Source organism: Budorcas taxicolor, chromosome 18, assembly GCF_023091745.1.
Source record: "Budorcas taxicolor isolate Tak-1 chromosome 18, Takin1.1, whole genome shotgun sequence".
Classification (NCBI taxonomy): domain Eukaryota; kingdom Metazoa; phylum Chordata; class Mammalia; order Artiodactyla; family Bovidae; genus Budorcas; species Budorcas taxicolor.
In genome coordinates this window covers 51615504-51737399 of record NC_068927.1, presented here as the reverse complement: position 1 = coordinate 51737399, position 121896 = coordinate 51615504, and the positions used below count along the sequence as shown (strand labels likewise).

At 49.3% G+C, this 121896-nt stretch overlaps 3 protein-coding genes and 1 non-coding gene across 6 annotated transcripts; all 4 read right to left on the bottom strand.

The window, feature by feature from the left end:
* Positions 1–432: 432 nt before the first annotated feature.
* On the bottom strand, positions 433–34472 carry HNRNPUL1 (heterogeneous nuclear ribonucleoprotein U like 1). 3 transcript variants are annotated; one of them, XM_052655538.1, is made up of 15 exons: positions 34433–34472; positions 28818–28943; positions 26672–26825; positions 25621–25694; positions 23558–23697; positions 21854–21953; positions 19988–20100; positions 14640–14906; positions 13428–13550; positions 13199–13327; positions 5926–6094; positions 5052–5336; positions 3718–4007; positions 2170–2364; positions 433–1635 (listed from the first exon to the last, which is right to left on the bottom strand). In XM_052655538.1, exons 2-15 carry the CDS (start codon positions 28936–28938, stop codon positions 1519–1521), a joined length of 2277 nt encoding a protein of 758 aa, XP_052511498.1. In that variant the 5' UTR covers positions 28939–28943; positions 34433–34472; the 3' UTR covers positions 433–1518. The 3 variants fall into 3 exon arrangements, with proteins under 3 accessions (XP_052511498.1, XP_052511496.1, XP_052511497.1); XM_052655536.1 differs by lacking the exon at positions 34433–34472 and adding an exon at positions 32544–33045; XM_052655537.1 differs by lacking the exon at positions 34433–34472 and adding an exon at positions 32650–32782.
* A 1034-nt stretch (positions 34473–35506) lies between these two features.
* On the bottom strand, positions 35507–71572 carry AXL (AXL receptor tyrosine kinase). The gene is given in 21 exon segments (XM_052655464.1): positions 35507–37360; positions 39864–40000; positions 40517–40676; positions 43525–43634; positions 44591–44712; positions 45114–45206; positions 47030–47107; positions 47284–47379; positions 50606–50697; positions 50998–51130; positions 53469–53495; positions 53706–53856; positions 55157–55296; positions 55593–55803; positions 62456–62571; positions 62703–62783; positions 68346–68439; positions 68441–68523; positions 69254–69354; positions 69689–69911; positions 71040–71572. Coding segments are annotated over 21 exon segments (2664 nt in total). The 5' UTR covers positions 71104–71572; the 3' UTR covers positions 35507–37008.
* A 2005-nt stretch (positions 71573–73577) lies between these two features.
* Positions 73578–73650, bottom strand: TRNAG-UCC (transfer RNA glycine (anticodon UCC)). The gene has a single exon. It is a non-coding gene; the product is annotated as a tRNA-Gly (tRNA).
* Positions 73651–81876: 8226 nt separating this feature from the next.
* LOC128063553 (cytochrome P450 2S1) lies at positions 81877–94333 on the bottom strand. Its single transcript, XM_052656336.1, has 9 exons — positions 94160–94333; positions 92755–92920; positions 90353–90502; positions 89443–89603; positions 89133–89312; positions 86670–86811; positions 84999–85186; positions 82152–82293; positions 81877–82058 (listed from the first exon to the last, which is right to left on the bottom strand). The coding sequence occupies exons 1-9, from the start codon at positions 94331–94333 to the stop codon at positions 81877–81879; spliced, it is 1485 nt and encodes a 494-aa protein (XP_052512296.1).
* Between the last annotated feature and the right edge of the window lie 27563 nt (positions 94334–121896).

Below are 121896 nucleotides of genomic sequence, written 5' to 3'. Positions count from 1 at the left end.
CCCAGCACCAAAAATGTGGAAAGGCACACAAATCCCACCAGTCCATCCTAAAGGAGATCAGTCCTGGGTATTCACTGGAGGGACTGATGTTGAAGCTGAAACTCTAATACTTTGGCCACCTGATGCAAAGAGCTGACTCATTTGAAAAGACTCTGATGCTGGGAAAGATTGAGGGCAGGATGAGATGGTTGGATGGCATCACCCACTCAGTGGACATGGGTTTGGGTGGACTCCAGGAGCTGGTGATGGACAGGGAGGCCTGGCGTGCTGCGGTTCATGGGGTCGCAAAGAGTCGGATACGACTGAGCGACTGAACTGGAACACAAATCCCACAGTAAGTATTTAATGAATGAGTAAATAATGTCCCCCTTGTAAAGGCCCCCACCCCAAGTAAAGGCCAACTGCAGTAACACTTCAGCGTTGAAACCCTGCTTCCTTCCTGCTAGGAGGTGCCATGTCATTTATTGAAAACAAAACAAAAACAAAAACAAAACAGGGCAAACACATTTCTTAATAAGTGCAGTTTGTTAAAAGTTCTGTTAAAACATATGGATCAAGGGGAAGTAAAAATAATCAGAGGATCACTGTAGGAAAAACTTTTAGGTCTGGCACTGGGAGACCTCTGGAGAGGAGCAGTGGGAGAAACTTCATGTTCTGAAGGGTAGGAGCCCCCCAACTCCCTTCTTCCCTCTTACCCCCTTAATCCCACGAGAAACTACCAAGACGCCCGGAATAAAAGGTTTCAAGTTCAATAGTCACACTCTCTCCAAATACAAAAAGCGGGTACAATTCAACTCAACACAGAAGCTTGTGTGCAAAGTTATGGGAAACTGAGACATTGTATAAAAAGTTAGGTTAAAGATGATTCTGTGGTTTTGTTTCGTGTGTGTTTTGAGGGTGTGGCTCTTCCTCTGTCACCTGAACTCAGCAAAGAAACGGTTATCCTGATGAAATATCAACAGCCGACCCACAGTAAAAACGGACAAGTTCTAAAAATTAAAAAAAAAAAAAAGCATAATTACCAAAAAAATATCTGTCACTGCTTCCTCCCTCTGCATTTTGCTTTTTAAAACTTGTGTTTTTTTAAGTTTTTGATTTTTTTTTTTAAATCCTGAAAAGTAGACAGTAAAACAGCTCCTGGAAGAATTTACAACCAACTGCATGAGAGTCTGAGAAGCTGAGGGCCTAGAGCAGGGCTGGGAGGAGAGGACAGGAAGGGGCCCTCCCCTCAGCCCTGTAGCCTCACTGTGCGACCAAGGCGAGGGACAGGGGCGTCTTTAGTCAAAAAGGAGGAATGGAGGAAGAGGAGGGTAGGGGGACGAACAGAAAATAAAAGGTCATTGTTGCCTGTTGGAATCCAGAGGAAATGCCCGGCCCTGTGTGGGGGAAGAGCCCCTCAGAGGGGAGGCAGCCTGGGAGGACCCATCCCCCAGCACCACGGGACCCGGGAGGGATGGATGAGGAGGACTGAGGTGGGCGCTGGTGGAGGAAGCCGGCAGGGGCCTCCAGGGCACGTGGCTACTGTGCGCTTGTGCCCCCCTGTGTGTTCCCAGAGTAGCTCCCGTAGTCATAGTTCCCGTAGTACGGCGGCCACTGGCCCTGGTTCTGATAGTACTGGTTCCACTGCTGGGCGTACTGGGGAGAGAGAAACCAAGAACGCCACATGTTCATTCAGACCCACATCTGGCTCCTCCCAACCGCCCCCCCACCATGGTACAGTGACGACAGTCAACACATAGGTCTCCTGACAGAGAAACCAAGGTACCTTGGGAGGACAAGTGAATGACCTGAGGTAGCATGGGTGGGCAGTTCGAGACTGAAGCCCAGGTCTCCTGGCTTGCCAACCTACTGCCCTTTCAAGTGTAGCTAGATGTGGGTGTTACACCACAACCAAAATACTCAAAAATAGGTACAGGGGCCTAGCAACAACCAATCAGAATGGACACTGGCCATGGTGCTGAAGCAGGGTTTGCGGCCCCCTCTGCTTGCTGCACTGGGGAGAGGAACTAGAATGGCAGTTCCTACACTCAGCAGCCAGTGTGGCAGTGGTCACCAAATGGAATGGCTATACTAGATGGATACCATCTTTTAGGGATAAGCAAGGACATGAGTCTGGGAATACACATCCGTGTGGGGCCCCATTTTACCTTCCCTGCTTCTGGCACTTACCTGTTGATACTGGTTATAGCTGGGCTGAGGGTAGGTCTGTGCTGCGGGGGGTGGTGGTGGGGTGTAAGGGGCTGGATTGTAGCCGCCGTAGCTCCCATAGTTGTAGGCAGGTGGTGGCGGAGGCGGAGGTGGTGGGGCTGTGTAGCCCTGGCTGTACCCTCCCTGGTTGTAGGGAGGTGGCTGGCTATAACTCGGCTGGAAAGCGGAAGGGAAAGAAAAACCAGGTCTCTGTGAAACAGCCAGCTCAGCTGGGATGGAGGAAGGGCCTTTGTAAGCAGTGGGCCCTGCTTACACAAAGGAATGTCACCAGGGGAGGTTGTTCGTGGGCCAAGAAGGGGGTGGGTCAGCTCTGTGACCTGGCAGGACAGGGAGGATGCAGAGCTCTATCCTGGACTCTCATCCCAGGCCTGAGACCCTCGGGAACAAGGCGCACAGCATCTCTTGAAAACCTAGGTGTTTCCCCACCCCCTGCCCCTGTAAAATGAGAATTACAACAGGACTACCCCTTTGGACTGCCTTACGTATTCAGTAAGCTTATGTGCACACTCCATCGAGCACAATAAACGGTGGCATTTGTTACAACAAGACCAGCTAAGGAAAAGAGCAGTGGCAATTTCTAAGTGCTCCCCATGTCCAGGCTGTATCCTTAACTCATCTGACCCCTGATCAACTCTCTGAGGTAGGTTCCATTGGCTTTGTTTTATAGAGAAAGAAGGGGAGGCCAGGGAGGGGAAATCAACAGGGCCCAAGTCACACGGGCAAAAAGTCGTGACTTGCCTCTAGCTCCACCTATTTCCAGAGCCTTGCCTGCAAAGCTATAACGTTATCTTTCCCTCACAGCAAACCTTTGAAGTGAGTTCTACTAACAACTCTAGGCCTTTATGAGGAAAACAAGGTTCTGAGAGGTAAAGCTGTCCAAGGTCACAAAACCAGAAGGTTGTGAGGCTGGGGTTTGAATTTGCATCTGCCCAACTCCTGTTCTAGGAAATATTCTGGTTAGACTGGGACTAGACCATGCACCTGTATCCCCTGGCAGCTGCCTCCAGGCCTGGCGAGTGGAAGGCTCACAGTAAACAGGGACTGCTGGTTACAGGGCCGTGCACACCAGAGCTGAGAACTTGAGCTGAGCCTGGAGCTGCTTAGCAGTGAAGCTCTGAGGGCAGAGGTCAAGTCCTCACCAACCTCAGGGTCTGTCTCCACATCCTAAAGACAAAGGGGTTACCCCTTCTAGTCTGGGCAGGAGGTAACTCCAATGCAGTGCTCTCTTGGGAATTCAGTGAGGCCAATGACAATACAGCCAAGAGAAATGCACTGGCTCATGACAACAGTCGGCCCTGAGGGTGACAGAACAGGTAGGTTCCCCATTTACTCTGAGTCTGGAAGGATCTGGGAATATCTAGGGTCTGTTCCAGCTGAAAGCACTGGCAACAAAGGGAGAAAGGGCAGGGCTGGGGCTAAGAGTGAGGACCCGTGGCCCCACCTCCTCTCACCTGTACACACATACATACACACACACGCACGCACACACACACACACTCATCCTCTCACCTGTGGAGGGCTGTAGCTGCTGACAGGAGGGGTGCTGGTATTGGCGCTCGAGCCAGGGATGTTGCTGTTCTTGTTGTAGCCGCTGGCCCCTGGGGGGTTCCTAGCAGGGCTGTAGGTGGGTGGCGGTGGAGGCTGCTGTGGCGGCGGCTGTGGCGGCGGTGGCTGCTGTGGCGGAGGCTGTTGCTGGGGAGCCCGGTTGTAGCTGCCTCGGTTGTTGGAGTTGTTGTTGTCCCGGTTGTTGTTACCCCAGCGGTTCTGGTTGTAGCCACCACCTCCACTGCGGTTGAAACCTGCATTGGAGAAGCAGGTAAGAGGCCCCACTGTTCTGACTGGTTAAGACCCTCAGGCGTCGGGCTGTCTTGGGGACTGCTGTGGCTCCAGCATGACCATGCACAGAGCAGGTCCAGTGAACAAGTCAAGCACCCTCTCTGGCCTTCCCCAGAGCCCTGGGAGAGCCCAGTCATCAAGGCCTGCTGACAGGTTTGTCCTGCCCATTGGACTGTGGGCCTGGAACCAGAGCCGTCTCGGTTTCTACTGTGTCTCCAACATCTAAGTGCTTGGCCTAATGAGCCAGCCTCTCCCCAAGTCTTTGGCCTGGAATCCTTTCCCCAGCCCACTCCTGGTGGCTTCAGAACCTTAGCTTAGGCATTAGCACTTCTGGGGGCCTTTCCTGAGCCCTGCTCCTCTGCAGGCTGAATCACTGGAGCTCACTGTACCCCTGGGGTTTCCCATTCAACCCAGCATCCTTCTGGACTGACACTAAAGGGTGACAGAGTCTGGGTCATGGCTCTGTCCCCTAAACCATCCAACACAAGACTGAGACACAGTAGGGCATGCTTATTAAAATCACGACCATACACTTCAGACACAGCACAACTTCGTGACTAAGAACTCGGGCTTTGGATCCATCACTTAATACCAACCATGCATTCACCTGGGTGAATTGAGCAAATTAACCTGTCCAAGCCTGTTTCTCCATTTGTTTTAGAAGCAAAAACAGTCCTAATATTTGCCTTGTGCCAGGTCCTGAGGTGGGACCCAGGACTGGCCCTTCTTCTCAAGGAGCTCATGGTCAGATGAGGGGTAGGAAAGACTCACAAAAATAATAGCAACGTGACACACAAATGGGCAAGGCCTTCAGGGGTAATGTTGGTGGGGGGTGGGGAGGGAAGAGATGACAGTGGGAGTTTCCCTGAGGCCCCAGACTTTATCTCAGTTCTCTACCAGGGCTCAGCCAACAGCTGGTGCCAAGGAAATGTCACCTGCTGACTGAGGAAACAGTCAACCCTGACCCCGGAACCACAAGCAGGAGAGTTCAGTGTGAGATGTCTCACCTCCTCGGTAGTTGCCTCCTCCACCGCTGCCTCCTCCTCGATTTTGGAAGCCTCCTCGGTTGCCCCCTGGGGGACCTCGGTTGTCATAGCGCTGGAAACCACCGCCACCCCCGCGGCCCCGGAAGCCACCCCCGCCGCGGTTGTCAAAGCGCTTTTCAGGCGGTGGTCCAGCCCTGCGGCCCTCCTCGTTGTACTGCCTCACCAGCTTGTCGGCTTCCTCTCGCTGCAGCTCAATGAACAGCACCTCATCCAGGAAGTCCCCAACGTCAGGCAACGTGAAGTTGGCTAGGAGGAAGGGAGGGTGCCAGAGGGAGAGGAAAGGCGGTCAGCACCTTCCGAGGGTTAGTCTCCTTCACTCCCAGGACACTGGTCTGCCAGAAGGGAGGAGGAGTAGGGGACCACAGTGTGAGCAAGAGGAGAGAGGGTCCCAAGCTTTGCCTCCCTGACAACAATCAGGGGCTAACAATGACCCTCTTCTCCTTTTTCTGAAGAGATGACCAAATTCCACCAAACCGATGTTTGATACCCCAGGAACAAGCCAGTCAAGGAGAATCACCGTCCTTGTTTATTATGGAGACGCCTCACTGAGGCTTGCTCAGCCAGCCCACCCAGTGGGTGCCAGGGGCAGAAGGCCACGCAGGTCTCCCACACCCTGCCCCAGCCCCATCTCATCTGAAAAGCCTGCCCCCACCGGGGTATGGGCGGCTCTTTCAGTCACAGCGGTACTACACAGGCAAGGAACAAAGCAGAAGCGAAGAAAGAACAAATTCAAAAAAAGAATACTCAAGCAGCTGGGACGGGAAAAACGGGATAAGACACTTTTCCCCTTAAGGGCCTTGCCATGATGCCCCCCTGGGAATCGCTCATCTCCTACCTTTCATTTCTAAGACCGCGTGATCTGGGACATCCTTCCCTTCTTCGTCAGTTCGCTTTATTGTTCGGTCTTTCAGGTCCTCATCAGTGGGACAAATTACAATGGCTTTGCGCTGGAAGCCTTCAAATGGTCTCATTTTTCGTCTCTGGGCTGACCCATAAACATTTGTCTGGGGGTAGGTATCAGAAGAGGCAAGAGGTGGCACATTACAAGTTGGTTTTTCCTCTGCAGGGTATTATGTGGGCCAGGGAGTGAGAAAAGGATACCAGCTCTCCTAAGCAGAGAAACTCAGGAAACTGCTCCTTCTTCACTTCTAAGATTCTTGAATCTACCCTCAGAAAACGAAGTGACTGGGGAAAGTGGATGCTGACAGTCACAGGACAGGAGATTCCTAATGTCTGAGCTTTGCTTTTTAATCCTATTTGTTCTTGGTATTGTACATTACAGCTCTCTTGGCCCCTATTCTAAAAGTAGCATATGCTTACTGTAAAAAAAATCCAGAGTACAAGGTGTAAAGTATAGAGTAGGAAGCCCTTCATCCACCTACTGCTGCTGTTCCTACTTCCCAGAGATAACCTGTATTGAATTTCTTATGTATTTTTAGAAGTATCTGTGTGATTCTTAAAACCAATGGAATCAAACAACACACACTCTTTGGAAGCCTTTTTTTCACTCAACATTTATCATTTTTCTGTGCTGGTGCTCTCCCTTTTTTTGGCCACGCTGTGCAGCTTGCATGATCTTAGTTCTCCAACCAGGGACTGAACCCCGGCCCTAGGAACCAAAAGTGCCAAGTCCTAACCACTGACCACCAGGGAATTCCTTGGTGTTCTCCTTTATTATTTGTAGAACAGATGCCATGATTAACCAGCCCCTTTGACAGCTGTGTAGATCATTCTCATCAACACTGTTTATTTTATCCCCTTAGTCCTGCTCTGAAACACCAGCTGCACCCACGGGCTTCTAAATTAGGGTGCTTGGCAAGCCAACAGCTTGTGCTGTTTGGAAGTGCAGTTTTGCTAGCAACTTCCTCTTTGCTTCTTCTAGATGGTTAGGTGCGTCTTGGCCTGGTGCTGGCAGAGAGTGATACTCTAGGACACACCTGATTGAGAGCACAACAGCTTCCATTCACTGCGTACCTCCCACGTGCTGCGCCCTTTGGGACTGGGGCCCAGATCTATCAAACCCCAGATCTATCAAACCTCAGCCTATGCACCTGAATCACTGGGACACGACTGAAAAAGAAAGCAGCTGGAACCCCCTATAGGGGTCTTCCTCAACCCCCGTCTCTGAAGTGGGGCCCAGACACACATACGGGTGTCCTTTTCACATTCTGACACACAAAAGAATTGGAGTGATAAGGAATACTGCATTTAAACAACTTTCAGTGGCCCTGAAAGGTAATCAGGGGAGAAGCCACAGAGGGGAACAAATCTGTAAAGAGGCCTGCATGTACCAACAGACAAACAAATATTATGTTTGGAAGATGCAGCCTAGTGGGGTGGAAAAAGCCCAGCATCGAGTTCCAGTGTGGCTACTCGCTCACCACAGCCAGTCCGTGTTGTTGCTTCATCCATGAAATGCGGGAGAAAAGCCTCTCTCCTGGACTTGGTGAAGACTGACCGGAAAAAGGACCACAAAGCAACTGACCATGTGTGAGGGATCCCTGGAGTAGGGGCTCTGCTGTGGCCTCCAGGATGGAAGCTGCCCAGAGAGAGACCAGTGGTGCAGGGCAGAGGCTTCGCACACCCCGGATCTAAGGTGACCTGGTTAAGTCACACCACAGGGCCTGGAGTGAGTGACTTCCTCTCAGAGCCTCAGTCTATCTACTAAGTCTCAAACCCTGAAAGGGGGAAATAAGAGGAAAATCATATGGTCACTACTAAGACTGAAGGAGCTCAGGCGAGTAAAGCCCTTGCTTAGTCCAGGGTCTGGCCCACAGCCGACACTCAACAAACGGAGGTCATGGTTGGTGTTGATGGCCGATGGCTGGTGGCCATCACTGGATGGCGGCCATCACTGGATGGCTGCACTGGCTCTTCTCACTGCATGGTTGAGTTCAAGCAACCCGGACCAGGTGAAAGTCAAGCTACGGTGATTCCCATCAGGAGGACAAAGTCAGTGTAGAAATCTAGGCTCCGGGGAAGAGGCTCGAGGTTGAAATCGCAGCTGTGCCCTCTATTTGTGAGGATGTAGACAAGCCACCTAATTAGTCTGAGTCTCAAATTTCTGCATCTGAAAGACGGAGATCCTACCACCCTCCCCCTGGCTCTGGTGGGGATTTGCAGATGTGGAAATGTCTGGCAGGGAAAGAAGTCTGAAATTGGGGCCAGCAGGACTGACGGTGTCCTGGGAGAGGCTTCCCAGTAGGGAGCATCAAGGAAAGTTAAGTTTGAGGAGAAGATGAAACACAAGAGAGCCTATTCCAAAAACACGAGGAACAGAAGCTGGGGTGTGGGTCAGCCAGAGGCCAGGGACTGCAGTGCACACCTGTTGGGAGATCTGGTCAGTGGGTGTTCTCTAAACCAACTCGACCCCGTGGCTCTGACACACACAGCAGTTAGAGGGTCTTCCTTGTTTCCCAGGGAAAATGTCTCAACCTTCATTGGGGGTGGAGGTGAAGGCATACACATGCAGTCATCTGTGCCTTTACCCACACAAACGGTGAAAAAGTACACTGGTTACAAAGGAAAAGTCAAGTCCTTCTCCTCGCTGCTCTTCCTAGGCTCCATTCCTAGAAGTGGATCAGGTGGCATCTGGTCATAGGAAGACAGAATTTGATTTCCAGCTAAATAATGAAGCTTCCTCCTGGCACACAACCCAGATGAGCCAGGAGTGAGTATGGCCCCAGACATTCTGTGGACAACTGATGAACAGTGGACAACTCGTTCCACTGTTTGCTTGCCCATAAGAAATGATCAGTGATCCTATCTGATTCCTCTGAACCTCAAGGACGTGCCTCTTGGGGGTTTTCTATGAAGCAGACCCGCCCTGTCCATGTCCTGATGAGGAGACAGAGAGGAGAAGCATTGCTGTCCAGAGGGACCAGTCCCCATAGCTTCTTGATGGGAAGTATGGGGAAGAGCAGACGGAACTCCTCAACAGCTGGCCTCTATCCTGGGAAGTGGCTAGACACCCAGGGATGGCTCCTCAGATACTTCAGAGCTGAGGTGCTGAGAACCCTCGTGGTGACGGTTTAGAGACTGCACCTCCCTCCCCTCACTCCTTGGCTTGGGAAAAGGAAGAAGAGCATCTAAGCCACACCAGCAAAAATGCAAATACTTGGCTTTCCTAGAGGGAAGGGAGTTAGCTGTTGGTGGCTGTTGCCACAGCAAACACAGTGAGGTCAGAGCCCCTGGGCTGGCCCAGCACTGCTGTGGTCACTGGGGGCTGCTGGCGGCTGTTGCTAGGAGACCAACACAACAGCTAGGTCAGCTTTTCCAGCTGTGTGGACTCCTGCTGCCTCATTCCTGCTCCTCTCAGTCCCACCCTGCTTGAAGATGCTGACTCGAAGGAGGTCTGGGGCTGTCTGTGTTCCCTGCCTCCTGGCTACTCCCCTTCCTCTGTGATACGGGCCAAAGGACAGGGGTTGGGTTTCTCCGAGCAGCTGCCGCGGTAGTTGTGGTGTGTGGCAGTCTGGGGCAGGCAGGAGGGGACACAGCAAGCTGCTCACAGCCTGAAATCTCTAAGAGACACTGCTTCCTGTCAACTGTCCCCCTTCCATAACTCAACAAGGTCAGGCTGGCAGCAGGAGAAACATGCGTGAATCCCACAGAAGCAAGGTTAAAGCTGTTGACCGAAGAGTTCACTCTGGGCTCAGCATGAGGTAAACCCAGTAGAATGAACCACATGTGCAGACACAGAACTGGCGAGTGTCAACAATGGAATGGGCTGAGGTTCTGGGGCTGGGGAGGACAGAAGAAACACCCTCTTCTCCAATGCCTGTCCACAAGAGGCAGTTTACTCTGGGTCCCCACAGTAGCCCTGGGTCTCTGTTTCAGGCAAAGGCATGGCACGTGCCCACATGGATGCCAAGCAGGAGTACAACCACCTCGAGCTGAGGCAAGGTTAATGATGCTGTCATATCGTAGCCTCTGGTCATTTGCCTGGCCTGGCTCTGGGCTGCTGGATTGCTAAGAAAACTCCTAGCCTCAGACCTCCACTCTGGGAGTGGCCTGGGCCCTCACTTATGGCCCTGAGGGGCCTTCTCAGAAGCCTCCAGGAGGGCAGGTCTGCTGCCTCATTGAGGCCAGCTCCTGCTCTGCATCTGGTAGGCCAGGGACAGTCGAGGCAGTCTCCCATTCCAGAGGATTCCCATTGGCACCTAAAAGAGCCATTTGAAGCAATGTGGCCTACCGCTGCTTTTTCTCCTCAGCTGTTCCACAGCTCTAACACTCACAGGATCTGAAGAGGACACTCAGGTCACCACGGAACGAAGGCAAAAGACACTCCCCACCTTGAAACCTGGCCTTTCCTGGCTTCTGCAGGCACACTCCCCTCTCAAGAAGGAGCATTTCTGGGGTCAAACTAGGTAACAGGAAACCCAGAAAAGCCAAACGTAGGGAGGTCAGACCACTCAGGAAAAACCAGAGAAGGAAAAAGACAGTGCTGGGCTGAGATCCAGGAGCTGCAGGGACTCTGCCTGCAGCTCCAATCCTGGCTCTGGGAACCCCATCTAACTGAGGAGTCAGCTGCACATAGACCTACCCCTCACTGCCAAGGCTGGTGGGGGAGGAAATGCCAGGGTCTGGCCTAGGGCCTGCTCTGAATCTTCTACACACACATCTACCCACACAGGCTTTTCTGGTACACCCTTTTTGATGTTTAAGCCAAAACAGGTCAAACCACTGGCTTCAGACCTCTTTTCAGGCCTCAGTAACCTCTGGTTTGGGGCCCCAAGTCAATCCTCCAATCTGTGGTTAGCCAGAGAACCCTCCTCCCCATCCCACCCCACCTTCAGAGTTTGCGTTCTGTTGCCTTGCTGTTGGCCTGGAGCACTTGGCCTGACCTGCATGTTCCTTCACCAGGAAGCCAGCAGCCCTGGAGACCACAGGGGCACCTGGAAAAGCCCTGGACCCTGTCCTGAGCAAGTTGACACAAGCTGAGAGGGCCAACAGTGAGTCTTTACAGTGCTCAGCAGTTCTGTGCCTGGCTGAGGGCCTGGGGGCCTGACCTTCAGAGAAAGCCCATTTTGCAATGTTGGACGGAGATGTTAAGACAATTTACCCCTAGGATTATAAACATTCTCCACCAGGCCCTATATGTGAAATGGGTTACACAGCTGATTTAACTAGCAAACTGAGAAAAAGGGAGGCAGGGAATACTTGTGGTATCCAAAAAAATAATTCTCAAGGTATGGACTACAATTCCAAAATGCCCTGACAAGAAATGGGGCAAGGTGAGGCCAGGGTTAATTTACAGAAAGTCTTCAAAGGAGAAGGCGGCTGGCTGTACACATTATTGATGGGGCTGGGCTAGGGCAGCAACCCTGAGTGGCTCTTGGACTACCCTGTGCCTAACCACCCCTCCCCCATAAATGCAGTCTAAATATCAGCCCCATTAGTTGTTGTATCAAAATTTAGTATTACGGGATCATATCTGTCTTCCCAAATGTCAGTCTTTAGGGCTTAATCCCAGGGTTGCAGCATCGGTCACTAGACAAAAGTACACCTTTCCAGGGAACTCCTTGGTGGTCCAGTGGTTGAGACTCCACATTTCCACTGTGTGTGTGTGTGTTCCCCTGCTCGGGGAACTAAGACCCCCCCATAATGCACAGTGTGGCCAAAAAAGAACTGAAGAAAAAAAAAACACACCCACCTTACAAGAAAATTAAAAAGTAGGCCTTTTACATGTCTACCTCCCAGAAAAGCAGAGCCCAGTATAAATCTTGTACCCCTCCCCACGACAGAAGAGTGGCAATAGTCCTGCAGGCCTGGCCGACTTTCAGTTTCCTAGCATAACTGTTTCATCAGCAACCCAGATTTCCACTCTCAGTATCTAACTGGCAAGACTGTTTATCTGTCATGAAGAACCATCACCAACTAGTAGTCTTTTATTTTTGTCTTCAGTTCTGTGTATTCCTTTCAAAGGTTGGATATTAAGGAATCAATGTTTCAACTTTGAACACTAGATTACCAGTGTATTGTAAAAGGATATGATGCAGGAACAACCTGATGGAAAAGACGCAAAGGGCAAGCTATGTGGAACGTGCCACCCTCCCCGAATCTCCTCTATTCACCAACCCAGAAGCTCTGGCTTGTTTTCTGTAAGATGCTCTCTCCTGTGCAAAAGTACCTTGATCCCTTGGAGTTTCCAACCACCTTTCTTTCTTTTCTTTCTAAAAGGTTGTGAATTAGTTGGGTGAATAATGGATCCATCTATCTATTGCTGCTCCACATGGCTTGTGGGATTCTTAGTTCCTCTATCAGGAATTGAACCCAGGGGCCTCCTGCAGTGGGAGTGCAGAGTCCTAATCACTGGACCGCTAGGAACTCTTTTCAACCACTTTCTGATCAGGGCTGGGACAGGGCCACACTCATGGAAGGCACTCTAGTTAAGGCTGCCAGATCAGCGCTGCTACTTAGTTTATATATCTGCACACATATACAAAACCTGCTACTTGAGAAAGCCTTTAGGACAAACGACAAGGATGATGTCTCATGGGGTCCTAACAAGGAACTTTAACCGTTTGGGTCGGTCATACTTTTAATGTGAAGAACCCTGGTCTTCACTGAAATGCAGGTAGAGAACACACGACATATACATGTACCTGACAGTCAAAAACATGCTGAGAGAGGCTGGGACAGACCCATTCTGTATATTAACAACAACCTCCAGCTACCACATGCCAGTCTCCATGTTAGCTGTGTGGGCGCCATTTTGAGCTGCTTCCCAGATCAGGAGACTTAATAGTCAAAGGATAAAGGCTGCTGCCCACAGGCATGCAGCTAGCGAGTGGCAGAGCTGGGATTCAAGCCCAGGTCTGTTTGGCTCAGAAATCTAAGCCTTTCCATTTCACACAATTGCTCTCACCTGACGATGTTCTTTTGGGCTGCTGTGGGCTTGAGCCAGGTCTGGACTGCTGCCCACTGACCCCCCGGCAGACTGGACTCAGAAAGTTAAGAGTCTGGGACTGTGCTACCATGTATAGCTGACCTCTGACCAATACTGTAGGCCAAGAGTATTATGGGGAAAAAAAAGAACCAGAGAGGACTTTCCAGGTACCCAAAAGGCCCGTTCCCTCTCCTAGGGGACGATGGTCACCAGGAAGTACCTGATCTAGGATATAGTTGCGCTTCTTGCGGGCAGCAATCTGGATGAGACGGTTGAGGCACTGAGTGGCCTGCTGGATCAGGACGTCCCAGCGGCCGGCGTAGTTTCGCTGACGGCGTAGGCCCATTACCTGCGGGCAGAGAGTGGTGAGGGGTGGGTGGGGGTCCTGTTTGCTAGGCAGCAGGCAGTTGGGGAGGGGGGGGGCGGGGGTAAAGAGAGGCTGCGCTTACCCGCATCTTATCCATGATGGCATTGGTACCCAGGATGTTGTACTTCTTGGAGGGGTTGGAGGCTGCGTGTTTGATGGCCCACGTGGTTTTGCCAGCAGCGGGCAGGCCCACCATCATTAGAATCTACAAGAACAGGACCAAGAGGGGCGCTGTGAACAGTGTGTGCAGCCTGGCATCACCACTCGCTGAGGACCATGAGGGTGACTCTAAACCTCACAGCCACCTCTGGGAAATGGAAGCAGTAACAGTGTCTACCTCACAGTATTGCCGTTGCGAGTGAAAGAGATGAGGGTTGTGAGACTTTCAGCAGAGGGCCTGCTGTTATCATGAATATTAACATTTCTGTTTAGGCAAGATCCAGGGGCGTCTGACAGGGAAAGGCCCATGGAATAGGCACAAGGAATGGTACAACATTCCTGGAGTCTCAGATGGGGACAGATTGTATGTGCAAGGACAAGCACCATTTCTAGTTAGTACCTTTAAAATTTGGCAAACATTGGATGCAAGTAAAATGCGTAAGAGGAGGAAAATAGTTTGAGGCTACTAACAACAAATTTCAAAGAGGTGTTCATGTGGTTAAGATAAAAGCTCACCAAAAACTGTTAAGGGTAGGGTATCAAAACGCTTACTTATACTGTAAGATCTCAACAATAAAATGTGTGTATAACTGGTACCTAATACAGAAAAAAGCATAGGATAAACTTCAAAACTCTTAAAAGGAAACATCTGTAGATGGTGGAATTACAGGAAACTCTCCTTTATATTTCTTAATTTTCTAGAATAAACGCAAAATCACTTATGCACCAGAAAAACAAAAATTGAGAATCAAGACCAGAAGTACAGCTTTTGCAGCCAAATCAGCTCCAAGCCCAGGTACCATTTTTGTTCTCAGACAGGCTTGGGCAGGAGTGTGGAGCCACACAACCTCCTCCAAGAACCTGCTCACCAAAGTGCCTTTGTACCTTTTTTCTGCTAGAAGGCCTCCTTTCTCAAGATTCTGACCTCACTCAAGGAACAGTGTGGCAACTTCTGGGATCTTTCTGGTATTTAGTTATGACAGTCCAGCCCTCTTTGGCCTAAGCCACGCCCATACCCCTCACTCTCCCCGAAACTAGGACGCTCCTCCACACTCAGCCGCAGGCAGGCCTCCTGTCTAGGCAGCAGTGTGGCTCTGCAGAGGTGGCCACCCAGGCAGGCTTCCAGGCCCCTCACCTCACACTCTGCCTTGCTCTTTGGTCCGACGGTACCCCGGATGCGCTCACTCAGGGGAAGGTGCTGGATGAAGGTGAAGCCTGGCAGGACAGAACAGTAGGGCTCTGCCCGCTGCCCGAAGTTGAACTCCACCGCACAGTTCTTCACCAGGACGTGAGGATAGAGGGCCTGACCCCCTAAGGCTTCCTTCTGGATTCGGAAGGCAATGCCCATCCACTTCCCATTTTTGGTGAAGGAAAGTTCCACGTCATTTCCACATTCAAAGTCCTATGGGAAAAAAGTCAAAGAAAGTAAGTTCCAATGCTCTGTGTAAGCTACAAGGAACCATAAGTCAGGGAGCAGATGTAAGGAGTGGAAACAGCTTGCGCCCCAGATTCAAGTGCAGCCCTCCTCAACATACAGACGTGCTTGCCAGCCCCAAAGAATGGCTCAGACCATATGCAGCCCAAGGCCCTCTTTGGCCATAACCCATAAGTGGATGTGAAGTGTATAATTTTAGGAAGTTCCAAGTATTTGAGTCTTGTGCCTAGCCTGAGATGGAGAGGAAGCTGTGCTGTCCATTCTCAACTCCCACAAGATAATGGATGGAAAGAAATTCACAGCAGGGAATGTTAAGTCAAGCCTGGCTCCACAAGTGCATCCATTTATATGTTCAACACACGCTCCCTGAGTTCCTGCTCTTCTTGATGCATATTCTAGTCATCTGAGCCTGACAAGAGTTCAGAGCCTAGTGGGAAACCAGACAAGGACATTATTCTAATTCAGTGAGAACACCCACGCAGGATCAAGATTCTCTGAGGAGGACCCTGTAAGCCAAGTCCTGAACAATAAATGGGAACAAGCCAAGTTTGGGGTGAGAGAAGACAGTCCTTAAGAGAAGTGCTTATGTACATATCTGGCAGTGAGAGGACACAAGGTCAGACTGGCTGAAGCATAAAGAACTGGGAGGTGGTTAACTTCAGGTACAGCCGGCAGCTGGAAGGGAGCATATTCATTAATTCAACAATTCATTGAGTCCTTACTGATGAGCTGAGGTTTAGTGTCAAGATCCTGTTTTGGAAGGTAGATGGCTTCAGTTCTATCATTTACTACATCTTCAGTTTCCTTATCAAAAAAGATTCCGCAATACAGCAGAGTTGTGCTAAGGACTAAACAGGTTAATGTATTTCCTACGGTGAGAGTACAACGAGTGGGTGGTCTCATTCCCAGATGCCAGACACTGCTCTGGACTGAAGCGTGGGGGCGGGGACGTTTAGATTCCTGCTGATGGCAGCAGAGCAGAGCCCCTGACTTGTTCCTAAGAGCAGAATTGCCTGGTCAAAACTGTGTTTCACAAAGATCACTTCAGCTGCAGGGCAAAGGTTAATAATTAAGGAAGACTCAAAATTTGTGGTTGTAAGTAGGCGGGAGCAAAGGCTGAGTGGTATTCCTTCCCCTCCTACATGCAGAGACCACCTAGGGACTTGCCTTTGAGCAGCTGTGAAAGCCCCCTTCCCCCAAGAAGCCTCCTCACACCCTCCTCAGTGGTCACAGGGCACAGTTCCACATGGTCCTTCGTGTCTCTAAGCGCCCATACAGGTAGAGATCATGCAGGGCAGACACACAGACATCTGCTGGACTAAAGCCTGCCTCATCTCCTGCAGTATGACCCCTCCCGTATCTTCTCACCTGAGCAAGAATCGCCCAGGTCACTTTTGCTCTGTTGCGGAACTGAACATAGCAGGGGCTAACCTTTCTTACGTCCACCAGCTTCAACTACAGGAACTTACCTCCCTGTACGGAAACCAGCACCCTCAACTGACAAATCCGGCTCAACAGAGCCAACAGTCAAGGAGGTAAGCGTAACGGTGTCACTTCTGCTGAAACGTCTCCAGGTGCCACTCTAGGGCCTACGGACCCAAAGTCCTAGCTTGGCACTGTTCAAAGTCTGTGTTTTCACAGCCTCACCTCTCACACCTCTCTGGGCTGTCCCCGAGGCGCCAAGTATTTCACTCCTTATGGTTTGCTGAAGTGAGCTATACTGTTCTTTCCACCTGGAAGGTCATCTGGTCCTGTTTTGTGAATGCTGAGAACTCAAGCTCTGACACCAATGTCCTCCCTACTAGTTCCCCTACAGGTCACTGATTTTTCACACCCCTTCTTAACCCTTCGCTCTGAATCTTTTCAAGTGATGCCATCACTTCATGGGAAACAGATGGGGAAACAGTGACAAACTTTATTTTGGGGGGCTCCAAAATCACTGCAGATGGTGACTGCAGCCATGAAATTAAAAGACGTTTGCTCCTTGGAAGAAAAGTTATGACCAACCTAGACAGCATATTAAAAAGCAGAGACATTACTTTGCCAACAAAGGTCCATTTAGTCAAGGCTATGGTTTTTCCAGTAGTCATGTATGGATGTGAGAGTTGGACTATAAAGAAAGCTGAGGGCTGAAGAACTGATGCTTTTATTTTTTTTTATTTTTTATTTTTTTTAGAACTGATGCTTTTAAACTGTGGTGTTGGAGAAGACTCTTGAGAGTCCCTTGGACTGCAACTGGAGATCCAACCAGTCCATCCTAAAGGAAATCAGTCCTGAATATTCATTCGAAGGACTGATGCTGAAGCTGAAACTCCAATACTTTGGCCACCTGATGTGAAGAACTGACTCATCTGAGTAAACTCTGGGAGTTGGTGATGGACAGGGAGGCCTGGCATGCTGCAATCCATGGGGTCGCAGAGTCGGACATGACTGAGCAACTAAACTGAACTGAACTGATCCTTTAAACAAAGGAAACTGAACACAAAATCTTAAAAAACAGAAGTGAAGATGAACTGGTTGAAGCAAGAGTCAAGGCCCAAAGTTCCCAAGTGTCACGCCCGAATGAGAGCGTGGGGAACAGTCACGATGATGACACATTAAACTGCTACAACCTCTCTGGAGTTGGACTACAGTCTTGACAGTAGCTATCAAAAATTAAAACTATACCTCTGACTCAGAATTCATGCTTTCAGTAGCATATATCCTACAACTGTATGCCCACAATAACGCAAGAATGTGCAAACTGTTCACTCCAACACCGCTAAATGTCCTCCAACAGGGAAGTGGGAGACTAAATCACACAGGACGTCCATGAATGGGAACATGAAAAGCCCTCCAAGATACTCTGGTAAGTGGGAAATGATAAGCTATCACTGCAGCATCAACTGTTCCAAGAAATAACTTTCAGGTCCACCAGGGGAAACTGACACCTACATTAGAATACTAGGAAGCCACTAAGTAAAATGATGAGAAATTAACCAAATGTCTACTAAGAGGACTGATTATATAAATATGGTAGATCAACACAATGACTGCAGATTATATAAAAAACAAAGAAGTCCTCTAGGTAATGATATTAAAAAAACCCTCTAAGATATACAGTTAAACAGATACAGAATAACATGTGTAATTTGCTACCTTTTGTGTAGAAAAGAAAAATAACAACCACCTTTCCTGTATTTTGATAAAGAAATGCTGAGTACCAGCGGGCTCATGTGTAGGGGAGGGCATATGTGAACCAGGGGAAGGGTCTGAAGAAGACTTTATATGTATACCTTTCTGTATGTCCGGATATTTTTGAAATCCATAAGAATTTATTAACTATCCAACAGTGTTTTAAATTGAGCTAGATTTATACTTTCTGTGCAGACGGGAAAGATAGCTGAGACTTACTGTTAAATTGAAAAAAATGCGAGGTTTGGAACAGTATGCAGAATATAGACATGGTTAATTTTTATTCAAGAAAATATGCTTTTTATTAAAAAGATAATGAGGTCATGACTGACAAGACTGAAAAATTGTTTTAGACTAAAAAGACATGACAAGAAAATGCAATCAGTGATCCTGAACTACAGACCAAATTGCTCTAAAGAATACTGTTGGAACAGCTGACAAAACTTAACCATGGACTGTGGAGTAGATAATAGCATTAAATCAACATTAAATTTGATTACTGTGGTAAGAGAATAGCTTTATTCTTAAGAAATGCATACTAAAATATTAAGGAATAAAGACAGAAAATAGGCATCTTACTCTCAAATAGGTCAGATAAAAATCATATACATACACATACATATATTTGAGAAAAATGGTAAAGCAAACACTAGAATCTGGACAAGATTCTATGAGAATTCTATGGCTTTTCTGTAAGTTGTAAATTCTTTCAAAGAGGGGAGAAAAAAAGACGGACAAAAAGAAAAAAGAGTACTGTGTATATAAGTATGAGGGAGAGAAGGAAGAAGGGAGCGGGAACAAGGCCAAGAGGAAGCATCCACCTGGTTAACCACTCTCCCTGGGGTTTCATGGCATATTTTTACAAACATTTAACTTCCAATGATCATAGTGTTAAAGAGTATTTCCTGAGCATTCATTCTCTGCCAGACACTGTTGTAAGTGCTTCTCATGGTTTACTTTAATGACACAACATGAAATTCTGAGGTAGGTGTGAGAATTCCCACTGAAAGGAAACTGAAACACAGGGAAGGCAGGGCTGTGAGTTGAAAAGCAGGGACTGGGTCTGGGCCTAGGGATTCTGGCCCCAAAACCATCAGTCACACTCTATACCTCTGTGAGTGCTGGTTACTGCTCTTGGGAACTAAAGTTCAGCAGCAGTTCAGGTTTCTTCTACCTTGTTCTGTTCTGCATCCACCCCATCCTCCTAAAAGGCAATGCACTGCTGGAAGCCTGGCTAAACCAATGAGATGAAAGAAGGGAGAAGTTCTGGGATGAGACGATGCTAAAGTGGGGGCAAGAGCCAACACCACTGCCCTTGAGAACAGACTGGCTATTTCATGGGCTTCCCAGGTGGTGCTGGTGGTGAAGAATCTGACTGTCAATGCAGGAGACACAAGAGACAAGGGTTTGATCCCTGGATCAGGAAGATCCCCTGGAGAAGGAAATGGCAACCCATTCCAGTATTTTTGGAGAAAATTCCACGGATAGAGGAGCCTGGCAGGCTACAGTCCATGGGCTTGAAGAGATTCGGACAACTGAGCACCTGGCGCATGCTGACTACTCCACAGGAAAGAGAAGAAATTCCTTAGTTTGCTTAGGAAATGTCACTCTGGTATCTAGAAGTTGTGCATGTCTGACATCCCCAAACATCTTCAGGATGCCATCTGAAAACTTTGCAAAAAAGACCAGAGGGGGGAGAATGGCAGAATTTTGCACAAAATGACCACAAACATTTCAGTGGTCACAGAGGTATGGTGAGAGCAGCTGGACAAAGGGCAGACAATGGACAAAGGTATTCTGAAAAAGATGTTGCACGTTGACCTCACAGGACCAACACTTGGCTCTGCCAACTCCCACGGGCTGCCAGCACTCACCGCAAAGCAGCCAATTACATCATTCTCTGCAAACTTGTCTCCATAGTTTTCAAAGCGGCTATTGGTGGACTTCTTCCCAGTGCCTCCGTAGCCATAGGAGAAAGGCTCTTCCCCTGAAGGAAGAAACAGGCAAAGGCAGGTTAGACCTGAAATGGTCACAATGGCCTTTACGGCAGTTACAAAGTTTTAAATTAAAACAAATGAAAGAAACATTTTCTTTGCCAGTTCTAGAATCAGGTGCTTTTGGGGGAGGAGGTAAGAAAGCTTCCATTGAAAGGAAGCCCTTCATCATGCAGAGATTCTGAGGGTTTGATGGCTTTAGGTGTTAAGTCTGAGAGTTGGAGCTGACCTGAACTGCTTTGAACAGAAAGGGAGAACTGGGGGAAAAAGGGAGGAGGGAAGAGAGAAGCTGGGATGGAGGAAGGCTGTCCACTAAGGCACATTTCTTCCCTGTGACATTCAACATTCAGTTAAGTCTCCTAACGGTGTCTGGTGTCTGTTTTGGGTGTCAATGAATTTTGGTCAGAAATCAGTAAAGAGGTTTTGCTTCTGCAGACCACGAGGTCTAACCCATAGGAAAGGTACCGATTTCCTCAGGCTACACAACTGGGTTCTGAAGAAAGATGACTGAGACCCCCCGGGGCCCTGAGTTACAGAGATATTAGGCCAGAAACCTAAGTTCTGGCAGTAAAGCAGGCGCCAACAAGCATAAATTCCAGGCCCAGCTCTAGCCTGAATCAGCTGTGTAACCTGGACATATGCTTGACTGTTCTGGGCTTTGTATCTTTATCTGCATCAACTATTCTCCATTTACATCTCAAAACTGAAACAAAGATAAAAGGAGATGACATATGAATCTTAAATAAAACTACCAATACATGTCAAAATGAAAACTGTACATTGCTTTTAACCTACCATTTCTACTCTTAAGGCTCAGACTAATTACATACAAGGAGAGCTCAAGTGTTTTACTATAAAAATTTGTAATCAATGTAAATGACCTACAAAACATTTATAAATAGGTAATACAATTATAAAATGAAAAATTATGCAGTGGTCAAAAAATCTATACTTATTTACAAAAATATAACCATCAACATTAAGTGGGGAAAAGCAGTCAGTCTACAACAAAGTTCTGTAACATATCCCATTTGAGATTCACAAAGGACAAAGAAACTGCCTCGAAGAATGCAGATGAAAATGCTAACACTAGTCGTTATCTCACAGGTTTAGAAGGATCTTCATTTCCCCTCTCTGTAACGGCCTGAATTTTCACACGGAGCAGACATTATTTTCACAATCAGAATGTTTACATGATCAAGAAAGAAAGTCTCACCATCGGTCACTGAAATCAGTCACCTGGGGCCAGAAGGTCATTAGGGCCTCGGGAATCTGTGAAAATTCAAAACCTCTCAAGACAGCCCCTCCCTGCCTCTCTCCACCAGCCAGCCCTGGCCCCACTGGTCTTTCTCTTTCACTCTGGGTTAGGTTCTGGACAGAACATTCCAGACAGAACTCAGTGGAACTTGAGGACCTCATTACTCTCACCATGGTTTGAGAACAGGAGACAATCGGTCTTTTTTTTTTTTAAAGGGAACAGTTTTCTGAAGAGAACTTTGGACCCTGTTCTTAAAGATGAAGGATAAATTTTTGTAGAAAAGTTGTTGTATGACTGTAGTGGTCCTTCCAGTTAAATCCTGTAAGTCTGAAGCTAGGCAGCACCACAAACCTAATCCCTGTGTCTATTCCACCCCAGGGTAGTTCTGTTCTGGGTCCAATGCGGGAGAGAGAAGCTGAGGAAGCTTGAGAATCCAGGCATCAAGGCACCCACGCTACTCTCTGGATTGCTTGGCTGACCTCCCTCACCTAGCTGAGTGCTGCAAGAGTCCAGGGACCAACCAATGCGGACCACGTGGGGGTCGGGCTCTGTAGACGGAAGGTGCTTCACAGAGATTTCTTCATTGATCTGGGGACAGAGAAAAAGGCGGCTCAGAATTGATTCTCTGGAGGCTGACAATTTAGGAGGCAATACAGGTGGGAAGTGCACAGATGTTAAAAAAACAGGAATGGCTTCTGTGGCTGGGGAACATGTATCTGAGCTATCTGAAGGGCCAGCTATACCGAAACCAGGGCCTCCAGAGGGCTCAGGAGAGTTCAGGGCCACAGAGATGAGAATTTAAAAATAGTTATTTTTTAGCTTTAATACTTGGTACAAGGCAAACAGGGACTCTCATAACATTTGGTATGGACACATAAATTGGTGTAATGTCTTTGGAGGGCAGCGTAACAGTCTTACTATTAACAGCAAATGCACATGCTCTGTAACCAAGCAGTTCAACTTTCAGTCTGTCCTAGAGACACACACACACACAGACAAAGTGCAGGGCGGCGGTCTTTACGTTGAAAAGGAAGGAAGAAAGAGAGGGGAAGAGGAAGGAAGAAAAAACCGCCTGTAAAGTACCAGTCACATTAAGGCACATCCATGCCACAGAATGATACAGCAGTTAAAATGAACAAAGCAGGGCTAATACACTGGTACGGAAAAACGTTCGAGATACATAGTATTAAGTAACAGGAGCAGAAAAAATAAAAGGCACCTTCTGACTTAACTTTTAATTAGCAGTTAATTATCTAATAATCAACATTTATCTTATTAGTTTGTGGCTTTTGGAAAGTTACTCTAGTAACTGACTTTTGGACACACGATTTTCACATTTTAACATCTCCAGAGTCAGTATATGTCTTACAACTGATGTCCGAAAGCACTATGTTAGTTTAATTGGCAGTTTCTCTAAGCACACAAAACAATGTGCAACTTGGAATCAAGTGTCTTAGTCAAATTCAATAACCCTTGGTCTCAGTTTCCACCTCTGAAAAATGGGGGACAACAGTACATATTTTGTGAAGAGATGGTGAAGACTAATGGAGATATCCATGGAAAGAACTTGGCACTGTACCTAGCACATGCAAGGTATTCTATAGATATTAGCTACCACAAATAAGTTTGGATATACAAAGGATACACAAGAAACTGTTAACACATAAAGTATCTCTAGAGGGTAGGATGGGGCTGGGAGGATTTGAGTATAACTCTGGTTTTCACTCTTCTGTGCTCTCCGACCTTTTACTAAACATGACCAGGTATTATTTTCATAAATACACTTTGACATGGAACTGTGGAGAGATAATGGTAGAGGATATCCGGATAGCAGAACCCTACTTTGCCCTACTCTCACCTGGCCTCCCTTTAACTGGCCAGGGCCAATTCTTTCCAGCTCACTGTTTTTCCAAACAACTCCTCTCCCCAGCTCTACAAACATATCACCCTCGAATGGCTGGCTATATAGCACCTAGGTCAAACCCCATCAAGGAAAAAATCCACTTGATGAAGCAATGTATGGTCGCCTTGCTTTCCCCATATGTTTAGCAATGACCGTTCTCATGAATTCATTTTACTCTTTCTTTGGCCTGAACATAAAATTCATGTTCAATCAAATTTCTTTTGCAATCATGGCTCTGACCAAGGATGGATCTGCTTTCTTTCCCCATCCCTCTGTTGCTCCCACTTACCTTCATCTCAAAGCACACGCGGCCCCTTCTGACCCCGTAGCTGGCACGGGCTCCTGACCACAGGTATGCAAAGCCTTCAATCGTGAGCGGGTAGCCACTACTCCGGTCTCGGGCCACCTTGAAGTGGAGGTCACAGTTATCTGTGGAGGGAAAAGCCTGTAGTTGGCTGATGTTTTAATGCTCCCCAGAGGGACAGGCCAGAGACGGCAATGGCACCCCATTCTAGTACTCTTGCCTGGAGAATCTCAGGGACGGGGAGAACCTGGTGGGCTGCCGTCTATGGGGTTGCACAGAGTCGGACACGACTGAAGCAACTTAGCAGCAACAGCAGCAGAGGGACAGGCAGAGGTAAGTTTCCTAAGAGTGTTAACCAAAAGCACACAAGCTGACATGGTGTGGGGATAGGTTCACGAGAAACCAGCCACACCACCTAACCATTCTCTCTTTTAGCACAAAGGCCCTGCAATACTGCAAACTGGACTGTGCAGGATGAAAGCTGCCATTCCACAGAGGAACTAGGGTTCTTCACTGGGTTGGGGTCCAAGGATGGCTGTCAAGGGGGCTCCTGCAAATAATACACACATGCCTCTCTAATGGGGCTAGTGGTGAAGAACCCGCCTGCCAGTGCAGGAGACATAAGAGAGGTGGGTTCGATCTCTGGGTCTGGAAGATCCCCTGGAAGAGGGCATGGCAGCCCACTGCAGTATTCTAGCTTGGAGAATCCTATGGACAGAGGAGCCTGGTGGGCTACAGTCCATAGGGTCACAAAGAGCTGGACACAAGTGAAGTGACTCAGCATGCACACTTGCTAGGGAGAGGGTCAATATCCTTTCAAGTGATTCTAGAATTTAAAAGGTTAGAGTCTCAGATGATTTTAGAATTTAGAAAAGATTAATTCCCAACACCATAAACTTCAACCATCTCCCATGCTAACTCTATCAGTGTGGAATATCAGTCATGCTCCTGCTGCCAAGAGCGGCACCAACAGCTGACCCTGATCCACACCCGCCACCCAGGACCACGGTCAGGTGCGCCACAGGTTCCCAGCTCCTTGCGTGGGCCCAGGACTCTGCTGCTCAGACTCCCCACTCTGCCAGGGGCCACCCACGTCTCAGGAGAGTCTTTCCTGTCTGTCTCGTCCAGTAGGCTCTCTCCTTTCTCTAAAGGCTGAGTGCCATCGTCTGTACATTTGGCATTTAATCAGATGCTGCTTCATGAACCACTGCCACCCAATACTTAAAAAAGTTAACACTCCGTTTTACTCTGAATCCTTTAGCTCCTGTGATAAAAGGGACTGTATACGAGATGTCTTTACCTCTTTTAAAGCATGTAGCCATTGGTTTATAAACACGAGCTACGTAAACAAGTACACGAATGAACTGCTATTAATTTTCTGCTCTGTTGAAAAGTGCAGTCCTCAGACTTGACTGGGCTTCTGGGTGTGTTCAACAATTCAGATTCACAGGCTCTACCACTTAAGAGTCTATCTGAGGAGGCCTGCGAAGGCACAGGACCTCTATATTCGTTCCCCCAAGTATTTAGATGCACGGTCAAGGGGGAAGTCACTTATCTAGAGGAAACAAAACGGAACTGGGGGACAGAGAGCAGGGCAGGCCAGGTTAATGCCTGAGGAGACAAGGCAGCATTGGTTTCACCAGGAACGTGAGCAGTGGATGGAAACTGGGGAAATGGCTGTCAAAGAGTTAAGTTTCCCCAGCAGCACTCAGGTTCCCTTCTTGATTAGATGACAACTTTACAGGGTGTTCAGGGTTTTCCAACTTGCTCTCTGATGAATGTCACTGAAAATCCCCTGAGGTATAAGAGCAGGATTCTTCCTCTCTGAAAAGAAGCTTGGAGAAGTAGAATAACTTGACCGAATCTCACAGATAGAGCTGAAGTAAATTTTCTGTCTCCAAACCAACACCCTGACTCCAGGGCTCTGCTGGTTCTCACATCTGAACTAACACTGCTCTGGACGGTGCCAGGCAGGGATTTTGTGAAGGTAAAGGCAGTCTCCTTGCACTGACTGAAGACAGTATCGAACAGGCACTCCAAGGACTCACATGTGTCAATGGCCACAAGCGTGTCGTCAAAGTCATCTTCATCCTCTTCAGCCGGAGGCTGAGGAGATCGCCCCCTGCGTCATAAAGAGGTATCAGTCACAGGAGAACAGACGGACAAGGGAAGAAGGGACCTCAAGTTTCTGCAGGAATTTACAAGTGGCCTACAAGCTGCTTCCTGGATTTCAAGTTCCTCCCACAGATGTTAGCAAAAGAACTCTGGAACCCTACATTCTTGCAATGAGAGCAATGACTATTAACTACCAGGGCGGGGTCAGAGACTGGAGAGGGTGTGCTCTGCTGAAGACAGCCATGAGAATCATTTGCAGAACTTTTTGAAAAATACCACTCTCTCACACCCTCAGATTCTGATCCACCCCTCTACATGCTGAGCACCGCCTTCACACTGAACTCTGCTACTGATGGGAGGTTACAGTAGCCCAGAGGGTACTGGGCCAGGAAGAGCAATCTGTAAAAATTTAGATAAATCTGTTATTATAATCTGTCCTTATTCCAGGCTTCCTAAAACTCCACATCTGAAAGGATTTGAAATGACCCATTTTTGTCTTCTTCTCTTTTAAAAGTGTCCTAAATTATGAACGAAATTTATTCCAACCAAAATACTAAAATGGACTATGTGAAAATACTGGTGGTTTCCAACATATTGGAATAAGGGGAAGGGGTAGAAGTGTGGAGTCTAATGCGTAGGGTCCTCCCTGGGACAGTCTGGACGACCTTAGTCTACCATATGCTCAGGTCAGGTCATATGCAGGGCAGTGGGGCAAAGGACAAAAAGGCAAGGCTGGCATCTCACATGTGAACGGCAAGGTGTTTGAACTTCATCCTTCAAGTAATGGGAAGGGAGAAACTGAGGGAAGGATCAGAAGTTTAGCAGAGCTGAATCTGTAGTGGGTATAGGAAGAAATGGGGGAGAGTGAGAGGGCAGGGAGACCTCAGCTCTGCCCTCCTGGCTAGTAAAAAGACCCCGGTGGGCATTGGGCTACAGACATTGAGACCTATTGGAAAAAGGATGACCACTGCCTCACAGACCCACCTCCTATCCTCTCGGTGCTCAAAGTACCCCCGTCCCCGGTTTTCTTCATAAGGCCTCTTGCGACTCTGGAATTGCTGTCTGTCTGGTTTGTGTTGAGATGCTTCGGGTGGGAGGAAGCTGGTGGGTGCTTCTTGCTTCATCTCTGTCTTCACTTCTACAGTCAGGACAAATCCAGACGGTTAAGACACTCAGAAACTCTTCAGTTATCACTTTTCTGGTCCCCTCTACTTCAGGAGATACTGGCAGGATCCTGACTATGGTGATGAGGTCTGGGCAAAGGCTCTTGCTAGGTTCAGTGGAAGCCTGCTCAGGGAACCCAAAAGGCTGTACTGGAGGACAGGGCTACAATAAAGTGAGGCTGGGGATGGCCATCCAGGCCCAGCAGCACCAGTAGTTGATAGGATGAGAGATGTCAGTCAGAAAATTCTCAGGCTTCGGGGGGAGGAGAGGGGAACTTTAGCACTAAACAAGGAGAAGCTCTCTAAGGGCCTACTCTACTCAAAGGCGAATGACTGCCTGGGCTACTTTGCCAAAGGCAAGGGAAAGTTGGGAAAGCTGGGAGCTGCCATCGCATGCACCAAGTAGGAGGGGGCCCTAAAGACTTCTACGATTTCACAATTCTGCATTTTATAATTTCTTCTCCCAGAAAATCTCTTCACTTCAATTCTTACAGAGCTTCTTCAGTCTAGCAATGGAGGGGAAAGTCAGTTCAGCAGTGCTGTGGTCCCCCATGTAACTCCATGGGCTTTAATCACTATTAGCCCAGAAGCACTCCAGAAGGGAGGGTATGCATGTAAGTCAGCCCACAGGTGGGATGGCCTTATTAAATCACCCCACACATAGGAAGTCAGGATGGGATAACACAGTGTGGACCACAAGAATGTCCCAGGCTCAGGCAGATTCCAAGAATCCATGCCTACTGAGAACAAACTGTGGATTCAGACTCACCTCATCTATGGATGCTGTGGATCACTCACATCACATCTACACACTTCAGCATTCAACTCAACACCACCTTGGAGCACTCCCTGGCTCTGGCACACAGACAAAATCTCAGAGAAGGCTCCTCGTTCACTAGGGCAGAGATGGTGCTCACCCACACGGACAGAGCTTCCTTGGTTCCCATCACAGCACTGGGCTCATGGGAGGCCCTGATAAATGTCTGCACAGAAAACAGTCTCCTTGGGCCAAATGATCCCACAAGTCTCACAGAGCCTGACACAAATCTACAGTTTGTAACCTACATTCATTAAAATCCTGAGCCAATCACAAGAAATGTCCGGGGATTTTACTTTGTGGTGAACCAGAATGGAATCAGACAGAACCGACTAGACTGACCACAAAAAGGCACTGGGGCCACAGCACAGTGGAAGGAGCACAAGACCGGGAGTCAGCCCTGGCTCGGTCGGTACCCGACAGGAGAACCCGCTCCCCAAACACTAGGTAAGGAGCGCTGCTGATCAGCCAAGAGCAGTGGCCCAGAAGCCAGTTCAACGTCCTGGATCCAATCCTAGCCCTTGACCTCCCCCATCTGTAAAATGGGGAGAGACCTACATTATAATTTTGCCTTCCAAGCTTGTATTGTAGAAAACTGTTCTACAAAGACATATTTACATATTTGGGAAACGCTGGGTTTAAACAATGTGACACAGAGTTTTTCCCAATCCAGGACTTCTCAGCATCTTTCATGAACACAGTGACTCTCCCAGAGGTGGCAAGGTATATGCCGCATTTTTCAGATGCATTTGGCCAAGGAACTCTTCTCTGAGAAGTCCTTAGCAATATCTCCTGGAACAATATTCTTCAGAACATGGCAAATACTAGATTTCGAAGGTCCTTTCTAGCTTCAGCATTGTAAGATTCTAAGTAGGACTCAGATATTGGCCTCCAGGTCTAAGCTCGCCAAGATGTTGGTACTAACATCTGATGACAGAGACTTTGAAGACTCCCCTATCCTAACACTTGCGAATGAGAGAGACTAAGTTCTTCCCTTCAAAAAGATCTTGCCAGAGTGACCAAGCCCAAAATATTGCCTAAAAGGAAGGTACAAAGTTTCTGGGAAGACAGGCAGTAGGCAGAAGGTAGAGGCCATCCACACATAGATTACATTTCCTTCCAAAGAGATGTATCACATGCGCTTTCCTACCTGGGCGATAGGCCTGCTGCTGCTGGTCCATTTCCAGTGGTCTCCTCTCGTAGCCTGACTCGTTCTCTTGCTTGATGACCTGCGTCTCATAGAATTGGTTCTGCATGGTAATATTGTCCATGACATCTTAAAACAAAAAATGGCCAGTTAGAAGGGTATTTCTTGGGACTAGAGGTAGCTTTTTAATACAAAACGATGCCATCCCCACTGTGGACAATCAGTCTTCCAGAGACTAAAAGATGTGAAAACACCTTCAGATGGAAACCCACCTGGGCAGTCAGGGGCCCCAGCTGCCTGAAGACAGGCCCTCTTGCCCCTCAAAAGTTAAGAGATCTATCTGTGACTAGGTTCTACAGAATCCTAACACATAAAACCAAATGAAGCACAAATGCTTTGGTGGGAGCAAGGAGATGGGAAAGTTGGAGAAGGGGTCCAACTTGACCTCCCCTCTAAGTCCCCACTGGGGTGGGGGGCAACTCCATGAAAACAGTTTAAAAATTACCAGCCCAGCTGTTCTCTGACACAGTATAAAGCTTAGGGAGTTGCCTTTAGGGTACAACCTTAAAAATTGTTCAGAGCACAAACCAGTCCTCTGTCCAACCTAATTGCTATTCCCACCTGCATAGCCAACTCTCTTTATGAATTTCTTCCACCCTGCAATAGCTGTAAAGATAAGGGAAAACCATCTCAGTTGAAGGGGAAATGGGGGAGGAAGGAAAGGAACTGTTAAGAAAACAGGAGTCATGATAATAGTGGCCTTCAGACTCATTAGGGATAAGCCCTAAAATATTTGGAGTTAGGCAGGAAGTGTTTCAGGAAGGTGTTTTTGTGGGTCCAGGAGGAACTCAACTGAAGGGTGGCAAGAATAATAACATCAGGGAATTTCCTGTGGTTACGATTTAGTGCTTTCACTGCTGGGGCCAGGGTTTAATCCCTGGTTGGGGAACTAAGATTCCGCAAGTTGTGCAATGCAGCCAAAAAAGAAGGAAAAACAGTATCAACCATTCATGGAGTGGAGCACATACTATACACCACATGCTAAGATATAACTAAGAACAAGTTCCAGCTTAGTCAGACATACACACATTAAACAAATCTGAAAGTACAAAAATTGTATTGTGTTAAGGGCTATGAAGAAGTACCAGGGGCTGAGATCAGGGACCCAGAAAGTAACAGATAAGCCTGGACTCAAAGGATACATAAGTGACGATAACCCAGTGATGAGAATGGAGAAAACATTCCTGGGGTTGGGGTGACACATGAGAGAGCTCAGAGATAGGACTAAAACCTGAAACTTCTTCAAGGAGAACCCTGTAGCCAAACCCAGAGAGAACTTTGGAAACCTAGGTTGAGTAGCAAGCAGGTTCTCCACCCCAGGGGCAGGCTCTGCAAGGCGCCTCCAGGGCCCTACTAGTGGCTGTGCCAGGACCAGTGAGGCAGAACCATGGGGAAGAAGAGACTATTCTGCTGCTTGCTAACTGACTGGATCCTTTCTCAGAGGACAAATGTATCTGGGCACAAACCAGGTGCGGCCCAAAGGGAGGAAACTCACACAGATCACGTGGTTCGCTACAGGTCTGTTTACCAGGGCTGAAGGCAGGGTTGGAAGGGGGCATAAACGGGGCTCAAAGGATTTTGCTGTAATGGGTAGGAGAGAAAGGAAGACACAGAATAACTCCTTAATGAGAACACAGGGGGCCCTTTCATACCATCCTGTTTCTTCCAGGTCCTAAGCAGTGTTGTTCTTGCCACAAAAGACTCGTATCTTTCTTTCCGAAAATCTCTCCTGTGCTCACAGAGGAAGCCTCGCCCAGAGCAGCTTATGATTCTGGGGCCCTTCTCTGTTCTCTAAAACATTTACCTCCTAATAACAGGCAGAACCAGTGCTAAGCCCCTTACACACGTAATCTCATTCATCCCCAAGTGGGGAGGGGGGCACTATTATTACATCCCAATTTTACACACAAGGAAGCCAGAGCTCAGAGGTGAAGTGACTTGCCCACGACAAAAATCTGAGTCTAGAGCCTGTGCCGTACAGCATATCACTTTTCTTTGGAGAAATTTCCAGCCATCGGCATTCCTGCCAGGGTCTTGCCTGCCCCAGGCAGGTACACTGGGCCACTCCTCCTTCCTTGGCAGGTCTCTGCAATGGGAAGTACTCCTCCCAGCATCTGAATCCTAGACAACCACCCTCCACCCCAAATCTACCCTCAGACTGCCCTGCTCTAAGAAAGCAGGTAAATACCCTGTGCCAACCCCAAATCTAGTCTCTTCCCTGATCCTCTTGCTTTCCTCATTTCTTTAGTCCCACAGCGCAGGGTACCCTCTTTTTCAGGTAAACAATACAAACTCTGGATGCCAGAGTCCTTTCTACTTACTCAACTTTTCCAATCACCATGTCCTGTCCTGCTAGAAAGCCATCCGCTTTTAACTTGATTTACTTCCTCCCATACCAGGGTCTCTTCCCTTCAGAAAGTCACAGATCTACTCCACCCCCTCTCCTTCAGAGTGTCTGATGCAGAGGTTCTCAACCACCCCGAGGCCTCTCCAATCCCTAGGCACACACACACACAAAAACTCTGCTTCTGGGGACCGAGGAGCCCTCTCATGGAGATGCTCAGCCCCAGAAACACCACCCCCTTCACGCTGCGGCACCCTGCCAAGTCAACAAGTTTTCTTTCACCCTCCACATCATACACTCTTCCCTTCTCTGTATTTGACACACCAGCTACACACTCTTTTCTTGTGCACGATCCTCTCCCCCCCAGATAACCCCTCAACTTCAAACTCCACTGTTCTCTACCCCACCCACCCCCAGCTACTCTTTTTCTCCAAACACCCCATACTGTTAATCTAAGACCATTCAGCAGGAGCCACTGCATTATCTGTCCCCAGTGCCTTCCTAGCTCCAGACCTCCAGGTACTTCACCCAGTGAAGTAGCCTTCTCTCCCCCACCAGCTTCTGGACATCGATGTTCCATATACCGTCTCTAGAAGTCAGCCAAAAAGGGCCCCAGATGGCCAGCATCAAATGCCCAGGTTGCCCATGCCTCAAGGCTGGCCTTTCAGCCCTGGATCTGAGACACCCCCCCACGCCAGGCCGTCCTCAGACAGGTAGGGGTTCCCCATGATAGTCTCTCGCATCCCCTAAAAGCTCCCCAGTCAACCACTAGAACGCACAGTCCGTCAGACCCTCCCAGGCCAGACACCGGAACTCCATCTTACCAACCCATCCCAATAACAAAACATGAGAATTCCCCGGTACCCCATCCGGCAGCAAACTCCAGGATACTCCATCCTCAAAACGGTCCCTGCCCTGAAAACACGGCTCCCAAGCCTACCCGGCTCCAAATCTTAAGATCACCATCTTTAAGATCTCAGTCTACTAAAAGAGATCCCCTTGTTCTTCCGACTGTCTTCGGTGCCAAAAACCACGGTTTCCGGTTTCTGAGCCGTAGGCTCGGGAATCCTCTACACCCCCACCCCGGACCTTCCTCATCTCCGAAAACGAGAGCCCCCACTCCAGTATCTTCCCTGCGCCGAATGCCAGGATCCACCCTCCGGTCGTCCCGCGGGCCTTGTCCCCCGATCCTTTTCAGCGGCGGGGAGAAGTATCCCCCGATCCTCAGACCGTCTCCCCGACCTCAGGCGCCGGACTCCCGCGTCCCACAGCCCTTCCTCGGCCCGGAGTCCGGGCTCCCCGGCCCCCGCCCCGCGCACTCTCACAATGTCCGTCCGGCCCCGAGTAGCCGCCGGGCTCCGGGTGCGGCTGCAGCCCGGGCGGCGGTGGCTGCGCGGTCCCCTCCAGCTCGGAGCCCCCCTCGGTCTCGACCTCCTCGTTGCTGCGCCCGGGTCGCCCCGGTTCGTCGTCGGCCTCGAGCTCCCGCTCGTCGTCGGGCTCCTCGGCCTCCAGCGCCGCCTGCAGCCGCTCAGCAAGCTCGGCCTTGAGGCCGCGAGTGTCCAGGCCGCGGCGCTGCAGCTCCTCGCGAAGTTCGTTCACCTTCAGACGGCGCACATCCATGGCCCGGGCCCCCGGGGCGGCCCCCGAGCCCGGCCCGGCCTCCCAGGGCTCTGTCCCCCTTAAACCTTTCCTGTCAGCAGGCGAAGGGGGAAAGGGGGGGGCCCCCCACTCCAATGGCGGCGGCGGCTCAAAATGGCCGCCGCCGCCACCTCCCCCCTCCTCCGTGGCCCGGCGCGATGTAACACAGTTGCCAATTGGCCACCTCATAGGGACAACGGGCGCGGGCCCAAGGGCTCAACCAGTCAGAGCGCGTCTTTCAAAAGAACAGCAATGAAAGGGCTTAGGAGCTGCCGGGGAGGAAGCGTTGGACTACGTCGATGCCGGGATCGAAACGGGAGGGCGGGAAAAGGAGGGAGGAGGGGCGCGCGGTGATTGGGTAGCGCCAGCGCGCCCGCTCCCGTAGGGTCAAATGAGGGAAAGAGAGTAAAGATTTGGGCCAATCAGTGATGTGGTCTCAGAATGAGCACCGCACGGCCTTCCCTGCGCGGTCCTTTCATCAAACTAGTGTCTCTGTAACACATATCTTGATTGGTCTAAATCTCCCGCCCCTAGAGGAGTCCAAGCGGGTAAAACCACCAGAACCAATCAAATGGAGAGTCGGCAGACCGCCCCGCCCCCCTTCACGATTGCCTTTAAGAAACCGGAAAGAGATGAATTCACTAAGGACCTGCCCCTTGCCGTTAGGGCGGTTTCAAAACAATCTGTCCACCAATCTCAGTTACTGACTTATCTCACTAAAGCTAGTATAGTTGCATCGTTTTAGGAAAACCTAAACAGATTGGCCATTCTGGTTGCAGACGGCCTTACAAATTTCGCTGTCGAGGAAGTATGTGAAGTCGAGATTAAGTAAATTATTCTTAATCTGGAAGAAACTCAGTTGCCTGTAAGAAAAGCAACCCTTTGACTTCAGAGTCCTGAAGGTTTGATAATAAAAGCTAGACTAACAGCGGGAGAAAAGTTACAACGGGGAATCGCACCCTCTCCCCTTTGATAGTACATTTCATCGAGCGCCTCCTTCCACAATCGTAGCTGAGCTGTCTTTATGGTTGGTATCTTACGTGAATGGACGCTCAGCACGCGATCATAGAGCCTTTCCCTCCGGAAAGACCTCAAGTTCAGGGGTCTCTACCCAAATCCTCTATAAATTACTGTTCAGTAGATCCGCCTGTTTGGCGTCAGTATGATAAGCTCAAACACACAGGTCCGTAGTTAAGGCTGTTAAACGCCACAGTTTCACAATGTCTAGCCCTGTCGCCTAACTCAAAAGACACAAAACTTATGGAAGGTACACTATCGGGATACGCAATGCAAATGGCCCGCTGCCCACGGAGCCATATCTAAAACCCACGAAAGCCATACGCAACCTCTACTTAAGACAAAGGCGCACACACAACATGGATAAACAAATGGCGTGTGTAGGATCAGATGCATCCATTCAGGGGATAGTACACCAAACTGCGATGTAGATGTGCCCATTAAGGTTGGCACAAGCAGGCAGCATCAAATGATATAGACACAGGACAGTTACACTACAAGCTTACACCACGGCAACCTAGACACACAGCACCCACTCAGAAGCGGGACAGACACTCACGTGGGCCCGTAGGTTCCAGTCCAGACACCCCGCCCCTCGCCCACGTCCGACTTCCTCTCTCCTCCCAGCTTCCCACAATGATTTGTTCTAAAAAAGTTTGTGGCCCGGATTGAACTGTTTTTCATTCTCAGGACCTACCACTGGGGGGCGTCCGGGCGCTGCCAAGGGTTCCTCCGTCTGCTGCTAGACACACCCAGGAACTTATGCCTGCGATTCGTGTAAAACACAGTGGTCTTGTTTTGGCAGGAATCCCTTTGTGGGCCCGTGGTTATCGGAGGTACTCTGTGCTTGTGTTTCTATGTGACTCTGAATATTTGGGTCTGTGAGTCCCCTTTAAGTACTGTGTGTGTGTGTGTGTGTGTGTGCGCGCGCGCGCGCTCGGTCATGTCCGACTCTTTGCCACCCCGTGGACTGTAGCCTCCCACGCTCCCTTTGTAGATGGAACTCTTCAGGCAAGAATACTGGACTAGGTTGCGTTTCCTTATCTAAGAGATCTTTCCGACCCGGGGATCGAACTCACATTTCTTGCTCCTCCTGCATTGGCAGGCAATTCTTTACCACTGTGCCACCTGGGAAGCCCCCTAGGTACTCTATATGTCTGAGTATTTGTGTCTGTATCTGTTTTCCTCTAGTTACTCAAGTTTCTTCTTATTCTTGGTTGACCGCCTGCCAGTGCATATTTGTAAACATGTTTGTGTAATTTTGTGTTTCTCTGTCTGAATTTGTGCCTCTGTATTTGTGACCAAGAGTGCTTGAGTTTGTCCATTAATTAAGGAGTCTGTTAAAAAAAAAAAAAAAGAGTCTGTTACTTTGGGAAATAGGGAGGATCTCTGTGTGACCTTGTGAGTATCTATGTGCTTATTTCTCACTAGGGGTTTCGTCGAGTCTGGCAAGCCCGCTTTTCTTTGTTTGCCTGTCCTTGTCTTTGTATCTGTTCACATCTACCCTCTTTAGTGAGGGGAGAACTCCAAGACCCCACGAAACCCTCCCTTTTACACAAGCTGAGTTGCCTGGGAAAAGGGCCATATGACAGCCAAGTGGAGACAAGAGGAGACAGAAGCATGGTTACAAAGTTTTATGTGATCTGAGCCCCACTGGAGGTGCCAGGGTTCACACTCTGTTCAGGGGGCATAAAGGACTGGCTCGGGGGGGGGGGGGGGGGGGGCAATATGGCCCCCAAAGGAGGGATATTGTCCTCTGGGGAAAGGAGGCATCTTTATTGCATTGCACAGGTTTGAGGGGGCACACCCCCACATGAAAGGAAGAGGAAGCAGAGGGTGGCTAAGAAGGGAAGGGTCACACAGGATAAAACTATAAGGTAAGAACCTCAGAATTTTACTTTAGAATTCTAGACCTTTAGAATCTTATAACATGTGAATCTTGGAACTCAGAATCGTAAGACTTAGAACCATGAATTCCTAGACCCTTAACTAAAATCCTAGAAAGAGAAGATGCAGCATAGAACTTAAAGGTGTCCAAAATTAAAAATGATTAGAACTTTGGCATCCAGTTTGTCACCACTAACTGTGGAATATCTATACCATAGATGCTGAGGATCCATAATCTTGGACCAACAGGATCTAGAGTGCCTTGGAACACAGAACAGAACAACATTAGAATCTTAGAGTTTAATAATCTAGAATCTTGAAGCATATGATCTAGAATCTTAGACACAGAGACTCTCGGTTCTTAGACTAAGCCTTAGAACATCACATCTTAGAACATTAGACCTTAGAAGAACCTCCATCTTTAGACTATTAGAACTTTTGAATTACAGATGCTAGCATTTTAGATCTTTAAGATCCACAGTCTCATAACAAGGGTTTCGAGGATCATAAAGCCTTAGACTCTGTCACTGACCATCATTAGAATCTTAGAACTTGAGAAGATCAAATCTTGTGGCTTATGATCTGGAGTCTTAAAACCAGAAAAGTTATACTCTAAGAGGCTCAGAACTTCAAATTTTAGAACATATGACCTTAGAACCTCCATGTCTAGAATTGTAGGATTTTTATAATTGTACGATCTAGTATCTTACACCCTCAGGACTTAGAACCCTAGAAAAATAAAATCTAAAATCACAGAGCCTTAGATTCTAGAAATAGAATCTTAGAGCTTTGTAACCTAAAATTTAATGGGCTTTATGAAGAATCTCAGAACCAGAAAAATCTAGGGCCACAGCATCTCAGAGCCTTAGAATGTAGGCCTTAGAACTTCTGTGTCTAGAACCTTAGCACTTTAGAATTAGAGACTGGAATTCCAAGTCTTTAGAATCAAAGACTCAGCTCTGAAATCCTGAAACCTCTGAATCTAGACTCTTTAAACCTTAGAATCTAGAATCTTGGAATGTTAGACCTGGGAGGACCCTCAGGGATTTCAGTCCAATCCCCTTCTTTTATGCATGGGGACACTGAGGTGTGGAAAAGGGAGAGGATCTGTCTGGGATGGAAGTGGAACAGGTGGGAAGAGAGGGCTCTGATTGGGGTTAAGGTCTGGAGTGGGAAAGTAGGGGGCAGGTCCCCCAGTGGCAGTGCCTAGCTTGGGTCCTGAGAGGAAGTCCCAGGTGGAGGGTGGTCTCAGGCGCCGTCCTCCTGCCCTGGGGCTGCTGGGGAGCTCCTTTCAGCAGGCAGGGTGGGGCCAGGGGCTGTAGAAGGGCAGAGGACATAGCGGCCAGCAGGATGGACTTCGGCGGCGGTGAGGCAGCTGCAGGAATCCTTAGGGTCAGGCTGAGTTGGGGGGTCCGCTCCTCCAGCAGCTCCAAGTGGTTCAGAATGACCTCCACCCTCATCCATGTTGACGTAGAGGATTTCCTCCGGCTCCTGAGCAGGGGGCAGGGCCTTCAGCGTATTCTCCAGGTCCTCCCGCAGCTCTGCAAAACTCGGCCGGTCCCGGGGGTTTAGCTCCCAGCACCGGGACATCAGGGCGTACCTAGGGCAGCAGAATGAGGGGTGGGACACTGAGCAGGGGCTCAGACAGGGAGCCTCCTGGGAGCTTGGCATTTTAGGACACTCGGGACTGAGGGCATTTCACGGGAGTGGAGGGAACTGTAGCGGTTTCGAGGGGGGCACCTATGGGGATTTGGGAATTTGCACAAGTTTCTAAGGGGAGTCCTGGAACAGACACTCAGGAGCTGGAAGATGTCTTGGGAAATCTTTCTAGGTGTGGGGTGATGTTCTAGTGAGGTTTTGCTAGAGCAAAGCTTCCCAATATGGCTTCTCAGGACAGACTCTAGCATCAAAACTTTGCAAGCTGTGTTGGTTTAAAATACGAACTCAGGACTTCCCTGGTGATCCAGTGGTTAAGAATCCGCCTGCCAATGGAGCAGACACAAGTTCTATCTCTAGCCCAGGAAGATTCCACATGCCGCGGGGCAACTAAGCCCACGTGCCACAACCACTGAAGCCCACATGACCTAGAGCCCATGCTATGCAGCCGCAGCTAGAGAATAGCGCCTGCTGTCTGCAACTAGAGAAAGCCCTCACACAGCAGTGGAGACCCAGTGCAGCCAAAAAAGAAATTATATATATATATATGTACTCAAATTTGTTGACATTCCTCCCTTCAAAAGATAGAGCACTGCATTCTGACTTGGTACCAATGATAGTGTGTGTGAGACTTTTTTTTTTGCCATACCACGTCGCATAGGAAACCATTGAACACATGCCTCCTGGAAGTGCAGAGTCGTAACCCCTGGACTGTTAGGGAAGTTCCATGGTGTATGTGACTTCTGAGACTAGGTTGAAAAGGTATTGTGGATTCCTCCTTGTTCTTTTTCTTGGGATGCTCATCTGGGGGAAGCCAGCCACCATGTCATGAGGAAACTCAAGCAGCACTGTGGAGGGTTCCACGTGGCGAGGAACTGAGGCCTCCTGCCACAGCTGTGTCAGTGAGCCAGCTGCCAGTCCCAACCTTCAGACTGTAGCCCCCCTGATATCTTGACTGTAACCTCACTGAAACCCTGATTCAGAATCAGCCTGCCAAGCTGTTCCCAGACCCCAGACATTCAGAAACCATGTGAGGTAATAAAAGGCCTGTTGTTTTAAGCTACTGAATTTTGGGGATATAGATAACTAAAACACCAGCTGTGCAGCCTTTGGCAAATGATCTTCCGTTGATGTGGGTCTCTGTTACATCATTTACACAGGGGAATACTAATGGTGCCTTGAGTGCCTGCGTGCTCAGTTGCTCAGCTGGGTCTGACTCTTCAACCTGATGCACTGTGGCTGACCAGGCTCCTCTGTCCATGGAATTTTCCAGGCGAGAATACGGGAAAGGGTTGCTATTTCCTTCTCCAAGGGATCTTCCTGACCCAAGGATCGAACCCGTGTCTCCTGCATTGGCAGGAGTGGTATTCTTTACCACTGTGCTAACTGGGAAGCCCTACTAATGGTGACAACCCACCTCAAATGGCTGTAGTAAGGATCAAATGACTTAGTTTCATGCAAAGCACCTGAAACCATGCCTTCTAGTAAGTTCTATGGAAATTTTCACTCTTCTTACTCCCTTCAGCTCTTGGAACACCCAAGGAGGACTTGGGGAGTCTGAAGCCCCAGGCTGTCCCCTCCTGACCCAAGCAACATATTCTCTTTATCCCCCAAGTTCTCTATGTATTTCATGGGATGGCAAAGTGTGATAAGCACCACCCTAAAGGATTCTGAGAACATCTCAGGGGAGCCCTGAGAGTTTGGAGAAGTTCATTATAAGGGTTTGGAAGAGGGTTCTGGGTGTTGAAGAGCACGTAGGGGAAGCATGGGTGCTCAGGAGTCTGGATGGAATTAGAATTCTTTGGGAATGGGCACTACAGCCCACAGATAACCTGGCAGGATACTGATCCAGCCTGAATCTGGCACAGAGCGAAGGAAGAAAGGGCACCTTTTGTTCATTCATACCTCTAGGGCTTCCCATGTGGCATGAGTGGTAAAGAACCCGCCTGCCAACACAAGATACAGTGAGAGATGCGGGTTTGATCCCTGGGTGGGTTGGAAAGATCCCCTGGAGGAAGACATGGCAACCCACTCATGCCTGGAGAGTCCCATGGACAGAGGAGCCTGGCAGGCTACAGTCCATGGGGTCGCCAAGCATCGGACATGACTGAAGCGACTTAGCAAACCTCTCGAGCTATTAGTGGTTCTGAGGAGCATGGGTGAGGGGCAGATAGGTTCCTCAACAGTTTGAGGGAGTCTGCGCAGGTTTTTCTTTTTTTTGGGTGGGGGGGAGCCGTGCCAGGTGGCACATTGGATCCTAGTTCCCAGACCATGGGATCAAACCTGCGCCCCCTGCAGGGGGAAGCTTGGAGTCCCAACCACTGGACCACCAGGGAAGTCCCTGTGCAGGTTTTAGAGGGTCTTGGATATGTCAGGGCCAGGTGGGGCGCTCCGGGTTTGGGGATGGAATCCCATGAGGTAGGGGAGGGGAATCCTGGGGTCCTCACAGTCCATCCAGACAGTCCACAGGCTGCTTCAGGCGGTTTCCCTGGCACAGGTAGTCATAAATCTCGCTGTTCTCCACTCCCGGATATGGGGTTTGCCCTCGCGTGGCAATCTCCCACATCGTCACCCCAAAGGACCACTGTCGGGGGACAGAAGGGAGAAAATTAGAGGGTCTCTCCTGCACAAAGACACCCTCACCCAACACACAGATACACCCACAGTTACATGTACACAGATGTCTTTGTGGGTGCATCAGAGCTAGTCATGAAACACTCTGGTGCAGGTACACACTTAAGGAGGCAATTTGTGTGCACACCTAGACCTGCTCACCCGTGCACACACTTACACACTGCATGGACACGTGGTCTAGGGTCACCCTCCACACCCTAGCTATACACGTGCATACACTTGCCACTGCCTCTCCCAACCTAAGCTGTCTGCACAGTCCATGAAGCAACCTGTCACCATGCACACATAGCCATGTGGACACACACCCCCCCCCCAGCATGTCCACACCACTGCTCACAGACGCCCACCACACACAGTCCACGTGGACAGGCCCCTGCTCAGGGAAGCCCTCGTGTCCCCAGGAGCCTGGGTCGGTGTGGGATGATCAGGCCATGCCCTTCCCCTAGTCCTGCTGGGACACACGTACCACATCGCTCTTGCTGGTATAGACACGGTCCGCCAGGCTCTCGATGGCGATCCACTTGACCGGCATCTTGGCGATGCGTCCCTGACGGTAGTAGTCCCCGTTGTAGATCTTCTTGGAGAGCCCAAAGTCAGCCACACACACCGACATGTTCTCGTTCAGCCTGCCCAGATTGGGGGAGAGGAATGGGGTCACAGAATTGCCCCCTCCACCAGGAAGCCTGCCCTCACTCTCAGACGTGTCTCTGTCTCCTGCCCTGGCTGTCCTGCTTCGGGGTGGGGATCGGTCAGCCCCCAAACCTGGGAGGGAACTATGTTACTTCTTATACCCTCTGTGAAAGGTGGGTCTGAAAAGGGCTGCTAGGGGGCCTTCCCAGCTCTGGCTTTTTGCCAGATTCTAAGGTCCTTCCCAGGCTCCTTGGGTTGGATTCTCTGATATTTAAAAAAATAAATTTAGTTATTTGACTGCACTGGGCCTTAGTTGCTGCACTCAAGATCTTCACTGTGGCGTGCGGGATCTAGTTCCCTGACCAGGGATCAAACCCAGTGCCCCTGTGTTGGGAGAATGGAATCTTAGCTACTGCACCACCAGGGGAGTCCATTTAAAAAATTTTTTTTGATGTATACTATACATATACAAAAACATGCACAAATCTTAAGTGGAAAGCTCACTGGATTTTCACAAACACACCTATGTAACTAGAACCCAGATTAAGAAAGAGGATATCATGGGGCAGCTGTGCAATGGAATACCATACAGCAAAGAACAAGAACTATAGATACGTACAGGAACACGGACTGATCTCAAAAACTTCACGCTGAGCAAGAGATGCCAGACACAGAGGAGTCAAAATTGCAATTCCATTTACATGACGTTTAAGAACAGGTGACAGAAGTACAGAATAGTTGTTATCCCTTGAGGGCAGTGGCTGGGAAGGGCAGGACACAGCCTGCTAAGGGCCAAGTAATGTTCTTTATCTTGATTCAGTGGTGGTGGTTTCCATGGGTCTATGTGCATGCTCACGCAGTTGTGTCCAACTCTTTGCAACCCCATGGACTGTAGCCTACCAGGCTCCTCTGTCCATGGGATTTCCCAGGCAAGAATCCTGGGTTGCTATTTCCTCCTCCAGGGCATCTTCCCAACCCGGGGATCAAACCTGAGTCTCCTGCATTGGCAGGTAGATTCTTTACCACTGGGTCACCTGGGAAGCCCTTCCATGTGTCTATAAATATGTAAACATTCATTGAACTACATGCATAAAATATGTATATTTTAGTGTATGTAGAATAAACATCAATTACTTTTTTTAACAAGAAAGAAAGATTACCAGACCTTCCTTCCTGGGGTATAATTACCCCTTGTAGGGTGACTGAGATCTTCACTTCTAACAGTGTGGATTACTTGTGTTTGTTTTTGCGCCTTATATATGTAAAATTTGAATATGGATTGGATATGAGACTGTTACGGAATTATTGTTAATCTTCTTAGGTCTGAAAACAGAATTGCGATTGTTTAGACTTAAGTCCTTATTCTAGGAGACACCTCTTGAAGATTTAGGAGTGGAATGTCACCATCTTGGCAACTTATTTTCAAATGGTTGAGGGGAGGGAGAGACGGAGAAGAGAGGAAAAACGTGGCAAAATCTCAACAAGGAGGAGATATGGGTGTTCACGGCACAATGTTTTCAACTTTTCTGTAGATTTGGAATTTTTTCAAAATAAAAATTGGGAGTGGGGTATTCCCTGGTCCAGTCGTTAAGACTGCATGTCTGCTTCAGGGGGCACTGGTGCAATCCCTGGCTGGGGAACCAGTATCCTGCATGCTGTGTAGTGCGGCAGGAAAAAAAGAAAATTATACAGTTTTGCTGAAAGAAGCTGGATAATACCTAAATAAATTGGAAAGCTATGCCATAATCATGGATGAGAAGACCCCAAATGTATAAAAGGCAATTCTCCTCAAACTGACATGTGCATTCCATGGAAGGTAATCAAAACCATTTGTGAACATTTGCACGTCTTATTGAAGAGTCTCTGATTCTCCAATTCCAACTTCTTTTTTAATATTTTTAAAAATACTTATTCTTTGGTAGTTCTGGGTCTCAGTTGTGGCATGCAGGATCTTTTAGTTGGGGCATGTGAACTCTTAGTGGGTCAAGCCCAGGCCCCCTGCATTGGGAGTGTGAAGTCCTAGTCACTGGACCACCAGGAAAGTCCTCTCCAGCTCCAATTTCTGAGTCCATCATTATAATGAGGCTAATATTCTAAGCTTATATGTCACACACACACACACATAGCCCTTAGACCAGGTTCTGGGCTATTTTTTGCTTGTCCCTTGGAAAGGAAATCAACCCTGAATATTCATTGGGAGGAATGATGCTAAAGCTGAAACTCCAATACTTTGGTCACCTGATGCGAAGAGCTGACTCATTGGAAGACTCTGATGCTGGGAAAGATTGAAAGCAAGAGAAGGAGGCGGCAGAGGATGAAATGGTTGGATGGTATCACCGACTCAAAGGACACGAGTTCAAACAAACTCTGGGAGATAGTGAAGGACAGGGAAGCCTGGAGTGCTGCAGTCGGGGTTTCAAAGAGTGGGACACGCCTGAGTGAGCGACTGAGCAGCAACAACTTAGCAGGGGGTGTGGTCTCTTTATCCAGTGTGGCCACTGCCCAAGTGTACCCCCAGGCAAGACACTCAGCTTGGAGGGGGACAAAGATAAAGCTTAAATGTCACCACCCTCTTGGGTTTCCTCTGCCCTTTTGCTCACATCCTGCTACCCACTGAGCCTGCCCCATCTCCTTTTCTCTGCACATTCCAGCACGTGCGGGATCTCAGTTCAGAAAGCTGGCCCCAACCTCCCTGCTCATCTCTCTCTTCCACTCCTGAGTTCTGACTTGCCTGAAGGGTGTGTGTGTGTTGGGGGGGGACACCTTCTTCCATCCTGGGAAGGAGGGTTGGGGGTACGGGTGGGTCCCTGAAGAAGGGGGATTCCTGGAAGGCTGGGCACTCACATGCAATTCCTGGCAGCCAGGTCCCGGTGTATGAATCTCTTGGTACTCAGATACTCCATGCCACTGGCAATATCTGCCATGAACTTCACCAGCATCTGGGTGGGCAGGAACTGGGGGGTGGGGGGGTGGGCAAGACAGGATGAGGTAGAGATCAGCGGAGTCCCAGAAATCCATCCCTCCACCCTACTAGCTCTGCCCTGTGATGCTTTCCCATGCCTCTGAGACTTAAACTCCACCCCTTTCCATATCAGCCCTTTGTTAACCCCTCCTACCTTCCTCTCCTGTCTTGATCTCCCATTGTGCTTCTCCTTGACATACGCTCCAGCAGGGAACCCCCTTTCTGGTCTTTCAACAAGCCATGCTTGTTCCCACCTCTGAGCTTTTGTACATTCTGTGCCCTCTGCCAGGACCACTTCCTCCCAGATCTCCCACTTCCCACCAGTTAGCTCCTCCTTCGATCTCCTCCATAAGACTGTCCCTGTTCACTCAAACGAACTGCCTGGCCTCTCTGTCACTCATCCTGCTCTATTTCCTTCCTGGCACTTAAAAATTATCATGCTTATTCATTTGTTAACTTGTTTATTGTCTGGTCCCCCCACCTCTGGCAGACAGCTCCTCCACGAAAACAAGCTCTTGGTCTCCATCACTTTCCTAGTGGCTGAGCAGCACTAGGTACCTAATGCGTGCGTGGGTACTTAGTCACTCAGTCATGTCTGACTCTTTGCGACCCCATAGACTGTAGCCCACCAGGCTCCTCTGGCCATAGAGTGCACAGGCAAGAATACTGGAGTGGGTTGCCATTTTCTTCTCCAGGGAATCTTCCCAACCCAGGGATGGAACCCACGTCTCCTGCACTGGCAGACGGATTCTTTACCACTGAACCACCTGGGAAGCCCTTCCATGGGTCTATACACAAGAAAACATTCACTGAACTGCATGCAACAAATGTGCACATTTTAGTGTATGCAGAATAGACATCCATTTTTTCAAATAAGAGAGAAAGATTACCGGGTACCCAGTAGGTGCTCAGTTAACACTTGTGGTCCAGATAATAAAATGCCCTCACCACTGGCTGGTCCCCAAGCCGGGAATAGAGAAGGAAACTGTGAAGGTCTCCGTGTTTCATGAAAGGTAAGATGACCACGGGCGCCGGGAAGCCCTCTCGTTCAGAACCCTGGAAACAGACGCCTGAGTCCCGCCCCCCCAGGCAGTCTTGTCACTGGAGGTGGGCAGAAGGGGATGCCACCCCACTCCCACCTCTGTTTCTCCCCGCTCCCTCTCAGATCCGGCCTCCAAACTGTTGGGGGGCGGGGGTGGTGGTGGCAGGGACCAAGCGTCAGAGAAGCCATGTCCAGCACTGGTTCCCAGGGATGTTTCTCCAGCCCTCCTGGGGACCTCAGCTATTTCTGGGAAAGGTCAGAGGTCACATTCCTAGCTGAGGGAGAGAGGAAGGGGGGAGCCTGCTCACTCTGGGGTGGTGGGGGGAGGAAGCCTGGAGGTTTGATCTTCCCAGTGCCTGAGGGAGGGTTCTTCCCTCTGGTGCAGCCTGCATGGGGCCTGCTGGCCCACTAAATCTGCCCCTCCCTCACCGATGAGCCTCATGACGTTGGGGTGGTCGAATTCCTTCATGCAGACAGCTTCACTCAGGAAATCCTCCAGCTCCGACCTTGTGCAGATGGCAACTGGGAGAAGAGAGGAAGGTGGAGGAGGCTGAGGGAGGACTCTTTTCCTCCTCCTCCTTATTACCATCATCATCTTCTCCTTCTTCATCAAGCATGACTAGTAAGTACCAGGGGCTGTACTCAGTGCTTGACAATTAACCCATTTAACCTTCTGAGGAGCTTCTATTTCCCCATTTTAAAGATGGAGAAGGGGGCTACAGAAGGATGAGATGGTTGAATGGCATCACTGACTCGACATGAGTTTGAGCAAACTCAGAGAGATAATGAAGGACAGGGAAGCCTGGTGTGCTGCAGTTCACGAGTTCACAAAGAGTCTGACACAATTTAGTGACTGAACAACAAGAAGGATGGAGAGACAAGGCACAGAATGTTTAAGAAACGTGCCACAGCTTGCAAGAGGAACAGGCAGAGTTCAAACCCAGGCAGTCTGGCTCAGGGGTCCATGTGTGGGCTCTGTGCTAGGCTGCTTCCTAGCACACTCCCAGCAGCCCTAGGATGCAGACGATTGTGCCTGTTTTACAACTCAGGACACTGGCTCAGAAAGGCAAAGTGACTTGCCCAGCATCACACAGCTGGGATTCAAACCCAGGTCAGGAACATAACCCAGTATTCAGAAGGCAGTCAAGAATGAATGAATGAATGAATGGGTGATGACTCCATAACCCAAGTTTTTTACCCCTTGTGATTCTGAAACGATCGTTCCTCCCTCCAGCATGACCCTCTAAGCTTTATCCGTATGTGGAAAAGATTGACCCTGACCTTTCTGTGCTGCGTGAGCTTGGACGGGAGTGGCTCTCACCCTCTCTGTTGATGTAGATAACATGGTTTTAGTCCACATTAACTGTGTGTACTATGTGCCAAACCCAGCATTAAGTGCTTTGACATAATACCCTAGGAGGTAGAAACACTATGATACTTTTTTCCGGGTGAGGAATGGCAGGCTCAGAGAGGGGTGGTCACTTACCTGAGATCATAGTGAAAGTGTTAGTCACTCAGTCGTATTCGACTCTTTGCGACCCCATGGACTGTAGTCCACCACGCTCCTCTGTCCATGGGATTCTCCAGGCAAGAATACTGGAGTGGGTTGCCATTCCCTGCTCCAGGGGATCTTCTCAACCCAGGGATTGAACCTGGGTCTCCTGCATTGCAGGCGGATTCTTTATCATTTGAGTCACCAGGGAAGCATACAGCTAGTAAATGATGAAGCCAGGTGTGCCTCATTCTGGACCATCTCATGCTTGCTCTGTATCACATGGGGCTGGCCCCAGAAAACTACATTGCCCAGGTTCCCTTTCCTGCTGTTTCCTGTTGGAATCCGCCAATGGGAAGCGCTGATGGGAGACTGGCAGGTAGGCGAGAGGAGAAATCAGGGCATTTCACCCTCTCTCTTTCTGCTTCCAGTATTGCCTTGGTGGTGGCTGTGTCTCCTTTTGTGTTTCAAGCTCCCACAAGGTAGCCCCTAACTCTGTGATGCCTCAATCCCATTAGCGGGCCCTGGCTGTGGGCTCTGGTAACTCCGCCCCTTCCGGCCTGGGAGGCGGAAGTGACACACTTGGCTGCTGCTAACCTCTAGGTTGTCTTAACTGCACCCTGCTGTTCCTTCAGTTTTCCCTACACCTTTGTAGTAATCTCCCCGTATTGAGTTCCTTCTGTTGAAGGACCTGGCAGGGACTTAATCTCTCGTCTGGAACCACTGAAGTTCTAGGGTTGGGCTAAATTGCTGTCACCTTTCCTGTTCCTCTACCTCCTTAGGGGCACAGGGGAGGGGCCAGAGGTTAAGGGATGGGGATCCCACATGTGTGCACATGTATGTACATACTCACTCTTCATGGTCTTCACAGCCACCTTGAGGACGGAGTCGTCCTGGTTGAGCTGGCCTTCCATCACAGCTCCGAACTCTCCTGTGGGGGACCAGAGAGAGACTTTGACATGCATGGGGGGGGGCACCCCCCGTTGACTTCAGGGGGGGATGCTGTAGGAACTGCATTTCCTGTGGTTGGGTAGGGGTGGGGAGATGAAGGACTGCATGGCTCAGGGAGATATGTGTGTGTGTGCATGTGAGGTGGGGGACACTCACCCTCTCCCAGGGTCTTCCCCAGAGCCACCTTATGCCGGTCCACCATCACGTCCCGCAGTTTCTCCTTCAGCTCTTCGCTGATGCCCAGGCTGTTCACTGCATGGGGGGTGGGAGCAGACAGAGCCGTGGAGCAGAGCTGACATCCAGGCAGCGCCTCCAATAAGGATACAGGCGTGCCTCATTTTACTGCACTTCGCAGATATTGTGTTCTTTACATATTGAAGGTCTGCGGCAATCTTGTGTCAAGCAAATCTATTTGGACTGCCAGGGAAGTCCTAAACATAACTTTTATATGCACTGAGAAACCCCAAAATGCATGTGACTCACTTTATTGCATTACACACTTTATCATGTTGGTCTGGAATCAAATGTGCAGTGTCTCCCAGGTACACCTGTGTATTGTTGTTTATCATTGTTTAGTCACTAAAGTTGTGTCCAACTCTTTGCAATCCAAAGGACTGTAGCCTGCCAGACTCCTCTGTCCATGGGATTCTCCAGGCAAGAATACTGGAGTGGGTTGTCACTTCCTTCTCTAGGGGATCTTCCCAACCCAGGGATCCAACCCGCATCTCCTGCATTGGCAGGAGGGTTCTTTACCGTGAGCCGCCAGGGAAGCCCCATGCCCGTATACCCATTGTTAAAATACTGAAATAATTCTGCATTCATTCAGGATTAGCTGAGCACTCCCAACTCCCACTTTTCCTTTAGACTCCCCATATCTTCCCCCAGAGCAGTAACTAAAGGGTTAGAGCCTGGCACATAATCTTGCAGTAGTGGCACCTTGATTGGTTAACATCCTGCCGTACCAGTTGTTCAAAAATTTTCTTAACTTTTCATTAAAGTATAACCTGCAAAAATCATAAGTGAGCAGCTCAATGGATTTTCATGAACCAAACACAACAGTGTGTGTCACTAACACCCACGTCAAGAATAGACTATGACCTGTCCTTTCAGGGGTGGCCACTTTCCTGACTTTTCTTACCCCAGATTAGTCTTTTCTGTTTGGGGATGTTATAAACATGGAATCACATACTGTGTTCTCTTTAGTGTCCGGTTCTTTCACTTAACACGATATCTCTTAAATAATTGTAATGCAGTTGTGTATTGTTGTTGTTTAGTTGTTAAGTGGTGTCCAACTCTTTGCGACCCCTGGGCTGTAGGCTGCCAGGCTTCTCTGTCCATGGGATTTCCCAGGCAAGAATACTAGAGTGGGTTGCCATTTCCTCCTCCAGGGGATCTTTCTGACCCAGGGATGGAACTCATGTCTCCTGCATTGGCAGGCAGGTTCTTTACCACTGAGCCACCAGGGAAGCCCAGCTGCTGTGTGTAGTTGGGTTTATTCATTTTCACTGCTGTGTAGCAATTGTTCTCCAACTTATTGGCCCCAGGATCCTTTTACATTCTTAAAATTATTGAGACTTGAAAAAAGCTTTCTTTTATGTGGGTTGTCTACACAGCAATATTTACTGTGTTCATGATGAAAACTGATATGATTGCCTTTTTTCATTTTTGGCCATACCACGAAGGATCTTATTAATGATTCCCCAACCAGGAATTGAACCTGAGCCCCCTGCAGTGGAATCTCAGGGTCTTCACCACTGGATCGCCAGGGAAGTTCCCCAGACAAATTTTCAAAACACAAGAATATACAAGCACATCAGTCAACAGAAGGATGATATCATCACATATTTGGAAGCCTTTGGAAAACTCTGTGGAGCACTTGCAAGAGAAGGAGGGTGTGAAAGGGCAAATGACGTTTTGGTATTATTTTGAAAATAGTTTTGACCTCATGGACCCCCTGCAAAGGTCTTGGGGACCCCCGGGGACTTGGATCACACTTGGAAAACTGCTGCTGCATGTTATTCCCATTAGATTGCTGTGACCTCCTCACTTCCTCTTCCTTCTCCTTTGCAATAAATGTCTTTCCCAGCCCTTTGGGTATCTCCCTGGGGCCCCCAGCAGTCTTCTCCCTGGGTGCTAACTCCAAAAGAGGCCTAACTCTGTCCCCCCCCCCCTTTTTTTTTTCTGGATCTGTTTTCCCAACTGGAGAGAAGAAGAAATTTGACTAAGTGGCTGCTGAAGTCCCTTCTTAGCTGGGGCCCTCCATAAATGCTACAATCCTCTAACACAGGGTCTATTATAGTGCTAAGATTCTATGATTTTTAAGATCCTAAGAGTCTATCAAGGGTTAGTTGCTCAATCATGTCTGACTCTTTGCGACCCTAAGGCCTGTAACCCTCCAGGCTCCTCTGCCCATGGGATTCTCCCGGCAAGAGTACTGGAGTGGGTTGCCATTCCTTCTCCAGGGGATCTTCCTGACCCAGGGATTGAACCCGGGTCTCCTGTATTGCAGGCAGATTCTTTACCATCTGAGCCACCAGGGGAGCCTTAAGAGTCTATAGCACTGGATTATAATTTTTTAGGCCAATTATAATTGGACATCCTCTCGCACACCCTCTACTTCCAAGAGGCAGTTCAGAGGATGAACTTGAGAGTGGAACCGCCTGGGTGTGAACCCCAGCTCTCCAGCTTACAAACTGTGTGGCCTCCAGTAAGTTACTTAGCCACTCTGTGCCACTGGTGGTGGGGAAGATAACATGCCTACCTCACTGGGTTGTCATGGGGATTAAATTAAGTGACATGTGTTGAAGCTTAGAACAGCACCTGTGGGACTTCCCTGGTGGCCCAGTGGTTAAGAATTCACCTTCCACTTCAGGGGACGCAGGTTCGACCCCTGCTTCAGGAAGATCTCACATGCCTCAGGGCAGCTAAGGCCATGTGCCGCCACTACTGATGCCTGTGCTCCCTAGAGTCTGTGCTCCGCAACAAGAGAAGCCACTGCAACGAGAAGCCCTCAGACCACAACTAGAGAGTAGCCCGCACTCACCGCAACTAGAGAAAGCCCATGAGCAGCAATGGAGACCCAGTATAGCCAATAAATAAATAAATACTTAATTTTTAATAAGGAACAGTAGTAGTCACAGAGGAAGTGCTAAGCTGTTATCCTCAGCATTGTAAGCACCTCATCATGGGTATTTTCTTCATTGCCATGGCCATTGTGTTTATCGTCTTTATCATCATCATCACATGGTTCTAAGAGCCTATGACTCAGAGTTTGGCCTTTCTAAAATTTATTGTGTCTAAGATTCAATTATTCTAAAGTCGTGTGTGGTCCCACAGTTCTGTTGTTCTTAGGGTCCGTGGTGCAAATATTCCAAGGCCTTCAGAAACTTTTGGTTCACGCATCTGCCGAAGCCCAGCAGGCCCAACACTCGATACTTCTTATCCGAAACCCAGGCAGGGAGGCATGGGGCTCACTTACAGGTGGCTTCAGTGGTCCTCCGACTGTAGGACTTGCGAACACGGTACCTGACCACCAGCTCACCCCTCTCCACGGTTGGTTCAAATACCTCTCTAGGGAGGGAACAGAGCGGAGGTGAGGGCAGGGCAGAGTGACGTGGAACCCCCTCCACTTCCACCAGCAGTGGAAGCAAGCACCATCCCAGCCCCCAGACCTGCCAGCCCTCTCCTCCAATGTCTGCTGAGAGCCTCTTGGGCTGCTGCCTTCTGCCTTCCATTCACTCCCCAGATGCTTGTCCTCGTTCTGATTCTTGGTACTCTCTCCTCCTGTGCCAGCCTCCTCACAGTCTCCCCACCTCCAGCCTCTCTACCCCAGTCCAGGCCAGCCTCCCGACCCGCATGGTCCCAACTTACCCATAACGGGTCTCCTTCTTCCGCCGGTGGAAGAGGAACAGGGCCAGGATGAGGGCACAGGCAGCGGCCACCACTGCTCCCAGCAATACGTACCACCAGGGCCACGAGAAGGCGGGGGCTGGGGGTTCACTCACTGTCAGGGGGCACGCGGGACAGGTCATGGTGGAGGTCTTGGTTCCTTGGGTCCCCAGGGGTGTGGTGTTGAAGGGAGGCAGGTTTAGGTACACTGGGTGATGGACAGGGCTGGACGGGGCATGCAACGGATACGAAAGGAGTGGATGTTGGAGGAGGAGTGTGAGGGGACGTCCTTGGTGGTCCAGCGGTTAAGAATCCACCTTGCAATGCAGGGGATTCGGGTTTGATCCCTGATCGGGGAACTAAGGGGCTTTTCTGATAGCTCAGTGGTAAAAAGAGTCCACCTGCAATGCAGGAGGTGCAGGAGACGTGGGTTGGATCTCTGGGGTCAGGAAGATTCCCTGGAGGAGGGCATGGCAACCCACTCCAGTATTCTTGCTGGAAGAATCCTATGGACAGAGGGTTCTGGTGGGCTATGGTCCATAGTGTTGCAAAGAGTTGGACATGACTGACACGAGTGAGCACACACGCGGGCATAGGAAACTAAGATCCCACATGCCTAGGAGCAACTAAGCCCCCGTGCCACAACTACTGAGCCTAGGTGCTCTGGAGCCCATGTGTTGCAACTAGAGAATCCACGAGCCACAAGGAAAGATCCTGCATGATGCAACTAAGACCTGACACAGCCAAATAAATTATTTGTTTTTTCAATGAGGAGTGTGAAACTCCTAGGATGAGTGTGGAGAGTGCAAAGTGGGATGGATACTTGGGGCATGTGCAATGAGTGTGGAAGGAGTGTGGGATGAGAGTGAGAGATTGTGTGGGATGGGCTGTGAGAATGGAAAGAGGTCTGGAGGAGCATGGGAGGGCTGTAAGTAAATCTCAAGTGGGGTACCTGTGTGTGATACATGTGATGATTATGCAAGGAGCGGGCATTTGGGTGTGGAAAACTGTTGAGCAGGGAGAGAATGTGTGTAGTGTGTACAAAGCATGTGCAATGGATATGCAAGGAGTTGGAGGCTCCAGGGACCAATGGCCAAGGGACATTTTTGAGGAGTATATGATGACTATGAAAGCGTGTTTGTTTGTTTTTTTGGCCACTCCTTGAAGCTTGTGGAATTTTAGTTCCCTGACTAAGGGTCGAACACATGCCCTCAGCAGTGAAAGCACTGACTCCTTACCACTGGACTTCCAGGGAATTCCCTAGAAGGGCTTTCATAAAGCAAGGGATGAGAGTGAAATAAATGTGCAAAGGGGCATGGTGTGCAAAGGAGTGTGTAAACAGTGCCAGATGAGTATTTGAGGAATTGGGAGTATGTGAGGATTCAAGGAGTTTTAGATACAAGGTAGGGGCAGTGATTTGTAAGGATGTAACTTTGGTGTGAGAGGAGTGTGCAATGAGTGTGCAAAGGACGTGGGAGGGGAAGATGAGCATGAGATGAATGAAAAGGATATGCAAAATAGTGGGAGTGACTGTGTAAGGAGTGGAGAATGAGTGTACCAAGAGTTTGGTGCGGTATGTGCAGAAAGTGGGCATGGGTTAGGCTTAGCTCGAGGTGAGGGAATATTGTGTAAGGAGTGTCTAGTGAGTGTGCAAGGAGAGTTGCAGAATGTGAGATCGTGTGGATTGAAAGTCTTTCAGTGCCTGCAATGTGGGATGCATGGTGAGTGTGCAAAAAGTATCAGTTTGTGAATGAGAAGTGTGAGTGTGTATTGGGTTTGGGAAGCCCGTGAGAAGAATGAGGGGTTATAATGGGATGGATGTGAAAGGAGGGTGGGGTTAGTGTGGAAAGGGTATGCAAAGAAATGCAAGAAAACACATAAGGAATATTTAAGGATAGTGGGTTGAGTTAGAAGAGGTGGGGTGTAATAGTGCCAGGAGGGCACAATGGGTGTAGGAGGAATATTTGGAGAAATATTTGAGGAAGATGAATATGAGGGGGATAACTCATCTCTCTGTCCCTCTACCTATCTATTCATCTACCCACCCACCTATTTATTCATTCATCCACTCATCTACCCATTCATTCATCCATCCATCACCCACCCATTCATTCATCCGTCCACCACCCACCCATTCATTCATCCGTCTGCCACCCACCCATTCATTCATCTGTCCACCACTCAGCCACACATTCATTCATTGGTCCATCGACACATCCATTCATTCGTCAGTCCATCCATCCACCTATCCATCCACCATTCACCAAGTACCCACAATGCTCTGGGCCACTCCAGGCACTTCCATCAAGGACCACACAAAACCAAGAAGCAGAGGGTTAGAGTGATGAGTTTGAAGAACAAGAAAGGGATGTGTAAAGAGAATGTGCAGCGATGGGGCCCTCACTGGGCCTTGGGGGAAGGGAGAGCAGGAGAGGGGGTGTGAAAGCCCTTACCCAGCTGGTGGATTGGCTGTCCTTGTCCTGCAAGGAGAAAGGACGGAGGGAGGATATGCTCAGAGAGAGTGGTAAGACATGGGAGAGAGGGAGTAAGGCTCTCGGGAAGCTTCCAGGTAGGAATGGAGCCTACACTGGGGTAACGCCAAAAGGTACAAGGAGCAAGTCACGGGCATCTGGAATAGACGTAGCCCCTGTGGGTAGGCTGAGGGAGGCTGAGCATGGCTTTGCAGCTACCTGGGCGCCAGGGCTCCAGGGGCACAGGGAGGCTCCAGGGTCCATCCCCAGCGGCGGTGTAGGCTGCCACGCACACCGTCAGGTTGGGCACAGACCCCTCCCCTCGCAGTTCCAGGGTCACCTCTCGCTTTAGCCCTACGTCCATCAGCACCTAGGACATGCAAATAAGGCATCAGAGTAGAGCTCCAGCCCCAGCTCTTAAGCCCTCACCCTCAGCCTCAACTCCCCATCTTTCTCAAAGCCCACTCCTCATCTCCAGCCCCTCATCCCCTACCTCTTCCTATCCTTCATCTCTCATCCCCCATCCTGTCCTCTCCTTTCCATTCTCTATCCCTACACTCGTTAAAATATCAGCTTCACCGGGTGCAGGACTTTGTTTTCTTCACTGCCATATACATCCTCAGGTCCTAGCACAAGGAGGCGTGGAACACAGTACCGTTGTTGAAAGGACTGAATTCTCATCTTTGCCCCCTCATCCCTGCATCCCCTTCTAATTCCTCACTCTTTCTCCCATCTATCTCTCCATCCCAGGGTGCTGCTTGCTTAGATAGTACCTTCATGTTAGTTAGAAAGAGACACCCCTTCCTCAATGTGCTATGCAACTCTCTGCTGTAAAATTGTCCTAGTAAGTATGTCTACTGAAATGTTTTGTACATGATTCATAAATTGTTGTTGTTCAGTTGCTCAGCTGTGTCCAACTCTTTGTGATCCCATGGACTGCGGCACGCCAGGCTTCCATATCCTTCACTATCTCCTGTAGCTTGCTCAAACTCATGTCCATTGAGTTGGTGATGCCATCCAACCATCTCATCCTCTGTCATCCCCTTCTCTGCCTGCCTTTCATCTTTCCCAGCATCAGGGTCTTTTCTAATGAGTCGGCTGTTGGCATCAGGTGGCCAAAGTATTGGAGCTTCAGCTTCAGCATCAGTCCTTCCAATGAATATTCAGGGTTGATTTCCTTTAGGATTGACTGGCTTGATCTCCTTGCAGTCCAAGGAACTCTCAAGAGTCTTCAACACCACAGTTCACAGATTCATAAATAGCCATCCCCTACACTCTCTCCTGGGGACTTCCCAGGTAGCTCAATGGTAAAGAATCGCCTACCAATGCAGAAGACGGAGGTTTGATCCCTGGGTTGGGAAGATCCCCTGGAGAAGGAAATTACACCCCACCCCAGTACTCTTGTCTGGAGAATCCCATGGACAGGGCGCCTGGCAGGTCCCTGGCTACCGTCCACGAGGTCGCAAAGAGTCAGACGTGATTAAGCAACTGAGCATGCACACACGCGACCCTCTCGTGGTCCCCTCTAACCGCCCCAGAACGTGCTCTGCAGCACAGGGTGACCGCATTCTACGCAACCTGCCCAACTGTCCTTGTCTGCCTTGTCACCTTCTCCTCCCCAGTCGCCTCCTCCACAGCCACTCCGCCCCAGCCCAGCCAGCAGCACCCACCTCGGGCGTATCCTGACCTCGATAGGCCAGTCGGTACCCTAACAGGGTGCCCTGCAGCGGCGCCCTTGGCTCCTGCCAATGCACAAGGGCTTGGCTCCCATTCCGCATGGCGCTAACATTCTCAGGAGGGCCCAGGGGCACTGGAGGACAGGGAGAAGGGGAAGCTGGCATCCCCACCTCTTCCTGACCCCCTCCCGTCTTCCCAAGAAGTAGGGGCAGGGTGCAAAGGACAAGCACGCGGGCAGCTGGCACAGGTCTCCCATGAGCAGGGGCACAGAGATGAGGTCCAGGAGAGATGCCAGTTGGGGATGGGACAGGAAGGAGAGTGAAGCCACGTAGGGTATACAGGTGAGAGGAGATGCTGGGGGTCATGCTGATGTACGCAAGGGTCAGCGGGGCAGTGAACGATGTCTCCCTGCCACCAGCCCCTTCTTACCTCCTTCTGGTGTCTCCACAGGAAGCCAGTGGGTCCAGGGTGAGGGGCCCTGGCTACTGACACAGGCCACCCGGAGGTGGTAAGGGGTGTGAGGATGGAGGTTGCCCAGCCGCAGTCGATGAGGGGGAACGGACGCTTGGAAGGTGAGGGGCTCCTCTGGGGGGTCTGGCTCTCCCAGCCAGGCGCCCACCCTGTCGTCTGACAGCACAGCCTGGGAAGAGGGAGGGGGTGTGAGGTCAGGGTGGCCACACTCAAGGTGGTCAAACAATTCTCAGTGGTAGTGACCCTGGTGTGATGACACACCTTCTCAAGGATGTGTGTGTGTATGACGATTCCATGTTTGATTCCATGTTTGTGCAACACGGGAACCTGGGTTTGCAAAGCGAGGAGGCCACCCAGCTCCACAACGTGGCTCTGCCATCGGTTGCAAAAGCCACTTCAAACAAGACTTTCTCTCTCTGAGCCTCAGTTTCCTCATCTGGAAAATGGGGGCTTAGAGGAGCAAATACACGGAAGAACTGTACAAAAAAGATCTTCACGACCCAGATAGTCATGATGATGTGATCACTAATCTAGAACCAGACATCTTGGAATGTGAAGTCAAGTGGGCCTTAGAAAGCATCACTACGAACAAAGCTAGTGGAGGTGATGGAATTCCAGTGGAGCTGTTTCAAATCCTGAAAGATGATGCTGTGAAAGTGCTGCACTCAATATGCCAGCAAATTTGGAAAACTCAGCTGTGGCCACAGGACTGGAAAAGGTCAGTTTTCATTCCAATCCCAAAGAAAGGAGATGCCAAAGAATGCTCAAACTACCGCACAATTGCACTCATCCCACACGCTAGTAAAGTAATGCTCAAAATTCTCCAAGCCAGACTTCAGCAATACGTGAACCGTGAACTCCCTGACGTTCAAGCTGGTTTTAGAAAAGGCAGAGGAACAAGAGATCAAATTGCCAATATCCGCTGGATCATGGAAAAAGCAAGAGAGTTCCAGAAAAACATCTATTTCTGCTTTGTTGACTACGCCATAGCCTTTGACTGTGTGGATCACAATAAACTGTGGAAAATTCTGAAAGAGATGGGAATACTAGACCACCTGACCTGCCTCTTGAGAAATCTGTATGCAGGTCAGGAAGGAACAGTTAGAACTGGACATGGAACAACAGACTGGTTCCAAATAGGAAAAGGAGTACGTCGAGGCTGTATATTGTCACCCTGCTTATTTAACTTCTGTGCAGAGTTCATCATGAGAAACGCTGGACTGGAAGAAACACAAGCTGGAATCAAGATTGCCAGAAGAAGTATCAATAACCTCAGATATGCAGATGACAACACCCTTATGGCAGAAAGTGAAGAGGAGCTAAAAACCCTCTTGATGAAAGTGAAAGAGGAGAGTGAAAGAGTTGGCCTAAAGCTCAACATTCAGAAAACGAAGATCATGGCATCCAGTCCCATCACGTCATGGGAAATAGATGGGGAAACAGTGGAAACGGTGTCAGACTTTATTTTTTTGGGCTCCAGAATCACTGCAGATGGTGACTGCAGCCATGAAATTAAAAGATGCTTACTCCTTGGAAGAAAAGTTATGACCAACCTAGATAGTATATTCAAAAGCAGAGACATTACTTTGCTGACTAAGGTCCATCTAGTCAAGGCTATGGTTTTTCCTGTGGTCATGTATGGATGTGAGAGTTGGACTGTGAAGAAGGCTGAGCGCTGAAGAATTGATGCTTTTGAACTGTGGTGTTGGAGAAGACTCTTGAGAGTCCCTTGGACTGCAAGGAGATCCAACTGGTCCATTCTGAAGGAGATCAACCCTGGGATTTCTTTGGAAGGAATGATGCTAAAGCTGAAACTCCAGTACTTTGGCCACCTCATGCAAAGAGTTGACTCATTGGAAAAGACTCTGATGCTGGGAGGGACTGGGGGCAGGAGGAGAAGGGGACGACCGAGGATGTGATGGCTGGATGGCATCACGGACTCGATGGACGTGAGTCTGAGTGAACTCCGGGAGATGGTGATGAACAGGGAGGCCTGGCATGCTGCGATTCATGGGGTCACAAAGAGTCGGACACGACTGAGCAACTGAACTGAGAGGAGCAAATGCCTTCCAGGGCTGCTTAAAGGTTCAATGTAAGGGACTTCCTGGCAGTCCAGTGGTTATGACTTTATGCTTCCACTGCAGGCACAGGTTTGATCCCTGGTCAGGGAGCTAAGATCTTGAATGCCATGTGGCATGGCCATACAAAAAAGTTAAGTGTAGGATAGCTGGACGGTGCATGGCAGGTGGTCAGCATCAATAATAATGACATTCAACCTCAGGCAAAAGCAATGTCCCACAATAGAAGTCAGAGGAGGGAATTCCCTGGTGGTCCAGTGGTTAGGACTCCATGCTTTCACTGCCGAGGGTCCAGGTTCAATCCCTGGCTGGGGAACTAAGATCTCGCAAGGCTCTCTTAGCTAAAAAATAAGTCAGAAAAGTGGGCATCTCTGGGGAGTGAGGGAACCTTCAACAGCTGGGAAGAGTCTGTATCTTGATTTAGAGAGTGGTCACACTGGTTAAACAATCTAGGTGTACACCAAAGATTATGAACATTATATATTTTAATTTAAAAAAATAAAAAAGGACTTCCAAGGTGCTCCAGTGGCTAAGACTCTGTGCTCCCAATGCAGGGGGCCCAGGTTCGATCCCTGGTCAGGGAACTAGATCCCACATGCTGCAACTAAGACCCAATGCAGCCAGAGAAATAATTTTTTTTTTAAAGCAAAATTTTTTACAAACCTAAACTCATTTGACCCTCACTTTAGCTGTGCATTGTAAGTATGTGCTATGTTTCTGCCCATTATACAGATGAAGGCACTGAGGCTTGGAGAGATGGAATCACTGATCCGAGGACACTAGCTTGTCACTGATGAAGCTGGGACCTGAACGCATCCTATCTTCAAAACCTTTGCCCTACTGACAATAAGAATGTCCTTTTAAGAACATCAGTAATGGTAATAATACTCTTCTGTACAGAGATGCAATGCATCTTAGTGCTGAAGAGCACAGATACTGGATCTGGGATTCAAATCCAGCCTCTCCTACTCCCTAGTCCTGTGCCTCAGTTTCTTCATCTGAAAAATGGGATGACAACAGTGTTTCCCTTCTTCACAGGATTAACTGAAGTGATACCCTGTAAGCATGTAGAAAAGTGTCTGTGCAGGGCTTCTCTGGTAGTCCAGTGGCTAAGAATCCACCTTGTGATGACGGGGACATGGGTTCAACCCTGGGTCTGGGAATATCCCACATGCCACGGGGATGTGCGCCACAACTGTCGCGCCTGCACTATGCAGCCCCCAAGTTGTGACTACTGAAACTCGCGTGCCCTAGAGCCCATGCTCCACGGCAAGAGAAGCCACCACGATGAGAAGCCCGCACACTGCAACTCGAGTGGAGCTCCCAAGAAAGGCCGTGCACAGCAACAAGGACCCAGCACAGCCGAAAATAAATATTTAAAAAAGCAAAAAGAAACAAAAAAAGAGTGTCTGTGCAGATTGAGCGTTTGTCATTATTTTGTGTGTGTGAGATTGTCTGGCCACCAGTGTCAAACCCAGTACATCCTGCACAGCGGTAAAGGCTTCTCCACCCACTTGGTCCCTAGGACTGGCAAGATCAGGATGGGAGGGACCACAGCTGGGGAGGACGTCCGTACAGCCCTTCCCCACAGAACCACAAACCCGTCACAGCCCCAGGGGTGCTGCCTTCACCCTGGGGAGCATCCAGGCAATATAACCACGACACACACTGTGCTGGGAAAGAGTTACTGCTCACAACCAGACTCCATCGGGTCCAAATCTTGGCTTGGATATTATTTGCTGTCTTTTTTTTTTTTTGGTCATGCCACGTGGTGGCTTATGGGATCTTAGTTCCCCGACTAGGGATCAAACCCTTGCCCCCTGCAGTGAAAGCGTAAAATCTTAACCACTGAACCACCAGGGAAGTCCCTACTATGTGATTTAGAGTGACTGTTTCTACCTCCCCGGGCCTCAGTTCCTGCCTCTGGAAAATGGGCCTCCGAGAGTCTCTACCTGTCAAGGTGAGAGGTTTACTGACATAATGCCCATGAACTGGCTTGCCTAGCCTGTCAACAGCTAACTTATTTTGAGTGCCAGCTGTGTCCCAAACACCCTGCCAAGCACATTAGTCCAGAATTAGCACCCATGGGGGTCAATTCCTTTTTTTTATTCCCATTTTACAGATGCGGAAACAGAGGCCCAGAGAGATCCAGCAGCTTGCCCATACAGTCCCTGAGTGGGGAAACCACAGCAAGGCCTGGGGAGGAGATAGCAGGAGTGGGGGAGGTGGTCTCCTTGCCTGCTCTCTGACCCACACTAACTGACCAGAAGGGGAACCTCGGCCGGGACAAAGGGGACATGGGCGCAGACTGTCAGCCTTCCCCTGCCCACCCCCACTTCTCTTTTCCCTTGCATGGCTGTGACCCTCCAACTTGAACCCTGAGCTCATGCACAGCAGGAAGTGAGACCTGGAGAGGGAAGAGGGCACACTTCTGCTTTTCCTGGGGGACACTGGATGGATGTGGGTTGGGGGTACAGCTGGCGTCTGACCTGGCATTTGAGGTCTTCCCAAATCAGCCCAGCTTCTGGGACTGAATCAGTTTTAGCCTTTTTAGCCACTGGAGAAGGCAGGTCACTTCCCCTCTCTGGGTCTCAATTTCTTATCTTGAAAATGGGAAGATGAACAGTCATTACTGTCTGGGGTTAAAATATCAACTGAATGTGAGGTTGTCCCCAGGGCCAGGGTCTTATAAGAAAGGTAGCTCCTGTTTAATCAAGCACTGGCTCTAAATGGCTTTTCAGAAGTGCCCTTTGGGTTTGGCAAGACAAGGGTTTGGATCCCACCTCTGCCACTTCCTGGCTTTGTCCTTGGGCAAGTTGCTTAATTACTCTGAAACTTGGTTTCTTTTTGAACTTTTTGGCTGCACCATATGGCATGTGGGATCTTAGTTCCCTGCTGCTGCTGCTGCTAAGTCGCTTCAGTCTTGTCCGACGCTGTGCAATGCCATAGACGGCAGCCCACCAGGCTCCCCCGTCCCTGGGATTTTCCAGCAAGAACACTGGAGTGGGTTGCCATTTCCTTCTCCAATGCATGAAAGTGAAAAGTGAAAGTGAGATCAAATCCATCCCCCATGTGGTGGAAGAGCAAGTCTTAACCACTGGAGACCAAGGAAGTCCCTGAGCCTTAGTTTCTTCATCTGGAAAATGAGTGTATCCATAGACTCTACTTCACAAAACACTCAAACAAGAATGTGTTAAGCTGTAACACAAGGCCCAGCATATAGTGGTTGTGTTATTGTTTTTGTTCTTTAGTTGCATCTGACTCTTTGTGACCCCATGGACTGTAGCCCGCCAGGCTCCTCTGTCCATGGGATTTCCCAGGCAAGAATACCAGAGTGGGTTGCCATTTCCTTCTCCAGGGGATCTTCCTGGCCCAGGGATCGAACCTGTGTCTCCTGCATTGGCAGGCCGATTCTTTACCACTGAGCCACCAGGGAAACCTAAGCACATAACGGACATGCAATAAAAACTGGTCATTGGGAGTTTCCTGGTGGCCTAATAGTTAGGATCCTGGGCTTTCAATGCCGTGGCCCAGGTTCAGTCCCTGGTCAGGGAACTGAGATCCTAAAAGCCATGTGGCATGACTGAAAAAAAAAAAAAAGAGCTGGTCACTATTCAATATTGTCATTTCCCATCATGGGCATTGTCTCATCCCCATTTAAACTCTCAAATCTCAGACAACTTCAGGCCAGAACCGGATCTCGTATTTGGTTTGTTGGTTGTTTTTCTTATTCTAGAGCAGGAGCAACTTCAGTGCAGAAGGCTGGGTCCAGCTCACCTCAATTATCAGGTAATTTTCCACTAAACATTTCCTACTCAGTGTCTGGCCCTGCACTGGGCAGTAATGGGAACCCAGAGATTTCCCTGGTGGTCCACTGGTTAAGACTCCACGCTTCCACTGCAGGAAGGGGAACTAAGGTTCCATCCCGGGTCAGGGAACTAAGCTCCCACGTGCTGCGCAGCAGCCAAAAAATAAAAATAATTATAATTTTTAAACATAAAGAAATAAAATTATGAGGACCCAGTGGTGGTTGAGCCAGCTCAGCCCTGGCCATCCCAGAGCTCACAGTCCAGTGGAGAGATAGACCCACCCCCAGACAGTGAAAAGCCAGAGTGGTCAGAGATGGGATAGGAGAAGCCCAAGGGTTGTGAGCACCCAATGGTGAATGATGGCTCTGGTCCCTGTTGTTTCAGGGTTTCTATTCTGGCTAGAATCAATATCACCAACACTAAAAAAATGAAAACGGCCAATAGCTTTTTGTTTGTTTGTCTTTTGCCACGCTGCTCGACTTGCAGGATCTTAGTTCCCCAACCAGGGATTGAACCCATGCCCCCGGCAGCAAAAGCATGGAGTCCTAACCACTGGATGGCTAGGGAATTTCCAAAAGCAGTCAACAGTTTATTGCATGCTTTCCAAGTTCCAGATACTATTTTAAGTTTGTTAAATGCAGTCACTCACTGAATTCCTACAGCCAGTCTACCAGGTTGGGACTATCGTTATGCCCATTTTACAGATGAGAGAACTGAGACCCAGGGACGTTGAGTCACCCACCCAAGCTCATGCAGCCAGCAGCTTGTTGGAGCTAGGATTTAAACCCAGGACATCTGGCTTATCCCAAGGTTCTACTGCCTCTCAAACGAATGGCTGGGAAAGGCTGGTTTCCCAGGGAGAGGATGAGGGCTTGCGGCTCTGGGTGGAAGGAGGGCTGAGATGGAGGCAAGGAAAGGCTGCAGTCTCACCTACCTGCAGAATGCAGTGGGTGAGGGGGTAGATGCCGCTCAGGCCTGGGGTCCAAGCCACCTCCAGTTCCGTCGGCTGAGTTGAAACCAAGCGGAGGTCATGGGGCCGCTGGGGGAGCACTGTGGACAGATGAGGGGAGGGACTGATCCTGTGCCCGAAGCTCCTTGCCCGGCCCTCTACTCCAGCTCTGACCTCTGACCCCAAGCCCATACCCTCTGACACCTAGCTCCCCGGCTCCCTCTCCTGTCACCTGTGATGGTGGCCGTGCGGGATGTGGTGATCCCCTTGGCGTTGTGGGCTTCACAGGAGAAAGAAGCAGTCTTGTTCAGGCCTGAGGAGTCATGTGAGGGGGGGCCCGGTCAGAGAGGGGAAGGAGGGTGTTGGGGCCAGGCTGAGCATGCCCCACCACACTCCATCCCCAGGATCAGTCCAGCCCCCAGTGGTGCCTGCTTGAAGGGAGTGTCAAAAAGGGAGGTGATGTATGGGGAATGCAGACCTCCACCCCCAAAGACAGGCCAGCTAACACCACCCCTACACAGACCCAACCCCCACCCAGATAGACACATGTACAAGTACACACACACAGACACACACTCACACACAGACACCACAAACATATGCACCAGCATACAGTTATACACACAAATGTACACACTTACATATAGAAATACACATACTCATACCTAGACACAGGCAAACACACAGACATATACACACAAGCACAGACACAATCACACTGAGCCACGCAGACCCCCGTAGAGGTGTACACACCTATTAGACACACACTTAAGAAGCAGGCCTTCATGGGGTTGTGTAAACACACGAGTGTTTGTTCATTTACATGCTCGGTTGCAACCAACTTCTCTCCCCCAAACCCAGTTGCTCTAGCCCCACCGGCCTCCTGGTGTTTCTAGAAGGTACCAAACATATTTCCACCTCGGGAATTTTGCACTTCCATTCCCTCCGCTTGGAAAAGCATCCCCACAGACATCCACCCTCCTTCACACTCTTTACTCAGATCCCACCTTCCAGCCACTCTGTCCCTCCCCAAGCACCTTGTCGAAAACTGACATTCCCTGGTGGCTCAGCTGGTAAGTAATCTGCCTGCTATGCGGGAAAACTGGATTCGATCCCTGCGTTGGGAAGATCCCCTGGAGAAGGAAAAGGCTGCTCACTCCAATATTCGGGCCTGGAGAATCCCATGGACTATCCATGGGGTCATAAAGAGTCAGACATGACTGAGTGACTTTCACCTCCACAGCCAGCCTTCTCCTTGCTTTACTTTCTCTCTTTGGTTCTCATCACAGTATCCTTCACACGGTCCTGTGTCTCCTGTTCACTGAGTGTTGACACAGGGGTTCGGGGTTTCAGCCCTGCTGTATTCCCACCCCGTCCCCCTCCCCGGGGCCCAATATGGCCTGGTACACAGTAGGTGCTCCATAAATGTTTGTTGAATGAGTGGCTGGATTGGTGTGGATACATTTGTGTACTTATGAGCATTTTAGGGTGTGTACGTAGCAATGTGAGCTTGTGTAAATCCATGGGTGAGTTCGTGGAGGAGTCTTGAGTAACTGTTTTTGAGTGTCAGCGGGATTGCCTTCCCTTCCCCAGTGTGGTGGTGGTGGGAACACAGGCAGACACACACATACACACATACGCACACACACAAAGGCACATACAAGTACACAGGCAAACCCAAGAGACGCAGACACACAAACACAGAGAGACACAACACAGAGCTATACAACGTCCACAGATTCACACACACACATAAAGGCATATAGAAGTAAACAAGCAAACACAAGAGACACAGACACACAAACGCAAAGACACACAACACACAGAGCTATCGAAAGTCCAGATTCACACTCACAAAGGCACATACAAGCACATAGGCAAACACAAGAGACGCAGAGACACACAACACACAGACCTATACAACGTCCACAGATTCACACACACACACAGCGTCTGGGTGACAGCATGTAAGGAGGACCAAGTCTTAAATCTGTGCGTGACTGCAGGTCTGAATCCATCTGTGTTTGTGTCTGAGTGTCTGTTGGCCTCGCGGCGTCTCCCGCCTTCGCTCTGCGCCGTGCTTGTTCCCACCACCATCAGCAGCTACCCGCAGACACAAAGTTTCCTTTCCTCAGGCGGCAGTGGACGCAGGCAAAGGCGGCGAGGCCGGAAGGGGGTGGGCAGGGAAGCTCCGGGGCTCCGCTGCCCGGGCCGCGGTTCCCAGCCAAGGTCAGGTGCCCGCAGCCCCCGCGGGCCCAGCCGAGGGACAGGACGGCCCCGGGCGGGCTGCCCGGGGAGGTGGGGGTGGGGCGCGGCGGGAAGCCTGGGTCCCCTCCAGGCACTTGGCACGTGGGGGCCCCCGCCAGGGTCACGGCGCGAGAGCCCGCGCGGCCCGCCGCCCCTAAAGGAGCCCGCGGGCGGGAGGGGGTCTGGAGCCGGGTCCCGTTCTGACCGCAGCATTCCTGCCCCCGCGTGAGTCACCCCAGCGGGCCCCCCCGCACTTCCGGCCGGCCGAGATCCCCCTAGCCAGGCCCCAGCGGCCCGCACCTTGAGGGAGGGAGGGAGCCGGGGCGAAGGGGCCTGGGACCCCCTCCCTCGCGGCGCGCTCTCGGGCCAGATGTGCTTTCCAGATGTACCGGCCCTCCCCCACCCCGGAGCGCAGTCCGCTTTTTCCGAGGGAACGGGAGGGATGGAAGCAGAGAGAGAGGGGGCACGCCCTGAGTCAGATCCAGGGACAGACACGCACAAACGGACGGAATTCCTAACACGGCACCACCGCGAATTCCTGCATACACGCACAGTGAATCACACTTAACATACAGGGGCAGTTGCTGGTCCTAAAACGGAAAACAGCAACACTGGTCAACTGCCGCGGAGGGTACTGTCACAAACAAGCAGTGACTCAAAAACATACTGGTTGACTTGTATGTAGACACAGGGGGCTGACATTGACATGTACGCAGACACACACATGCCCACATTCGCATAAGCTCGCAATCAAACAAGCCCACGCGGACTGCAGACACCTGTGTGTGTTTAGTCTCTCAGTCCTCTCCAACTCTGCGACCCCGTGAACTGTATGTAGCTCTCCAGGCTCTTCTGTCCCTGGAATTCTCCAGGCAAGAATACAGGAGTGAGTTGCCATTCCCATCTCCAGAGGATCTTCCCCACTTGGGGACTGAACCTGGGTCTCCCTCGTTGTGCTGTGCTTAGTCACTCAGTCGCGTCCGACTCTTTGTGACCCCATGGACTGTAGTCTGCCAGGCTCCTCTGTCCATGGGGATTCTCCGGCCAAGAATACTGGAATGGGTTGCCATGCCCCTCTCCAGGAGATCTTCCCAACCCAGGGATAGAACCCAGGTCTCCTGCATCGCAGGCAGATTATTTACCGTCTGAGCCACCAAAGAAGCCCTACAAACACTCAGTAACGCAATATACACCTAGGCTGAAGCTGACAAACACACCAGCCTCCCTGCAGATTGCGACCAACAAATGCACACTGAGGTTGAAGTGGACAAACACACACAACAGGGCGCAGACCAGGCTGATGTGGATGCGCTCGCACACAAACACAGCCAAGCCTTCCAAACACAGCTGGACACACTCAGCTCGCTTCGGACGCATTCATCAGGATGCAGAGTGACACAGAAACACACAGGGCTGCTGCAGGCACGCAAGCGTGGAGGCGCTGCCCAGTGCATGGAGGTGATGCAGACACATATACACACGGGCTGGTGAGGACCTCAGGTTCATGCACCGGGAGGTAGTCAGGGCTGGGACTGACACACCAGAACAAATAGAAGCTGAAGGGTATTGTTATTGCCTGCTGTGAATCACACACAGACACATACACTTCTATAGAGATCCATGGGACAAAGCTGTACACCAACATTCTCACCCTGTGACATACATACAGATATCACAGAGATATCCATACACAGACAGCCACAGTGGAACGGAGGAAGCACACCAAGTTGTCCAATGACCCATCCTGACTCCACAAAGAAACAAAATCCCCACCAAGACACACTCACACCTAGAGGAACACACCTGTAAGCTGACATGGTCACCTCTATACAGTGAGGTGTACAAAACAGCCTTCAGACACACTGTGGCTGTGGTCCAGCACTCTGCCATCTCTCCTCACACACACACACACACACTAATCCACCCTCACACAGTGAGTCACAGCTATGGACACACAAAGAGGCCAACACTGAGATTCTTAGTCACACACACAGACACACACTTCCACTGACAGCCCCTGAGAAACTTACAGAAATATGCCATAAAGACCCAAACATGGGCTTCCCTGGTGGGGCAGTGGATGGGGATCCCCCTGCCAATAAAGGGGACATGGGTTCCATCCCTGGTCTGGGAAGGTCCCACATGCCACGGGGTAACTAAGCCTGTGGACCGCAACTACTGAGCCCTCGAGCTGCAGAGTCCCATGCTCCTCAACAAGAGAAGCCACCGCAACGAGAAGCCCGTGCACCGCAACGAAGAGTCGCCCCTGCTCGCCGCAACTAGAGAAAGCCAAAGCAATGAAGACTCAGCACAGGCAAAAAAAAAAAAAAAAGAGAGAGACCCATACAGTGGGACAGATGGCTAAACTGACAAAACATACCTAGTAGTGCGCGCACACACACACACTCACACACACCCTCGAGACATTCTCTGCAGCTGGCCCTCACTAAGGCACACCCTCATCCAGAGAGGTTGATGCTGACAGAAGCACTGAGACACAGATCCAGAGGGCCAGAGACACACCCAGAGCCTCCCACCACGCCCTCCACACTGGGACACACACAGAGACCCCGCCTGGCAGCTCCCATGCTGATAAGCACACAGATCCTCTCACACCTTTGCCCTCCCCTTTCTCCCTCTTCCTGGGATGGGCTCGGGGATCCATACACCCCCCTCCCCCCCCCCCCCCCCCCCCCCCCCCCCCCCCCCCCGTCCGGGGTCCTGCCAGGCTGACTCAGGCCTGGAGTGAGCCCTGGGCCTGAGTCACTCCTCTGGAGCCCAGCATGCTCACCGCTGCTTCCTCGCACACTCAGGGCCCCCGGAATGCTGGAATGTGAGCCCCTCCTTCCACCCTAAGAGACCCTCCATCCGGAGCACCCTCCCAGTGCCAGCAGATGAAGGTAGCGGGTTGGGGCTGCTGGAAGCCGATGCCTTCCAAGGTCCAGCCACCTCCCTCTGACTGACTCAGCCTCCCCCATCTGTGTTCCTTTGTCTCTCTTTCCTCAGTGAGGGGAACTCCCTGGGCCCAGGGTTCCCTAACTCTGCCTGACCACTGCGTGACCCCCCAAGCTAGATTCTGCCCCGTGTGTGAGGTGTGGAAAGAGTTGGTCACCCTGAGATGGGGAGGGTGTCATCTGTCACTCAGCCCTGTCCTGTCTCTCTCCTTCTTGGCTTACATCTGCAAGGAGGAGGAGAAGAGGAGGACACAGTTGATTCCGGTGCCCTGCTTGGGGTCAGGGGCTGACAAAGGGGCATCGGGCCCACACACACTTGGCCATGGAACAGCTCAGAGGAAACCCAGGACAAAGGACGCTATTCAGAGAGGCTGGCGCGAACGGAGAGAGAAAGAGCAGAGAGACGACAGAGAGACAGGGAGACAGACACAGAGAGAGATGGAGAACAGAGAGACGGAAAGAAAGCACGCAGAGAGAAATGAGATCGATGGGGACAGAAATGCAGAGACAGAGATACTCAGAGACAAAGAGGAAAAACTAGAGACAGACTCAAAGACAGAGAGAGACAGACAAGGACAGAAGGATGAGGAGAGCCTCAGATGGAGGCATGAAGGGCCCCCCACTTCCATCCCGCCTGGCCCTCTGTCCTGAGCTGATCACATCCCTGGACTCACCTGGAACGCGGAGTATGTGCTGGGGGCTGTGGTCCATGGCTGAAGCCAGGGAGACAACATCCTGGAGCCACAGGAGGTCCACGGGCTCTGGGGGGTCCCTGCGCCCGGCAGCTCAGGTTGAAGGGAGTGTTGGCAACCACAGTCCTGTCCTCAGGCTCCTCCAGGAAGTAAGGCAGGCCTGGGGGAGCAGTGGTAAAGGCTGGGGGTCCCTCTGATCCCCCTAGGGATCTGACTCGCCACAAGGATGATGTAGGCTGCTGGGTCTTTGACGCCTATGTCTGAGCCCACAGGATACCTCTATTCCCAGGACACAAGGTCCACCATATATCCAACTCCTCTCATCAATGTCTGACCCCCTTTCATGTTTCTTTTCCAGAATGTCGCTAAGTCATATCTGACTCTTTTGTGATCCCAGGGACTGTAGCCTGCCAGGCTCCTCTGTCCACCAGATTTCCCAGGCAAGAATACTGGAATGGGATGCCATTTCCTTCCTTCTCCAGGAGATCTTCCCGACCCAGGGAGCGAACCCACATCTCCTGCATTGCAGGCAGCCTCTTTGACCACCGAGCCACCTCATCCCACTTTATCTATGAGGAAAGTGAGCCATCCCCCAATCCCCAGCAATGGGGGATGATAGGATTAAGTCTCCCGGGGTGGGGGAGAGTGGTAAGTTGCCTTGTATCTCTTATCTGACAACCCCCAAGATAGCTTTTTCCCAAAAAACACATAATCTGCCCCCCCCAGGCTTGTCCTCAATAATTTATAGACCCCCTTGCCTGACCCTCCCAAGATGTCTGATGTTCCTAGGCCACATGTTCTTAGGCCTAAGACACCCTGAATCCACCAGCACTCTCTGACCCCTCCCTTAGGATTCTTGCCCTCCCAGGACCTCGGAGCCCAGGGCTCACCCTCCAGCCCCACGTAGCCAGGCTGGGACACAAAGGTCTTTTTTCCCAGGACCACGGCGCACTGGTACCATCCCGTATCTGAGAGCTGCAGAGACGAGATTCTGACAGGGCAAGAAGAGGGACAGAGAGATTCAGGGTCAGAGCTGGACCTGGCGAGGGGGGTCCTCAGAACTGAAAGCGGGGAAGGGGGTCTGGCCCAGAAACTTGTAAGAGCTAGGAAGTGGGTGCTATTATTAACTCATTTTACAGAAGAGGAAAGCGAAAGCCAGGGTGAGTTACATCACTTGGTCAGAGCCACACAGCTCGAGAGTGACCACATTGCCATCCAGCCCAGGTGGGGCTCCTGCGAGTGAGAGCCCACTTGGCCTCAGGTGGTGGAGGTGTGGGGACAGGAGGGACGTGGGTCACGGCTGGTCCGATGGGGAGGCTGGGCACCTGAGTTGGCTGACCACTTTCCAGTCATCCTGCTCGTCTTCGCCCAGGGGCACCTGGGTCTGGGTGCTGTCTGCCAGCTCTAGGACCTGTCCATCCCGAAGCCAGGTCACCTCGGGGGGCTCCCCCTGAACCTGGAGCTCACACCGAAGGGTGCCCATGAGTCCTCGGGCACCGGTGATGTTCCCCGGACTCCCCACGAAGGGGGACACTTCAGTCTGTGGGCCTGCAGGGAGATGGAAGAACGTTAGCTCGGGAACCCCTGCTTCCCTGGACTCCTCGGTTCCACCCCTGCCGGCCTGCCTACGGCTGCCAGGACCCCGCCAGGCCCTTAGGCCCACATAGTTGTTGAGTGACCTCAGCTGGGGGGGCAGAGGGTGGAGGCTTCGTGGGGAGGATGGGAGCCTTCCCAGGGGACTGGGGGTCCGGCCTCCATCCCGTTGGGAAGTAGGCCCAGCATCTGGCAGCCTCCCACGCCCTGACTGCCCGGCTGGCCTGCCCCTGCTTAGGGTCTCTAGAGACTTCACAGACTGGGCTGGTGGATGGTGGGGAAGAAAACGGGATGGGAGAGAGCTGAGAGAGAGAGAGAGAGAGAGAGAAATGGGGAAAGAGAGACAGAGAGTGGAACCAGAGAAAGTCAGGCAGACAGAGAGGAGCAGAGACTCAAGAGGGACCGAAGATGAGAAACGGAGAGACCCACCTAGAGGGGAAAAAGTTGGGGGAGAGACACGCAGAGGGAGAGAGAAAGACGCAGACAGAAACGTTGATAAGAGACACTTAGAGAACAGGGAGAGGGAAAGACAGAGACATGGAGACGCACAGAGATGGCGGGCCGAAGGCAGAGCCCCCGGCCCCGGAGGTGGGGCACACGGACAAGCAGCCCTGGGGTGAGGAGAAGTGGGGGTGGCAGGGGTGAGGGTCTTCCCCTAGGGCTCCGGAGCCTCCTCACCCTGCGGCCTGACTTCGGGTCCCTTCTGGAAGGCTCCTTTCCGGGCAGCACTTGCTCAGCCCCTCTCTGCGAGGCCCCCAGTTCCAGCCCAGCCCCTACCCCTCCCGTCTCCTGTCTGTCTGTCCCATTGTGCTGTGTCCATCTCTTCCCCATCTCTGGGGCTCCCAGTTTCTGTTTCTTGTCGTCTGTTCCTCTCTCAAGGGTCCCCTTTTTTTTCTTTCCCGGCCTCTCTTGGTTTGTCTCTGTGTCCCCCTTGTCCCCCTCTCTGTCGTCCCAAGGAAACTCCCCGAGCGGGCTCAGGACTCAGCGCCATCCCCCTCAAACACCTGCCATCCGTCCCCCTCCTCTCCCCCCACAGCCCCTCTACGAGAGGTCCCTCCCCATAGGCCCCCCATCATCACTCACCCTTGGGAGCCACGCGCCCCCAGCAGCACAACGCCCAGCACCAAGCCAACAGGACCTTGCCCATCCTCGGGGCACCAGGCAGTCAGTGCCAAACTTTCCTCAGAAGTTGCTGGGCACCCCGCGAGGGAGGGGGCAGGGCCGGGCTGTCCCCGACCCTCCCCCCAGCTCCCGGCTCCCCCCGCCCTGATTTGGCACTGCCCGCCTGGCGCAGCGTGGTGGTTGGGGGGTGTCCCTCGCGGGCTCGGCTCAGCGGGCCGCCTTCCCAGCTCCTCTGCCTCCTTCTCTCCCTCCCAGACTTCGGGCAACACTTTCTCCGCCCCTGGCTCCCCGTCGCTTCTGCCTCCGCCCACCAGCTTGGAGCCCAAGAGGCCACCTAGACTTCGAGGGGTTAACACGGAGAGAAGAGGACCAGTTCGGTCTTAAAGGGGCCCTGGAGGGAGGCTGAGGAGGGGGCAGGGGCCCCTGGCGGCTGCGTCCCCGCTCCCGCTCCGGGGCGGCAGGGCAGGGAAGCTGAGCGGCTCTGTACCCCGGCTCTGGGCGCTGTCCCTCTGGGCTCTCTCTCCGTGCTGTCTGGTAAACATTCCTCCAGAACTCCACTCCCCTCTGTGACGCCCCCCTCCCCTGCCTCCACCCCCAGCCCAGCCCAGCCAGGCACTCCCCCTTTGCACTCGCAGCTCCTCAGACCAGGACACACACACACACACACACACACACACACACTCAGATGTCATCCACACACACAGACACACATGAGAGGCTGGGACAGGAGGAGACACGCAGGGACACGCCGCCCGCCCACACTCAGACAAGCCGGGTCAGGAGCGCCACCATTCCTGGAAAAAAGTCTCAGAAACCAGAAAAGGGAGGACACTGCAAATAAAGACCAACGTGGGCACAGAAACAGGATGCCAGTGGATGGGCACTCACGGGGGTGGGGGTGGGAGTAGCCTGAAGACCTGGATGGGAATCCTGCCTCTGCCACTAACCCCATGACCTTACAAGGGACTGGCCTCCCTAAGCCTCAGTTTTTCCATCTGTAAGCTGGGAATAAGAACAGAACCTGCTTGGCAGGCTCCGGGGACAGGGCACATGCAGTTCCGTTGCACGTGGTAACGACAGCTGACTAGGTGTCCTCGGTTTTTCTGCATCTCCTGGGTCTGTCTCTGGGCGCTTGCATTGCTGTCTCCCTCTGGTGGTTTGGTATCCTGATCCTGCAGATCCGGTGCAGGTGTGCTGGTTTCTCCTGCTTGTCCATTTCCCTCCCCCATGTGTTTTGCACGTGTGTGTGTGTGTGTTTGTGTGTGTGTGTGGTCTCTCTGAGCCTGCGTGTTTGTGCAGGACAGGCTGAACTCCCAGCTCTCTGCTCTTGGCCGTTCTGCTTCTGTACTGGTATCCCCACAGCTCTTCCCAAATGCCTTTCAGCCTCTCAAGGTCTCAGCCACCCGCCCCCTTTCCTCAGTCCTTTCCCACCAGGACCTTGCCTTGGCCTCCTCCCGGGCCTCCATACCTCCTCCAACCCATCTCCCATTTGTAACCAGAGGGATGTTTCTGAAACTCAAATCTGACCCCGTTCCCACCCTGCTTAACCCTGGCTCTTCACTGCCCTCGGGATGAGCCCTGGGCTCCTCAACTTGGCACCCAGGGCTGAGGCTTGGCACCCTCCTTGAGCTGTCTTCCGTTTCAATGGAGACCTCAGCATCTATCCTGCCTCCTGAGCCTGACCCTCAGGGTCTTCTCAAATACCTGCTACCCTCAGTGAGTTTCCAGCTGCCGTGGAGGATTAGACTCAGCTAATTAACCTCTCCTGCCTGGCCCTGCTCTCTTCTCCATGACCTCACCCTGGTCCAGACCCGTCTCCTCTGACCTGGACTCCTGCTCTGGCCTCCTCCCTGGTCTCCTGGCCTCCACTCACCCGCCCTCTAACCAGTCAAGAGCAAGAAGAATGTCTTTTGGGATTTCCCTGGCGGTTCAGTGGCTAAGACTCTGAGCTCCCACTGCAGAGAGCCTGGATTCCATCCCTGCCCAGGGAACTAGATCCCACATGCCACAACTAAGACTCGGAGCAGCCAAATAAATAGATATTGAAAAAAACAAAGAGAGATAAAAAGACTGTCTCTCAATCCCAAATCAAACCATTTCCTCCTTTGTCCCAAATCTTCCATGAAAAACCCCTAAACTGCTTGCCTCGTGCCCTCTGATGTCCACCACTTGGCTCCTTTCTCTTGCTCACAGGTCTCCGGCCTGCTCCTGTAGCCCTTTGTCCCCAACCCCTCAGCCCCATCTCAATTGCCCCCTTTCCATGGCATCACTGCCTGGTACTTCCCAGTCAACTCTAGGTCCTCATGTTATTCACTCCCAACACTTTGTCCTTTTCTTTGTTTTTTTTTTTCTATATATATATATATATATATATATACTTATTTAATATTTTTCTTTTTTTAACAAATATATTTATTTGCTTATTTGGCTGCACCAGATCTTTATGTGGTATCGTTAGTTGTGGCATGAGAACTCTCAGCTGTGGCACGTGGGATCTAGTTCCCTGAGCAGGGATCGAACCTGGGCCCCCTGCATTGGAAGAGCAGAGTCTTAGCCACTGGACCACCAGGGAAGCCCTTGTCCTTTTCTCTGGTGATGCTGCTTGAGTTTTCAGGCCTATTTATTGCAGCAACTGTGTGTCTTGTATCTTCCTTCTCCTGCTGGTCTGTGGGCTCTAAGGGGGCAGGCATTGGGTATGTCTTAGTCATCACTCTGTCCCCACCACCCTGTAAAAAACCTTTCATAAAGGGGTCAATTAATTATTGTGGCATTGTGGGGGGGATGCAAATATTTGCAACGATCTGCCCGCTTGTTTGAACATGTTGGGGGTCCGTACGCACCTAATGGGCCTGCTGTGTGCATGGCCAAGTCGAATCTGTATTCGTTCTCTCAAAAACTATTTGCTCGGGATTTCCCTCGTGGTCCCGAGTGGTTAAGAATCTGCCTTTCAATGCGGGGGATCAATGGGTTTGACCCCTGGTAGAGAAATGAAGGTTCCCACGTGCTGTGGGGCAACTAAGCCTGAGTGCTACAACTACTGAGCCTCCCAGAGAGACATTTATCAGGATGCGTCATGGGCAGGGAAGACAAATACATCAAGGGGAGGGAGATCAAGGGGGTGGAGAGTGCTGTTTTAGGGAAGGTGGTCAGGGAAGGCCTCTCTGAGGTTGCCATCAAGGTCGAAGTAAATTAGCAAGTGAGTGAGTCATGTAAGGAAGGGCATTCTAGGCAGAGGAAACAGCCCGTGCACAGGCCTGGAGGCCGGCTTGTGGAGAACTCCAAGGAGGAGACCTGTGTGGCAGGAATGGATGGGGGTCATGGAGGCGGTGAGGTCATTGTCAGCCTGGCAAGGAAGACTTTGGGCTTTTGTTCTAAATATGATAGACTGCACTAGGGGGCTATTTTCTCTACCCAGCGTTATCAATGTATAATGGACAAATGTATAAAGGACTTCCCTGTAGCTCAAGTGGTAAAGAATCTGCCTGCGATACAGGAGACCAGGGTTCAATCTCTGGGTCGGGAAGCTCCTCTGGAGAAGGGAATGGCAATCCACTCCAGTATTGTTGCCTGGAGAATTCCATGGACAGAGAAGCCTGGCGGGCTACAGTTCATGGGGTCGCAAAGAGTCGGACACAACTAAGTGACTAACACACACAATGGACAAAAGTGTGTAAACTAGTTAAGGGGTACAACATGGTTCACTACATGTATATATTGTGGAGTGGTTACCACAATATATTTAGTTAACCCATCCATTGCCTCACATAGTTACCATTTTTTTTTGGTGTGGATGGTGAGGATATTTACCATCTACTTTCTTCGTAAATTTCAAGTATACAATACAGGGGCTTCCTTGGTGGAGCAGTGGTTAGGAATCTGCCTTGCAATGCACGGGACACTGGTTCGATCCCTGGTCCTGGAAGATTCCACATGCCTCGGAGCTAGTAGTCTTTGCACCACAACTACTGAGCCCATGTGCCCTAGAGTCCGTGCTCTGCAACAAAACAAGCCACAACAATGAGAAGTCAGAGCTTCTAGAGAGTAGCTCCCGATATATGCAGCTAGAGAAAGCCCAGGTGCAGCAACAGAAACCCAGCACAGCCAATCAATAAATAAACATGCAATACAGTATTAGCTATGTTCCCCAGGTTGTACATTAGATCCCAGAGTTTATTTATTTTGTAAATGGAACTCTGTACCCTTGACCAAAATCTCCCCATTTCTCACCCAGTCCCTGGCAACCACCATTCTTTTACTTTTTCATTTAATTAATTAATTATAGGTGGTGGTTCAGTCTCTAAATTGTTCCAATTCTCGTGACCCCATGGACTGTAGCCCGCCAGGCTCCTCTGTTTCTAGGATTTTCCAGGCAAGAATCCTGGAGTGGGTTGCTATTTCCTTCACCAGGGGATCTTCCTGACCCAGGGATCAAACCTGGGTCTTCTGCACTGCAGGCAGTTTCTTTACTGATTGAGCTACCAGGGAAGCCCCCATTAATTATTAATTGAGAGATAATTGATATACAACATTACATTAGTTTCTGATGTACACAGACATTCAGTATTTGTATATATTGTGAAATGATCACCATCGTAATTCTAGTTTAACCTCCAACACTACACAGTGACAGTTTTTTGTGGTGTTGTTAACAGAATGTTTAGGATCTACTTTCAGGGGTCTTTCCTGGTGGTCCAGTGGTTAAGACTCTGCTTCCACCGCAGGGGGACTAGGTTCAATTCCTGGTCAGGGAACTAAGATCATGCACGCTGAGTTGCATGGCAGATTAACAAAAAAAAAAAAAAGAAATCTCTTTTTGGGACTTCCCTGGTGGTTCAGTAGCTAGGACTCCATGCTGCCAATTATGGGGGGGGGGGGGGGCAGGGGAGGGGGTTTCAATCCCTGGTCAGGGAACTAGATCCCATATGCTGTATCTAAAGATCCCACATGCCCCAGTTTAAATAAATACATAATTTTAAAATAATCTACTCTCTTAGCAACCTTCATATGTATAGTACAGTATTATTAACCATGATTACCAGGCACCTACTACATTCTATCCCTCTCTGTTTCGTGATTTTTCCATTTTTTTTAGCTTCCCCATATAAGCGATCATACTACAGTTTGTCTGACTTAATTTCACTCAGATAATGTCTACAAGGTCCATCCATGTTTGTCAGAAATGGCAGGATTTCCGTCTTTCTTACAGCTGAACAATGTTCTGCTACTTATCTATGTCACTTTCCCTTTCCCTTTCTTTTTTTTTTTGGCTGCATCACCGTGTGTGAAACTTCCTTGACTAGGGATTGAACCCTTGCTCCCTGCAGTGGAAGCGCAGAGTTGTAACCACTGGACCACAAGGGATGTTCCTATGTTTCTTTATCCACTCATCTGCTGAGACAGATTTGTTTCTGCGCCTTGGCTATGGTGAATAATGCTGCCATGGACACAGGGGTGTAGGTATCTCTTGAGACGCTGATTTTGTTTCCTTTAGATATATACCAAGAAGTGGGATGGGGCTGGATCCTGTATAACAATTTCATTTTTAAGTTTTTGAGGAGCCTCCAAGCTGTTCTCCATGGTGGCTGCACTAATTTACATTCCCACCAACAGCGCACAAGTGTTTGATTAGGGGAGTGACCTGATTTGATTTGGTTTTCAAAGATCTCAGGCTTCCCGGGGGCTCAGTGGTAAAGAATCCGCCTGCCAGTGCAGGGGACACAGGTGTGACCCCTGGTCTGGGAAGATCCCACACGCTGCAGTGCTACTCAGCCTGTGGGCACCACAACTATCGAGCCCCTGTTCTAGAGCCCAGCAACCACAATAAGAGAAGCCACTTCGATGAGAGGCCCATGCACAGCAACTGGAAAGTAGCCCTTGCAGGACTGAAGACCCAGGACAGCTGTAAATACATAAATATGGCTCTACTGAGACCAGTAAGTGAAAGGGTGATGGGAAACTTTCTAACAGGGGCATCAAGACCTGGACACATTACATGGGACAGTTTATTATTGATGCTGGCAAGGGACCCAGCACTCCCTAGCAAGGAGCTCTTGCCAGAATAAGCCCGCATCTGGTCTAACTCCCAGTTTACAGGGAATTCCTGGCAATGGAAAGACATCTTCTTGAGTAGACATCTTCACCCCCAAGAAGCCATCAGCCAAATGAGGGATGTGATCCAGTTTCTTCAAGAAATTAGTGGCATTACCAGAGGAGAAAAGGGGGAGGGATAAATTAACAATCCGGGATTAAAATATATACCTGGCTATATATAAAATAGATAACAAGGATCTACCATATAGCACAGGGAACTATACTCAATACATTATAATAACCTATAATAGAAGGGAATATAAAAAAGAATTATATAATTATGTAGATGTATACTTGAATCACTGCATTGTACATCTGAAATTAATACAACATTGTAAATCAACTATATTTCAATAAGAATTTTAAAAAATAAGTAGGATTCAAAAGATTGGGGAATGATTACAGCTTAGAAGATTTCCCTGCTGGAGCAGAGGTAAAGAATCCACCTGCCAATGCAGGAGACGTGGGTTCGATCCCTGGGTTGGGAAGATCCCCTGGAGAAGGAAATGGTAACCCACTCCAGTGTTCTTGCCTGGGAAATCCCATGGACAGAGGAGCCTGGTGGACTACTGTCCACGGGGTTGCAGAGTTAGACATGACTGAGTGACTGAGTACAGCATCCCAGTGAAGGCACTGCGTGGTGAGCCTTTGAGTGCTGATTTGAGTAAATATGACCACAAAGTACATTTCTGGAAACTTCGGGGAAAGATGAACACTAACTGCGAAAGAGCTAACTGTGATAGGTGTGAAAATGTGGATGTGGTTGTGACTTTTTAAAAATCATTTTGTTTGTTTTCGGCTGTGCTGGGTCTTTGTTGCTGCGCAGCCCTTTCTCTAGTTTCAGTGAGCAGAGGCTACACTCTCGAGTTGCAGGCCGCGGGCTTCTGATGGCAGCGGCCTCTCCCGTTGTGGAGCACAGGCTCTGGGGCACTCAGGTCCAGGAGTTGTGGCTCCCGAGCTCTAGAGCACAGGCTCAGCAGTTGTGGGGCACGGCTCAGCTCCTCTGTGGCATGTGGGATCCTCCTGGATCAGGGATCCAACCCGTGCTTCTTACTTTGGCAGGCGGATTCTTTACCACTGAGCCGCCAGGGAAACCCCAGAGTTGTAACTTCTAAAAAGTGGCTTTTAGGGAATTCCCTGACAGTCGAGTTGTTAGGACTCCAAGCTTTCAGTGCTGAGGGCATGGGTTCAGCTGGGGAACTAAGATCCCGAGAGACACATGGCAAAAAAAAAAAGAATAGATTTTAAAGGCGGAGTTGTTTTAATAAGTTAGGAGCCTTTGCTGGGGATAATGAAAGTTTTGTGTATAGACAGTGTGATGGTTATACATTGTGAAGGTATTTAATACACTTACAAGTGGTGAAAATGATAAATGGATATATTTTACCCACTCCCCCCCAAAAAAACTGAAGACCACACTAATTGTAAATACTTTTACTTTGGGGTCCGATAATTATTGTTAAGCCATTCTGAGTTTATGTTCTTCTTTGCTTGCTACTGCAATCATTCATTCTAATATGTCAACTTTCATATTAATGCAGTACAAGGTCCATCCTTCCATAAATAAATGACTTTGCTGGTATTTCTGGTTCCAAATTTTCCTGAATGTGAACTAGCAAAGGAAAGTTAGTTGTTGCCTTAATTAATTAATTAGGTGGCACCTTACAGCATGTGGGAACTTAGTCCCCTGAGTAGAGACCGAACCCAGGCCCCTTGCATTGGGAGCACGGAGTCTTAGTCACTAGACCACCAAGGACATCCCCACTGCCTTAAATAAAAAGAGCAAACCTCAAACCTCATTCATTCCTTTTCGTATCCTCCTGACATAAAAAGCAAGTATTCAGTCGATAAGTCGTGTCCAACTGTTGGGACTCCATGGACTGTGGCCCACCAGGCTCTTCTGTCCAGGACATAAAAAGTAGCAATAATAATAAATCCAAGAACGTAACATATATTCTGGTGCCTGTGAAGTTCCAGAATTTTTCACATCCCTTCTCTTAAATTAAGTAAATATTTTATTGTTTTCTTTTTTAATTATTTCTTTGGCCATGCCATGTGCCGTGTGAGATCTTAGCTCCCTGGCCAGGGATCAAACTGATGCCCCCTACTCTGGGAGCATGTTAAATTGCGTGTCTTTTAGATGCTCAACCCTCAGTGAAGGCATCATTAACTAGAAAGTGGCAAAGTTAAGATGTGACCCAGTCTCGTCTTTCTATTTTGTATCATATCACTGTTCTGTGCTACCTTTGTAGAACTTAAGCCAAAAGATAGTGATGACATCATGGAAAATTAAAACAAACAAACAAACAAACACCTTTAGCCAACAATCTGTGCACTGCTGAAGCTTTCAGAGGCCTATATCTGCAATCTTTTGTTTGTTTTGGCTGTGCCGAATGGCATGTGGAATCTTAGTATCCTAACCAGGGACTGAACCTGTTCCCTCCACCTCACCCTCAGCAGTGGAAAGGTGGAGTCCTAACCACTGGACTGCCAGGGAAGTCTTTGAAATTTGTTTTAAAATGCCTTAACAAAAAATAAAGAGTTGGATGGGCAGGTGGATAGAAATGTACTGATGAAGCAGGCAACCAAGGTGGGAGAATGTAGGTGGTGTCCCATGGATGTTCCCGAATAATCCCTTCAACTTTGCTGCATTTTTGAAAATTGTCATAACAAAATGTTGCAGGAGAAGGGGGACTTCCCTGGTGGGCCCAGTGGTTAAGAATTTGACTTGCAATACAGGGCACTCGGGTTCGATCCCTGGTCAGGGAAATAAGATCCTATATGCCACGGGGCAACTAAGCCTGCAACGGGGCAACTAGGCTCAACTACTGAGCCTGTGAGCCACAACTACAGAGAAGCCCGAATGCTGCAATGAAGATCTGGAGTGCCGGAATTAAGGCCCAACACAGCCATAAATATATAAATAAACGAATAGTTTAAAAGAAAAAAAATCGTCAGGTCCAACATATTGGCTTTACAAAAGAAAATAAGAAAGGGAAAAAAAATGTTGGCGGGGGGAATGTCTTTTCCTATTAGGAATGTGTATTCAATTATTTTCTGAGATTGGCTTTAAAATCATCGTAAGAGAACGACTGATGAAATAAAATCAGCAGAAAGCTGATGGCTTATCGAATGAGGCTGGGTCATGGGCCCACTGTCCTATTCTCTCTACTACCGTATATTTGAAAACTTGCTTACTAGATAGTTGACAAATAAAAAGATGCTTCTGGCTCCCTTGTGAAGAGAAGGGAGGGAAAGCGTGGCAGGAGAGGCCAGAGTGAAGGGTAGGGTTTGTGTTTCAGCATCTGCTTTCAGTTTGGGAGGGTGCCCAGGGTGCTGGGCGGTCACCTTCAGGCTGTCCCAAACTGAGGTCCCCCCACCGCCCCAAGCCCCCACCCCCCAGCCTCACCAGAAGTGAGGCCTAGGACAGCTCCCCTCCCCGCCCCCACATCTGCTACTGATGTCAACAGCCAGGGTAGGCGGGGGCCATGTTTTTCAGTTCCCGCCTAGCCTCGAGGGAGGGGTGGACCCCCGTCCCCACCCCTTACTCACAATGATGGACACTGTCACACTCAGAGTAGGCCCAGCCTCGGGGCCAGAAACAAACTTTTATTGCAAAACAGGGACCTTCCAAGTGGCAAGGACGTCAGAACTGGCCTCTTCCCTGACACAGTGAACTGGAATCTGGCTCCTTCCATGGGGTCTAGCTGGGGCTGTGACACAGTCAGGGCGGTGGGTCAGTGTATGTGCTGGTGGGGGCGAGGGGCGAGCCTGAGAGGCTAGGGCTTCCCTGGAGGCTCAGTGGCAAAGAACCTGCCTGCCCATGCAAGAGACATAAGAGACATGGGTTCAATCCCTGATATAAGCTGGTGTGTGTGTGTGTGTGTGTGTGTGTGTGTGTGTGTGCTCGCGCACGCTACCCTGGCCTGGGGGTCCACGTGTGTCCAACTTTACCTGGTTCCCAGGCTTGTGTGCACAATTGCCCACTGGGGTGTGTCTGTATTTGGGGGCATCTGAGGATCAGAGTACCTGCAAAGGGGATGCCCTTGGCTGAAGGTGGCCCTCAAGGCTGTGTTGTGTCTTAGCAGGGAGATATCCAGCAGTCAGGCTGGTGCAACACCCACGTGGGCTGGCTGTGTTCTTCGACAGTTGGGGGCCTGTGGATGGCGACAGTCTTATGCCTGGATTGTGGTAGGGTCACCAAGGGACATACTTCTCTGAGGACATGTGTGTGGTGATGTGACCCAGCCTGGGGTCTCTGCTCCAGGCTCCCAGAGACGGTGGTGCCAGTAAATTTGATGCACTCAGAGGGTGTGCGGGCCATAAACACTGTGGCCATCTCCGTGAACTGTAACGGCAGCAGCTGAAAGCCCATGTGTGGGCTGGGAGTCCAGGGTGGTTGTGCTGTGTGTTGAGCTGGTGGGTTATCTGGGTATGTGGTTGTGATTTCAGATGGGCTGAATTTCTGTCTTTAGAAAGCAGTGTGGCCCAGTTGCCTTATGGTTCTCGTGGGTGTGTCTGGGTGCTGATAACCCTGCGGATGTGGAGGCTGAACATACATGTGTGAATATTCACCTACACAGGTGTGAGTGAGGCTGCCCTAGACGCATGGCTCTGGAGACACAGCCATGTCCATGCCCACCGTCGAGGCTGCCACCCTTCCAAGGCTGTCATCCAGTCCACACAGCAGGTGGGGGTGGGATGCAGGTCAGCGGGGCCGGAATCGCAGCTGGAAGGCTCGGGGGATGTTGAAAAGGCCACTGATGGCCGGCTGGAGGCTCAGGGCGCCCGGCGGGCATGGGCCCTCCAGCGAGAAGGCCTGCAGGATCGCGGTGAACAGGAGGAAGAGTTCGGTCCGAGCCAGGCCCTCCCCGAGGCAGACGCGCTTACCTGGAGGGAAGAGAGAGGTGGCACTGGGCCAGCCGCCCTCCCCGCCAGGCACAGGGGGACCGGTGAGTGGGCAGGGGTGGCCCCAGAAGATACCTAAGGAGAAGGGAAGGAACGCCTTGTGCTTCTTGAACTTCCCGTCCGCATCCAGGAATCGGCCTGGGTTGAACTCCTCAGGTTCTTTGAAGACTGCGGGGTCATGCAGGATGGAGCCGAGAAGGGGGAAGACCTCTGTGCCCTGTGGTGGTGGTAGTCACTCAGCCATGTCCGACTCTTTGCGAACCCATAGACTGTAGCCCGCCAGGCTCTGCCATCCATGGCATTCTCCAGGCAAGAATACTGGAGTGGGTTGCCGTTTCCTACTCCAAGGGAATCTTCCTGACCCAGGGATCAAACCCAGGATCGAATCTTCCTGACCCAGGGATTTCCCGCACTGCAGGCCGATTCTTTACCATCTGAGCCACCAGGGAAGGTCATAACAAAGCTATAAATATCCAGACTCCCCTGGTGGCCCAGTGGCTAAGAATCTGCCTTCCAACGCAGGGAACACTTGGGGAATGAAGATCCTGCATGCCGAGGGGCAACTAGAGAAGTCTATACGCGGTAACGAAGACCCAGCACAGCGCCCCCCCAACCCCGCCCTCCCTCCAAAATTCTGGCCCCTAAGCTCTTGGAAAACAGTGGGGACATAAAAAAATATAAAAAACACCCCAAACTACAAATATCCCTCACCCCCAAGGTTTTCAGTTCCTGAGGGCAGAGCACAGCAGTCTGGATTCTAGGGAAACTGACTCACAAAACATAGCGGCATCATGTTTACTGAGTACTTTTACGGATCAGGCATCTTATTAAGTATTACATATATTACCTCATATATACTACATACACATATTATACTTACTCACAAAGATACACAAACTCACTAAATCTTTTTAACAAGTCTGCAGGTATGTATGAGTGCTCAGGCGTATCTGACTCTTTGCGACCCCATGGACTATAGCCAGCCAGGCTCCTCTGTCCATGGGATTTTCCCAGCAAGAGTACTGGAGTGGGTTGCCATTTCCTTCTTCATTTAACAAGTCCAGGGAACAGTTACTAATATGATCCCTATTTTAAAGATGGGGGACTTCCCTGGCAGTCCAATGGCTAGGACTCTGTGCTTCAACTGCAGGGGACATGGGTTCCATCCTTGGTCAAGGAACTATTAATAGTTGCAAGTTGCATAACCAAAAAAAAAAGATGGGAAAACAAAGGCTCAGAGATCTTCAGCAACTTGCTTGAGGCAACATCTGGACATGGCTAGGCAGAGCTTATTATTTTTACATTTGTTATTATACCTTGAGGGTATGCTGTGATTAAGCTGTGGCTATCCTAAGCCACTTAGCTCAGAGTCCAGCTTTCTGCCACCATGGTCTTCTGAAGGTGAAGGGTGGGTGGGTGAGGGCTGTCCATGAAGGCATCCCCCTGCTCGGGTTTGGGGAGAGGGGCAGCCCCTTCAGCTGAGATCATAGTCTCCATGTTCCCAAGACTATGGTGGAGGGTGAACGAAGGTCGGGAATCTGAGGAGGGAGTGAGGGACCTCCTTTACTGAAGACACTGGCTACTGGGGCTCTGAATTGGGAAGGCTGAGTGAGCACTGAGGAGAAGGTCATACTGTTGCTGTTCAGAAAAGAGATTAAAAAAAAGAGAAAGACAGATAGCAATGGTTAGAGCATAGGCTCTGGGCTTAAATCCTACCCCTATTGCTCGCAGGCTGGGTGAGCTTGGCAAATCTAACCTCTCAAGGCTCAGTTTCCTCATCTGTAAAGTGGGCATGATAAAGCTATAGTGTTGCTCTGAAGGTTAAATAAGGCAATACGTGCCAAGCATGTAGAATAATATCTGGCACAGAGCAGGCCCTTGATCACTGATGCATGTAATTGCTGTTGCCATTATCGTATGGTTATTGTAGTTGCAATGGTCGTTGCTTTACCAATAGTTGCTGCTGTGGGGTACCTAGGAGCCCCACTTCCTGCACAGCTCATTTGGTGTTTTGGGGTTTTTCTTTTTGGCCACGCCACATGGCATGTGGGACCTTACTTCCCCGACCAGGGATTGAGCCTGTGCCCCCTGCATTGGAAGTTTGGAGGTCTTAACCACTGAACCCCTGGGGAAGTCTCTCGTTTGGTGTTCCACAAGCCTCATTTCACAGATTCCTTACAATTTCAAATTGATAATATTATTGTTTCCGATTTAGTAGAGAAGTGGATGGAGGGTGAAGTGATTAGCTTCAGGTCTCGGATCTGGAGAAAACAGCAGGACTGGATTCTAACTGCTTTGAGTTGGATTCTACAACAAACTCAAGGAGCTGCTTGCCAGAAAGGCACTTGCGGTTTCCAGGGAGATGTCGCCCCCTGGTGGTGCTAGCTGTGAGTTGCTCTCGAATGAAGGGGCAGGAACTGAGTGCGTAGGTGTGGAGGGAAGGAGAGCCTGATACCCTTTGCAGAGAGGAGGGGAATGGGGAGAGTGGAGGGGAGAGGCCTCCATTGGCCCTCAATTCTCAACTTGCTTCCCTGCCTGTCACCTTATCTGATTGTCTCAGCCACAACTGGAAGGAGGCAGAATAGCGGGGCAGAGGAGCCTGGTGGGCTGCAGTTTGTGGGGTCGCAAAGAGTCAGACTCCACTTAGCAGCTCAACAACAAAGAATTAGGATCCATTGGACACACGGGCAAACAGGCTCAGAGACAGCGTCAAAATGCAAGAGAAAATGTACACAGAAGGAAACAGAGGTGCAGAGACAAGGACAGAAAGAGAGGGAGATGTCATCCAGAGAGGAGAGAGAGAGAACAGGAAGACGAAGACACAGAAAACAGACCAAGATCCAGAAACAAAGACAGCAAGGGACTCGGAGCCAAGGCTCAGGGGAGAGAGAGCCACTGGATCTGGCTGACTGGAAAACCTACCTGAGGCAGGGTGTACCCCCGGAAGCGGGTGGTCTTGGTGAGGGTGCGGGGTATTCCCATGGGTACCAGTGCCAGCAGCCGCTGCGCCTCGTGCAAAACTGCATCCGTGTAGGGGAGGCGGGCTCGGTCCCCCAGGCTTGGCCCCTGGCCAGCCCCCAGCTCTCGCATCAGCTCCTCCTGCATGCGCTCTGCACGCAAGAAGAGGAGAATTGGAGGTCAAAGGCTGGGCAGGGTCCTTTGATCTCCCCTTGGACATCTCATCTTCTTCTTAAAACATTTATTTATTTATTTAGCTGTGCTGCCCAAATCGTAGTTTCCTGACCAGGGATTGAACCCAAGCCCCTGGCAGTGAAAGCGTGACATCCTAACCACTGGACCACCAGGGAACTCCCATCTTCTTGATCAGCTATGGTTAGGGGTGAGGCTGGCGGGCAGGAAGGGAGAGTCCTCTGGCCTTCCACAGCCCGGACATCCTGTGTGCTGGGCATCACGTCTCTCTTCTTCCAATTCCCGCAACAATCCTGTGGTGGCGGGGGCAGGGGGGGGGGGTAGCCATTATGTAGCCCCATTTCCCAGATAAGGACACTGAGGCCTGGTGAGCTGAAATTGCAGCTGACTCCATTCCACCAAGGCCACCAGGTCCCAGCTTCCCTGTCATCCCATCCCACTGGCTCGATGGCATTTGATGGAGTGGCCTGCCCCTGAAATGCTGCAGTGCCTTGGGGCACATTCCCAGCCTTCCCTCACCAACACAGCTTCAGGTCTTGCCTGTGCTCTGATAACCCCAGTTTGTTTTTTATCTTCAGTTCTGACCCGGGTTGGATGCCTCTCCCTGGTGGTCCCAGGCTCCTCACACTCAAACTGTCTCCAAATGGGGCTTCCCCAGTGGCTCGGTGGCAAAGAACCCGCCTGCCAATGTAGGAGGCTCAAGTTCGACCCCTGTGTTGGGAAGATCCCCTGGAAGAAGAAATGGCAACCTGTTCCAGTATTCTTGCCTGGAAAATTCCATGGACAGAGGAGCCTGGCGGGCTACAGCCTGCAAAGAGTTGGGCACGACTGAGCAATTGAGCATGAACGCACGGCCTCAGTGTCTCCCCTGAAATAGCTCCTCATCCCTCTGCCCCCATCTCAGGTGGCCTCACGGCTCGCCCATCACCTGGCCAGAGCCCTGGGCCTGTCCCTGGACGCCTCTCTCCCTTGTCATCCTCTACCACCTGCCTACCAGGCCCCCTCTTCCCTCCTCACAGCCTGGCGCAGCCCTGTTCTCTCCCACCCAGGTCCCTGCCCTGGCTCCACCCTGACCTCCTGGCATCCTCTTTCACACTCTACAACCTACTTCTTCATGACAGACCAAAACATTTTTCTAAAATGCTAATTTGACCTTGCCCTGCCCTGCTCAACAGCCCTCCATGGCTCCCCACTGCTCAGGGTGAGGCGTACAATGTACCACCGAGGCAGCAAGGCCGGAGACATCTCCTGCCTCCTTTCTCATTTCACTGTGCCTCAAGCTGCAGCCAGCAGTCCCCAAACTTCCCGCTCCTCAGACACCCTGGATGTCCGGGCCCGTTCTCATCTCCATGCTCTGGCTCAGACTGCCCACTCTCCTGAACATTCTTCTTCTCGAGCCCTCCCTCCTGTTCCCGGGGCCCGGCTGGTGGAGAAGGCTCCTACCTTGGACCTGAGGGTATTTCAGCAGGAGCAGCAGGGTGTAGCGGATCGTGGTGCTGACGGTCACCGTCCCGGCGAACAGCAGATACACGACCGTCATCAGCAGGTTCTTGGCTGTGAATTCTGTGTTTGGGTCTTGCTTCTCCTGGGAGAAACCAAGCAGAGGGACTCAGACAACGCAGGCTGCGGGCATTAGGGATCCAGCACAGCCACGTTTAGGGTATAGAGCAGCAAGTGAAAAGCTTTGTCAGGGAGTTTAAATAAAACGTATGGGCAAGTCGGGTCTTGACATTACTTCTGTTGGCTTGAAATGGTTTAAAAATGAAAGAGTGGCTACGATTAAAAAAACGCAAACAGAAAATGACAAGTGCTGATGAGGATGTGGAGAAACCGGAACCCCTATCACCAAGGGGACACATGAAAGGGTGCAGCAGGGACTTCCCTGGTGGCCCAGTGGTTAAGAATCCGACTGCCAACTCAGTTAACATGGGTTTGATCCCCGGTCCGGGAAGATCCCACATGCTGCAGGGCAACGAAGTCTGTGCGCCACAACCACTGAGCCCACACTCCTAAAGCCCGTGCTTCACAACAAGAGAAGCCACCGCAGTGAGAAGCCCGTGTTCCACAAAGAAAAGTAGCCCCTGCTCACCGCAACTAGAGAAAGCTCAAGCGCAGCAATGAAGGCCCAGTGCAGCCACACACAAAAAGGGCAGGGTGCAGCTATTATGGTAAATGGTCTAGACTGCTGTACCTCCAAAGCTACAAACAGGATTACCATGTGATCCAGCAATTCCACTTCTGGGGATTTATTCAAAAGAGTAGAAAGCAAGAAAAATAATAGACAGCAGGATGTTCATGTTCATTGCAGCATTATTCACACACTAGCCAAAAGGTGGAAGTAATCCAAGTGTCCACTGATGGATGAATGGATAAAGAAAATGTGCTATATTTATACAATTCAGCCTTAATAAGGAGGGAAATCTTGTCACGAGGTAGAGCGATAATGAATCCTGAGGACATTATGCTAAATGAGATAAGCCACAAAAGGACAAATACTGGTGGCTCAGATGGTAAAGCATCTGCCTGCAATGTAGGAGACCTGGGTCCGATCCCTGGGTCAGGAAGCTCCCCTGGGGAAGGGAATGGCTACCCACTCCAGTATTTTTGTCTGGAGAACTGGATGGACAGAGGAGCCCTGCAGGCTATAGTCCATGGGGTCACAGAGATCCAGACCCAACTTAGCTACTAACACACACACATGAGGTGCCTAGAGTAGTCAAATTCATAGAGACATAATGTAGAAGGGGGTGGCTGGGGGCTGGAGGTGGGAAGAAGGGGGAGCTGTCTTTTAACGAGTACAGAATTTCAGTTTTGCTGGTTGAAAAGAGTTTTGGCGATGGGTGGTGATGATGTAATTAATATCTAATACTACTAAATTGTATATTTCATTTTTTTTTTTTGACCATGCCACAGTTTGTGGGCTCCTAGTTCCCTGACCAGGAATCGAACTCAGTCCCTTGGCAGCAAAAGCGTGGAGTCCCAACAACTGGACCACCAGCGAACTTCCAAATTTTTTACATTTTAATTTTTTATGGAAGTCTGGTTGATTTATGATGTTTCCAAGATACAGCAGAGTTATACAGATTGTATACAGAATGTATAGAGATTCAGTTATATACACATAACTGAATTATACTACATATATTCTTTTTCAAACTCTTCCATTATAGGTTATTACAAGACATTAAATATACTTCCCTGTACTATACAGTAGGTCCTTGTTTATCTATTTTATATACAGTAATATCTGTTCATCTCAAATATAATTAAATCTTTTTAATTCAAAAAATGAAAGGAAATGGGAACTCCCTGGCAGTTCAGTGGTTAGGGCTCCATACTTTCACTGCTGAGGGCCTGGGTTCAATTCCCAGTCGGAGAACTAAGATCCCACAAACCGAGTGGCATGGCCAAAAAATAAAAAAGTAGGGCCACAGAGTTAAGAAAAAAATTCCTCCCTCTCCATGAACAGGGTGGCTGCACGTATTCAAAGACTGTGGCCCTGAATATCTCCCTTAATTGCAAAGTGTGTACAATTAAAAACTAGTTATTTCCACAGGGGTCATCATAATGTGAATTTTCCCATATGCTGGTTGTTCTCACTTAATTAATAAAAAGGACTTTCTTAGTGTAATTTGCAATTGCAAGGTTTCATAAGTAAACCATTGTAATTAATAGGAACTGTGCTGTGTGGGCGGGGGGAAGTGACAGTGAGGGTTGACTGCAGCGGGTCAAGGGGCTTGAGGCCTGGGCAGGGGGCTGAGGTTGGAGGGAGGACAAGATGCAAGGGGCTCAGCCCTGCATTCACAGAGGGACGTGCAGAGAGAAAGAGGGAGGCCGACAGAGCATCCCAGCTACACCACCCGGGTGGGGGCCGGCCAGGAGGCCCCCAACCCCAACCTTACCCACCTTTGCCATCTTCAGCAGGAAGGCGTCCACGAGGTCGCGCGCAGGGCCTGCGGCGCCCAGGCTGCCCGCGTGCTGCCCCACCTGCTGGGTGGCAAAGGCGGCCACGGTGCCCAAGTGGCCGAGGAGCTGCGTGTGGGGGCCTGGGAGGCACTGTAGGAACCGGGAGAACATCTCGTAGGTCTGCGGGGAGAACGACAGCTGTTTTCCCGGGGGCCCTGCACCAGGGCAGAGGGGCAGGTGCACAGGGCGCTCTGGGGTTACCTGGAAGACCTTTGGGGAAGGTGGCCGGAGAGGGGTCCCAGCCACTCACCTGGCCCCACGGGGAGCTGACCCCCACAGCAATGCCGCCAGCCGCCCGGACCATGGCCTGGAACTCCTCATTGTCGTAGGGGAGGCGGAGGTCGAAGACGAGAGAGCAGATGATGTTGCAGGTGGCCTGGGCCAGCAGCAGGGAGGGGTCAAACGGCTGTCCTGGGGAGGAGGCACAGTGGGGAGGCCGTGATGGAGACAGGCAGAGCGGAACTGGCTTGGGCAGAGCTGGTCCACAGATGGAAGAGGGGCCCAACACCACCAGAAATAGGCACAGAGGGAGACAGAGACAGCCGACTGAGACAGAGAGAGATAGGGAGGCAGAGTCAGCGAAAGAGAGATGCTGAGAGTCAGACTGGGGAAGACAGTCAGACATGGGGACTTCCCTGGGGGGCCAGGGGCTAAGAGTCTGCACTCTCACTGCAGGGGGCGAGGGTTCAACCCCTAATCAGAGAACTAGATCCCACGTGCCACTTGTTGGCTTGGCCAGGGGGAAAAAGAGAGAGAGAGTTAGAGAGAGAGACTTACAGGAGAGAATAACAGAAAAATAGAGAAAGGTGGCCCAGTGGTAAAGAATCCACCTTCCAGGGCGGGAGATGAAGGAGATGTGGGTTTGATCCCTGGGTCCGGAGATCTATTAGAGGAGGCTATGGCAACCTGCTCCAGTATTCTTGCCTGGAGGATCCCATGGACGGAGGAGTCTGGCGGGCTACAGTCCATGGGGTCACAAAGAGTCTGACATGACTGAGCAACTGAGCACACACAGAGAAAAAGAAGAGGCAGAAAGAGTGACGTGACAGCTCTCAGGGAGACAGCAGGGTGGACGGAGGCGGAGGAAGACAGAGGTGGAGTAAACAGAGCCCCCAGCCTGGCCCCGAAGTTCGTGCCATAGGTCCAGCAGCCCTGCTGACCTTTGGTCCCCTGGAGAGCCTCCACCAGATATCGGGCCTCCGCCTGGATCAGCTCCTCGCCTTCTCGCTTCCCCATGCCCAGGTCCCGCAGGGCCAGTGTGGTGAACTTCCTCAGCTGCCTCCATCGCTCCCCGTTGGAGAAGAACACCCCTGCAGAGACAGCTAGGCTCGAGGGACCGGCCCTCCCCATGATCCCCAGGACTCCTCCCTTCCTCCCAGGGAGGTGCCCTGTCCTGGGTCCATATGAGCCTAGTCCAGGGAGGAGGACTCAGGAGGTGCTCCATCAGTGCCAAACCTTGTGTCAGAGGCTGACCTCCTGGGGAGTCATTAACGGGGATTATCCAGACTCGTGTCTGGATAATTCGCCGAGGTGAATGAAGATGTCTTCCTTTCTTCTCTCTATCCACCTTTCTATTCCTCTATTCACCCACCCATCCATTTATCCTTCCTTCCTCTTCCTCTTTCTCCCTCCCTCCCACCCTTCTATCCATCTATCTTAACATTTATGCAGGTCTTCTCAGCTGGCCCTAGCGGTAAAGAACCTGTCTGCCAATCCAGGACATAAAAGAGAGGCGGGTTGGGGTTGGGAATATCCCCTGGAGAAGGAAATGGCAATCCACTCCAGTATTCTTTTCTGGAGAATCCCATGGACAGAGGACAGAGGACAGAGGAGCCTGGTGGGCTACAGTCTATAGGGTTCCAAAGAGTCGGACATGACTGAAGCGACTTAGCACGCATGCGCGGGCGTTGGGTCCAGGGAGGCAGGAGGGAGGAATTGCAATGTTTTCCTCTTTATCCAAGAGACTTGCTCTGGACACACCCTTCCCTGCTCTGAGCTGTTTCCACTTGTAGAATGCCAGCCCACAGTGGCCTCCTGGACGCCTCCTTCTGGATGTCCCCTGCCCACCCATCCCTCCACTGGGCCCCACACTGGCCTCAGCATCTCTCCTTGGCTCAGCCACCGAGCATCCCATTCCCTGCCCAGAGTCCTGCATTCCTCTCCCAACCACCTCCCCTCCCCACTCCACGGCCCCAGCCCTGGTCCAGGCCAAGCCCCTCTCTGGACTCCCACACAGGAACCAGAGGACCTTTCTAACTCTGACTCTGTTCTTTTCCAGGAAAACCCAAAGTCTGGCTTGACTCAGGCTTTGCATGATCAGGCTCCGCAGACGTCTCCAGCTTTGTTCCGCATGCACTCCCACTGGCCTTTTCTCACTTCCTCAAAGGTGTCAGCATGTCCCCTCTGCCTCTGCCCCTGCTGTTCCCTCTGTCTGGACCACTCACCTCTTCCTCCTCACTGAACTAACTCCACTCAGCCTGGAGGTCTCAGCTTAAATGTCACCCTCTCTAGGAAGCCTTCCCTGACTCCTTCTATTCTCCCCTCAACTCCCTCTGCTCCAGTAAAGGTCCCCTCTGTCCTGCTTTCAGGACAGTGCATGCATGATCAGTCATGTTTGACTCTTTGCAACCCCATGGAGTGTAGCCCTTCAGGCTCTTCTGTCCAGGAAATTATTTTCCAGGCAAGAATACTGGGTTGCCATTTCCTCCGCCAAGAGATCTTCCCAACCCAGGAATCGAACCCGAGTCTCTGGCGGCTCCTGTATTGGCAGGGGGGTTCTTTACCACTAGCGCCACCTGGCTGTGGAAGTCTAGTCTCTCCCTCCATCTCACACAGCTCATCACTTCCACAGTAAAACATGTCATTACATTTGCTACTGCTGCGTTCCCAGTACCCAGCCAGGTGTAATGAAAAGCTGTCAGTCGATGAACGCATGCTTACCTCACCTCCGTGCTTTTGTAGGTGCTGGGCTCTCTGCCTGCAGCACTGTTCCCCTAATCCTATGAGTCTCAGCTCAGAGTCTCCCGTCTTTCGGGAAGACCTCCTGGACAGGCTGGGGCAGGCGCCTCCTCCGATTCCATCAGTCCCAGGGCTTCCCGCAGGCCAGCCCTGACCTCTCTGGCCTGTCACTATCAGGCGACAGGTCTGTCTGCTCCTGACCTGTGCGCTCCGGGAAAGCTGGGCTGAGGCTGTTTACTCACTGCTGTGTTCCCTGGAGCACCCAGCACTGGCCTCCTGCTTTCAATCTTAACACAGAGACTTGTTTGTACATTTGGAGAGTTTGCCCACTAATTCCCAGTGTCTCAAATGCTCTCCGTTTTCCTCCCAACCCTGTGGCTTCCCCTGGAGCAGTAATAACTACTACAACCAGATAACTAATGAGTGCTGACTTTGAGCAAACTTCAGTACCATTAGGTAATAGGCACTCTTATCATCCCATTTTACAAATGAGGAATCAGAGGCCCAGAGACCCTGAACCACACACAGATGACCACAGGCCAATAAATGGTGGCAGGCTCTGAGTGAAGGGACCCAGCAGCCTCCAGCTCCCCTGGTGACTCACCGTGGCTATCGAAGGTCCTGTCCAGCGTTGCCACCATCCCCCGCCCGCTGAACTCCTCGGCCTGACCTCCCAGGGCCTCCTGCACAGCCTCATGCCCAACCAGGACCACCACGCGCCGCCAGGGTCCCAGGTACACGGTGAACACCGGTCCGTACTTCTTACTCAGCTGGGAGCAGGGAGGAGAAGCGTGAGTGATGTGCGGCAGGCTGCTGCCTCTCAAAGTCTATGTGTCTCCATCGCGACCCCTTGTCTCTGGATGAACCACCTAAGAGGAACCCCTTCTACTTCTGCCTCACCCCAAACGGAAATAGTCCCTTTGGGAGATTCAGTTCTTGTTTTGTACCAGGCTCCCAGCCTCCCGCCCCCAAAAGCTCTCCTTCCCCAAACTCCATCACCCAACACACTCTCTGGTCCCCATCCCCTTACTCTACAGAGCCCTAACTTCTGACGCCAGGAAGACCCAAGACCCACCATTACTTCCACAACTCAGACATATAGCGGCAAAAATGGGCACGGATGATAACAGTGGGCTTCCTTAATCCCCGCACCCCCAAAAAACTAACCACTCCTTTGAGTCACTGCTAAATCCTCAAATTCTGGGAGCAGATATCACCAAGCACCACCACTCTCTCTCTCCAAACAAGACCGATACTGGCCTTGCGGGTATGGAGGACCCCAGAATGGGGAACCTCTGGCCTTTCCTCACTTCCCCCCCACCCTGGAAAGGTTGGGGCCACCCCAGCCTTCTTTCTCTCCCCCCCTTTCTCCTTCCCAGGAGCTTCCGGCTCCCTCCTAGCTGAGTTCCATGTATTCCCCTCCCCTCCCCCCCACCCGTCTCCAGCCCGTATCCCCATCAGTCCTGGCAGACAGATTCCTGGAATCCTCCAGCCTCCAGCTCCCCCGCGTGAGGGGCGGGGGGTGGGGTGGGGTGGAACACCTTCTTTTCACTCTCTGCTCCCTCCTCAGGAGACTCACCTGTGTCTCCCCGCTACCTCTCCCAGTGGGACAAGCCACCACGGTCTCTTCTGCTTGAGGTCTCTTGTCTCAGCTCCGGTTCCCTGCACCCCGCTGCAACCTTCCTAGGATTCTCCCAGTCTCTCTAACCCGGGACCCCTGCCATTCTGGATCCTGCTTCCGACCCCTCCCACCCTCTCCAGGATTCTCTGCCTCTCCTAGCGCCATCCCCACCCTAGCCTCCTTTCTCACCATCACTCCCCAACTATCTCAGCCCGGGACCCTTACTCCCACCCCATCCCGGGGAATCCGTAGCCCCTTCGCCTTCATCCTCTAGGATACTCAAGGGCCTCTCTGCGTGGTCTCCCGGTTAGGGGTCCCCTCGCGTCTCTTGGCTCTGGCACCCCTCTCACCCCCTCTCCTCTAGCCGGGACGTCACGCGGCCGCTCACCCGCAGGAGCCCCAAGTAGAGCGCCCCCGGCCGGAGTTGCAGGAGGTTGCCCAGCAGCGGCAGAGGCGTGGGCCCCGGGGGCAGGTGGCCTCGGGCCCAGGTCGCAGGCAGCACCAGCGTCACCACCAGGAGGAGAAGCAGCAGCAGCAGCGCCCAGGTGCCTGCCGCCTCCATCTCTGCAGGTCTGCGGCTTCTCCGGTTCTCAGAAGCCCCACGCGGCCCGGCCCGTCGGGGGCGGGTGCGGGGCGGCTCCCTCCCTCCCCGCCGGAATCCGCCCGAGGGAGGCGGGGCCGGAGCCTCTCCCGTTGCGCGCGGGTGGGATTCTCTCCCCGCCGCCGGATTTCTTTCTCCCAGACGACTGCCTCCGCCTGGTGTCGGGGACACACTCCTCAACGGTCTTAGGTCCCCCAGGTTCGAGGGGGCGGAGACTGCTCCCCGCGCCCCAGGTAGGGCGTGGACCCACGGGAGGAACCTGCAAGCCGGAGACTCTGGCCGCCTCCTGGAGGCCACACCCCAGTGCCTGGCGGCGACCCCGCGCCGCCCTCCCCAGCTCCTGCCCCCTTCCTCACTGTTATCTGAGTGTGTGTGCTCGCGTGCGGGCTTGTGTGGTGGGTCTGAGCCGGTTTCCTCCAGCATCTTACATCTTCACCATGAACTAAGAGGGGGGACGGGACCTTTAACAATATATAAAATACATAATCAACAAGGACCCACTGTATAGCACAGGGAACTATGCTCAGTATCTTTTAATAACCTGTAATGGATGGCATCACTCACTCGATGGACGTGAGTTTGAGTGAACTCCGGGAGTTGGTGATGGACAGGGAGGCCTGGCGCGCTGCAGTTCATGGGGTCGCAAAGAGTCGGACATGACTGAGCGACTGAATTGAACTGAATGGAAAGGAATCTAAAAGAGGAAAAAAAAATGTATATATATACACACACGTACATATATTTGGGCTTTCCTGGTGGCTCAGACAGTAAATAATCTACCTGCAAGGAAAGCTCAGGGAGACCTGGGTTCGATCCCTGGGTCGGGAAGATCCCCTGGAGGAGGGCATGGCAACCCGCTCCAGTATTCTTGCCTGAGAAATCCCATGGGCAGAGGAGCCTGACGGGCTACAGTCCACGGGGTTGCAAAGAGTCAGACACAACTGAGCGACTAAGACAGCACAGCGCAAGTGTGTGTGCGCGCACACACACACACACACACACAATATACTTATATATATGTTGTTGTTGTTCAGTCGCTAAGTCGGGTCCAACTCTTTGTGACCTCAGGGACTGCAGCACGCCTGGAGTTTGCTCAAACCCATGTCCATTGAGTTGCTGATACTATCTAACCATCTCATCCCCTGCCCCAGCTTCTCTTCCTGCCTTCAATCTTTACCAGCATCAGGGTCTTTTCTAATGAATTGGCTCTCTGCATCAGATGGCCAAAGTTTTGGAGCTTCAGCTTCAGCATCAGTCCTTCCAATGAATATTCAGGGTTGGTTTCCTTTAGGATTGACTGGTTCGATCTCCTTGCTGTTCAAGGGACTCGAAGGAGTCTTCTCCAACACCACAGTTTGAAGGCATCAATTCTTCGGTTCTCTGCCTTCTTTACAGTCCAGCTCTCACAACCATACGTGACCACTGGGAAGATCATAGCCTTGACTACATGGACCTTTGTTGGCAGAGTAAAGTCTCTGTTTTTCAACATACTGTCTAGCTTTGTCGTGGCTTTCCTACCAAGAAGCAAGTCACATACACACACATATATATAAAATATGTAACCAACAGGGACCTACTGTATATCACCTGGAGCTATACTCAATATCTTGTAATAAACTGTAATGGAGAAGAATCTGAAAAAGAAAGTACATATACATGTGTACCTATATATATATATTATATATTTATATATACATATGTAATGTATATATAAATATGTATGTGTATATATAGACACATGTATATCTACATATATTAATTATACACATATATATGTATGTAATAAATGGGCATGTGTAACTGAATCCCTGCTGTATACCTGAAATTAACACGACACTGTAAATCAACCGTACTTCAATAAAAATTAATTAGTTAACAAAACAAACAAGAAAAAATAAAGAATCTAGGTTCAGAGAGCCTTAGGCCACACAGCTAACAAAGGGGCTCAACTAGAATTTGAACTCAGGCCAGTCTGAATGATTGACTAAACCATTCATTCACTTCGCAGTATAGCACAGTCGTTAGAACCATGGTGTCTAAAGCCAGACTACTTGAGTTCACAGCCTAATTTCTCTGTGACTCTGTTAACTCATCTGTAAAATGGGGATCTGTTTTAGAATTAAATAGGTAAGTGTGGGAATTCCCTGGTGGTCCAGTGGTGAGGACTCTGGGCTCTCACTCCTAAGGGCCCCCTGTTCAATCCCTATTCGGGGAAATAAAATCTCACAAATAAGAGGCCAAACATAAAAGAATATAAAAAGATAGGTATGTGTGTGAGAAAGTGAAAGTGAAGTCGCTCAGTTGTGTCCAACTCTTTTTGACCCCATAGACTGTAGCCTGCAAGGCTCCTCTGTTCATGGGATTTTCCAGGCAAGAATACTGGAGTGGGTTGCCATTTCCTTCTCCAGGGGATCCTCCTAACCCAGGGATGGAACCCGGGTGTCCCGCACTCTTTACCATCTGAGCCACCAGTAATGTGTGTACATAGTTTAAAACAGGGCCAGGTGCCTATATAACAAATATTAAACCAGTGCTGACTAATTGTTACTGCGGTCTAATTGTAAATAAGACTTTGCCAGTGCAGCTATGAGTAACAGAGAGAACCTTGCCCTCTCAGAGCACCTACGCCTGTGTAAAGAAACTTGCAAATTAAGACAACTTAAGGAATCTCAGAGGCTGGCCAAGGGAAAGGGCTCCTCCAGGCAGAACACAGTTACAGTGTCAGATTCATGATGTACCCCAGCACCTGGGGCAGCGCTTGGCATACAGTAGACGCTCAATAAATGTCTGTTGCATTTCAGATTGAATGTAGGGGATGAGGATGTTGAGGTTGACAGGGACGTCACGGAAAAGATTTTGTGTTTTATTTCTAATGAAAGGGGAAGCAATGGAAGGGTTTCTAGCAGGAAGTTACTCTGTTTGCTTTGCATTTTCATCTAGCATTTTATTAGGAAAACTTTAAAACATACAGTAGACAGCAGTATATTCACCACCTAGCTTCCACTGATAACATTTCAACTGTCTTTCCTTTGTTATGGATCTATTCATCATGTCTCATCAATTCATCTTTTTTAATGCATTTCAAAGACAGTTGCAGACACCAGCATCCTTCACTTCTAAACACATCCGCATGCATATCATAGCTAGCATGCATCTAGCATGCTAGAGTTAATATTAGTTTACAGGTCATTCCTTGCCACTTCCCAGGTAAATCTACACACAATGAAATGCACACATTTCCACACATGAGTACATCCTCCGTATGACCCCAAAATCCTATGGGGATACAGAGAGTTACCATCATCCCAGAAACCACCAGGCCTCTTCCCATCACCCCTTCAAACATTCATTTTCTCTTTGCATTTTTTTCTTATTTCTTAAAAAAGATTTATGTATTTATTTTACTTTTTGGCTGTGGTGGGTCTTTGTTGCTGTTTGCAAGCTTCCCCCTAGTTGCAGGGAAGCTGAGCTACTCTCTAGTGGTGGTGTGTGGGCTTCTTATGGCTTCTTTTATTGCAGAGCAAGGGCTCCAGGGTGCACGGGACTCAGTAGTTGCAGCACGAGTGTTCGGTATTTGAGGCTCGTGGGCTCTAGGGTGCTGGCTCTGTAGTTTGGCACACAGGCTTAGTTGCTCTGCGGTGAGTGGGCTCTTCCCTGATCAGGGATCAAATCGGTGTCCTGTGCATTGCAAGGCCACTCGCAGTGAAAAGTGCAGAGTAGTAACCACCAGGGAATTCCCCTGTTTTTGCATTTCAAAAGATCTTTCTGTCTGCCTTTAGAAGAAGGGACTGTTGGGGAGTGGGGAGCAGGGGAAGAAAAAGCTGGGAGCCCAGTGCAATCAAGGTCCAGGCAAGTGATGCTAATGGCAGAGAGCAGAGTGGCTACCAGTGAGAAGAGAAAGAAATGGATTTATTTTGAATGTATTAATACTTGGAGGTAGAGTCTGCAGGGTTTCCTGACACAGTTGGTTTGAAGGCGAAGGAATTCAGGTTGATTCTGTCATGTACTCACAATTCCAGAGAGTAAGGAGAGACTTTTTATTCCAAAAGACTGTTGCAGTAGAGGGGACAGAGTCTATTGCAAAGACAGTGAGCAACCTCAGAATGTGATAACCCAGGAAAATGTATTTTCTAGTGAAACCAATGCGTTCCCTAATGCTTTGTTTTTGTCCTCAGCAAGTGGAAACATGATGCTTTCCTTTTACAGAGGTGAGGAAGGAGACAAATAGAAGGGACAAAGAGGTGGAAAACTGGTGAAACAAGTTTTACTGGAGGGAGGGGAAATCAGGAATTCTCTTTTGTTCCCGAGAAGTTTAAGATAGCTGTTAGCTATCCCAGAAGAAGAGCCAAGTGGACAGGCAGGTCAGACGTTGGACTTGGGACCTCCCAGGACCCTCTGGAACAGGGCAAAGGAAAAACTTAAGGACTCACACCCGCTTCATTGTAACGAAGTGTAGGCCAGCCTCTTTCCATCTCTCTCTGATTTCAGGAGACACCTTTGGGTGTCAGAGGCTAGAATCGAGACTGTAGAGAACATTTTGGCCTTTTTTTTTTTTTTTTAATTTTGCTGCACCTTGCCATGTGGAACTTGCCCAGAACCAGGGATCAAACCCACAGTGGAAGCGTGGGTTCTTAACAATTGGACCACCAGGGAAGTCCTAGCCATGTTTTGAGAGAAAGGGCTCTGGCCTAGAATAGAAATTTCAAGATTGCAGAGGTCTAAGAGTCTAATCACGTTTTAAGATGAACTTGACTGCAAATTCCTATAGTTCATAAGATTCTAAAGATTCTCAGGATTTCAAGACAAGACTTTCCACCACCGTGGTAGTTAAATTCAAGTCCCTCGTGATGGCCAATAGGGCCCTTTTGGGGGATCTGTCCACTGGCTGCTGTCTGACATCATCTGGGCCCACTCTGTTCTATGCTCAGAATGGTCCACTCATCCTGAGCACTGGCCTTCTTTCAGTGTTTTAAACAGCAAGCTGGCCTCAGGGTCTTTGCATTAGCTCTCTGCCTGAAATGCTTGGCCTAGAGATTGAGACTGGCTCATCTTCTGTTCTCAGCTTAAATGCCAGCCCCCTCTGGAAGAGACTGTCATAGATGACATAAGCAGAATTCCCTTCACCTCCAACCCACCCCAGAGCTTGCTATAATTTATAAAGTAAGGTACTTAATAAATGTGAAATGAATTAATATTTTCTAAGCCTCTACAATGGGCTTTCCTGGTGGCTCAGACAGTAAAGAATCCACTAGGAGTAGGGGAGACCGGGGTTGGATCTCTGGGTCAGAAGATCCCCTGGAGGAGGGCATGGCAACCCACTCCAGTATTCTTGTCTGGAGAATCCCATGGACAGAGGAGCCTGGCGGGCTGTAGTCCACGGGGTCACAAAGAGTCAGACACGGCTGAGCGAGTAAGCACCTACAATAACAATGCCTGGCACAGAGGCAGTTCTGAATGTGTTTATTAAATATATACAAAATTGTCTTCATAGCTTTTTATCACTACCTGGAAGCAACTTTTGTTTCAAAAAAATAGTATTTATTTGGCTGTACCAGGTCTCCAGACCACCTGACCTGCCTCTTGAGAAATCTGTATGCAAGTCAGGAAGCAACAGTTAGAACTGGACATGGAACAAAGACTGGTTCCAAACAGGAAAAGGAGTACCTCAAGGCTGCATGTTGTCACCCTGCTTATTTAACTTCTATGCAGAGTACATCACGAGAAAGGCTGGGCTGGAAGAAGCACAAGCTGGAATCAAGATTGCCAGGAGAAATATCAATAACCTCAGATATGCAGATGACACCACCCTTATGGCAGAAAGTGAAGAACTAAACAGCCTCTTGATGCAAGTGAAAGAGGAGAGTGAAAAAGTTGACTTAAAGCTCGACATTCAGAAAACAAAGATCATGGCATGGGATCTCAGTGCAGCTCCGAAGTATGAAGTCTTAGCCACCGGACCACCATGGAAGTCTCCTGAAGTATCTTATATATTGATTCACATCTTCATTCTGCCTTCCCCCTCCAGAATATGCTCTCCATGAAGGCAGGAACTTCTGTCTGGTTCACTGATGTGTCCCCAGTGTCTGGCACACAGTAGGTACTCAATAATTATTTTGTTGAATGAGTGATTTGAATGAGAGATTTGCTAGTCTCTCAAATTCCTCTAAAGAGCAATCAAGTTTTCCAAAATCTCAGTCTACAGAGCAAAGATTCCGAGATTCCCAGGGTAGATTCTTCAGTAACTGAGTAATCTCTGGTAGATCCTATCTCTCTTTCCCTGGACCAGGAGATGCTCACGTATCTTATTCAGTGACTGACAGCTGACCCTGTGCTCCCCCATGTCAGCTACTTCCCATCAGACACCCTCCGGGTGACTTAATTTTGTATTTTTATTTTTTGGCAGTGCTGCGTGGCTTGCAAGATCTTAGTTCCTTGACCAGGGATCAAATCCAGGAGCCCTGAGCAGTGAAAGCATCAAGGTGTAATCACTGGACCACCAGAGAATTTCTCACTGGGTGACTTTAAATTTAGTCTACTATGATGGATTTTAAGAGACTGCTCTGGGGGTTGTCAACCCCAGGGTTCCAGCAGGCTGTGTGGTGGGTGCGTTCTATAAGTTGCTGGGGCTTTATTTTGCTTGGATCCTCCAAGCCTTACAGTTGTAGAACCTGATTTGCTATCTGGTGGTGAGCCATGGCCCGTCTGCTCTCTGGCTTATTCCTTGTCCCAAATATTCTTTCCCCAGCTCTGCTTAGTTTCTTTGCCTTCCCTTCTGCAAAGCTACCCCACCCAGCATCCAGAACTAGGCAAAGGGGCAGTTTAAGATGAGTCTTGCTTCCTTCCTACTATACTGGGCCTAGGGTTTCCCTGGATTCTAAGAGCATCCTTGGCTGTGAGTAACATGAGGAAAGGAAGGAAAGTGAAGTCACTCAGTCATGTCTGACTCTTTGCGACCCCATGGACTGTAGCCCACCAGGCTCCTCTGTCCATGGGATTTTCCAGGCAAGAGTACTGGAGTGGGTTGCCATTTCCTTCTCCAGGAGATCTTCCCAACCCAGGGATCAAACCTGGATCTCCCGCATTGCAGGCAGATGCTTTACTGTCTGAGCCACCAGGGAAGCCCGAGTAACACGAGGGACTTGGCTATGTCACAGTCCACAGGCAGCAATGTTCTTTGGCTTTCTATTGCTGTCTCCCGTCCCATCCCTCATCCATCCGCTCATTTACTCTCTCATCCACCGCTTCATCCCATGCTCTTGAAACCAAGTCCCCCAGAACCACATTCCCCTCTGAGTTTATGATTATTCAAAACTGTGTTCCGTTTGTTGTCTGGCTCCTGTTCCTGTCAGGATTGAGGAATATCGAAGAAAGGGGGATTTGAAACTGAGCAGCACACTGTGGGGCCGCCCTAGGCACAAAAAACCTTCTATGTCCCCCATCTCTTGTTTGTTAGAAAAAAGCTTTAGTCTCTTAGGCCTTCTTGGCATTCCAAAGAACAGACTTCAGCAGTTGCTAATTAGGGAAGTGAGGGGATGCAGAGACAAGGGAGGAGCGGCTAAGCAGGAAAAGTAATGATGTCTTAAACAATGGTTTGTTGGTTCTGTGCATAAAACAGAGTCCTGGTTCCTCCTCAACGGATACACACAACGATCTGTGCATATCTTTGAGTTTTCTGCAGACACTAAGAACCCCCGACCCCTACTCCGTAGGTGGAGGATGGTGACTACCTGGACCACAAACAAAGTAGACACTAGACTGCCTGGCACCAGAAGGTTGATGATTAAGATTCCAGAAACATCACCCTGTTACCTGACCATCAGGCAATCAGAAGAAAGTCCATACACTGCAACCCTCACCCCAAATGTTGCCTTTAAAAATCCTCCCCTGAAAGCCATCCGGGAGTCTGGGTCTTTGGAGCACGAGCTGCCCGGTTTCCTTAATTGGATCCCTGCAATTGGCTACCTGCTGTACTTTTTCTTCAAACAACCTGGTATCAGTAGATTGGTTTTGCTTCATGGTAGGTGAGTGGACCCAAGTTCGCTTCAGTAACACTCTTACCCCATCCTCTCTTTTCCTGAGACCCTCGATGTACCATACCCTGTAGTGGGGTGGATGGTGGGCGGGGCAGGTAAAAGTAAGGCACTGCCCCTGCGTTCAGGAAGGCAGCCAAGGGCTGAGATAAAATTGTAGGTCTTTTCCTGACACGGCTCTCGCTCCCTTCCCTCTATCTACAACTGCATCTGATTATTATCTGGCTCCATAGCTCCTCTGTTCTGTTTTGGTTTTGTTTTGCCCTAACTTTCACATAAGGTTAACATCCCTCCTCCTCTGAGCCTTTCTCAAAATTTTTATGTATCTGCTTGCACTGGGTCTTCATTGCTGGGTGAGGGTTTTCTGTTTGTTGTGGTGCATGGATTTCTCACTGCAGTGGCTTCTCTTGCTAAAAAAGCACGGGCTCTGGGCATATGGGCTTCAACAGTTGCGACACACCGCCTCAGCAGTTGTCGCGCACAGACACAATTGCTCCGACGCGTGTGGAATCCTCCTGCACCAGGGATCGAACCCATGTCCCTGCACTGGCAGGTGGACTGCCATCCACTGTGCCACCAGGGAAGCCCCCCGTTTCTGTTTTAGAAATAATTATTTCAAATACACAGACGGGAGAGGTGTTTTTTTTTAAGCAATTTATTTTATTATTTTCTGGCTGTGCCACAGGCATTTGGGATCTTCGGTACCTGGTCAGGGATTGAACCTGGGCCTCCTGCAAAGTATGGAGCACTAACCACTGGACCACCAGGGAATTCCCAAGACAGGACAGATTTTGAAGAACTGTCATGATTCAGTGTGTCTACACATTTTATTATATGTTACCATTTTTACCATTTATTTATTTAGGGAAAGAAAAAAATTTCTAACTCAGTGTGTGCAGGTCTCCTGTATCCTCTCCTGTACCATCAGGGAAGTCCCCCTTTTCTGTTTTAGAAATAATCATTTCAAATACAGAGATGGGAGAGTTTTTTTGTTTTCTTTTCTTTTTTTAAAGCAATTTATTTTATATCCCAGATGTCATATTTCTACCCCGCCCCCCCCCCCAGGGAAACCACTCTCTCACAGTTACTATTCTGACATAACTTTTCATTCTTTTACCACATATGTGTGCATCCAACACAATATTTAGAAATCTTTTGCAGGTTTAAGAACTGGATACACAGGACAGCACATACCACACACATATCTGTCTGCAACTGGCCTCTTTTTCTTCTATTTTTGGGGTCACTCATATCCAGTCAAGGCAGCTTTGCTGCATTTGTTTCAGCTCCAGGCAGGCAGTTCATGGAACGGCTTTGACAGTTTCTCTAGCACTGAATCTTTCTCTTGGTTAAGAATTTCCTCATTTCAAGTGCCTGAGTCACGAGGGTTTGGTTCCTTCTGCTTGCAGCATTTGGTTTCAATCTTTCCCCTCCTATCTTTCCTTTGGATCCAACCTAATCTCCTCTAAGCTCCTGGCATCCAGGCCTCCAGGCTCCCATCTACCTTCCATTAGAAGCCAGAGAGGGTCTTTATTTATTTTATTTTTAAAAAAATTATGATTTTTTGGTCTTGCCGCATTGTGTATGGGATCTTCTCTGACCAGTGATCATACCTTCACCTCCCTGCAGTGGAAACACAGAGTCTTAACCACTGGAAAGCCAGGGAAATCCCAGAGAGTCTTTAAATTACCCATCTTTGATCATTGATCTGATGCTGGTTGTGTTCCAAGCCCAGAGCCGGACAGGGTCCAGGGCAGGGGTGGGGTTCATCTTCCCCACCTAGCAACACCCGACTAGGAAGACACAGACATAAGTGGGATGAAAGTGTACAGTCTCAGCAGCTGGCTTTGGAATTCTCTGAAGGAAATGGCAACCCACTCCAGTATTCTTGCCTGGAGAATCCCATGGACAGAGGAGCCTGGCGGGCTGCAGTTCGTGGGATCACAAGGGTTGGACACGACTTAACGCTGTCTTTCTTTCTTAGGGGAAGAACTGGCTTGGTTGATGTAAGTATGTGGTTTGGCCAGTTGGTCAAGTTGGGGTGGGGATGGGGGGTGGGAGTGGGGAGTGCGGGGGTGGGGGGGGGCTAGGATGATGTGGGCTAGTTTTGCATTCGAAAGGAACAGGAAGAGTCTGGGGAGATGGGCTGGAGGCTGGAGTGTGAGCTTTGAAGGGCTGGAACCTCCAGTTTGGAAACTTTGGAGAACAGGAATTACCTGAACTCAAGTCTCTGTCTTGCCACTGCCACAGCTCTTTGTGTGACTCTAGTGTCCCGCGAGCGCATGCTCCTCGGTTCTTGGTCTCGTCGCAGCAGAGACTTGGAGGGACGGACATTAAAGCCCCTCGGCGTGTCACAGCTCTCAGGTCTTGGATAGACTGTGTTATTGCTCTCAAGTCTCAAATGGACCGTGTTACAGCTCTTAGACAAATCAGTGTTACAGCTCAGTGTTACAGCTCTATTTTATTTAGAAGATAGCAGGAAAATCCATCTTTGAGCCATGAGGGCACCTCGATCTAAAGAGACGAGGAGAAGAGCACCCCAGCGCGCGGGGATGGGGGGGTGGGTAGAGAGAGAGAGAGAGAGAGCTGGCTCTGGCTCCTCTATTTATATGTTTCTCTCTCCCTGGGCCTGTCCTATGTAAACTGGGCCAGCCAGGAGTGGTGTTTGTTTCACCTGAGGTCCTCACTCCGGTCCTCGGACCTTCTTTTGTTTCATTTTCGCAGGCTTTTCCCTTCCTTGTCTGTGGCCACTGCCATTTTGGACTCCTCTTCCCTGTTCTACCTACCTAACACTAGCAAGTTATTTTAACTTTGCAGTTTTCCCCATCTGTAAATGGGGCTCATAATTATACCTATCTGCCAGGGATTTGGGGCTTCCCTGGTGGCTCAGCTGGTAAAGAATCTGCCTGCAATGTGGGAGACCTGGGTTTGATCCCTGGGTTGGAAAGATCCCCTGGAGAAGGGAACAGCTACCCACTCCAGTATTCTGGCCTGGAGAATTCCATGGATTCTATAGTCCATGGGATTGCAAAGAGTGGCCAGGACTGGGCAACTATCAGTTTCACTTTCTTTCACTGGTGGCTCAGCAGTGGGATCCCTGGGTGGGGAAGATCCCCTGGAGAAGGAAATGGCAACCCACTGCAATATTCTTGCCTGAAAAATTCCATGGACAGAGGAGCCTGGAGGGCTACAGTCCATGGGGTCACAAAAGGGTCGGATGTGACTTAGCGACTAAGCAAGCAAGCAAATAATAAACCCAGACCCCTTAGCCCCCACCCCAGCCTGGGTTAAGGAATCTCCTCTGGGCTTCTCCTAGAAAAGGCATGAATCTTATTATCACTCCTTAAAACCTTAAAAGAGGTGTCATGATACCGGATGAAGAAACTGGGGCAGAAGAAAGTCAAGGTGACCTGCTCAAGGTCACGTAGCTATCTGTTGTTTGGGGCTGTTCCTTCCCTACTCCTCCATCCCTACTCCACAACCTGCCTGGTACAGACTGGTTTCCCTGGACTATGATGAAATGAAGGCGTGAGCCCCACGCTGATGCCCACCCTTCCCTATCGGGTATGACCCCGCACTGCGACACCCCCCCATCCACTCCCACTAGCTTCTTCTGCCGCTCACAAGGACTTCCACCAGGGGGCGCCCTCCTCTCTACCAGTCACTGGACGTGAGCGTTGTGAGCTGGAGAAGGGAGGTGGCCAGAGATCCGGGAGAGAACCCGAGACTGGAGGGGGCGGGAACCTGCGAGGGATATTCGTACCTGCTGCCAGGTGAGGGTTCCTGAGTTCAAATCCCGGCACCGAGCCTGAGAAGCTGTGTGACCTCGGGCAGGCCAGCTGAAAACCTCCCTCTAGTTCAGTTTCTCATCTGGAGAATGACTGAGGCCGATCCCGGCAGGCAGCATGCGTGCTACACTGCTCACTGCCGTGTCGTTCTGGGTGTGCGTCCGTGTTAGGCGTGGCCCTCGGATCTCACAACAGCCCAAAGCAGTCTCCACCACCGTTTTCTACAGAAATTCAGTTACACAAGTAGCAGATGATTATAAACTCAAGAATCTCAAAACACTGGGAGTTCCCTGACGGTCTAGTGAACCGTGTACCATGGCCAAAAAAGAAAAAAAAAAAAAAATCTCGAAGACTGCGGGGAAAGAATCCCTTCAACTCCTCATTCCCTGGCCCTGACTATTTCAGCCCCCAGGGTGAGCCTTCAAGCCCGGGAAACACCTAAGGGGTTACTCATGTTCTCAGATTTGTTGCCCCAACCGGTGTGGACTGGTTCTACTATTTTCTATCTTTCTACCAAAGGAGACTCACCCTTAGATAGCTGACAGAAGACCCTGCCCAGGGTCAGGAGGTCACTGGCTCCTGGTGTTACTTTGGAAATGTCACATTCCACTTTGTCTCCAAATTTCAAGTCAATTCCACCTGCATTTAGGGCTATGAGTTATTTCAATATGCCCCAGCTTCCAGAGGAGAAGGAAATAGCAACCCACTCGAGTATTCTTGCCTGGGAAATCCCATGGACAGAGGAGCCTGGTGGGCTATAGACCATGGGGTTGCAAAGAGTTGGACGTGGCTTAGTGGCTAAACACACACACGTGCACAGCTTCCAGAATAATTGGCTGGAGGAGAGCCAAAGGGCCAGGATGCAGAAGGGCATTCTGTCTGTGCCTAAGGCTAGAGGCCCCAGTGAACCCTGGTTTCCCCCTCTTAACTCCAAAGTGGATGCCAGCTAGCTCTGTGCTCAGGCCTGGCTGGTCCATGATGGGGTCACAGTGGTAACATAGACAGCTTTGCCCTCTAGTGGGGTAGTCAGATCAGTCACGCTGACTGCCCAGTGAGGTCTGGGCTGGCATGGGGGTGGCATAAGCAGAGGGGTCAGACCCCGTATGGGGAAGGTACAGGGGACTGTGGGAGTCCACAAAATGTGCCTGCCCCAGCCTGGGAGTAGTGGGGATCAGGGAGGGCTTCCTAGGAGGCAGCATCTCAAGTAACCCTGAGAGAACTACTCTAAGGAGGTGAGGAAAGGACCCAGATTATATCAAAGTTTTGCAACAAAGAGCAGGTAGTCTGAACATTAAAAGATTATTGTTAATTAAAGAAAACCAGATATCCTAAGTTAAGTGATTTAGCACTTTTCTATGTATGGGAAGGTGCCAGAGTCCAGGCTCACTGAAATTGTTCCTTTCATATGCACCTCAGCTATCATAGGGCCAGTGTCCCGTGTTTCACATCTTGAGCTCTCCTGGGGCTCACTGTAGAGGGTGGCTGCAGTCTGATGGCTTCTCAGTTCAGTTGCTCAGTCGTTTCTGACTCTTTGCAGCCCCACGGATTGCAGCACGCCAGGCTTCCCTGTTCATCACCAACTCCTGGAGCTTGCTCAAACTCTTGTCCATCAAGTTGCTGATGCCATCCAACCATCTCATCCTCTGTCGCCCCCTTCTCCTCCTGCCTTCAATCTTTTCCAGCATCAGGGTCTTTTCCAATGAGTCAGTTCTTTGCCTCAGGTGGCCAAAGTATTGGAGTTTCAGCTTCAGCATCAGTCCTTCCAATGAATATTCAGGACTGATTTCCTTTAGGATGGACTGGTTGGATCTCCTTGCAGTCCGAGGGTTTCTCAAGAGTCTTTTCCAACACCACAGTTCAAAAGCACTAATCCTTTGGCACTCAGCTTTCTTTATGGTCCAACTCTCACATCCATACCTGACCACTGGAAAAACTAGCAGTTTTTGGCTGCTAGATGGCAGGTATTCTTCTCCTTCCTGCATGCCCTTAGGGCTTGCTGGTTCCTATTGGAGGGCTGAAATCGCTGATGACTGTGACATCCTTGTTTGCTGATACAGTACTGATATGGCAGGAGATACTCCATTTCTCACTATAAAAGAATAAAAAAGAAAAAATCTGATAGATTAAAGAAAAAAAGAATGAGGATAATGACAGTGCTTTAAAAAAAATGAAGTGAGTCTCAGGGGTTTAAGATCAAACTGTCCACTAAGTTGCTTCTCTCTGGCAGCTCTAGGGAAGAATCTGTCCCCTGCCTCTTCCAGAACCTAGAGGCTGCCCACAGTCCTTGGCTCATGGCTGCATCTGATGATATCTGATGGCTGCTTCTGCTGTTGCAATCTCCATCTCTGACTCTGACCCTTCTGTCACCCCTTATAAGGACCACTGTGATTACAATGGGCCACCTGAAGAATCCAGAATAATCTACCCATCTCAAGATCCTTAATTTAATCACACCTGCAAAGTCTTTTTTAGCAGGCAAGGGGAGCACATTTTGAGTATGAGGGCAGGGGCATCTTTTGGGGAAAGTGAAAGTTGCTCAGTCATGTCCAACTCTTTGCGACCCCATGGACTGTAGCCCACCAGGCTTCTCTGTCTGTGGAATTCTCCAGGCAAGAATACTGCAGTGGGTTGCCATTTCCTCCTCCAGGGGATTTTCCCAAGCCAGGGATCTAACCCAGGTCTCTTGCATTGCAGGCAAATTCTTTACCTTTTGAGCTACCTGGGAAGCCCTTCTTTTGGGGAGGGGGCTGTTATTCAGCCTCCTGCTCTGACACAGAGCAGATCCAGAGACCTCAGTCTCTTAGAGAATTCCTTCAGGGATCAAATCATGGGGAGCTAGAACTTCCCTCTGCACTCACTCTCTTTCTTCCTTCAGTTCCTCTGTTGAGTTTATCACCGTTTCTTCTTAATCAACATTGGGTGTTTACATTTTTATGACTGTGTAATAGAGTTCACAGCTGGGCCATGTACTGACTTATAGCTACATGTTCTTTCTCTTGCAGATGTTTTTCTTAATATTGATAACAGCTTTATCTTTTGTTTGTTTACTTTTCTAAGCACTGGCCAGTATCTGATCCCCAGATTTTGACATAACCAGGAAACTTTCACTGTGATCAAGCATATCAGTGAATCGTCATGAGACTAAAAACCTCACGGGCCACTTTGGATGGATACTGAGGAATAAATTCACTTTGGGGGAAAGTTGATATATGTAAAGGGAAGACGGAGAAGACAATGACACCCCACTCTAGTACTCTTGCCTGGAAAATCCCATGGATGGAGGAGCCTGGTAGGCTGCAGTCCATGGGGTCGCTAACAGTTGGACACGACTGAACGACTTCACTTTCACTTTTTACCTTCATGCATTGGAGAAGGAAATGGCAACCCACTCCAGTGTTCTTGCCTGGAGAATCCCAGGGACAGGGGAGCCTGGTGGGCTGCCGTCTATGGGGTTGCACAGAGTTGGACACGACTGAAGTGACTTAGTAGTAGTAGTAGTATAAAGGGAAGAATCAAGCATTTCTTTTGCTTTTTAAAAATAAAACTGTACTTTGGGGGTTCTCCTTCTTTTAAGCTGAAGATCTTAATTCTTATTTATTTGCTTTATCTTCAGTGTATCATCTATATCTACTTAAGCATCAGAATCATATGGCTGTATCATATTTCATACATGCGTGTACTATGATTCGTTTTAAGTTAATTTTGGGTGTGGTGTGAAAGAAAACTAAGATCATGGCATCCAGTCCCGTCACTTCATGGCAAATAGATGGGGAAACAATGGAAACAGTGACAGACTTTATTTTCTTGGACTCCAAAATCATGGCAACTACAGCCATGAAATTAAAAGATGCCTGCACCTTGGAAGAGAAGTTATGACAAACATAGACAGCATATTAGAAAGCAGAGACATTACATTGCTGACAAAGGTCTGTCTAGTCAAGGCTGTGGTTTTTCCGGGGGTCATGTATGAATGTGAGAGTTGGATTGTGAAGAAAGCAGAGCACGGAAGAATTGATGCTTTTGAACTGTGGTGTTGGAGAAAACTCTTGGGAGTCCCTTGGACTGCAAGGAGATCCAACCAGTCCATCCTGCAGGAAATCAGTCCTGAATATTCATTGGAAGGACTGATGCTGAAGCTGAATCTCCAATACTTTGGTCACCTGATGCAAAGTACTGACTCATTGGAAAAGACCCTGATGCTGGGAAAGATTAAATGCAGGAGGAGAAGCGGATGACAGAGGACGAGATAGTGACTCAGTGGCATCAGCAACTCAATGGGTATGAGTTTGAGCAAATTCCAGGAAACAGTGAAGGACAGGGAAGCCTGGTGTGCTGCAGTCCATGGGGTCGCAGAGTTGGACACAACTCAGCGACTGAACAACAACAACAAATGGCATCCAGTCCCATCATTTCATGGCAAATTGAAGGGGAAAAAGTGGAAGCAATTATATATTTTCTTTTCTTTGTGACCCTATGGACTGTAGCCCGCCCCCCCCCCCCGCCCCCCCCCCCCCATGCTCCTCCGTCCATGGGATTCTCCAGGCAAGCATACTGGAGTGAGTTGCCATTCCCTTCTCCAGGGGATCTTCCTGACCAAGGAAATGAACTTGCATCTCCTGCATTGCAGGCAGATTCTTTACCACTGAGCCACCAGGGAAGGGCTTGAATGGATAGTCTGTAGGAAAACAAATTGTCAAAAAGACGTTTTCATCTCAGCTTGACAAAAGTATTAACTATTCAACAAAAAATAAAGCTTGATGGGATTTTGATTGTGTTCAGAATTCTTTATTCTGCAGCTCATTGGAGCACTGATGCTTCAGCAATCTTGACTCCTCTGATTCTTGAACATGACATATCTCTCATTTATTCAGTCTTACTCAGTTACCCTGGTACTATCAGGTGGTTTTCAGTGTACAGGTCTTACACATACTTTATCAGATTTATGCCTTAGTCGCTCATGATTTAGATGTGATGGAAAATTATGTATATTTTGTTTCAATACATATGAAAAAGTACCCACAACAAATGAGTATCTGCCCAATGAATTGTTAAAAAGTGAAAACCCAGGTTAAGAGACAGAATGTAGCCTGCATCCCTGACGCCCCTCTACTGCCCCTTCCCATGACTCCTGCCTCTCTCTTCTCAAAGAAAAGCATTTTCCTGACTTTCATAGAGTTTTAGTGTGTTTGGCCTTTTACCTCCTAAGCAGGGTTTACTTACCTGCCTGTTTTTGTGGGACTTCACATAAATAAAACATTTAGTACATATAGTTTTGTGTCTATTTTCTTTGCTTAAAGTTTTTTTTCTTTTAACTTTAAAAAAATATGATAAATTTACAGTTCAGTTCAGTTCAGTTCAGTCGCTCAGTCGTGTCCAACTCTTTGCGACCCCATGAATCGCAGCACACCAGGCCTCCCTGTCCATCACCAACTCCCGGAGTTCACTCAGACTCAAGTCCATCGAGTCAGTGATGCCATCCAGTCATCTCATCCTGGGTCGTCCCCTTCTCCTCCTGCCCCCAATCCCTCCCAGCATCAGAGTCTTTTCCAATGAGTCAATTCTTCACAAGAGGTGGCCAAAGTACTGGAGTTTCAGCTTCAGCATCATTCCTTCCAAAGAACACCTGGGACTGATCTCCTTTAGAATGGACTGGTTGGATCTCCTTGCAGTCCAAGGGACGTTCAAGAGTCTTCTCCAACACCACAGTTCAAAAGCATCAACTCTTCAGCGCTCAGCCTTCTTCACAGTCCAACTCTCACATCCATACATGACCACAGGAAAAACCATAGCCTTGACTAGAGGGACTGTTGTCGGCAAAGTAATGTCTCTGCTTTTCAATATGCTGTCTAGGTTGGTCATAACTTTCCTTCCAAGGAGTAAGCATCTTTTAATTTCATGGCTACAGTCACCATCTGCAGTGATTTTGGAGCCCCAAAAAATAAAGTCTGACACTGTTTCCCCATCTATTTCCCATGAAGTGATAGGACCAGATGCCATGATCTTTGTTTTCTGAATGTTGAGCTTTAAGTCAACTTTTTCACTCTCCTCTTTCACTTTCATCAAGAGGCTTTTTAGTTCCTCTTCACTTTCTGCCATAAGGGTGATGTCATCTGCATATCTGAGGTTATTGATATTTCTTCCGGCAATCTTGATTCCAGCTTGTGCTTCTTCCAGCCCAGCGTTTCTCATGATGTACTCTGCACAGAAGTTAAATAAGCAAGTGACAATATACAGCCTTGACGTCTTCCTTTTCCTATTTGGAACCAGTCTGTTGTTCCATGTCCTGTTCTAACTGTTGCTTCCTGACCTGCATATAGGTTTCTCAAGAGGCAGGTCAGGTGGTCCGGCATTCCCATCTCTCCCAGAATTTTCCACAGTTGATTGTGATCCACACAGTCAAAGGCTTTGGCATAGTCAATAAAGCAGAAATAGATGTTTTTCTGGAACTCTCTTGCTTTTTCCATGATCCAGTGGATATTGGCAATTTGATCTCTGGTTCCTCTACCTCTTCTAAAACCAGCTTGAACATCTGGAAGTTCATAGTTCACGTACTGCTGAAGCCTGGCTTGGAGAAATTTGAGCATTACTTTACTAGCGTGTGAGATGAGTGCAATTGTGTGGTAGTTTGAGCGTTCTTTGGCATTGCCTTTCTTTGGGTGGAATGAAAACTGACCTTTTCCAGTCCTGTGGCCACTGCGGAGTTTTCCAAACTTGCTGGCATATTGAGTGCAGCACTTTCACAGCATCATCTTTCAGGACTTGAAACAGCTCCACTGGAATTCCATCACCTCCACTAGCTTTGTTCGTAGTGATGCTTTCTAAGGCCCACTTGATTTCACATTCCAGGATGTCTGGCTCTAGGTGAGTGATCATACCATCGTGATTTTCTTGGTCGTGAAGATCTTTTTTGTGCAGTTCTTCTGTGTATTCTTGCCACCTCTTCTTAATAGCTTCTGCACAAATTTATAGGAGACTTGGAAAATAGAGAACAAGGCTGCATATAGTTCCACTACCAAAGTTATGTTTTTGAGATTCTTTTCTGTTGCTGTTGTTAAAGAGAACACATTTTTAACTTAATTTAATTTTTTAAACTTTTTGGCCATGTGTGGAGCTTGTGGGATCTTTGTTCCCCAACCAAGGATTGAACCCAGGCCCCGGGGCAGTGAGAGTGAGGAGTCCTAACCACTGGACCATCAGGGAATTCTCTCATCCTTTTTATTGTGTAAAACTGCAGTTCATTCATTTTTCTTGCTTTACAGTAATTGATTTTATGACTGTGGTAATGTACCTGTTTTGGTCTTTTGCTTTTATTATTATTATTGCCTTCTTTTTTATGTAGGTATAATTTATATACAGTAAAGTGCAAACAAAGCTTTTAAGCAGACAGCTTAGTGAGACATGTTCATAACAGATAAAGAATTTTTTTGGTACCCTGGACCTCTCCGTCCTGCCCTTCCTCAGTGATAGCCACTGAGTGGAACCACTGTTCTGACTTCATCTAGAGTACTTTTGCCTGTTTCAAAACTTCAGCTAAAAATACCTGTTCAAATTGTTTGCCCACTTTTAAATTGGGTTGTACATTCTCTCATTACTGAGTTTTAAGAGTTCTTAGTAAATTCTGGATGAAAGTCCTTTTATTAGATTTAAACAACCCTTCACCTAAATGGAATCATATGCGATAATGTAGTATGCATTCTTTTTCTAAATTTTAAAATTTTGGGGGCAATACAGTTTTAAATGTACAGAAAAGTTTCAAAAATGAATATGGTTCAAATAACATCCGTTTGGTGGCTCTTTATCCAGATTAGCATCGGGTTAACCTTTTATTTCGTTTCCAATATCATTTGACTCTCCTCTCTCTGGTCTCATATCTAATATGTTCCTGAATCATTCAGGATACACGACTGCACACAGTCATGTGTGGCCTTTTACTCCTGAATATTTCAGCATGTATCTCCTAAGAACAGAGATGTTTTCTCATACAGCTGCAGTCTGGTTATCAAGTTTAGTGATGTTAGGTTAACACTGATACAATACTTTCATCTCTACTCTTTATATTCCAACTTTGCCAATGTGAGAATCAATTGACAACTTTGGAGAAAGAGGTTGGGGAATCCCTGGTCCTCCAGCTGTGCTTTCACTGCCGAGGGCCTGAGTTCGGTCTCTGATCAGGGAACCAAGATCCCACAAGCCACAAGGCCAAAAAGAAAAATAAAAGTGGCTGAGGCTGAGTTGTGCTGCTGTCTGAGTGATCCACACTCCAGAGGCATCACAACAGCCAGTGGCAAAAGCCCTGAAACCAGACCACTGGGAATGACCCCGCCTCTGAACCCTATCAGCAAAGTGACCTTGGTCAGATTCCTCAACAGCAAGATGGGGACACTTTTAGAAATACATAATCGGAAGTATTTACCAGTGAGAATGGATACAACGTCTGGACTTTGCTTCCAAGTAATTCTGATTTGGTGGGGTGTAGGAGGAGGGGATTGTTGAGAGTATGGATGAAACAAGATTGGCCATGAGTTGATCATTGTTGAACCAGGATGATGGATACATCATCACCAGTTCTTTTTTTAAAAATATATATCATTTTATTTATTTATTCTCGGCTGGGCTGGGTCCCCTTTGCTTCTCGGGCTTTTCCTTAGTTGTGGTAGGTGGGTGACTACCCTCTGGTGGCAGCGCACAGGCTTCTCATTGCGGTGACTTCTCTGTTGCAGAGCACGGGCCCTAGGGTGCACGAGCTTCCACAGCTGTGGCTCGTGGGCTCAGTGGTTGTGGCTCCCGGGCTCTAGAGCACAGACTCATTAGTTGTGGTGCATGGGCTCAGTGGCACGTGGAGTCTTCCCAGATCAGAGATTGAACTGTGTGTCCTGCATTAGCTGGCGGATTCCTTACCACTGAACCACCAAGGAAACCCCCTCATCCAGTTTTGGGTATGCCTGAATGTTCCATAGTAAGATTTTTTTTTTTCCCAAAGAAAGAAGAGTAAAATAAAAGTGGAGATGGGTGGAAATTATTATTAATTAACTGCCTTAAAGGTCTGTTAGGAGGAGGTATTCAACAAGTTAATTTAAATGGAATCTAAGTAAGCCATTTAGATCAGTGCCTAGCCCATTTTAAATGCTATATATTAACTATTTATGGCAGAAAGTGAAGAGGAACTAAAAAGCCTCTTGATGAAAGTGGAAGAGGAGAGTGAAAAAGTTGGCTTAAAGCTCAACATTCAGAAAACAAAGATCATGGCATCTGGTCCCATCACTTCACGGGAAATATCTGGGGAAACAGTGGAAACAGTGTCAGGCTTTATTTTGGGGGGCTCCAAAATCACTGCAGATGGTGACTGCAGCCATGAAATTAAAAGACACTTGCTCCTTGGAAGGAAAGTTATGACCAACCTAGACAAAATATTGAAAAGCGGAGACATTACTTTGCCAACAAAGGTCCCTCTAGTCAAGGCTATGCTTTTTCTAGTGGTCATGTATGCATGTGAGAATTGGACTGTGAAGAAAGCTGAGCGCTGAAGAGTTGATGCTTTTGAACTGTGGTGTTGGAGAAGACTCTTGAGAGTCCCTTGGACTGCAAGGAGATCCAACCAGTCCATTCTAAAGGAGATCAGTCCTGGGTGTTCATTGGAAGGAATGATGCTACAGCTGAAACTCCAATATTTTGGCCACCTCGTGTGAAGAGTTGACTCATTGAAAAAGACCCTGATGCTGGGAGGGATTGGGGGCAGGAGGAGAACGGGACGACAGAGGATGAGATGGCTGGCTGGCATCACCGACTCGATGGACGTGAGTCTGAGTGAACTCTGGGAGTTGGTGATGGACAGGGAGTCCTGGCGTGCTGCGATTCATGGGGTTGCAGAGAGTCAGACACGACTGAGCGACTGAACTGAACTGAACTGAACTATCGTTCAGTTTTTCAGCCGTGTTCCACTCTTTGCGATCCCATGGACTTCAGCACACCAGGCTCCCCTGTGCTTCACCATCTCCCGGACCTTGCTCAAACTCGTGTTCACTGAGTCAGTGATGCCATTCAACCATATCTTACCCTCCGTCACCCCCGGTAATATCCCCTTTTTATCTTGTTCTCTCTTCCTCTAGAAGCCGTTCCAACAGAACACCACCAGGTGGCGCTCTCACAGCTCCATAGGGATTCAGGCGCAAGAGACGCTCAGCTCTGAGAATGACTTCCACTCTGCTGCTTCCTGGCTAAGACCTTGGACATTTACTATCTCTGCATTTTGTTTTATTTATTTCTAAAGTGGAGACGGTAATATGCTGGTTCAGTGACAGTGATGTAAAGTGTCTGATGCATTGTCTGGTGCATACCTTTCCAGGCACCTCTTTTCTGGGGCTGGATCTGGCCCTGGGCAGTGTTTCTCATCTCTCCTTAGGGGATTGTCCATCTGCCCAAGTGATTGGGGGAATTTGGAGAGGTTACAAACAAGGTGAGAGATTTCTCCCCTAGCCTTACCATATGCATTCCTTTTATTGTTGTTGTTGCTTAGCTTCACAGCATGTGGGATCTTAGTCCCCTGACTAGGGATCAAACCCAAGACCCCTGCATTGGAAGTGTGGAATCTTAACCGCTGAGCTGTCAGGGAAGTCCCTGGCATACATTCCTATTACAGATCAGCCCTCCAGCCACAAACAACACAGTCTTCCTGTAAGACAGGAAGTTTTAGAAATCTACTCCCCCCTCCTTTTTTTAATTTTTAAAAAACTTTATTTATTTTAATTGGGTGGCAAATATCACCCCCCCCCCCCACCGCCAACTTTTTTGAGAGGCGATTTACATTTGAGTCTGTAAGAATCTGACCTGAGTTAGAATTACCATTCGATTACCTGTAACCTATGTTATCTCACCAGTCTGCCCCTCAATTTTCTCCTTTATAAAATGAATATCTATATGTAAAACATACCTCTCACAATAGTATCATGAAGATTCAATATGATGCTACATGAAATAAATAGCAGCTTTTGGGAATTCCCTGGTGATCCAATGTTTAGGACTTGGCACTTTCACAGCTGGGGCCTGGGTTCAATCCCTGGTCAGGAAACTAAAGATCCTATGAGCTTCACAGGATGGCCAAAATAAAATAAAATAAAATAAAAAGCAGCTTTTATTAAGATATTGAGATGATTAAGCTAACATTTTGAGAGCTTATTATGTGTAGGGCACGTAATAACACTGTGATTCCCATAGTGACATCATGGGACAGATATTAATATTAGCAATGATCCCTGTATTATAGGAGAAGGTACTGAGGCTCAGAGAGGTAAAGTTACTTGTTGAAGGTCACACAGCTGGTGCCACAGCAACTTTGGGATTTAAATGCAGGCAGCCTGTCTCCAGAATCTAAACCACTAACCATTATGCTAGTCTGGCCACCCTCATCCTCTTAAACCACCTTGCATGCCCAGAAGTCAAGTTTCTTCTGGACTGAGGTCTTTGAACAGCCAGAGAACCTCCATCCTGGCCACCTCCTGGATAGGAAGGGGTGATTCAAGAAATACAAAGCCCTCCCTTTGACCATGAAGATCAGGATAACACCCTAAGGTGGTGGTCCTCCGCCTTAATTGTCCATCAGGGTCAGTGGGAATCCTTGCTGAAGCACAGGTCTCTGGCCCGCTCCCAGAGTTTCTGATCCAGTAGGTCCAGGGTCAGGCCTGAGAATCTGCATTTTTAACAAGTTTCAGGTGATGCTGATGCTAGTGATCTCAGTAACAAGACTGAAGGAAAGAGGCGGTCCTAAGATGGCGGAGGAATAGGACGGGAAGACCACTTTCTCCCTCACAAATTCCTCAAAAGAACATTTCAACGCTGAGCAAACTCCACAAAACAACTTCTGTAGGCTGGCAGAGGACATCAGGCAACCAGAAAAGCAGACCATTGTCTTCAAAAACAGGGAACCTCTCTGAGTATCTCTCAATGTGGAGAAACTTGTCATCTTTAACCTAGATGTTTTATCATCGGTGCTGTATAGATGGAGAAGTCTAGAGGCTACTGTAAAAATAAAACTGAAAGCCAGAAGCAGGAGGCTTAAGTCCAAAGCCTGAAAACATCAGAGAACGCCTGAATTCAGGGAACATTAAGCAATAAGAGCTCATCAAATGCCTCCATACCTACACTGAAACCAAGCTGCACCCAAGGACCAACAAGTTCCAGAACAAGACATACCACGCAAACTCTCCAGCAACACAGGAACACACCCCTGAGCTTCAATATACAGGCAGCTCAAAGTTACTCCAAAACCTTTGACGTCTCATAACCCATTACTGGTCACTCCACCACACTCCAGAGAGAAGAAACCCAGCTCCACCCACCAGAACTCCAACACAAGCCTCCCTAACCAGGAAACCTAGACAAGCCACTGATACAACCCCACCCACAGTGAGGAAGCTCCATAATAAAGAGAACTCCACAAATTACCAGAATATAAAAAGGCCACCCCAAACGCAGCAATATAATCAAGATGAAGAGACAGAGGAATACTCAGCAGGTAAAGGAACAGGAGAGTTGCCCACCAAACCAAACAAAAGAGGAAGAGGTAGGGAATCTACCTGAGAAAGAATTCCGAACATTGATAGTGAAAATGATCCAAAATCTTGAAATCAAAATGGAATCACAGATAAATAGCCTAGAGACAAGGATTGAGAAGATGCAAGAAAGGTTTAACAAGGACCTAGAAGAAATAAAAAAGAGTCAATATATAATGAATAACGCATTAAATGAGATCAGAAACACTCTGGAGGCAACAAATAGCAGAATAACGGAGGCAGAAGATAGGATTAGTGAAATAGAAGATAGAATGGTAGAAATAAATGAATCAGAGAGGAAACAAGAAAAACGAATTAAAAGAAATGAGGACAATCTCAGAGACCTCCAGGACAACATGAAATGCTCCAACATTCGAATTATAGGAGTCCCAGAAGAAGAAGACAAAAAGAAAGACCATGAGAAAATCCTTGAGGAGATAATAGCTGAAAACTTCCCTAAAATGGGGAAGGAAATAATCACCCAAGTCCAAGAAACACAGAGAGTTCCAAACAGGATAAACCCAAGGCGAAACACCCCAAGACACATATTAATCAAATTAACAAAGATCAAACACAAAGAACAAATATTAAAAGCAGCAAGGGAAAAACAACAAATAACACACAAGGGGATTCCCATAAGGATAACAGCTAATCTTTCAATAGAAACTCTTCAGGCCAGGAGGGAATGGCAAGACATACTTAAAGTGATGAAAGAAAATAACCTACAGCCCAGATTACTGTACCCAGCAAGGATCTCATTCAAATACGAAGGAGAAATCAAAAGCTTTACAGACAAGCAAAAGCTGAGAGAATTCAGCACCACCAAACCAGCTCTCCAAAAAATGCTAAAGGATATTCTCTAGACAGGAAACACAAAAAGGGTGTATAAACCCGAACCCAAAACAATAAAGTAAATGGTAACAGGATCATACTTATCAATAATTACCTTAAAAGTAAATGGGTTGAATGCCCCCAACCAAAAGACAAAGACTGGCCGAATGGATACAAAAACAAGACCCCTCTGTATGCTGCTTACAAGAGACCCACCTCAAAACAAGGGACACATACAGACTGAAAGTGAAGGGCTGGAAAAAGATATACCATGCAAATAGAGACCAAAAGAAAGCAGGAGTGGCAATACTCATATCCGATAAAATAGACTTTAAAACAAAGGCTGTGAAAAGAGGCAAAGAAGGCCACTACATAATGATCAAAGGATCAATCCAAGAAGAAGATATAACTATTATAAATATATATGCATCCAATATAGGAGCACCGCAATATGTAAGACAAATGCTAACAAGTCTGAAAGGGGAAATCAACAATAACACAATAATAGCGGGAGACTTTAATACCCCACTCACACTTATGGACAGATCAACTAAACAGAAAATCAACAAAGAAACGCAAACTTTAAATGATACATTAGACCAGTTAGACCTAATTGATGTCTATAGAACATTTCACCCCAAAACAATGAATTTCACCTTTTTCTCAAGTGCTCATGGAACATTCTCCAGGATAGATCACATCCTGGGCCATAAATCTAAACTTGATAAATTCAAAAAAATTGAAATCATTCCAAGCATCTTTTCTGACCATAATGCATTAAGATTAGATCTCAATTACAGGAGAAAAACTATTAAAAATGCCAACACATGGAGGTTGAACAACACACTTCTGAATAACCAACAAATCACAGAAGAAATCAAAAAAGAAATCAAAATATGCATAGAAACTAATGAAAATGAAAACACAACAACCCAAAACCTGTGGGACACTATAAAAGCAGTGCTAAGAGGAAAGTTCATAGCAATACAGGCATACCTCAAGAAACAAGAAAAAAGTCAAATAAATAACCTAACTCTACACCTAAAGCAACTAGAAAAGGAAGAATTGGAGAACCCCAGAGTTAGTAGAAGGAAAGAAATCTTAAAAATTAGGGCAGAAATAAATGCAAAAGAAACAAAAGAGACCATAGCAAAAATCAACAAAGCCAAAAGCTGGTTCTTTGAAAGGATAAATAAAATTGACAAACCATTAGCCAGACTCATCAAGAAGCAAAGAGAGAAAAATCAAATCAATAAAATTAGAAATGAAAATGGAGAGATCACAACAGACAACACAGAAATACAAAGGATCATAAGAGACTACTATCAGCAGTTATATGCCAATAAAATGGACAATGTGGAAGAAATGGACAAATTCTTAGAAAAGTACAACTTTCCAAAACTGAACCAGGAAGAAATAGAAAATCTTAACAGACCCATCACAAGCACGGAAATTGAAACTGTAATCAGAAATCTTCCAGCAAACAAAAGCCCAGGTCCAGACGGCTTCACAGCTGAATTCTACCAAAAATTTCGAGAAGAGCTAACACCTATCCTACTCAAACACTTCCAGAAAATTGCAGAGGAAGGTAAACTTCCAAACTCATTCTATGAGGCCACCATCACCCTAATACCAAAACCTGACAAAGATACTACAAAAAAAGAAAACTACAGGCCAATATCACTGATGAACATAGATGCAAAAATCCTCAACAAAATTCTAGCAATCAGAATCCAACAACACATTAAAAAGATCATACACAATGACCAAGTGGGCTTTACCCCAGGGATGCAAGGATTCTTCAATATCCGCAAATCAATCAATGTAATTCACCACATTAACAAATTGAAAAATAAAAACCATATGATTATCTCAATAGATGCAGAGAAGGCCTTTGACAAAATTCAACATCCATTTATGATAAAAACTCTCCAGAAAGCAGGAATAGAAGGAACATACCTCAACATAATAAAAGCTATATATGACAAACCCACAGCAAACATTATCCTCAATGGTGAAAAATTGAAAGCATTTCCCCTAAAGTCAGGAATAAGACAAGGGTGCCCACTTTCACCGCTACTATTCAACATAGTTCTGGAAGTTTTGGCCGCAGCAATCAGAGCAGAAAAAGAAAAAAAAGGAATCCAAATTGGAAAAGAAGAAGTAAAGCTTTCACTGTTTGCAGATGACATTATCCTCTACATAGAAAACCCTAAAGACTCCACCAGAAAATTACTAGAGCTAATCAATGAATATAGTAAAGTTGAAGGATATAAAATCAACACACAGAAATCCGTTACATTCCTATACACTAATAATGAAAAGTAGAA

Excerpts from the sequence above, each read along its gene's own strand:
- HNRNPUL1 (XM_052655536.1), bottom strand. The coding sequence starts at position 33,045 with ATGAGGTGGCCAATTGGCAACTGTGTTACATCGCGCCGGGCCACGGAG. Across the intron at positions 23,698-25,620 it reads GCTTGTGGCCATTGACACAT|ATAACTGTGACCTCCACTTC; the intron begins GTGAGTCCTTGG and ends TTCCCTCCACAG. Across the intron at positions 2,365-3,717 it reads GCAGCTACAGCCCTCCACAG|CCGAGTTATAGCCAGCCACC; the intron begins GTGAGAGGATGA and ends TCCGCTTTCCAG.
- LOC128063553 (XM_052656336.1), bottom strand. The coding sequence starts at position 94,333 with ATGGAGGCGGCAGGCACCTGGGCGCTGCTGCTGCTGCTTCTCCTCCTG. Across the intron at positions 89,313-89,442 it reads TCAGCTCCCCGTGGGGCCAG|ACCTACGAGATGTTCTCCCG; the intron begins GTGAGTGGCTGG and ends TTCTCCCCGCAG. Across the intron at positions 86,812-89,132 it reads TCCTGCTGAAGATGGCAAAG|GAGAAGCAAGACCCAAACAC; the intron begins GTGGGTAAGGTT and ends GGTTTCTCCCAG.